The sequence below is a fragment of the Acipenser ruthenus genome, chromosome 6, assembly GCF_902713425.1.
Source record: "Acipenser ruthenus chromosome 6, fAciRut3.2 maternal haplotype, whole genome shotgun sequence".
Classification (NCBI taxonomy): Eukaryota; Metazoa; Chordata; class Actinopteri; order Acipenseriformes; family Acipenseridae; genus Acipenser; species Acipenser ruthenus.
In genome coordinates, this window is record NC_081194.1 from 47,925,366 (window position 1) to 48,069,544 (window position 144,179).

At 38.6% G+C, this 144,179-nt stretch overlaps 2 protein-coding genes and 1 pseudogene across 5 annotated transcripts in view; all 3 read right to left on the reverse strand.

Moving 5' to 3' along the window:
• Positions 1-2,128: 2,128 nt before the first annotated feature.
• tasp1 (taspase, threonine aspartase, 1) lies at positions 2,129-97,938 on the reverse strand. 4 transcript variants are annotated; one of them, XM_034921494.2, is made up of 15 exons: positions 97,725-97,938; positions 93,316-93,512; positions 89,492-89,559; positions 80,575-80,643; positions 78,138-78,258; positions 77,117-77,201; positions 73,723-73,802; positions 70,952-71,058; positions 68,111-68,161; positions 64,419-64,538; positions 63,048-63,126; positions 43,339-43,449; positions 33,700-33,801; positions 26,011-26,084; positions 2,129-3,038 (listed from the first exon to the last, which is right to left on the reverse strand). In XM_034921494.2, exons 2-15 carry the CDS (start codon positions 93,452-93,454, stop codon positions 2,946-2,948), a joined length of 1,299 nt encoding a protein of 432 aa, XP_034777385.1. In that variant the 5' UTR covers positions 93,455-93,512; positions 97,725-97,938; the 3' UTR covers positions 2,129-2,945. The 4 variants fall into 4 exon arrangements, with proteins under 4 accessions (XP_034777385.1, XP_058881438.1, XP_033872959.1 ...); XM_059025455.1 differs by lacking the exon at positions 97,725-97,938 and adding an exon at positions 94,547-94,623; XM_034017068.2 differs by lacking the exon at positions 68,111-68,161.
• Positions 97,939-105,990: 8,052 nt separating this feature from the next.
• On the reverse strand, positions 105,991-133,423 carry LOC117411225 (ESF1 homolog; annotated as a pseudogene).
• Positions 133,424-134,348: 925 nt separating this feature from the next.
• The window catches only part of LOC117411224 (protein sel-1 homolog 2-like), a 37,543-nt gene continuing 27,712 nt past the window's right edge, over positions 134,349-144,179 (reverse strand). Inside the window, exons 18-19 of the mRNA XM_034018510.3 lie at positions 142,062-142,190; positions 134,349-134,867 (exon numbers count right to left, since the gene is read on the reverse strand). Coding sequence (XP_033874401.3) covers positions 134,349-134,867; positions 142,062-142,190 — 648 coding nt within the window. The remainder of the gene's footprint in view (positions 134,868-142,061; positions 142,191-144,179) is intronic.

Below are 144,179 nucleotides of genomic sequence, written 5' to 3' on the forward strand. Positions count from 1 at the left end.
AATTGCAAGCTTGAATAAAAGCAATAAAGAAAATCACAGAAAAAAAAACAATATGCCATGTCTGTCAAGAGAGCAGCGCCTTCGTGCAATCGGCATGTTGAGGCTGGACTTGGGCAGCATACTGTGGCTCGTCGTCTTGGGTGCTCACAGCCAGCAATTCCAAACCTGGCGAGACGGTATAACCAGACACACTCTGTCAATGACAGGCCATGAACTTCGAGACCAAGAGTCACAACACCTGCCCAAGATCAACAGATAATTTTGCAGCATCTTTGTGATGTCAATTGTTAATCAGCTCAATAAAAAGTCACGGCACCTGCTCTAAAACAGAGTTTTTTCAATCACATCTAGTGTATTTTATCCAAAGCTCAAATATAAATGATACGTTTCTTTAGATGCTCAAATGCAAGAAATAAGTCTCTTTTGATGCTCAGTATACAGACAGTCCTCGCACTTATGACACAATTGGTTCCTGAAAGTCACGTTGTAAGTCGAAGCGTCGTAACTTGAAGCACATTTTCCCACAGGAACAATGTTATAAATTGGGGTTACATTCCTGACTCTGGCCAGATAATATATTTTTACAAAAATGACCCGTTATATTGTACTCATGCAAATATTTATTTAACTCTTTACACTCAGCCCGCTGATTTCGGGGCGCCGGCGTCCCGGTGATTACGAGCATGTTACTCGGGCACCTACCTGGCTTGTTTAAAAGTACAGATTCAGGGCTTTCCAATGACGAATTCAGCTGTGTGTATGCTATACTGTCCTTACAAAGGTACCACCAAATGTTCCTGTCAGGACACTGCACTCTGATTGGTTATCATATTATTGTTAATAAAACAATGAATAATCCTCTCCCAACATCGAAACCCTAAACCTCAGGTCAGTATCCTATACTGCAGCCATTACACATCTAAAGTAGTTCATGTTTGGCAGTGAATAAGCATTTTTGTCAGTTGTCCTGACAGGAACATACATTTCATGGTACCTTTGTAGGCACTGCATGCGGTACTCCTTGCCGGAAATACGATCGCCTGAAGTTAAGCTCCTCATCATGTGACAGAGTTCACAGCTTAGGTTTCGTTTTGAGTCCATTGCTCTTATCAGACATTGTTAAGGGCAAATAAATTCTAAAAAAAACAGTTTTCTTGCATAGAAAAACAAACGCTAAGTGACTGAGTCAGGGCGACCACGACAGGTGCTGCGGTTCAGACACCGAGCATGCGCACATGACGCATGGCTCGTGTCTCGTCGTGTCGTGAATGCCGTATTGATATCGTAAAGTCGAAGCAGGGTAATAATGCAAAAGTGTCGTAAGTGCTGTGCGTCGTAAGTCAAAGCGCGCCTGTATATAATGATATACACATATATGTATGTATGTATGTATGTATGTATGTATGTATGTATATGTATACACACACACACATTGCTGTGCAAAAGTCTTAGACAACTTTGACTTGCATAAAGAAGGAAAAACACTGAGTGAAATAGCTCGCATCACTTGATTTTCAAGGTGTGGTATCCAAAGCATAATCAACAAGTACAGAGAAACATCATCTGTAATTGACAAACCCAGGACTGGAAGACCCAAACAGCTGTCTAACAAGGATGAGCAATACTTGAAGATAATATTCTTAAGGAATAGAAAGACGACAAGCATCAAATCAACAGTACGAAGGTCAATCTTGAAATCAGGACTTAAAGGATGCGTTTCAGTAAAAATATCTCTGTTAAGAAAGGGGAACAAGGCTAAAAGGCTTAAATATGCACAAGAACACAAAAATTGGACTATGGAACAATGGTCAAAGGTGCTTTGGGCTGTTGATGAATGAACAATGACACCTGTGCCTTCTGCCAGATCTGTTGTCAATTCAACGCTTGCCTTCTTTTTATTCCTTAAGGATATTATATTCAAGTATTGTTCATCCTTGTTAGACAGCTTTGTGGGTCTTCCAGTCCTGGGTTTGTCAATTACAGATGATGTTTCTCTCTGCTTGTTGATTATGCTTCGGATACCACACCTTGAAAATCAAGTGATGCGAGCTATTTCACGCAATGTTTTTCCATCTTTATGCAAGTCATGTTTGTTATAATAGTAGAAAACACTAGTGGAGGCTTTGAGTAAATTGCTGATGCTCATAATGCATCAGAGTAGAAATATATTAGGGACACATTTATAAATCATTAGCATATCTGTCAGTGCAATGCAGTTCAATACATTTATTGACATGCTCATACATTATTAATGAATTAAGATGGCTAAACCTTGTTGAATAATTATTTGAAGGATGCCTATGTTTACAGGATGGTCAGAATGAGTTATGCATACAATGAAAATATGAAATTAAGTTTTAGATTAGGATTAATTAAACACAATATAAGGTGTACCTAATAACAATCATATCGAATAAAACATTTTACAATCTTTTTTAAATGACAGAACAGAATATTTCCTCCTGACAGTCATACAAAAGTCCAAATAACATACATTCTAAAAGAAAAATAACATCATGTACCCATTTATACTTTTTTGCCAGGTTTGGACATCGTCAGAATGTTATCTCTCTATCATAACGTTTTAGTAACAGATTCAAAAGTAAATAAAAATATTAAGCAAATAAAAAAGGAACAGCGAGAACCCACGCTATTACACTATCATAGATCATATGGCAAATACAGTGCTTACACACAAAAAAGAAGCTCCTGTGTGAAACACCAGGTTTACCTTCATGTAAACTAGAGGCGAGAGTTGCTTTATTTTCTACCCAAACAAAAAGCAGCATACAACAAGGGTTTTAGTGTACAGCAGCATATTAAGTCATAGTGCACTAAAGATCAGAATATTTACAACTCCAAGACACCTGTTAAAAACACTAAAGCTTATTAGCGTGCCGGCACATGGCGACCGCACATATTGCTCTTACACCAGTCTGCTGAGTTCAGTTTATGGGGCTCCCCAGCCTGCACACCCCTCCCTCAATGGCAAGCGACTGCCCCGCGACAGCTCCAGGAGGAAGTCTTGAAATGTGAGTCTGTGGAAATACAGAATGGGTAAATATTTAGCAGTGGGGACACAAAACACAGCTGTGGTGAAGAACAGGCTTCAAAAGTTCTCTCTCTGAGCTGATAAATGGCATATGCCCTAATATCTACTGCTTCTGAGAGGATCTATACCTAAGGGAAATTATGCAGTTGGGAGGTAAGGCCCTGAATAACTCGAACTGCTGCACGAGATAGAAAAACAGAGCAGACATCACGCTAGCATTAAGAGATGTAATCTATGTTTATGTTTTTTTTTGGTAATGATCTCTGAACTACACCCTGGGGCCAGATATCACTACAGTGGGGTAACATAAATGTAATATATGCTAATCAACACACATCGAATTACTAAGAGTACAATTATTCCATAAGGACCTTTTGTAAAATGCTTCTAAAAACATTTCAAGCCTAAATTGTATAGAAATCAAGAGGGTTTTAAGATATTTGTAAATACAATTATTAGGGGTGGGCACCAATATCGATATTTTGATATGATATCGATATTGATAATAATTTCCATATCGCGATATCGTGGGATTAAAAAAATCACGTACGCTCGCAGAGACATACTTTTTATTGCTAATACTGCTAAAAATACAAACGCAGTATAATCAAGTTAATTAAGATACAACAAATCCTATACATACCAATCACTGTTAGTCTTGCATAGTCGTAGGCAAACATCACACATTAAAGTATTATTTAACCATTTTATTCCATTGATTGGTGTTTTTCTTTTTCTAAGAAACCGATTAACAATTTTGAGATTATTTTGAGATCTGCGCATGCGTCAGTGGTTCACTGCTTTTTTTCCATGTGACTACTCACACTATTAGTAATGTATTTTTAAAATGTGAACTTTAGGTATTATAAATTAGATGTGCTTTTAAAACATCAAAACACATCACAAAATAATGCAACATTCAGCTTGACACCGTAGGCTACTTAATACATTTAAATGTGTAGTGCATTAGAGAAGATTAAATTACTTCCGGATTGGCTAGCCTGCGCAGTGAAGTACAGTATATAAATATTTCGGTTTTGAGGTAGCTGATGATGGCATGGAATAGTAAAACAATTTAACAAGACCTTGTTTTTCTCCATGGATATTAAGATACTAAGTTAAAGTAAGTTATTGCTTTTCTTATGTAAATATCTGTTAACGCCTATATGTATATGTTTCATATTGCAATTGTGTTATAATGGTTTTCTGTATTTTGGCAGACTTCAATATTATTGATATCGATATCAAAATACGTGCACGATATCGATATACAATTTTCATATCGATGCCCACCCCTAATAATTATTTTACAAACCTATAGGAAAAAAAAGGTATATTTATATAATGATGTAGCTATAACATATACATTCCCATATAATAATGTATCTTTCCTATATGACTAGAACATATTAAACAAGACTTGATCCACTGGTCCACTCTACCCCACTCACTTGTTGCTGGCATTAACTCTGTCAAGATGAACATTCCACAAGTCTCTTTACATTATCCAAATGTATTTTTATCTGACTAAAACTTTTTTCCTACACTGTAGATCATGCCATTTCTTCTATGAATCCATAGACTAAAGTCCACTTTACTATTGTGGGTGAAATTCGTAATTGTAATTTAATGTATTTTATAAAATTACATTTTAAGTCTTAAATAATGAGACTTGAGATGATGTGATGTTAATTAAGTTTGTCTTCCCCCTTCATTCCCCCATAACGTTCTAGAGCTACTTCAAAAGGACTAGATATTAGTAACAGAGGGTCGTAAAGTTTAAATTGGGGAATAGTTGGGATTACCTGCTGTGCTGATCTTTACAGCCTTGTCAAAGACAAACAAAGCTGATTCTTATATGTTAATTAAGAATGTCTGTCTGAAGACAATATACAACTTTCTTCCTATAAAGCAGGGTTTGGCATACCTGGTTCAAGTAACCAAATATGGCTCTCTAAGTCATTCACAAATACACACACAAAAACAAGCAAAAAAAAAACAATTAAAAACGTACTATTAGCGCGATCACACATCTACAAATGACTAACACGGGAAGTGGTATCTCACTTTATTTATTTATTTATTTATTTATTTTTACATCCACCTACCCACTTCTCTTACTGGTGCTTGTATTCCTGGATTCTGTTACATCGTGTTTTGATTAGTTGAGAGATCTGTCAACAAGCAATACGCACACGTTTTTTCAGAGGTCTTTAATTTAATTTAAAAAATGGCAAAAAGAAAGAAGTCGGATGAGGAATACCGTTCTTTTCAGCTGGAATGGACTGATATGTACATCTTTGTGGAGAAGGCAGGATTTCCACTTTGTCTCTTATGTAGAGAACGACTGGCTTCAAAAAAAAAAAATGTATAGATTTTACAACGACATTTCATGACGAAACATGCTGCATTTGCAGCAAAATACCCAGAAGATGAGGCACGGATAAAGGCCTGCGAGGAGATGCAAAGAAAAATGAAAGCGGGGCAAAGCAAACTACTGGCACTTAAATTCAGCAAGCTTCACAGGCTCTTTAGAGATTTTTTGCAAAGGTACGCCTTCCACTGATGGCGAATATGTGAAGAGCTGTATGCTTAATATAGCCAAAGAGCTATTTGAAGAATTCCCCAACAAAGACAAAATCTTGCAGCAAATACAAGATATGCCTTTATCTGCAAAAACAGTTCACAATCGAGCTGTGAAAATGGCGGATCAGGTTGACAAGCAGCAAATAGAAAATATCAGTTCTGCTACATATTTTTAGTTTGCTTTGGATGAGTCAACAGATGTCTGTGCTGTTGCACAACTATGTATTCTCGGGCAATAAATATGTGGCAACTTAGTACGAAAAGAAATGCTTGCAATTCTGCCAATGAAAAATCAAACATGAGGCGAAGACATACTTAAAACTGTGCTGGATTTTGTTAGCGAGAAGCAGATACAGTTAGGGAAGCTTGTTTCAGTGTGCACTGACGGTGCACCCAGCATGATGGGTCAACACAAGGGATTTGTTGCTCTTTTGTCAGAACAACAGAAACATCCTATTTTAAGCTTTCACTGTATTATGCACCAGGAAGCACTTTGTGCCCAGTCGTGTGGAGTAGAACTTTGTGATGTAATGGAATTGGTAGTGCATATTGTCAATTGGATACTTGCCCGTCCTCAATCACCGTCAAGTCCAGTCCCTTAAGAAGTGGATTGTGAGTATCCTTGACTTTTGATGCACAACAATGCACATTGGCTGTCCCGTGGCAAAGTTTTAGCTTGCTTTGCTGCCTGCTTAAAAGAAGTAAAGACATTCCTTGAAATGAAAAGTGTTACACATCCTGAACTTTCAGACTGCAACTGGCTTCTCAAGTTTTATTATCTGGTGGACATTACAGGTCATTTGAAATCAACTTAATGTTAAACTTCAAGGGCAAGGAAAGACCAATGTTCATACACTTTAAGATAAAAATTCAAGACTTCAAGACTTCTTCCAGACTTCCATTAGTAAGGAGGACATTTTTTGTGTCTGCTTTCACTGCGGAGACATCTTTTTCTGAGATTTTCTTCTTGGACTTTAAAGTCCTTGAGCATTTTTTCTGCAACAAACCCAACTTCACTAGAGTGTCTTCTTTATGGTTTGAAGAACTGTCAGTCAAATCCTCCAAGAACAACTTTGATGCAGATGTCACCCTTTTCATGGCATCAGCTGCGATGCATCAGTGCATTAAATCTGTCAGTTTTGAGCAAATCACCAGCAAGGAAAGGCAATATGGGCTTGTTCGTTTGATACTTTGTTAGAAAAGGCACACAATCTCTAGCAATGGACAGAAATATGTTGGCTTTGACGAGGAACATGGGATCACTGCAGCTTTCCTCAACAACACTGAAAGATTTGTTCTTGGGATGCGTACTGTATGAGTCTTAACACTGGAGACGCATGTCTGGACATGTGGCCACATTTCAATAGTTCTTACTATAATGTCAATGTTTTCTAACCAGCGATGCTGACAGTACTGCTTCGGAAAGATGTTGGAATTGCTGACTTTTGTGAAGTCTTCACGCCTAGCTGGGGAGTCATTAAACAGCCAGAATAGTGAACTCAGTTTGTTCCACGCCCCAGTCGGTTTTGCTGCTACCAGTTTTGAATGCATTCCGTGAAGTCCACAGCTCCCAACATTAAGCAGTTAATGGCCAGTTTCCTCCTCAAGGCTTGTTGTAAGCATATCGAACGTCTTCCAATTTACATTGGGGCCACCCATGGATAGTTGTAAAATGCCACAAATTCCTACAGTCACAGCTGCCTCAAACACAAGCAGGTCATCAGGAAGTGCATGTCCAAGGAAATGCGAGTCTAAAAATCTCAAATCTCTGTCTCAAAAGCGAATGTGCATATCCAACTGTTTCGACTGTAGATGATTATTCAGACTTTCATCAAACAACAGGACATAGTTATTTGCAGACTTCACTTTTGACAACATGAGAGATGTGAAGTATGGTGCGATTCTGACTGGTTAGGTATGTTGTCTTGCTTTCAACTCAGCTGAATTTGGATGCATCAGATCAGATGAAACATCAGATGAAAAAGGTTGCTTGAAAGAGTTATGATTGTTGACTATGTTGAGAGCACAATAGATTTTGGCAGAGAGAACACTGTTCCCACTCACAAAACTTGCCACAGTTGATGCCGTAGGCCTTGGTTTAGAAGATGTCCTGAAAATCAGCAATCAGAATTTTAGATAATGATTAGACACAGAAGCAGAGACTGTGTGCATAAAAAAAAAACAATTAGAATTTGATGGAACCAGCATTTGTTAGGGCTAGAGCTGTTTTTGGAAACCACGATATTTAATGAAAAACAAAATGAAATTTGAGATTTGAATTTTATAAATTAGGGGCTCCCGAGTGGCGCATTCAGTAAAGGCACTCCGTATGGATATGCCCTTTAGCCTGGAGATCGCCAGTTTGGGTCCAGGCTATTCCACTGCTGGCTGTGGACGGGAGATCTCAGGGGGCACTGCCCGGGGTGGTGAGGGTTTAAGTTGGCCAGGGTGTCCTCGGCTCACCGCACACCAGTGACCCCTGTAAACTGGCCGGGCGTCTGCGAGCCTGTCTGCAAGCGGCCCAGAGCTGCGTGGTCCTCCGACACTGTAGCTCTAAATGTAGCTGCATGGCCTGCAGAGTGAAAAGAAGTGGATGGCTGACGGCACACGTTTTGGAGGACACGTGTGCTCGTATTCATCCCTCCCGGGGGTTGCAGCGGTGAGCCAGGCTTAACATCGGGCATTTCAAATTGGGGAGAAAATGTGGTAAAAAAAACAATTGGCGATTCCAAATTTAAAATAAATAAATAAATAAATAAATAAATAAATAAATAAATAAATAAAAATAAAAATAAAATAAAATTACCAAACCACTGCAACCAAATCTTTCAAAAAGAAAAAACAGATCTATGACTGAAAAAATAAGAAACATTTGATGTTTAGCAAACATAAAATAACACACATTCTCTATTTCTTTAAACAAAGTTAATTCAGAACACTTTTCAACTATAGATAAGTGGTCCCCAACATTTCTGCTGCAGCACACCTTTATACTTTAAAAGAATTTGAGGCACACCATTTTCTCCAGCTGAAGTCACCCTCTAAAATCACTATATATTATTTTGCTTTAGTTCCATTAAAAACATCTCTTAATGTAGTTTTCTGAATGTCCTGTTTAATTATTTAAGCCAAGAAGTATCACTTAAAACTGAAAGAAATTCTTGAAAAAAAATGAATGTAACTTGTGCATTTTTGTTTAACTATTATGCACAATAGTGTTTTTAGTTATTGGATCTTCTGTTAAAAAAAAAAAAAAAAAAAAACATCAATGCATTGATTATCATTGATAAATGCCTATACGATAAATCGAATAAGAAATTAGGTTACCGATTGCAGCACTATTTTAAAACACTGCAAAACTAAATAAAGTTAATATTTAATGGCTTTATCCTTAAACCAGTTCATTTAATGTTTTAAGAACTCAACACAGAATTCCTTGCCATTTTTAAAAAGATTACAGATTTGAGTTGGCATAGAACAAGAGGCATATTTTATTTTTACTGAATGATAAAAGTACAGACTGTCAAAAAGAAACTGTGCAAATTACATGGTGAGGTGAAAAGGTATATGTCACTGCATGTTGTGCTTGTAAACTCCTGAGGGTTTATGTGCTTATTCACTCAATAAAAGATCCCCATGGGGAATACAAATTAAAAAGGGAACAAAAATGTTTTCATTTGTTTAAAGTACCCTGTGAAAAATGTTTACTGCAATTTGAATAAGCTTTCCCTATTGTTATATTACGTGTGCACTATAGAGAATATTTAATAAACCAATAAGCCCCCCTTATACATATTAAATAGCATGTGAAACACTTAGTTGAAACACTACACAACTGTGTCTACGTGGATGATATGTAATTATTATTATCAATGATTATGTTGTCAGAAGATAATTCTTAGTTGTTTTTCTATGAAACTCTTAATTATATAAACCTGCCTGTGATAACATTATGACTCGGATGATTCTGTCTGTCTGCTTTCAGCAGATGTTCAATAACAAATATAGGATAATAATCTAGACCCTGTAATTCAGTATTTGTTACAAATCCTCTTTCTGGTGGAGACTCTACAGTTCTGGTGACCTAGTTCTTGGCACATTCAATTCAAATTTTGGATTTTTGGAGCACAGCAGCACAAAACCCCAGGGATTACACGACTATTATCTCCCTGGAATGAAGGCAGTAAAAAAAAAAATGGCTTTAACCAACTACAAATTGAATGTAGAAGTAGTGCATTCTGTCAGTAAACCCAAAGATTAGATCAAAGTCCTCCAGAGAAGCTTCAAAGATTAATAATCCCCCCTTCAGCATTAAACAGAAAACCACAAAGCTTCATTACAAACAACACTGCATGGCTTTAATACTGGTTTTATGAACTAGGTCTTTGACAGCAGTCATCATTAGTTTTTTTCCTAAAAAACACTCAAGTAGCCAAGAACCAACTGGCCTAAACAGAGTTGTTAACATTCCCAAATACATTTTTGTTTGATCTGTTTAGATCTTTTCAAAATGAATGTGTGCCTAAATATAAAACAATGGAAAAAAAACATTCCCTGAAATAGAAATGTAACTATTACCTAATGGGTATTTATCCTAAAAGACCCTAAAATAACCTGAATAAAATATAACAAAACTGACACAATCGTGCCCACCCCGAGGGCATAACTGGACTACAGACACAGACATCATCATCATTTTTCCTTCAAGACTGTTGCAATCATGGGTGCATTGACCTTGAAGGTTAATGGTTACATTTCTATTTCAGGGAACCAGGGTTATGATAAAACCCTAATGTTCCCTATCAAGTATGAAATGTAACCATCACCTAATGGGTAGAAACACCAAAGCTGTCGCAAGGCAATATTGCACCAGCCGGAATGCCACAAGGTTAAGCAAGGCTACCTTGCACATTACCATTAGGAACCCCATTACAAGTAGCTAGGGCTAAAAAATTGAGGGAGAACTCACCTCTATGTTATGTTGTAAGGGTTGACCCTGAAGCTTAGCGGATGTGATTGCAAGCAAGAAAGCCGCTTTCAACGATAAGTACTTCAACTCAGCTGAATGCAAGGGCTCAAAAGGGGGCTTCATAAGTGCTTCAAGCACCACATTAAGCCTCCAACGAGGGACAATGTCTTTCATAGGCATTGTCATTCATTAAAAATTGCACTGCCAAAAAATGCCTTTACTGTAGAGGGGGATTTCCCCTCATCAAATAGGTCCTGTAATAATTGCAGTACAATTGCCATGGGACATGTTGTGGGGCTGGCTGACCAGGAGGTGTATCAGAGCTCCTGGGCCAGTAAGGGGCTACGAACAGCACCCTAACCCGGTCTTGCCTGATCTTTTCCAGGCACAGCGGGAGCATGGCAAGCAGTGGAAAGGTATACAGCAGCTGCCTCTGCCACTGGTGTGCCAAGGCATCTACTGCCAGCCGGTCCCCAGCTCCTGTTATGGAGAACTAGAGGGGACAGTGGGTTGATTCCTGGGAGGCAAAGATGTCTATCTGTGCCCTCCCAAACCATTGCCAAATGAGGCTCACCACCACTGGGTGAAGCCTCCACACTTGCGCTCCCCTGCCATTCCACACAGCGCCCCAGCTGAGGCTGTACACGTCTATGGTGAGGACCTCCCTTCTGGTGACGCTGCCCAGCATTAGGCCTAAGCAGCTGTGTCCACCAGGATAGCGCCTCCAGACAGGGTTCAATGTGAGCTGAAAAACCCTGCTGTTAAACCAGACCTGGAGAGGGCGCATACACAAAGACCCAAAGGAAGGGTCTTGGAAGCTGCTGCCATCAAGCCCAGACGCTTCTGGAACATCACTACTGTGAGCTTTCTGTTGAACTGAAAAAGCTTCAGACAAGAGGCTATTCTCTGTACTCCATCGTCTGACAAAGTGGACAGCATGGACCTGGAGTCCAGCCGCACTCCCAAATAGGAGGCAGACTGCGAGGGTGTGAGCTGGCTCTTTGCACAATTCACAGACAGGCCCAACCAATGAAGGTGGTCAGTGACGAGTTCCGTGTGGGCCTCTGCCTGCACTGGAGACTGAGCACAAATGAGCCAGTCGTCCAAGTAATTGTGCACCTGGTTTACGCAATTCATCATTTGAAAATACTGTATCCCAATTCAATAAATAGACGCCCCAATTAAACAACATAAATAGCATTGGGAAGAACCGTCTCACAGAGTTCTGTCCCAATTAAGACAGAATTGAAATTTATCCATTACACAATGGTTAACCTATTCTACCCGATTCAATTGAAAACTACCAAAGCTGCGTCTTACACCCGCAACGTCGCCTCCCCCACAGGAGACCAAACTGTGTGCAGGACGGCGCTCTGTGCCATAAATTTTCTTCAGCCTACTGGATAGAATGTACGCAGCGACCAAAAAATTGTAATGGATACATTTCTATTTCAGAGAACCAGGGTTATGATAGTAACCTAACGTTCCTTTTCAAGTACGAAATGTATTCCATTACACAATGGGTAAGTAAGGACATGACTTGCAGAACAGCCAAGACCAATGGCTCGCCACAATTACAAGGCACGGTAACGGCCACAGAACACATAATTACCTCATGCATGTGCTTCTGAGTCCAGCTGAGACACCGCTTTCAGCACTCTGGTTCCAAAGGCAGGGTTCTAAGGATCCAGGACATTAAGCCTGTAAAACCTTGTGAAGGTGTGAGGAGTGGCCCACACCGCTGCATCGCAAATGTCAGCGACCGATGCACCATGAAACAACACCCAAGAGATATCAAGACCCCCTAGTGGAATGATTTGTGACCGTCTCTGGAGGGGGCAAGTTGGCTTGCTCGTAAGCGATCTTGACTGTCTCCACGATCCAATTGAACAGCCTGTGTTTTAACAGGGCTTGACCTTGGTTCTTAGATAAAAAGCATATAAACAGTTGCTTGGATTGCCGCCAACTTTTTGTCCTGCCAACGTAATACGCTAATGTCCACGCTCTGCCGGATTCGTGCAGAGCATGACCTTTGTCCTAGGCTCCACAAAGAATAAACAAGCCACTGAAAATGCCTGCATCTCACTCATGTGTCTAGCAGAGGTGATGGCAAGTAAAAACACTGTCCTCAGAGACAGGTATTTGGGTTCTGCTGAATGCAGAGGTTCAAAGGGTGGTTTTGTGAGTGCACGCAGCACCACATTCAACCGCCACTGAGGAACTTTGTCCTTCAAAGGAGGCTGAAGCCTCCGTGCCCCTTTCAGAAACTGGCCAACCAGAAAGCGAGCCCCTGGGGACACTGAGTCAATTTTAACATGGAAAGCCAAGATAGCTGCCAAGTAAACCTCCAGAGTCAAGGGGGACGTCCTGCAAAAACTGCAGAATGACTGGCATGGGGCAAAATCGTGGGATCAACCTGATGTGCCAAACACCAACTTTGGAATACGCCTCACTTGTATCCAGCGTGGAGAACCATGTTCTCTTGGGCCAGTACGGGGCCACTAAAAGCACCCTGGCTCGTTCCTGCCTGATTTTCTCCAGGCAGATCGGAAGCAATCCTCCCAGTGGAAAGGCATAAAGGAAAGTCCTCGGCTACTTGTGTGCAACAGCGTCGACTCCCAGCGGACCCGTTCCCCAGAATTGAGAACCAGAGGGGACAATGAGCAGATTCCAGGGAGTCAGAGGTCGACCTCTGCTCTCCCGAACCTGTCCCAAATCAGCCTCCACTCTGAGCCGTGCGGGATTCCACTTGATAGGCGGTCTGCGGCGTGGTTTTCTGCCCCTGGCTGTGGTGCTCATGAGCCCACAAGAAGATTTTGTGGGCTACCCGATGGAGATGGGGTGAGCACAGGCCGACCTGGTGGTTGATGTGAGCCACCACGGTTGTGTTGTCCATCCTGATCAACACATGTCCCCCCTGCACCTCTTGGAAGAAACTCTGCAAGCCCATAAAAACTGTCTGCAGCTCCAGGATGTTTATGTGTAGCCCCACCCAAGGGAGAAAAAAAAATCAAAATAAAATAAGACAAGCTTATCTGACTGCTTCTGGTCAAAGATAGCGAATGTTCACACTCTCGAAATGCTGAGTCACTCTCTGTGTAGCTGAAAAGGCTGAATAGAAAATGGCACCAGCGCCGTCCTGCACGCAGTTTTGTCCCCAATGGGGGCGGAAACAGACGTGCTGACGCCATGGGCATAAGATGCAGCTTTGGTAGAAGTTTTTAGTTGAATTGGGTATAACAGATTAACCCACTGTGTAATGGAATACATTTTGTACTTGAAAGGGAACCAGATGACTTAAATGTGAGGCAGCAAAATAAATAAATAAATAATTGTGTGTGTATATATATATATATATATATATATATATATATATATATATATATGACAAGGCAAATTTAGTTTATTTTACTCCATTTTAAAAAGCATATGTTTAATGGAAACTTATGACTGCTTCTTGGAAGGTGAAAAGCTTACTTAACAACATTATACCTGCGGTGCACTGACTAGCCAAACCATAAAGTAACCTGGACATGCATGTGTTACATCTGTTTCAATAACAAACAGAAAGCCTACTGCTGGTTTTTAAAGGTTTCAGACCACTCTAATTATGCACAGAAAAGGAAAGATCTTTTGATGTCTGCAAAAGGAATTCATGTTCTATCTATGTGGGTCTTCAGAAAGAAAGAAACACGCAAATAAAATCCCCAAATGTTTTCAATATTTCAATAATGGTTTTGCTGAACTGCAAGCTACACTTGTAATTCCAGCGCAGCAGCACATCTTCAATTTGGACATGCTCAGAATACAACTAAATTCCTGTCTGTATGACAGAACAGATTATTTTTTGATCAATAGAAGTCAGCAGCCTAGGCATTTGTGGTTTCTCTCTGGAAAGCATTTGCGGCCACAAGCTCAAAGGAGGAAGAAAGAAGAGGGATTAACTCTCTTCAAGGAAGGTCAAAAGCATAATTTAAAAGTGAGCCAAGAGGAGCAGCTGTGTCTGTCAGCCCAGCAACATGGAAACAATGTACACCAGATGTCAAAGAATGGGGTGGTAGGCAAGCAAACCTTACACTCTACAGTATTGTTTACTGGTAATATTTTACATTTACTAAAAGTTATGATTTCCTTTTAAGCAGGTGCTAAACACTGTAAGCAATAAAGCTTTTGGCCTGATCTTTTCCCATATGTTATGCTTTGAAAAAGGGAGCTACTACAGATGTATTTCTTTTATATTAGTATGGTATGTAAACAGGTTAATTGTACTGTGTGTTTGTAGAAATGCATTGTTTTGTTGATACTGTATAATGTCTCAAAAATAGATGTAATAGAAATTATTACGTTATCTTTGATATATTCATTATTTTTAACTAGAAATCTGACTTTTGTGTGTGATTTGTTTGGTAATATGCAGAGTGCGTTTTGCACCTGGCAAAACCTTTATCAAGTAGCATTTAGAACATCAGTATCCCGCTCCTATAATACATTGTAAAAGAAATGTGAAGAATTGTTGTGTATGACATTTACAGGAGGTCGATTGGGAAGATCTTCAATCTCAGCAGAGAATATGAAATGTGTCTTAGTGATGTGCATCAAGACTACTGCCTGTATTTACTGTCCACAAAGTGTCCTCACACGAGATAGTACGGTTACCATTAAAATGTACTTTCACGTTGTTGAGTTATTAGTTACAGTGTAAAAGGATATCATGTGCCAGTTTAAAGGTTTGTTATTTTATTAATACAAATGTACAATTTACCATCTGATCTTATCTTACACAGGCACTCAGTTTTTGCTTTAGTTAGAACAAACTTGAACCCTTTCCTTAAATGTTTACTGAACAATGGTGTAATATATATATACAGACGTGCTCAAATTTGTTGGTACCCTTACAGCTCATTGAAATAATGCTTCATTCCTCCGGAAAAGTGATGAAATTAAAAGCTATTTTATCATGTATACTTGCATGCCTTTGGTATGTCATAGAATAAAGCAAAGAAGCTGTGAAAAGAGATGAATTATTGCTTATTCTACAAAGATATTCTAAAATGGCCTGGAAACATTTGTTGGTACCCCTTAGAAAAGGTAATAAATAATTGGATTATAGCGATATTTCAAACTAATTAGTTTCTTTAATTAGTATCACACATGTCTCCAATCTTGTAATCAGTCATTCAGCCTATTTAAATGGAGAAAAGTAGTCCCTGTGCTGTTTGGTATCATTGTGTGCACCACACTGAACATGGACCAGAGAAAGCAAAGGAGAGAGTTGTCTGAGGAGATCAGAAAGAAAATAATACGAGCATGGTAAAGGTAAAGGCTACAAGACCATCTCCAAGCAGCTTGATGTTCCTGTGACAACAGTTGCAAATATTATTAAGAAGTTTAAGGTCCATGGAACTGTAGCCAACCTCCCTGGGCGCAGCCGCAAGAGGAAAATCAACCCCAGAGTGAACAGAAGGATAGTGCGAATGGTAGAAAAAGAACCAAGGATAACTGCCAAAGAGATACAAGCTGAACTCCAAGGTGAAGGTACGTCAGTTTCTGATCGCACCATCCGTCGCTTTTTGAGCGAAAGTGGGTTCCATGGAAGAAGACCCAGGAGGACTCCAGTTTTGAAAGAAAAACATAAAAAAGCCAGACTGAAATTTGCTAAAATGCATATTGACAAGCCAAAATCCTTCTGGGAGAATGTCCTTTGGACAGATGAGATTGTTGGTACCCCTCCACAAAAAACAAAGAATGCACAATTTTCTCTGAAATAACTTGAAACTGACAAAAGTAATTGGGATCCGCCATTGTTTATTCCATTATTATTATTATTATTTATTTCTTAGCAGACGCCCTTATCCAGGGCGACTTACAATCGCAAGCAAATACAAATACATTCAAGTGTTACAATATAAGTCATACAATAAGAACAAGAAATACAATAATTCTCAAGTGTGACAAACCACAATTCAATAATACAGCAGATAATAGTGAAAGTTACATCAGGATATGATTAAGTAGTGATAGTTACATCAGGATATGATTAAGTACAAAATACTACAGATTAAACACTTGGGAGATTACAATATTCTGAGGTACAGGATTAAATGCAGTAAAATAGGGGGCAGATAAGAGCAAAATAAAGCATATTTAAATGAAGGGTGATAGTGTCCCAGGATACAACAGAGGAGTTCTACAGGTGCTGTTTGAAGAGGTGAGTCTTAAGGAGGCGCCGGAATGTGGTCAGGGACTGGGCAGTCCTGACATCTGTAGGAAGGTCGTTCCACCACTGCGGAGCAAGGGTGGAGAAGGAGCGGGCTCGGGAGGCAGGGGAGCGTAGCGGAGGTAGAGCCAGTCTTCTAGTGCAGGCGGAGCGGAGAGGTCGAGTGGGGGTGTAGGGAGAGATGAGGGTCTGGAGGTAGCTGGGTGCAGTCTGATCAAGGCATCTGTAGGCTAGTACAAGAGTCTTGAACTGGATGCGAGCGGTGATCGGGAGCCAGTGGAGCGAGCGGAGTAGTGGAGTAGCGTGGGCGAAGCGAGGTAGAGAGAACACCAGGCGGGCAGCAGAGTTCTGGATGAGCTGGAGCGGACGGGTGGCGGACGCAGGGAGGCCAGCCAGGAGGGAGTTGCAGTAGTCTAGGCGGGAGAGTACCAGGGCCTGGACCAGGAGCTGGGTAGCATAGTTGGTGAGGAAGGGTCGGATTCTTCGGATGTTGCTCAGGAAGAATCTGCAAGTGCGTGCCAGAGTGGAGATGTGCTGGGAATAAGAGAGGCAGGGGTCCAGGGTGACTCCAAGGTTTTTAGCTGAGGAAGAGGGAGAGAGTGTGGTAGATTCCAGAGGAACAGAGATAGAGAGATCAGAGGAGGGGGAGGAGGAGGGAAAGAAAAGGAGGTCAGATTTAGAGAGGTTGAGTTTGAGGTGATGCGAGTGCATCCAGGAGGAAATAGCAGACAGACAGGTAGAGATACGGGAGGAGATGGTGGAGTCAGAGGTGGGGAAGGAGAGGAAAATCTGAGCATCATCAGCATAGAAATGGTATGAGAAACCATAGGATGCGATGAGGGGGCCCAGGGAGCGGGTGTAGAGAGAGAACAGGAGAGGACCCAAGACTGACCCTTGGGGGACTCCAGTCAAGAGAGGGTGAGGTGTGGAGGTTGCTCCACGCCAGGTTACCTGGTAAGTGCGGTTGGAGAGGTAGGAGGAGAACCAGGCCAGAGCAGTGCCAGAGATCCCCAGGTCAGCAAGAGATGATAGTAGAATAGAGTGATCAACAGTGTCAAAGGCAGCAGAGAGGTCGAGGAGAATTAGGACAGAGGAGAGAGAGGCAGCTCGGGCACACTTAAGTGAGTTGGTGACAGAGAGAAGGGCGGTTTCAGTGGAGTGAGCAGAGCGGAAGCCAGATTGGAGAGGGTCAAGCAGAGAGTGGTTGGACAGGAAAGCAGAGAGCTGGCGGTGTACAGTCCGCTCGAGGGTTTTGGAGAGGAAGGGTAGGAGGGAGACAGGACGGTAGCTCTGGAGGGAGGTGGGGTCGAGGGTAGGTTTTTTGAGGAGGGGAGTGATAGAGGCTTTTTTGAAGGCAGAGGGGAAGATGCCAGAAAGTAGAGAGGTGTTGAGGAGGGAGGAGATGAAGGGGAGTAGAGCAGGAGCAGCAGCTTGAAAGAGGTGAGTGGGGAGGGGGCCCAAGGCACACGTGGTGGGTTTGTGACCCTGGAGCAGGGAGGAGAGGTCAGAGTCTGAGAGGGGCAAGAAGGTGGAGAGGGAGGGCGAGTTAGTAGGGGATGTAGTGGGTGTAGGGGTTGGAGCAGGAGGGGGTGCGGGGGAGGGAGAGGTGTTAAAGAGTTTGCGGATATCTGAGATTTTAGAAGAGAAGAAGGAGGCAAAGTCGTCAGGGGAGATAGAGGAGGGAGGAGGAGGGGGGGGAGGGTTTAGGAGGGAGGAGAAGGTAGAGAATAGTTTACGTGGGTTGTTAGTGGAGGCTTGGATTACAGATTGGAAATAAGCACATTTAGCAGAGGACAGAGTAGAGGAGAAGGAGGAGAGAAGAGTGCGGTAAAGGTCTAGGGCAGCAGGGAGTTTGGTTCTCTTCCATTTCTTTTCAGCAGATCGCAGTGTGATTCTTGCCGAGCGGAGCACAGAGGAGAGCCAGGGATGGGGAGGGGAGGGGCGAGCGGGTCGGGAGGTGAGGGGACAGAGGGAGTCGAGGGAGGAGGTGAGTGAGGAGAAGAGGGTGGAGGTAGCAGAGTCTACGGAGAGTTGTGAAAAGGAGTCGATAGGAGGGAGGTGAGAGAGAGCAGTGGAGGCAAGGACAGAGGGGGAGAGAGAGCGGAGGTTACGGCGAGAGGTGACAGTGGGGGTAGGAGGAGCAGGGAGAGGGGGGAGAGACAGAGAAAAAGAGATGAAATAGTGATCAGAGAGGTCCAGGGGGGTGACAGAGAGGTTGGAGGGGCAGCAGGCCCTGGAGAAGGTGAGGTCCAGTTGACGGCCAGCTTTGTGGGTAGGAGGGGACGGAGAGAGACAGAAGTCGAAGGAGTGAAGGAGAGGGAGGAATCCAGCAGAGTGGCTGGGGTTGGAGAGATGGATGTTGAAGTCACCCAACAGGACAGTCGGGGTAGACAGAGAGGGGAGGGAGGAGAGTAGATAGTCGAGTTCATCCAGAAAGTGAGTGAGAGGCCCAGGGGGGCGGTACAAAACAATGAGCAGGAGTTGACAGGGAGAGGTTAGTTGGACTGCATGAAATTCAAAGGTAGTGACAGAGAGGGAGGTGAGATCAGAGGGGGCAGAAAAGAGTAAGGAGGGAGAGAGGAGAAGACCCGTCCCACCTCCCCGTCCGGTGAGACGCGGGGTATGGGACAGGACGTAGAGAGAGGACAGGGCAGCAGGAGTAACAGTGTTATCAGGGGACAGCCAGGTTTCAGTGAGAGCAAGGAAATCGAGCGAGAGGTGGGAGGCAAAGGCAGAGATGAAATCAGCTTTGTTAGCAGAAGAGTGACAGTTCCAGAGTGCACCAGAGAGTGTGCGGGAGGGGGGGAGAGGCAGAGAAATTAGGTTAGAGGGGTTGGAGGAGCAACAGCGGAGGGAGGGCAGAGGACGAGGACGGGAGGACAGAACAGGGATGTGAGAGACAGTCATAGCAGGACAAGCAAGACAAAAGGCACAGTAGGAGCAGTGGGGTGGAGGATACAGACCTGACTAGTAGATGGCTTCTTCCAGAGCGCTGGTAGGTTCGGATCTAGTCGAACAGCGTCTCAGCGCAGGCCTCCCCTCGCTGGACTCCCACAGCTAGACTCCCGGCTCTTTTGTTGAGGCTCTTCTGTTGGCTGGCGCTTCGTGCTCCATATTTAATAGAAATCAGACTTTGCTTTTGATTTTTTATTCAACATAATATTGTAAATAAGAAAACAAATGAAAATGGCATGGACAAAAATGATGGGACCGCTAACCTAATATTTTGTTGCACAACCTTTAGAGGCAATCACTGCAATCAAACGTTTTCTGTAGCTCTCAATGAGACTTCTGCACCTGTTAACAGGTAGTTTGGCCCACTCTTCCTGAGCAAACTGCTCCAGCTGTCTCAGGTTTGATGGGTGCCTTCTCCAGACTGCAAGTTTCAGCTCTTTCCATAGATGTTCGATAGGATTCAGATCAGGACTCATAGAAGGCCACTTCAGAATAGTCCAATGTTTTGTTCTTATCCATTCTTGGGTGCTTTTAGCTGTGTGTTTTGGGTCATTATCCTGTTGGAGGACCCATGACCTGCGACTGAGACAGAGCTTTCTGACACTGGGCAGTACGTTTCGCTCCAGAATGCCTTGATAGTCTTGAGATTTCATTGTGCCCTGCACAAATTCGAGGCACCCTGTGCCAGGCGCAGCAAAGCAGCCCCAAAACATAACTGAGCCTCCTCCATGTTTCACTGTAGGTATGGTGTTCTTTTCTTTGAAAGCTTCATTTTTTCGTCTGTGAACATAGAGCTGATGTGACTTGCCAAAAAGCTCCAGTTTTGACTCATCTGTCCAAAGGACATTCTCCCAGAAGGATTGTGGCTTGTCAATATGTATTTTAGCAAATTCCATTCTGGCTTTTTTATGTTTTTCTTTCAAAAGTGGAGTCCTCCTGGGTCTTCTTCCATGGAGCCCACTTTCGCTCAAAAAGCGACGGATGGTGCGATCAGAAACTGACGTACCTTCACCTTGGAGTTCAGCTTGTATCTCTTTGGCAGTTATCCTTGGTTCTTTTTCTACCATTCGCACTATCCTTCTGTTCACTCTGGGGTCGATTTTCCTCTTGCGGCCGCGCCCAGGGAGGTTGGCTACAGTTTCATGGACCTTAAACTTCTTAATAATATTTGCAACTGTTGTCACAGGAACATCAAGCTGCTTGGAGATGGTCTTGTAGCCTTTACCTTTACCATGCTTGTCTATTATTTTCTTTCTGATCTCCTCAGACAACTCTCTCCTTTGCTTTCTCTGGTCCATGTTCAGTGTGGTGCACACAATGATACCAAACAGCACAGTGACTACTTTTCTCCATTTAAATAGGCTGAATAACTGATTACAAGACTGGAGACATGTGTGATACTAATTAAAGAAACTAATTAGTTTGAAATATCACTATAATCCAATTATTTATTATCTTTTCTAAGGGGTACCAACAAATGTGTCCAGGCCATTTTAGAATATCTTTGTAGAATAAGCAATAATTCATCTCTTTTCACAGCTTCTTTGCTTTATTCTATGACATACCAAAGGCATGCAAGTGTACATGATAAAATAGCTTTTAATTTCATCACTTTTCAGGAGGAATGAAGCATTATTTCAATGAGCTGTAAGGGTACCAACAAATTTGAGCATGTCTGTATATATATATATGGTACATTGAAATTTCGTTCTGTTTGATATTTTATTTTAAAACACTGAAACTCAGAATCAATTATTGTAAGGTGACACTGGTTTTATGTTGGGAAATATTTTTAAGAAAAATAAAAAACTGAAATATCTTGCTTGCATAAGTATTCAACCCCCACACATAATATTTGGTAGAGCCACCTTTCGCTGCAATAACAGCTTTAAGTCTTTTGCGGTAAGTATGTACCAGCTTTGCACACAGTGTCAGAGTGATTTTGGCCCATTCTTCTTGGCAGATTTGCTCCAGGTTGTTCAGGTTGGTTGGACGACGCTTGTGGACCGCAATTTTCAAATAGTGCAACAGATTCTCAATGGGATTGAGATCAGGACTTTGACTGGGCCACTGTAGGACATTCACCTGTTTGTTCTTGAGCCACTCCAATGTTGCTTTGGCCTTGTGCTTGGGATCATTGTCCTGCTGAAAGGTGAATTTCCTCCCAAGCTTCAGTTTTTTAGCAGACTGAAGCAGGTTCTCTTGCAGTATTTCCCTGTATTTTGCTCCATCCATTCTTCCTTCAATTTTAACAAGATGCCCAGTCCCTGCTGATGAGAAGCATCCCCACATCATGATGCTGCCACCACCATACTTCACTGTAGGGATGGTGTTATTTGTTTTTCTTAACATGTACATTTGGCATATGTTTCATAAAGCAGGAAACCACAGCTAATAGAGCTTCCCGATTTGTACATGACTGTAGATACTCGCGAGGCCCACAGTGCAAATCGTATTGGACAGTGGAGTACAAATACCTACAGTACAGAACAACGTGGATATAGTTTAAAGGTGTGAAGTTTATTTTATAGACCAAAAGTGAAATTAAATAACTGTTAAAAACATTACGATTTTATAAGATATTACAGGCAATGACCAACAGGATATTAAGTTTATTCAGTGTCTATAAAACACTAATTTAATCTGTGATGGAGATTTTGTTATAATGTTAACCCTGATTTCACACGCTAAAAATGAACACATAATAGGTAGATAATTATTACTTTATCAAAATTCTGATAATGAAAAAAAAAAACAGAAGCAAATAGCTAGCTATAACGTTACCATGATCCAAGTAAAGTCTTCCTTGTTTTATCAGTACGCATAACAGACTAAATACAATCCTGAGGTGCATTTATTTACCTGTTTTCTTTTTATAATAGAGTACTACTACCTTACGTGCTTTTCCTGTTTAACTAGTGAAATGTGTGCTTTATTCTGTTATTACTTCTTAGTTAATTTCTTCAAAATTGTACAGCATTTAAAAATGCAGTGAAAAGGCAGGGTGCGAGCATACATATTTATGAACAAACTAGTTAGTATAACACGTTGAATGAATCTTTTAAATGTAGTGGTACCATGCTGGAATAAGTTTTAATTTTCAAAACAGCTCGTTAGTGTTTGTAACCTTATAATTTATAAGGACATACAATGCAGGATTCAACGATATTGTGCCACATGTTTTTTTGTTTTTTTTAAATCGCTGTCTTTATAGGTGTGTATGATTTGTTAGTTACCGAAATCTCAAGTCAACAACTGAAGACAAAAAAGAATAATTTCATACCACTTAATTTGCACCAATGAAACATAACCTGGTTAACAGTACCGATGGCATGTCAAATGCTTAGATGACAGATATGGTTGTATTTTTGTAGAAGGACAAAACAAAATACATTTCGACAAGGAACTGCATTAGTTCCATTACTTAGTTGAGCACAAGGTGGTTTCAATAAATACTTTCTGATTTAAATATAGGCCTACTATGTGATAGTTTGGGTTAGTTTGGGTCACTGTATTTAAAATAGTAGGTAGGTGTTTATTTTCAGGCTTCCAAGCTGGTTTGGGAAGCCTATTGTTTTTTTTTTCATTGTCGTTTATCCTCAACTTTAAACTGCTCTTGTTTGCAGGCGGTGTAACCAATCAACATGAAACTTGGCAAGTATCATCCCGTGTAGATTACAGTTCAGATGCAGAAAAAAACTGTGCTCCTGCGTCATCCAAGATGGCAACCTGACGCATTTCTTTAAAAACATTGGTGAACCGATTCATCTGAAACATTGCATGTCATCAACAACCAAACCCGCTTCAAGTTGCTAAGCATAAGTTGCAGCGATACATTTTAATATCAAAATGGCTGCCACCAAATTCACTGAAACGTGCCCCAACCATCAAACTGCTTCTGTTTGAAAACCGTTCAACCAACTAACACTGAACTTGGAATTCAAACAGGCAAAATGGTGTTCTTTTGTAAAACAAGATGGCCACCAGACCTACACATTCTTCTTAAATTTAAAACCGCTTCAGTTGAAAAATGTATTAACTCCAAAGTTTTTTTAAAAACCTTTCAAAATCTTTCAGAATTTGACCTCTCTAAGGTCAAATGTAAAACTGTGATACACAGTTTACAGTGCACACAGGGTTATGGTTACTACACAACACATTTAGGAACCCATATATGCTCTCTTCAAAAATTACTTTGATCGTGACCTTTGACCTCTTCTTAAGGTTAAATGTAAAATTTGCTTATAACTCCTTACAGCGTGAAGATGGGGTCATTGTTACTATGGTGTTTAAAGTTATAAAGCATCGTGAGATAATAAACTAATGCAGAATTTTGAATTGAAACGACTCCACAAAACTGATCTGTTGCTGACACTTGTGCTGCAATGCTACAGCTTGCCAAATTTTCCAACTGATGCTGAGATTGGAAGCCGTAAAACTGCCTGGCAGTTCTAGTTTTAATTATTTTTATATATAATTATTAGTCGAATAAACCGCTACTGAATAAGACCATTTTGCTACCTACTTTCCAGGCAGGTAGCAAATCCTCACTGCTGCCTTAAAAAGTTAACTTCTACCCTGATATTTTTGGTTTTGACTTTGTTATGTGGAACGTAATAAACGAGAAGCAAAACAGTGAGTTTTTTTCACCTTCATTTTACAATAAAACGCACAGTAAATTTATAATACTTTTCATTGTTCTGTAACTGAAATTGTATTTCAATGATACTGTTACTTAAAAAAAAAAAAAAATGGACAGTATGCATTTAGCTTTAGATTCCTCATAACACAAATTACTGATGAGACGCATCAAAAGAGCAGTGTTTGGATTTTTTTTTTATATCTGAAGACAAAAATAGCAAGTGGTGTGTAGCAGAACAGACATGATGCGACATTAAATCCAATGATGAGTAGAATATTACTCTGATGCTTTAAAAAACAAATAGGTTGAATCCTAAATAACACTGATGGTTTAAGTTATTATTATTACTATTATTATTAGTAGTAGTAGTTTAGACTACACGTAGCCTTTACAGTTACCAGACTGTAACATTCGCCCTAAGTAATGCTTTGTAGTTGGTTTCAGGCTGATAAAACTTCAATGACTAGGGCTCTTTATTATTCATAAGAAAGTAGTATTAAGCAGGCAATTATTGTTCAAATGCAGCATCAATGCGTGGTTAGTTACAAAACTGCTTCTGCGATGTCTCTGCTCGCTCTCGCTCTCTCTCGCTCTCGCTCTCGCTCTCGCTCTCTCTCTCTCTCTCTCTCTCTCTCTTTGGCAGCTTGGCATCACCTCAGCTCCTCATCCATGTGGTGGCTCACTTGATCAAATCCTTGAATGTGAACAGTTTAGCTGAAAAGTACTTTAAAACCAAGACAACGATCTCCCTAAATGTAAAATGGGAATTACCTTTTGTAATTTTTGTTTATCTTGCTTAATCTGCATTGGTTGCGGGTGTATTCGGTGGCCTTTTGAAACAGGAATGGATTACTGTGCCGTCTTTTGTTAAGAAACAAATTCAAGTTTGACTGAATTTTGTAACCGGATATTTTTATGCCATCTTTTTGTTTTTGATTAAGTGAACAGTACGTTGTGCTGCATTTTTAAGCAGTGTATGCTTAAAATAAGAATTTAACGAATGTAATTGACAATAGGCTACATTTCTTTTCTATTGTACAGTATAGGTTGAAGTTATAATAGGCAATGTTTGACAGTAACTTGCTATAAAAGTTAATGTCACTTTACATATTTTTTTCTACAGAAGTGTTTTTACAAGTACAAATGCAGTGTTATTTTTGTACACAATACACACAATAGCACACAATAGAAATACTATGTCATTCTTTGTATTAATTTTCTGACGTAAATGCAACAAGTAAACAATACATGTTCATTTTTGTCATAAATACAACAAGCAAACAATATCTGTTCATTTTAACATTTAAAATTATAAAATAGTTTAAGTGCAGGCCCTATGTCTTGTTCTAGTAGTTTACAATAGCTTACCTGCACTGTCTATTATTATCGGTATTGGCTATCGGCCAAGAAAATCTTTATCGGTGCACCTTTTATTGAGCATGTTAAAATGTAAATATTGAACACAGAACATTTTTCTCCGTAAATATGATTAAAATCAAACAGTTATTTGTCATAAAATCCTTAGATCTTTTTCCAAGGATTAACTATTCGGAAATATTTCTAAAAACCCTGTCCCGCTAAAAACTTACCTTGGCTTTCCCATCTTGAGCCGACATGTACCCAACACACATGCTCTCTGTCGTATGGCTCCACAGGAATTCCACTATAACATGAAATGCAAACAAAAGCATACATTACAGAAGGAAAAGTCTGCAATAATCCTAATTTTAGGTCACAAGCCATGACAGATCTCTCCAAAGAGAAGTAATTTTGGAGACTGGACAAGTTATCACATGTATCAGTTGTGAATTATAAAAAGAAAAGTATATATATTAGGGCTGTCACTCGATAAAACATTTTGATTGGTTAATTTATGGACATTAGTTGAAAAAAATCGGTAGATTCATCTGTGCACATTTTTAAAAAGGGAATTTGGTCTTTTTAAAATCATTTTATTATTATTTTTATTTTAGTAACTGTAACACATTTTCTCAGAACAACCGTTCTTTCGGGCCACTGTCAGTCACATACCTGAAAACACAAGACAGCTGAGTTTGCATCGTCGGCTGTTTAATCTACTATTACAGCTTCGTACTTGGCTTCCTCTACTTCTGCTTTTATTCGTTCTGAATCTTATTGGAGGTACCAGAGAATACTGTGGCTATTGATAAGCGATTGCTTAACATGCTGTCGTAGTCAGAAATCAGAGTAAGTTATTCCACATAATGACCACTATTTGAGGAATTGGTGCCTTCAACATGCCCTTTGAATGCCAGTTCTTACTTGCCAAGGTAAACAACAAACTCAGTGAAGCGTTTAGAACCTCACGACTTTTTCTTACTTGCTCATTGTGATGTATTGTATCCCTACGCTTCTGCTCGTCCAGATGAACATCAATCCGGGTTTGCCCAAAAGTTTTTTTACAGTGGCTCGCAAGTGACTCTGGGAACGCTCATGTTTTTGTGGTGACTTTGATAGACATCCTAGATTGCTGTAGCCAGTGCCGTTATATCACCTTTTCTGTATGACAGCTACCGGTAAGCCACCGATACCTTTCATGACCCTTCCTGGGTCAGTTCATGTATTTGTGGTGTACATCTCCCTTTTTTAACAATCTCCAATTTTTCTGAAAAAGTTCTTATTGAAAATGGATTCGTAACCAAATAGACTACGATGTCTCCGTTGTCTGATGACTTTTTTAATTTGTAAAAAGCAATTCTAACTATTACTTCAAAGTTCTCAATATAATTCTCAAAAACGGTCTGTATATTAGCAATACACCGTGTAACAATTTTTTTTTTTTTTTTTGTTCCTGGGTAGTAAGTGTTATTTCCTAATTGCTTATGCCTCAAAAGTATAAAAAATGGCTATTATTCCCCACAAACTTTGCTTTTGTGACCAGGACAGTGATATTTTGAAATGTACCTATTTTCCAGAACATTCCAGATAGATTCAGTGCTGAGTAAACTTGGAGTAACTTCTAGAACTTTCTAGTAATATAAATAGTAGTATAAATACAGGGGCCTTAAGCCCACCAGTTCAGTTTAGTTCCAGCTGCCTAAGTGGATACATATCTGCATTTTTCTGAGATGGCATCAAGAGGCTGCAAGCATCCGGCAGACGCATTTTGCTATGTCTGCGGCCAATTTATCAAGACAAGAGCGAAAAAGTACTCCGTGGAAGCATCTGCTAAGATGTGCGAGGCCTACAAAGCATATTTCGGCATGCCTGTCGGGGATCAAGACAAACCCTGGGCACCTCATTTCACCTGCGAGCACTGCAAAAAAACTCTGGAAGGTAAGATGGACAATTGTTGCTCGGAATTTTATGTTATAAAATTTGTTAATTTTTAAAATTGTAAAAGTTTTTAATTTTAAAATGTTTTACAATTTTCAATGTTATTGAAAAAATATATCATATATGAAAAATGTTGCGAGAATCTCTTACACATTAGTCATGGGTGAAATAAATGTATTTTTGTAGGATGGTACAGAGGGGAAAAGAGAGCCATGAAGTTCGCTATCCCAAGAATTTGGCAGGAACCCACTGACCACTCAAGCAACTGCTACTTCTGCATGGTGGACCCTTCCAAACGTCGGACTGGCAAGAATGCACCTGCTATCACGTATCCGGACCTTCCTTCATCCATCGCCCCGGTGCCACATTGCCATGAGCTCCCCGTACCCACTCCTCCGGAGAGAGAGCAGCCGTCTTTACAAGAGAGCAGCAAGTCAGAGAGCGAGGAAGACGTTGTAGATCCAGATGACAATTTCAGAGGTGGAGCGGAGGAGAGAAACCCATACTACCCCAACCAAAAAGACCTCAACGACTTGATTAGAGATCTTGGTCTCACCAAGTCCAATGCCGAGCTTTTGACGTCTAGGCTCAAGCAGTGGAACTTGTTGGATGAAAGTGTGCAAGTCGCAGATCAGAGGAAGCGTCACCAACCTTTTTCCAGCTTCTTCATCCGTCAAGATGGGCTCAGCTTCTGCCACAATGTGACCCGTCTGTTTGAGGCAATCGGAATCGCCTGTAACCAGAATGAGTGGCGCCTCTTCATTGCTCATCCAGGAGCCTCAAAGCCGTGCTGCTCCATGATGGTAACAAGTACCCGTCTCTTCCCCTGGCTCACTCGGTGCACCTCAAAGAGGATTACAACAGCATCAAGACCTTGCTGGACGCCTTGAAGTATGATGAGTACGGCGGGGAGGTCATAGGAGACTTCAAAATGGTGGCATTCCTGATGGGTTTCCAAGGCGGTTTTACCAAGTTTCCCTGCTATCTTTGCCTTTGGGACAGCAGGGACACCAAGGACACCAAGGCGCACTACCACAGGCGGGACTGGCCACAGCGGACCGAGTTCTCTGTGGGGAGGAACAACGTCAAGTGGGAGCCACTGGTGGACCCCTGGAAGGTGCTGATGCCACCACTGCACATCAAATTGGGCCTTATGAAACAATTTGTCAGAGCTCTAGATAAGGAGTCGGCAGCCTTCAAGTACCTTCAAGACTTCTTCCCTAAGCTGTCTGAGGCAAAGGTCAAAGCCAGTGTCTTCGTCGGACCACAGATAAAGAAGATCCTGGAGTGCAATGAATTCCCCAAGGAGCTCACTAGTAAGGAGAAAGCGGCTTGGAACAGCTTTGTCGCAGTGGTTCGGGGCTTCCTGGGCAATCACAAGGCCGAAAACTATGTGGAGCTGGTTGAGACTCTGGTGAAGAACTACGGCACAATGGGCTGTAGGATGTCCCTCAAAGTCCATATCCTTGATGCTCATCTTGATAAATTCAAGGAGAACATGGGAGCGTACTCGGAGGAGCAAGGCGAGCGCTTCCACCAGGATAATAATATTATTATTATTATACTGGACTTTGAACGCCGCTACCAAGGACAGTATAACGAGAACATGATGGGAGACTACATTTGGGGGCTGATTCGTGAAAGTGATTTACAGTATAATCGTAAATCTCGAAAAACTACTCACTTCTAAATCTTTTGTAGTCATTTTTGTATTACTTTAGTATAAATACATGTTAATTTGGATTCATATGTTGTTTTTTTCTGGCTTTATATAAACGAAAAGACACAAATTCGCCCGTTTTCTCATTGGAAATAGGTAAATTTCAAAATATCACTGTCCTGGTCACAAAAGCAAAGTTTGTGGGGAATGATAGCCATTTTCTATACTTTTGAGGCATAAGCAATTAGGAAATAACACTTACTACCCAGGAACAAAAATTGTGTTACATAGTGAGCAAAATTCAGCTATTCTTACACTGCGCACCCTAGCATATTTATGTCCCTGCTCACTAATGATTGGACAGCTGCATAACAAGGGGCATATCTTTGACTTCCCATTGGTTAAACCTACTCAAGACCTTCAACTGTTTATGTTTATGTGTAAAGGGTATAAGTTGACACTTCAATTTGGACAAAGCGATGGAATAATACAGATACAGTATGTGTGATGGGCTAGGAGGTTGAGATAAGACGGGCAATGATTTTAAAGTTTCCAGCAAATTCCTAGCTGGAAACTTTACCCCACTACCCATTATGCGTTCTGTTTCTCAAACCTCTTTTTTCAAATTGTGTTGAAAATTGTGTGAGAAGAGACAGAAGGAAAAAATAGACAGATGTGCCATTTTATTATTACTGAGAAAATGCTTTGAAGATCATGTCCTTTTAAAGCTTTGAGTTTGATCTTGAAAAAAGCCTGCTTAATGCTCCTTTACAACATTTCAAACCAAATGTTGAGACAGCATATGAGGATGAGGTAACCACATTTTACATACTGACCAGTTATATTTTACCAATGAAACATTTACCACCACCAAGATCAGAAATACTACTGCTGTGACAAACATGTTTTTAATGGCTAAATATTCTTTAAAAATTAAAATGATAATTCAAATATTCTATCATTTTTATTTAGTTAAAAACAAAAAGTGACTGGCAGGGTGAAAACTCTGCACACTAATAATTGTATGCATTTTAGTTGATTTGGCTGAGATGGGGATAACAACTCCTTGGGCTGTAATTGACCGTCAGCCAACCTGATACAGTACCAATACAAAAAAAATGGAGAGGCAGTAAAAAAATCAGAGGTCTTGGGTCCCCTTAAGCCACCAGCAGCAGAAGCATATTATTGTTCTATTGCGACACATTTCATATCTTCTTAATGCATCATGCACCCTATATAGGGTATCCATCGACCGGGAAACAGCAGGAGCTGGTGCCCCAGGAAGACTGGATTTCAAAAAGAAAATCCGGGTGAACTGGGGGGGATATGGAAGAGGCGGTAGGCTCGTCGTTGAAAATCAACTGCCTTGTTTCCTCTGCTGTAGGCCACTTGCAAGATTGCAGTGGCCCTCTTGATTAGCGGTATAAGCACTGCCGACAGGGAGAGCTTAACCGCAGGGGACGTGCGATCAGACTCCACGTCCTCAGACAGGAACGCCAGCAATTGTTCGCCAACCTCTTCAGAGGCGGTGATGGACAGCATGTCCTCCTGTGGCCAATCAGCGCTCGCAGCCCCGTGGGGCCTCAAGAAGACAGGAAGGGCAGAACGTTTCCACAGTAATTAAGCGAGAACGGTTCCTTGGTGGGAAACAGCTGCCCAGAACTTTTCCATCCGCTCCAAGTCTGCCAATCACCTGGAACAACGACTCTTCTTCCTCTTTCACCGGGGGGTGGAGGAGAGACAGAGCTTGAGGAGGATGAGGAAGACTGTGAGGACGGTTTCCTGCCTGGGCTACTTTCCCGGGTGCGTCGCCCACTCTTCCTTGGCACAGAGCAGTGGGGTGAGGAAGAGAGGGTGATGGGGAAGAGCACTGAGCAGGAGTAAGGGATGCAGAGCACTCCTTCAAGCTGCGGGACAGCCATTTCTCAAGCGTGCACTTGGAAAAAGGGGCACAAAACTCGCACGAGCTGCAATTACCCAGTGCCTCTTTGGCATGCTTGTCCTCAATAGGCAGACTGGCCTTTCATGTCTCAGAGGAATAGAACCCAGGCATGTTAGGTACCGGACCGGTGACCTGAGCACTTGTCGGTAGCGGGTTGGAACTGGATCAGTACCTGGAAGGTACTGGGTTGGTTCGGTACCAGTTTGGTGTATTTAACACATCAGAAGCTGGAAAGCAGTTTGCGCTAAAGCGCACATGTATTAATCCCACAGGGGGACAAAACAACAATAAACAAACAAATACGGCACAAGGGACAAAATAAAGAGTCAAACAAAAAACTGAGGGGCAAAAAGGCTGAGCTAAACTTTTTATACAGGTGGTCATTCCCCAATTAGCACCAATTAGGGAATGACCAAACCTGTGATTATAGGATTTAACCCCATCCCTGCCACACAAGCAAAGTTAAAAGTTTAAATGATGCTCATCGTTAAAGCGAATTAAAAGACACACAAATGAAAATTGAGGATTTCACTTTTCACCATCAACTAAGGGGTTTTCTGGAACTAATGTGAGTCGGATGACATTCTGTGATGGAGTTGAAAAACTATGTAACTACAAATACAATCTTTTCACAGGAACAGTATATTAATTATACAAAACAACTTCAGACACAAGTAGTTCAGCAATAATTCTAAAGATGTATTGTTTTTGTACAATACTGACTCTCTTTTGCACAAAAGGCTCTTTATGGTTTTGCAGATACACAGAAACAACCGTTTAGTTTCATGTATGTTTTTTTCTTATTGTATCTATAAAAAGGGCCTAGGTGATGTGTTTATACTACAGGTGCCAAAATGTCCGTTTTCACAAATAACTGGGCTTTTGTTTATTGAAAATATAACATGGTTTCTATCTGTTATGGAATAAAGGAAAGGTTTCTTTGGTTGGAAAAAAAATGGTGCTGTAGATATTTAGTCACTTTTGAACACAGTTACACAGATGTGGTTAAACATCTACTGTGCTTTTTTTTTTTTTTTTTTTTTTTTTTTAACAAATAACTTAAAATGACTTTAAATTACTGCTTCACACAGTGAAATTACAGCCTTCATGTACCGGTAATGCATCAAAATAACTAACTTTGAACGCCTCTTTACACCCACCAAACCTAATGTTACCAAGCCTGGAAACAACTGGCTCTTGACCAATGGAATCGCTGAAGCTTGAAAAAGGCCAATTCCCTAATACCGCAGAAGCACAAGTGCCAATTCAACACTCCATGTGGGTCCCCATCCAAGATCACCAACTAGCCGTGAGCAACATTTCATCACACCTCCATTACTCACCCTGCACTCCAAGCGGCAGTGCTTTTACTAAGTTAGCCACCGGGGACTGCAAATTAACTTTTGAGTTTTAACCCTTTGTGGTCCTAAGTCGGACCAGGTCCAACAGTACAATTTTTCTTTTCCTGTCCGACATCATCAAAAAGACGTCAAGCACAGGTCCCTAGTCATTTTTTTCTCCAGAAAAAGCAGAGAAAAGCTTTCAATGACTGTGAGGCCGATAGAAGCCGAGGCAGATCTGAGCAATACGCATAGTCCCTTCACCACAGACATAAACAAACAAGGTAGCTGCTTCAGCAAACCAGCGCTCAAAGAATATCACAGACATTTGCCAAGCTTTTTGAGATGTTACAGTAATAAAATAATGACTTGGATTGCATTATTGAGGAGTTTGGTGATAAAATGAGTGATCAGGAGATGGTTTATCAGTATGCACGACTATGAAGAGATATGTGATAAATACAGCGAACAAGGAGTGGGGCAGGGCTGGAGATGCAGTATTGAGTGTCCTGTTGATATGCAGTGCCTTTTAAACCTGTTCTACTGTGAATAAAATTACTTTTAAACAGTGCTTGTAAAATAAACAGCTTGTGTGAAAATAAATTGAACTTGACACGCCTGAGAGGCGCTGAATAAATGGAACGCAAAGGGTTAAGCTTTTTTCTTTCTTTAAAAAGGTTCCATCATAAAATTCCAATGAAAACAACAGGCTCTTGAGTAATAGAAGTGACATTGGCCAATAATTTCCCTTGTAGTAACTCACCTAAAAAAATATATGTTAATGTTTGAACTTCTGCTTTTGTCTGCACCACAGGTTTTTAAAAGGATCATTATTTACAACATCCGTCTTTTATAAATTAGTGGTACACATTCCCCTGGAGTGCGCCTATAGTACACAATGTCAAACATTCCCAACATTTCTTATGTTCTTATTAAGTTTATAGTATCTTCTGTGGGATACTTTTTTAAAACGCTTTTTGAAAATAGTAGACAGTATTATTAAAAAGCAGTGCTTTCAAGCTGAGAAAGTATTTCTCACCTAAGAAGGCTTGAATATCCTGTGATTCCACAGTGCATCGGCAGCATCGAAGAACTATCACACCACCAAGAACACAGTCTTCACTGGCTAAGAAGGGTGAGCCTGAAAGAAAGACACAACAAGCTTACTTAACACTCAATCATTTATTATGAGGTAAAACCGCAGTATAAAAAATTAGTCAATGCTTTCAGCTTGCACTGGTGAAGGAGTCAAACACAAAACTTACAAGAGCCAGGCTGAGCTACGCATTTGTCAGATACAAATAAAAACTCAAGATCCACTTTGACCTTTAAAACAGATGGAAATGGGTTTTCCAAATATGCCTTCCATCATTACAAGGCCTGCATAACTAATACATATAAAACCTGCAAAGAGTGACCACTCACGGGAGTTATCAAAAGTGGTCACTTGTAAGAGATGGTCTCTCTTCAAAGGTCAGCTGTAAAATGGACACTTTTACGATGTACTAAAAGGCTACTATTTTCCTGTAAAATCTTAATCGCACGCTTCAAAAAGCATCCCACTACACTATCTTCATTTTTTTTTTTTTAATTAACTTTACATACACTATACAGTACAATACTGTATTTAAAATCTCTTGGTGGGTTTATTAACATTTATGTTAATCAAAAGAAGAGGAAATTCAGTACGCTTTGTCTAAGTGACATCAAGAATTGGATGCAGCTAAATTTTTTAAAGTTGAATCCTGACAAGACTGAGGTAATGCTGGTCGGCTCTTCACATCAATTAAATAAATGTGGACATTTTAAACTGCTTGTAGACGGACTCGAGACCCAGCCTAGCACTAGTCTAAAGAATCTTGGGATTATGTTTGACCAAAACTTGGCTTTTGATGAGCATATTCGTAATATTACTAAAGGTTATTTTTACCATCTACGTAATATTGCACGTATTCGCTCCTGTCTTACTCAGGCAGATGCCAAAAAGCTGATTCATGCCTTTGTTTTTTCCCTGTATAAACTATTGTAATGCTTTTTGGTGTCTCAAAAAATTATCTTAAAAAATTACAGTATGTCCAAAATTCAGCGGCTAGAATTTTAACTAAAACCACAATTCACTGATCATATTACCCCACTTAGCTCCCAGTGAAGTTCAGAGTAAAATTTAAATCCTATTGCTGACTTTTAAGGCTCTGCATGGGTTAGCGCCAAGCTATATCTGTGAGCTTCTGGTACCATATACCCCAATGCGCAGTGTTCGATCCTATGATTCCGGTCTACTTAAGGTACCAATAAATAAGCGGCGATCTTTTGGGGACAGAGCCTTTTCATGTCTAGCCCCAAGGCTGTCGAATGACCTCCCAAAGGTCATAATGGATAGTGACTCTGTAACCACTTTTAAATCTTGAAAACACAGTTTTATTCAATGGCTTTTATTTTATGAACAAATTGTTATGTTTTTTTTATTTGAGATACACATGAAAGGCGCTATATAAAATAAAGATTATTATTATTACTAACGCAAGTGCTTATTTTCTAGACTGTGAAGTTATACAAACATTATCAAAAAGACCAAAATGTTCTCAAAAAAAATTTTGTCTGGTTTCAGTCTACAGTACCTTAAGTCATAAAGTCAGCAAGGCTTTCTGCCTTCCGTCGTAACAGGTTTTGAATTTGTGTTGTAAAGCTGTGATATTGCTTTAACACATTGCTCCAGTGTAAGAAACACTTTGCGTTTGCTTTTTTTTTAGCTTTAAACTGTAACTTACAGTAGCAACACTTTTTGTTTCAACACATTCACATCTTCCTTTCAAGAGTATGAAGCCGTATAATGCATAAACGTCAACGAGCAAAAGAAAAAATATTTTGCTGGCAACTTCAAAAGAAACACAGACAGATAAGCGGAGATCGGTTTCTCCTACAGGTTTGTTTTTATGGATGGGAGTAAGAAAATGTGGTCGCTGGTCGCAGATGACAGGTGGTCGCTCTTCCCAGTTAAAATATAGGGGAAAAACATTCCGTAGTCTCTGCAAGTAGTCGCTCATGACAGGTGGTCTCCCTTCAGAGGTGGTCGCTAAGGCAGATTTTACTGTATGTCCATTTATTACTGGCAGTAGGAATTCCATTCCCACCCTGCCTCCACAATGATTACCATCTGTTCCCAAATCTGACAAACCTAAAAAATAATGGAAAGAGCAGTGCTCATCAGTGTTGTCCATCAATGGCTTCAAGTCTGCACCACAAGCTGGCAGTCAGATTAGACAAGTGTGTTACTGGGCAGCTCCAGTATAAAATACATGCAGTATATAAATTTCAATTATCTGTCACCACTTTTTATTATTTGGTATTTTTTAAGGCCACTATAACAGAAGTGTCATAACTACAATGTAATAAAGGATCTGGAAAGTATCTTTTCAGCATGTCCTTTTGAAATTTGAAACAGCTTGATTTTATATCATCATTAGTTTTCATAGCTGCCACTAGTTTTCACAATGAACTCTTCTTGCTAGCAGATTCCAGATGGAGTTATCCAAATGCTTTAGATTCTGAGAATGTAGGCACAATGTCTTATAAGGTGTCCATATTTTGGTCATTGTGGCCCACTTCCATCAGATCCTGCTTACTCCCCCCCCCAAACCTCCTAAACAAAACAAAACAAACAAAAAAAAAAATACAACTTAATATGGCTGACATTGCTTACTCAAAATAATTGCACTTTAAATTGAATTTGCTTATGAATTGCAAAACTATTTTACATCATTCTCCACCCACTAAAGCATGTTGGCGTCCTTTTTTCTTGTGTTTAAAATGTTTGCTCTATCTCTGAATCAACCTCTGATTCAGCTGTTTGTATTTGTAGCTTACAAAATAACAATGTTGAAAGAAAATAAATAAATACATCAATAAACAAATCAATAAATAAAAGGCTGTCAATCAATAGCAGTTCACTTCTGTGAACACGTTCATTTTCTTTGACACCCTCTGTCCTGACCCTCTCAGCATACCGCAATTCATTTCCTGCGGCACTATTTTGCGAGTGCTTACAACACAGTAAGTGCAGTCATTGTTTGAATAGAAAGTTAGTCACGGAACTGCATTATGGAGCAAAGCAATAAAAGTGAAGGACTTATGAATGGGAAGTTTTTTTTTAATTTATTTTATTTTTACTTTGACAGTTCATTGGATAGAAAGACTGTTACTTGTACCTGTTGCTTCCAGTATCACATAATGCATCTAGTGTGCTGTACAACCTGTGTGCTGTAAACATGCCTTCACTTCTCAAAATACACTTTCTAACAGTTCTTCTGCTACAGGCAGCAGCAACAACAAGAACAACAAATGAAACACGTCAGTTTCGACATAGTACTCTTTAAAAAAAAAAAAAAATTCAAGATTTCTGCAAGTCTGTGCATTCAGTCCATGTTCACGTTGGGAGTGACATTCCTGTATAAACGAGTTTGTAATAACGAGGATTCCTGTACACGTCTGTGCCTGCTCCATCATGTGATTATTTATTTATTTATTACTTATTTGTAAGTTGTAACACTTGTACTACTTACGAGGCCTACTTTCAGTGGGGCACCCTGTATAACCAATGCTGATGCAAAGTGGATAGCTACCGACTTTAATTTTTTTTCAATTTACCAAACGTATTATAAAAGATATTGTTTGCAATTAAGGAACATATAACCATTACTCTGGTTACATGACATAACAGCACGTCCAAGATCGCGCCAACATCATCGCGAAGGACATTACAGCCCCGACCATTACAGCCACTGCCCGTAATAGCGCTACGACATCACCGGGCCGAACTACAATTGCCAGAGGACTTTGCGAAGTTCACAATAGCTTCACTTACCAGGAACTCGGACACACGACGCAGTCTGAGCGGGGTTCACCACAGGGTCAACTCACCAGCCTCGTAAAAGGACGCAGCTGTCGTGCATTCGTATTGGAGAACTATTCATGGTAAACAACGATGAGTGCAGTTGGTGGCTGCGTTCGCGTTACTCCGAAAAAGTCTGCGTTGCAGTCGGGAGTCTGACGTCACGGTCTGCATAGACGTATCTCTACTGAACACACTGTTTTCTTTCTAGCATGACGCTTTTATCCAGAGTGAGTTCGCTTTTGTTGTTTAAAATTAAAATGTTGTAATGAGATAATTCCCCTTTATGTACTTGCTGGGCACATAGTTTTTGTATTATTATTATTATTATTATTATTATTATTATTATTATTATTATTATTATTATTATTATTATTATTATTATTATTATTAAGATTTTCTAGTACTACTGCTAATCAGGGTCTGTAAACTATTTCTAATAAAATGGTTTATTAAAAGACCCTTACAAATACATCAGAGATATTTACATCCGCTAAGATTTTTTAATTATCAAAGGCGCAAGCTTGATCCAATTCTTCCAGTGACAGCGTGAGACTTGCAGCTTTTCCCCATTCCCCTGTATCAGTTCTGAGCAGAAGCTTTTATTATTATTATTATTATTATTATTATTAATAATAAATTGTGCATTTATATGTTTATTTGAGTGAGTCTTCCACCCTCAGGGGCTCAGCGTATATTGCAATTGGCCAATATCCACAGTTGTTTGTCAAAAATATCCCAAAGTATGCTTCTACAAGCTGAACTGACAGTTTTTTGTATTAGAAAACAGAATAGGGCTTTTTTTAAGGAATGTACTATATGTATTCAACATTAATAATTTTAGGATGTTACACTTCCATAAACTAAAATGCAGCTGGGCCTAATAAATAAAACAAAAACTGTCAAAGTATGAGTATTATCATTAATAATTATATTTACCGGAGCATTTATACTGTACTAAAAAATGGAGAAAGATTGAGCTTCCCTGATTAGGAGGCTTGGTGGTCCAGTGGTTAAAGAAAGGGGCTTATTACCAGGAGGTTCACCCCTCAAGTCTCTGTAAGAATTGAATCTATTCAGTCTTGAAGAAAGAAGACAACCCAGTGATCTGATTCAAACATTCAAAATCCTAAAAGGTATAGACAATGTCGACCCAGGGGTCTTTTTTGACCTGAAAAAAGAAACAAGGACCAGGGGTAACAGATGGAGATTAGATAAAAGGGTCATTCAGAACAAAAAATAGGAGGCACTTTTTTACACAGAGAATCATGGGAATCTGGAACCAACTCCCCAGTAATGTTGTTGAAGCTGACACACTGGGATCATTCAAGAAGCTGCTTGATGAGATTCTGGGATCAATAAGCTACTAACAACCAAACAAGCAAGATGGGCTGAATGGCCTCCTCTCGTTTGTAAACTTTCTTATGTTCTATGTTCTTAAGTCGCTTTGGATACAAGTGTCTGCTAAATGACTAAATAATATTAATAATAAGTAGTCAATTATACAACACGTTGAAAACAGCAGAGTTCATGAGCAGCACAGAGAGCTCTCCGGGGCAGCAGTGTGGAGTAGTGGTTAGGGTTCTGGACTCTTGACTGGAGGGTTGTGGGTTCAATCCCAGGTCGGGGACACTGCTGCTGTACCCTTGAGCAAGGTACTTTACCTAGATTGCTCCAGTAAAAACCCAACTGTATAAATGGGTAATTGTATGTAAAATAATGTGATATCTTGTAACAACTGTAAGTCGCCCTGGATAAGGGCGTCTGCTAAGAAATAAATAATAATTATTAATAATAATAATAATAATAATAATAATAATAATAATAATAATAATAATAATAATAACAACAACAAGAAATCGCCAGGCGCCTGCTTCACATACCCTAATGGAGATCCTGTCCACTCAATCAAAAACACGCATGCGTAAGTACGGACGTGATATTTTCTGTGTTTTGTTTTTTAATTTTATCTGCAGTTCGCTTTGACCTGTAAACAAAAATGTAATATTTATGCACAGTGGTTTAGAGATATTGTATAATACTGTTAACAAAAATCATTTCATTTTTATTTGTGCATTTCTGAGTCGTCCTGCGTACCCCCTATGACTCTTAGAAGTACCCCCAGGGGTACGCGTACAGTCGGTTGAAAACTCCTGGCTTCCAGGATTACATTTTTAGGTGCTCTGCCAAACTGGCAAACAAATGTTTCTACATATTGTGGCGGTGGCGGACAAAACAAACACACCAAAGGCAGTTTTGGAGCCAAAATAGCGGAAACTACAACCACTGTTTATTTCTTCCTTGGAAAATGGACCCTCTGAGAAATGGGATGGGGGGCTGGTAGTAAAACCTGAAATTTAACTGCTTTGCAATTTTGCAATACGAGTCTTACTGACACTGCTAGGTCATATTAAAACCTGCATACTGAGGGGGGGGGGGGGGGGGGGGAGTTCCTGGTAAGTGACGCGTTTGTGAACCTCCCAGAGTCTTCTGGGAATTGAATTGTAGGTCGGCGTGGTGATGTCATTGTGCTGTTATGGGCAGTCGCTGTAATGGCCGGCGCGGTAATATTCCTCGCTAGTGATGTCGGCACGGTCTTGGACTTGCGGTGATGTCATCATACGCATTACTCTGAATGCTTTATTTTATTTAGAGTTATACAAAATAATGGAACACTCTTTTAAAAGGACACTGAAGAAAATATACAGTTTAATTTGAAATGCAGTAAGGTGAGTAACAAACTGGCTTCATTGTGACTGAGTAGTTGGTTCAAACAATTTAACAGCAAATGCTGGAGTGTTTCCGTATAATTCCATGTAAATAAATATAAAACCATAAAGAGGGGCCAACAAAATGAATCCAGAAATAAGAAAACAGGGTTTTTATGATGCACTGTTTTTTGGATGATGTTAATAATAATATTAATAACAACATCAGTAATAAAACACATTTGAATGAGATGGATGCAGTAATTTTATCAATTAAATATGCTATTAAAACCAAGATTTAAAAAATAATAATAACGATAATAATAATAACGATAATAACAATAAAAACAACAATAATATATATATATATATATATATATATATATATATATATATATATATATATATATATATATATATAATGTGTGTGTGTGTGTGTATATATATATATATATATATATATATATATAATGTGGCAGGGCTGGGCCCTGGCTGTAAATAGTGCATTGTTTGGTTTGTGTGTTGGTGGTGGTTGGCAGGGATTCCCTGCCAAAAACATGTGAGAATATGGCTGGAGCCTTTATTGAATAACTGATGATTAATTAGGCTCCAGGCACAAGGGATATAAGGGGAGAGGAATTATTTGTTTGGGGACGTGTGTTTGGAAGGAGGTATGAGAGACAGCAGGGAAGCACGAAACAAAAAGAAAAGAAAAAAAGTGAGTCTAAAAACAAAAAGTAAAACTAAAACTAGGATTAGAGAATCAGTAAAGGCAACTGCCCAGCCTGACCTCAATATTGTTTTGTTTTATGTGTTGCAAGACTTGTTTTGTTTAAAGCTTTTATTTGGCTCTGTGATCAGTGTTTTTGTTTGTACAGCCTTTTTATTTTCAGTTTTGTTTAAGAAATACGCCCACCAGCGCTTTCAAACCCGCAAGTGCCTGTCTGCCTCTGTCAGCTTCCTGGTCTGGGACGTCACTGCTCGGTTACCCTGTCACAATATCTATTGTGAGACAGCAGGGAGGGGGTTAAAACCTCCCTGCGCAGAAAACATGTGAAAATGCACACTGGCTTTAGTTTAATTGTTTAAGTTAAATTGGTTAATTGTTTTATTGTTTAATTATCCCCTGCACCTGGTGGTTGTTATTAAATTAGGACCAGGTGCAGGGTATTTAAGGAGTGAAGCCAGTGTGCTCAAGGCTGCTGAGTAGAAGGAAGCAGGATAGGTGCGCTGCTTCCGAGCAGTCGGGTGAAAAGGTATAGTGCAAACCTGTGTGGTTTAATTAAGTTTTGGGGCAGGTAAACGGCTTAGCCGTCCTGTGTTAGTTAGGTTCCTGCGTGTGTAGTTAGTGCTCGATAAGAGCTAGGTGTTTATTTGGTTTTGTGTGTTTTGATTTGTGTATTATTAAAAATATATATATTTTAAATCACTCAGCAGCTCTAAAATAAATAAATAAATAAATAAATAAAGACATACATACATACATAAACCCATGTGCCACTGGTTTGTCTGTCACCCACTACTTAAAGAGATACAAATGTCTGAGGCAGTCATTCCCTACTTGGCCTAGCGCCCGAGACACCATAGGGAGTTAGTTGTACATCCCTGCTGTAAACATGATACAAGCCTCTCAAAACGACAGCTACTGACAGCTTTATAACGGTCAGATATAAAAGAACTGCACTTGTCCCTGTTGGCTACCTCTCCTGTATTTTCCTGCCAAGCCTCTCTCAGACTTGTTCAAGATAACACAGAGTACACACACTGGGGTTGTGGGAACACCAAGGAGGAAACAAATATGAGTTGCCTGCTTTAAAACAATAAAGTAAACCAGCCACGGCTACCACTTGTTATATAGAGGAAAACTTGTATTCCACAGCCCTGAGCACATTTGATGGAAACGGAAGGTCACTTTAAGCTTTCAGAGCCTTGCTTGTATAGAACCACCTTATCCTGAATTAGGTTATCATAAATAAAGCTGGCTTTCAATGAAAGTACAACACTCATTGACTGTATAAAGTAACAATTCTGTGAAATTGTAGAAATTAGACTCCTAGCCTAGTCTGCACAGCCTGGCTACTGTACATTATGGCTGTGGATCCCAGAAGCAGGTAATATTAGTGATCCCTCAGCTGGGCCAGCGTCAGGGGGGGTGCATGGAAAGCAATTGCACCCAGCACATGTACATTTTCTTTATATGAATTAATTACACACAGACACACGCACTGTATGTTCTAATAGGATCGGAGATGAAAATTGCTACTTGTGGCTGCTGTTTGGCTGTTGCAGGTTTCTGGTAATAATCGGCAATGTTGAGCCCTGCGAACGTTTTATGAAACCCAATTTTTTATTTGCGAGGTGCTTACTACTGTGAATTGTCGCAAATCGCTTTTGTGAAACGGGCGCCAGGGCTGGGGAATACAGTGCTATTTAGTAAAACTTAAGTTAACTTGAAATGGCTCCCTTCCATAAAATACAATAACACAAACTGAATACATCTTTTTTTCCCCACATTTAACTGGCATCACAGAATTTGTACCAGTGCAGAGCAAGAAAACAACAGGGGTTTTATGAGAAACAACGTACATGGTAAGCGATAAAAAATATAGGATTTACCTCTGCAATATGCAATTTGTCAATTAAGCCTTCAAGAAACTTCAGGTTTGAAAGCTGTGTTTGGATCACAAGGCTGTAACTCAAATTTTTGCTTAGGTGTTTTGGTCATATAAGTGCAAAATATTTAGCTTAAATTGTGTAGAGAAGTACACTGGCTACCATTTCAAGGTAACTCGTTTAATATTATGATTTTTGATCATAGTAGCATAAGCCATATACAATATGTGCATCTAACTCAAATTACGTATTTCTTTTAAAACAAAAAATGCAATGCTCTTCATTAAAAACTAATAAAATATTGTTTGAGTCTTTGCAAAGATTGCTTGTATGTAATAATTCTTTATACAACACTCTCCTCAGTTCTAGCATTTATCTGCTTAGATAAACATTTCAATAATTTTGAGAAAATGAATAAATCCATTCATACAGCCATGTAAAAATCGAGGTGAAATTACACAATACTTACTGATAAACTTATTTTGCATAGTCTCCAGCAAGGCATGGTGAGCATCTTCAGACTGCAAGGCAATTGAACATTCTCTGGCTAACATGGTTCGAACAAGGTGCTCTCCACAACCTAGGGAACAGAAATGTGGATAGGTATAAGATTCAAATCAGAAATCAGTTTTCAAATGGAGGGTAAAATGTGTATCCTAGAAACAGGTATTATTAGTGGTCCCTGACAACCATGGCTGGGAAACACAGCACTATTCAGTTAAACTGAGTTCAGTTGCAATGCTTCCTTTCCATAAAATACAGTAAAACATTGTATACATACAATTTTCAATTTAGGGTAAAATGGCAAATGAGGATTCAATAAAAGAGACCTGCTTCAATTAAAAATGTTAGATTATTATCATAACCCTGGTTCCCTGAAATAGAAATGCAACCATTGCCGCATGGGTGTTTATCTCCTAAAGAACCAGAAGCCTGAATATTCTATAACAAAGCTGCTCAGCCGAGCCTGTGACGGAGTCATGCCCGTCCCCGAGGGTATAAAGGACTGTGTGCACAGATCTCAGCATCATTTTTCCTTCAACCGTGCTGCAATCATGGGACGTAGTGACTTTGAAGGTTAATGGTTACATTTCTATTTCAGGGAACCAGGGTTAAGATAATAACCTAACGTTCCCTTTCAAGTATGAAATGTAACTATTACCGCATAGGTAAGTGTACCAAAGCCGCCACAAGGGCAATATTGCAGAACGACTGGAATGCTACAAGGCTAAGCCGAGAGGCTGCCTTGTGCATTACCATACGGAGCTCCAGTAACAAGTAACTAGGGCTAAAAAATTGAGGGAGAGCTTTAGTCTGTAAAGCTTAGATCCATGACATTTAGTCTGTGGAACATAGTGAAGGTATGGGGAGTAGCCCACAACGCTGCATTGCAGATACACCCTGGAATAAAGCCCAGAAAGTTGCCATATTCCTGATGGAATGGGCAGTGAGCTTCTCTGGAGGGAGCAAGTTGGTTCGCTCATAGGCACTACTGACTGAATCTGCTATCCATTTGGGCAGCCTCTGTTTAGACAGGGCTTGACCATGGGACCCATAGCAGGCAAAAAAACTGATCGGACTGACTCCCAACTTTTTGTACTGTCAACGTAGTGCGCCAGGGCCAGGACTGGGCTGAGCGTATGGAGCTGTCACTCCCTGTCAGACTGGAAAGGAGGTGGGGAGTCAACTTTGACATGGCAAGCTAAAATAGCTTCCAGATAAGGCTTTAAAAGCAGAGGGGTATTTCCCCTCGTCAACCGGTCCTGCAAAAATTGCAGTATAACTGCCATGGGACAAGGTCATAGGGTCGAACCCACGAGGCAGACACCAATCCTGAAGGACGCCCCACTTGTACCCGTACTGGGAACGTGTGGACGCTGCTCTGGTATTTTGTAGGGTGTCAATAACCCTATTGGACAGACCCAGACGGCTCAAATGCAGCCGTTCAGGGGCCAGACCCAAAGCTACAGGCTCAATGGCTTGGGATGCCATACGGTCCCCCGTGCCTGACTGAGCAGGTCACAGCGCTTGCGCAGTCTCCACACCTGGTCACTCAGAAGCTGCATCAAGGTTGAAAACCTGAGTCTGACGTGCACCCCTGCCATTCCACAAAGCGCCCCCAGCCCAGGCTGGACGTGTCTGTGGTGACGACCTCCCTTCTGGTGACACTGCCCAACACTATGCCGAGGCGGAGATGGCCCGGCTGTTTCCAACAAGAGAGTGCCTTTAGACAGTGATGAAACCCTGCTGTTGAACTAGGCCTGCACCCAAACAAGACCGGTTTGGTACCGGACCGGGGGGCATGAGCACTGGTCAGTAGCGAGCTGTGTAGGACCACGTAAAAACCGTGTCGGTTTGGTGACTTTAGCAAGGGGTCGGTACAGAAAGGTACCAGGTCGGAACCGGTTCGGTGACTTTAGCACCGGGTCGGTACAGTACCGGAATGGTACAGGTACGGTACCAGGTCAGTGACTTGAACACTGGTAACTGTACATGAAATATACAGTAATTGTAATAATTACATAAAATATACAAACCGTCTTGTAATTTTAGCCAAAATGAGAAATATACAATTCCAGCCGGAGCTATTGCAGCCTGGGGGAGAGCACAAACTCAGCCGACTTATGTTGCTTGATCCCTGGGTTCACATGGGGCACAAGGCCACATTGGGACGTAACTGTAGTGCACAAATATGCTTAATTAGTAAAACTAAATACAGCAATTATTTTTAATATTTTTTAATATACATTGTGTAAAACACAATAAATGTGAAATATATAGCAGAAAAAGTAACAAGTACATATCTGAAACATCTCTACTGTCAGGTCAGTTCTTGAAAGGAGAAATGGCATTGAAGTCTGTGGCCCCAGTGTTTTTATGTCCTCGGGGGCGGGCCGAGCAGCTTTGATATATCTTGTTCAGGTTTCTGGTCTTTAGGAGGTAAATACCCATGCAGTAATGGTTACATTTCGTACGTGAAGGGGAAACAATTTAAACAATTACAAATATAAAAAATATATATATATAACCATCTTGTATTAGCAAAAGCAACAAAAACGAGAATAATAAGCTCCAGTCGGAGCTATGCAGCCGGGGGGGAGAGCACAATGTCAGCCAACTTTTAATGCTGGATCCCTAGGAAGGAGTGACTTGAGCCGCTGGCTTCACACGGAGCACAAGGCTGCAGCGGGACATAAACCAGCAACAGGCTGTAGTGCACAAAAATATGCAAAAATCGAAAAACCTAATTTCAGTGATTCGCTTAATATCACATAAAAAAATGTGTAAAAACACACAAAATGTGAATATATACAGATATACTTATCTGAACAAGGTTTCTCAGTCAGGTCGGTCTTGAAAGGAAAAATGGCGCCCAGAGCTGTGAGCGCAGTCCTTTTGATCCCTCTGGGGGCAGGGTCACAACTGCGTCACATGCTCAAAGAGCAGCTTTGGTATACAATATTCAGGATTCGGGTCTTTAGGACGTAATGGTTACATTACGTACTTGAAAGGGAACAACTATGTACCAACCAATGCTCCAGATAAGGTTTTGGGTCTGGGAGTAACTTACCCTCTAATTTTAACACAGAGTAATATGTATTTTCAGGGGGTAAAATGCAACATTACCTTGAAGTAAATAAATAAGTCTCTAGTCGTCCACCCAGGGACCCCAAAATGTAGTGAAATATATATATACACACCTTATGAGTTCCGCATCATGTAGAACCCAAATTCCCTTGACAATAAATCGACAGTCACACAACGTATCAGAAATATAAAACAAGATTTTATTTAAGAACTAATCTTATATAACAAAAAGGAAAGGCGACTGATTAGAGATATGCGTGAATACAGTGACCAACACATTATTAGCATACATGGTTAATATACTTATATTAATTACGGCTGATCACACAGTGTCTACTTTGCATGAGTATTTTCAATACTCTTTTCTCGTTGTAATTGATCATGTTTCATATCAAATGCATGTGAATTAATTCAACTTCCCATTCAGAACAGAATCCAACATTCCAATAACTAATTTATCAAATTAGTTTTACCATGTTAATTTAGTTTAGCCATGATCTACCAAACTAAGCACTATGTTATCGACCTCAATTGAATCTATATTCAAATTAACTCAGAAATGGGGCAATGATCAAATTCTCTGCATTTATTAGGTAACTCCTTTTAGTTACACATTTCAACAAACAAAATACATTTCTTGCATACTCTAAAACAATAAGTTATATTCTATTCCTAGAACAATTTAACCACTAACTTGATAGCATTAGCCACAGTTAATTTCTCAAGTCATAAAATGTTTAATATTTGATATGTTGAATACTTATCGATTTTCAACAAAAGAAGCCAATCCTCTATGGTGATGAACACTGCAGCTTCTCCCATCTCTCTCAGTTTGAAGTTCCAACGAAAGAAGACGGTACTTTGCTTCGGCTTGCAATAAACAATAGTTCTTTTCAAAGGGAGGTAGGTCCTGATATCCAACAGTCCTGCAACATTATCTTTGGCTTGTTGGAAGGTTTCCAACTGGAATGGGTTCCGTTAATCAGAAGTTCTCACAGTTTAAAGTTGTCTGAGTTGTTCCACCGCAAACACTTGCATATAGGGGTCTACCTAAATCGTGATTTCGCGGAAATCGTGAAATTGAGGTGTCACCGCGAAATTCACCTCTTAGGGGCCAATGCATACAAACAAGTACAGAGAGGAAAAAAAATAAACCTTGTTTAAATGAACTACTGCACAACGCAAGCAATGCAAACTACATATCTTCCTTCCGTAGATAGCCCTTTTTGATTCCTTCGCCGTCCCATGTGCATTGCACTTAAGCAAAAAACAAACAAACAAAAAACGTCCACAAATAACATTTACACAAAAAAATTATCCAAAGCGCTTAACGTTCTTGTTTACTATTCAAATGACAAAGTTTTAATTAGCCTATCAGTGCGTCTTTACTGCTTTTATGTGATCTGTAGTACTGTGCAGTAGGGGGTGGGACAAAGTTGGTGCATTGTTTTGATTTAGGCTGCTAAAATCTAGTTTTCAGCATTGGAGGTAAAATAGTAGAAATGGACGACAAAAAAGCAAAATATATTTCAGCTGATGATCGTTTCAAGATATTTCCCAAAGAAACTGTACATGCAGACTGAGGTAATTGTTTTGCATATCTTAATGTGTCTTTGGAGAAAATACGATTGATCGCTATTTAGCTTAAGAATCACACATTAAACAAAAGGCAACTACAGAGGCTGCTAAACACAATGTAAAATAAACAGCTTTCAGAAAACAAACTGGAAAGTCAGCCCAGACAAAAAGTATTCCTGTCTGCAAGGTAAATCAGTACTAAAGCGATCTAGCACAGCCACCTCGCTTCAACCTGCTGCTTACTTTTTGCAGTTGGAATTTTAGACCCGAATAGCCACGTTCTCTATGTTTTGACTCGCTACTAATAAAATAAATTATTCGGTGGGACAAATAATATGAACGAACGTGCTGCATACATTGTCTTTATTAAAGTATGCCAAATGCCCTTGTGTAACCGAGTTTTTGGGCTGTTTCTTATCGATTGCCACATCTGTATAACTTGGCAAAGCTTTGCCTTAACTTCCAACCAATTCAGTGGATGCAGAACGTGCAGTCTCAATGTATGGGCAAGTCAACTGCTGGGGGATGCTGCATGCTTGCCTTTAACAAATGACAGCACTCTGTTTTAGTAAGGAAGCAAGTACCACTATTTTTAGGCTTCATAGTGTTCTGAAATACTGTCTACTTAGGTTTATTTAATGTTTAAACAGGTCCGCGAAATGTCCATGAAATCCTCATTTTATTCCGCAACATACCCGTTAAAAATACGTAAATGTACCGCGATTTAAGTAGTATATATAATATACTACTTAATATATAAATATATTAAACATCGACACTGCCCTACTACTGTGGGGCTCCAGTATACAACAAGCTTGTGGTTTCTCAGTATTTAACACTAAACAAAGCAGATTCATTCATTCAAATCCATTCAAACCAAAACAGCATTTGCTCCAGTGCAAAGTGTGCACCACTTGAAATAAAACAAGGAATTAGCATACTAATGCAAAAGACTGTACAAGCAAACAAGCCATATTTTGCCCAAAAGCAATAAACAGCTAATGATGCTTAACGACAGTATCTTTCGACTCCCATTCCAGTCGACAGCTGCAAAATCTGCACATCATTATTTTGTCACCGTCAGCTGCATACATCCCTTCATGCTCAAATTCTTTGCATGGTTGTTTAATTGTTATGTGCGGTTTAGGCATTTTAGAAACAAACCTCTCTTCGCTTCAAATAATACATATGCGCAAGTGCTAGTCAGAGCTTCCGTTTCTCTTCAGACCGTGTCTACGGTGCAGCAGAAAGGAATATTCACTAGAAACTGTCCTCAGTGCATCAGATGATTCTAGGGCATTTGCCAAGCACTCCCAGCTTTCACTTCCCAAGCTCGGCACCTCTCTGACATCAACCCACCATGACCCTAACCCAACCCCAACCTTAACCCTAACCTTAAACAACCCCAGCCCTAAAACTTAATCCTAACCCAATGCCTAACCCTAAATCTAACCTTTAAGAACACAGGGCTCTATATATAATTACAAGATATGTATGTAGTCTGAATTTTTCCACTTTATCGTTTTCTTTTATTACGGGTGTGTTTATAAAATTAATATGACAGCTCGATTTTATGCAATACCAAGCATCACCTTCAAAGCCGCCATTGAACTGAAAAAGCTTTCTTATGTGAAACAAATACTAAATAAATAACTTAGACACTATGAAGGTAGAATTAGACTTATTTTTTTTAGTCTTCATTATTTAAAAAAAATAAAGAAATAAAAAAAAACACACATCTAGCATTCACGTAAATGCACATCTTTGTATTCCGTGCTCTTTCTCTGTTCAGGAAAGAAATAAATAAATAAATAAAACTAACTAACTAACTAACTAACTAACTAACTAACTAACTAAATAAATAAATAAATAAATAAATAAATAAATAAATAAATATAACTAACTAACTAACTAATGCCTGTTCCAGCCTTTTCGCTGCACTGCATTGAATATTCCTAACTTTGTTGGAATGACTAAAAACAAACAAACAAACAAACAAACAAACAAACAAACAAAAAAGAGCTATTAAAACCACAGTTTTAGTACTTTTCATTTTCAATAATATAAAATGTGTGTGGTGGAGTGTCCCGCCCCTATATATTTGTGCACTGTTTTTGTATTATTGTTGGCTGCGGATAAAAGCGCTGCGTCTTTTGTTATTGTTTTGGTATTTTTAAAAACTTTGTGAGGATGTGTGGCTGATCAGCTACTGATTATTTAACTAGCTGACAGTCACGCATCCTTACTAAACTCGTGCAGACTGTGGCTGAGGGGTAATAAGATAATTAAAAGCTAGTTAACCCCTTGGCCAGAGTATAAGAACCTGCAGCTGTCCGTGCTGCGGGGAGAGTATACAGAGGAGAGTACCGGGAGTGAAGAGAGCGAGGAGAGAGAAAACCCATTTAAAAACAACTGCTAAGTATCGTGCTGGTGCTAAAACCTATATTCCTATTTACATATTATACGTTTTTGGAGAGGTTAGCTGCATATACTAACAGAAGTTAATATGAAATAAAGAGAGGCTATATTTATTGCTTCACTTGTGAACTGTACCGTACGTAGTGTGAATGATCGATCTGAGCTCCACGTTATCATATGGGCTTATTCAGCTAGGTTTAATGTCTCACACTACTTCTGGAAATAATGTGTACAGTCTGTTCTGACGCTGTCATATTTAACCAAAATACTATAAATCCTATTGACAGCAACCCCGTTTAATTTACAAATCACAGCCCACCAGTGGTATGTAACATCCTGTACACTCTCCAATCATTTCTTTTTTTTTTCAAATTGCATCCCACCCACCTCGTCTTCGTAGTCCGATGCGTTTGTTATATGTACATGAAGCGAAGCTGGCGACTCAGTGCGTGCGATAAGTTGCGTTAGAAATGGATAGATTCATTTGCTACATGGGGTAACTGTTGCGGGGACCAGCACTGGTATTTACATTTACTGGATCCGAGGATGACCCAAGCCCCAGTGCATTATTTGTCAGGAGATTTTGTCAAACACAACTCTTAATCCTGCAAAACTGAGACGCCATTTATCTACAAAGCATTCACAATGTGAAAAATAACTACTTTTTTAAACAAAAGAAACAGGAACTTTGCCATCAGCAACTTTCAATACGTAAAACGACAACATTCCTTGATGAACTGGTAGTGAGGATTCAAGCCCAGGAATCTCATTAAGTTAGGTATGTTTTATAAATAATTTACTTTCTACATGTACTTATACATATATACATACAAATTAGTTTCAAAATGCTACGTGGCAAATGGTCCGTGGGAAAAATCCAAACACCAAGGTGGTCCCTACAATGAAAAAGCTTGGGAATCCTGGGTTAATGCAATGTAGCAGTGAAAGGGTTATGTTTTAGTGGACGAATTTGGTAATGGCAAGAAAGTAATAAAGTCAAAGAATACAGCTCACCAAACATTTAAAAAAGTAGCTCAAAGTGTACTTTTCGCAGCTGTAACTTCAAAGGTCACACAACCTCAATATGGCAGCCACATTAGGTCAGAGGTCAATGTCATGGTCACCAACACATTAATCATGCAGTGTTTATATAACCCTGAAAATAACAAAGTCACTACCTAAAATAGTTCTTTGACACGGTGGAGCTGGCAACTTTACTAAAAAAAACTGTAGCATTTTTCTTGTACAATACCCACAATCAAAACTGACCTAGGGAATCACAGAATAAGTATGTTTACTGAGTATGGAGCCAATATATTTAAGTGTTATGTCTTTATCACGCGGAAAACCAAAAAGTCACCTGACCCCCAATATAAATCTTAGGTCCCAGGTCAAAGTGAAGTCGTCAGCTTACATGGTTTATAAGATATTAGCAGTAGTAGGACAGTCACTGGTTTGCAAGCTCATACAAGCTCCCCTTACAGCAGGGGTCTCCAACCCTGGTCCTGGAGAGCCCCAATCCTGCAGGTTTTATAGGTCTTTACATCAGTAGCTAATGATCTGGAACACATGTTAATCTGGACCAGCGTTCCCTCTTAGGCTAAAATGCGCACATTTTTTGCAGTAACTGGCAACAACATTCGCACTCAGTTTACTAACTTTTCGCAAGTTATTATCATAAATGTCAACCTTAATTGAGCCTCCTGCCTCTCGAGGTAAACCTATTATTTTGAGAGCATTCTTACAAAGCATTAACATAAGCATATTTGTGTCTGTCAGAAATCATCTCAAGCGTTTTGAAACTGGTAAAAATGTAATCAGCACATTAGTGTATAGTAATTGAAGAAGACATACCATGTCCATTTCTTAATTGAATTATATTTTCTAACGACGAAGAAATTAGCTCAAAAATATTTTTCTAGCTATACAATCCTTAAAGGAAATTGATCACTTTACTGTGTAAAGAATGTAGTCACTATACTACACACTGTTGGTTTCATAAAGACATTGGGTGCATTCACAGAGATCATTCTGTGCAGATTCTGTGCAGAATCGGACCAATTTCAATTCAGTTCAATTCAATTCAAACCTTTATTTAACCAGGTAAAGACATTGAGAAGTTCTCATTTAAAATGCCGACCTGGCCAAGAGGCAACATAAATACAACAAACAACAATACATAGACAGTTAGAGACATTACAGCAATACGAAATAAAAAAAATGTAAAAAAAATTAACCAATGATCTTCGTGAACGCATCCATTGGCTAAATTGGTCAGATTCTGCACAGAATCTGCGCAGAATGATCTCTGTGAACACACCCATTCTGTCTGGAGACATGCCTCTTTTTAAATCTTGCAAATAACACTGCAGAATTGGGGGGAAAAAAAACAAATGAGAGGATTAATTATGTGTTTACATTAAAAGGGGCGCTATTTAAATTACAATCGGGTGACACACCGCAGAGATCCTGTGTAGAGCAACGAGTCAGTCAATACGCTTTTATCCTGGTTATTGTAATGCCAGTAAAATGCTAAAAACTTAATTTGTGGAGTACTGTACATAGGATTACTCTCACATGACATTGCTGAACTGTTACTAAACTTCATATTTTTTTATTGTTATTGTAAATGCCAGCAATAAGCTAAAGAGGTATTTTCAAAACACCTTTATTATTATTATTATTATTATTATTATTATTATTATTATTATTTATTTCTTAGCAGACGCCCTTATCCAGGGCGACTTACAATTGTTACAAGATATCACATAATTTTTACATACAAATACATTTTTTTTTTTTTTGCACATTATTTTTACATACAATTACCCATTTATACAGTTGGGTTTTTACTGGAGCAATCTAGGTAAAGTACCTTGCTCAAGGGTACAGCAGCAGTGTCCCCTACCAGGGATTGAACCCCCAACCCTCCGGCCAAGAGTCCAGAGCCCTCACCGCTACTCCACACTGTAGACTGAACTACTGTGTTAGTGGAAGACTGTAAATATGATTCTCACAACTCTCCGCATAAGATTAGCCGTATAAAAAACAAAACAAATCAAAAACTTTGCCCCATGCTGGAGCGCTAACTTTAAACAATCCACCAGACAGCTAAGTCATTTACTGATTCAAACGTAACAATGTCACAATCAACAGAGAAGAATACATTATATATGCCAAGGTTTCAAACCTTTCCAGTGCATAGAAACCAGGCCTATATACAGGTCCCAGCCTTCACACTGACAACCCATGATTTGTAAAACCAGTCTTCATATATCTGTCTGTTTGACTACAGACAGGTGTGCCTCATTAGGAAACCGTAAGTTTCCATTACCTGGCTTTTCTGATCAGAGACATTCTGGGAAATATAGTCTCTCTCTTCCTTGTTAAATGCCAAATACTACATTTTCCTCTTTTCGCTTATTTCAAAGCCCACCTCATCTTAAAGGGAATAAACTATGCAATATCTGGGGTCCCATGTACATTACTTTTATAACTTCCCCTATACTTTATCACACATGTTTAGATCACAGTGTAATTTAAAGGGTTAATTGGCATATTTTTTACATAAACAAATTCTATAGTGCATTTTTTTTTTCTTTTTTTAAAAGCTGATGAAATATTTCCATCAATCTTACTTATGCACATTGCTACATACAGTAGGTCTCATATGTGCTGTTGTAAAATAAGCAATAACGTATATTTTGTTTTTCAAAACTTATCTGGTACCATACTACGGTGAAGAAAGGTCTTGCTTTGTATGGTTTCTTTTCAGATGTTTTCTGTTATACTTGCATTTCTTTAACCTCAGAAATATCTTCAGGGTCAAAGCATGTCTGTCTAAACGGGAAGTGGCTGACTGGTTAATGTTATTGCAAACAAAGCTCTTTCTTTAACTTAGTATGGTACCACATTGTGACGGGGTGCCCTCCCCTTGTGTGTATTTTATTTATGTATGATTATTGTTTTCATTATTATTATTATTATTATTATTATCATCAACGGGCACAAGCCTGGAGTTAAATGGCCAAGAGCTTGTGAGAAAACTGTGTGGGACACAGTAAACATGGATCTCTGTTTTGCGTTGGAAAGGTTAAGTGGAACAGTTGAAAAGAAGCTGGATGAATTTGGGGACATTTGGGGAAGCGAGAGGTTTGGAGTTGAAAAAAGGAAGGAAAAAGTACAAACTATTCCTGGAAAGTCTAGAGGGCAGCAGGAGATTGAACGCTTAGTTAGAGAAAGGAGGCAGCTGAGGAAGCAATGGAAAAGAGCAGAACAAAGTCAGAAGGAGGGACTCATCTGTTACAAAGGGTTATAAAAGATAAGCTTGCAACATTGTGCAGAGCTGAGCGCCTACGGAAACACTACAAAAAGAAGAAGCATGCGAGAACTAACTTTTATAAAGACCCATTCAAATGTGTAAAGTTATTCACCAGTGAGAAAAATGGCACACTAAAATCATCTAAGTTTGAGCTGGAGAGATATTTGGAGTAAATACATACAGATTCAAAAAGGCAGGAGCCTATGTCAATTCCTTCAGACATCCCACCTATCAATCCACCAGAATACAAAATGGAGGACTGTGCACCTAAGTGGAAAGAAGTTGAGCAAGCTGTGAAAAAAGCAAGGGTGTCATCATCTCCAGGGCCTAATGGAGTTCCGTACAGAGTATACAAGAGTGCTTCTGGAGTTCTACGAATCCTGTGGAAATTGATGAAAGTGACATGGGAAAAACAGGTTGTACCAAGAGCATGGCGCTGAGCAGGTGGTGTCTTTATACCCAAAGAAAAATTCTGCAAGAATCAGTCAGTTTCGTCCTATTTCCCTATTAAATGTAGAAGGCAAGATTTTCTTCCGCATTATTGCTCAGACATTGTCAACCTACCTATTAAAGAACTGCTTCATTGACACTTCAGTACAAAAAGCAGGCATTCCAGGTTTCCCAGGATGCTTAGAACACATCAGCATAGTCTGGCAACAAATTCAATCAGCTAAAAAGGAGAGGAAGGAGCTTCATGTGACATTCCTGGATTTGGCGAATGCATATGGTTCAGTGCCACATGAACTTCTTTGGGCAGCATTTGATTTTTTCAGTGTACCGATGACAGTAACAAATTTAGTGAAAGCCTACTTTGGAGATATGCAATTTAATTTTTCAACTTCAGAATTCAGCACTACATGGCAATGCCTAGAGGTTGGAATAATGGCAGGATGCACCATTCTTCCACTGGCTTTTACCATGACAATGAAAGTAATTATTAGGGCATCAAAATGGATAGTGGGAGGAGAGCGCTTGGCTTCTGGAATGTGACTACCACCAATTCGAGCATACATGGATGACATGACAACCTTAACTACAACAGTAGCCTGCACTAATCGGTTATTGGGCAAATTAACCAAAAACATTGAATAGGCACGAATGAAATTCAAGCCCACTAAATCAAGGAGCATCTCATAATTAAAGGAAAAGTAGTAGATAAAAGGTTCTACATTAATGGTGAGGCAATACCAACAGTGTCTGAGAAGCCAGTGAAGAGTCTTGGGAGATGGTACGACGGGGATCTAAAGGACACAGTTCGTGTGGGAGAAGTTAGACAACAAGCAGTGGAAGGTTTAAAGAGCATAGACAGCAGCGCTTTACCAGGCAAACTGAAACTCTGGTGCTTTCAGTTTGGTCTACTGCCAAGGCTGTTGTGGCCACTGTGTACTAGGTTTCCTTGACAACAGTGGAGAAGCTGGAAGCTTTAATCAGTTCATACGTTAGGAAATGGTTGGGAGCTCCACGCTGCCTCAGCAGAGAGGGACTTTATGGTAAAGGAATATTGCAGCTACCAGTCTCTGCTCTAACCGAGGAGTTTAAGTGCACCAATGTCTGACTGGAAATGACATTAGTAGATTCACGCAACAAATGCATAAGGGAGGCAGCACCTGTGTTGAAAACTGGAAGAAAGTGGGCGGCAAAGAAAGCCGTGGAAGATGCAAAGGCTGCCCTTTCAATCTGTGATATTATGGGGCAAGTTCAGCATGGAAGAGGGGGTCTTGGTCTCAGTTCAGCTCCTCCTGCATGGCACAAGGCAGCCCCAGCTCAACGGAGGAAGCTGGTAAATCAAAGGAGGAGCGGATGAGGTGTGTAAAGACAGTTTCCCAGGTCAAGCAGGGAGAATGGATGAGTGTGGAACAATGCAAGATTGGCTGGCAAGACCTATGGACAACTGAACAGAGTAGGATCAGTTTCCTCATCAGATAAACATATGATGTTCTCCCATGACCACAGAACCTAAACCTCTGGGTGGGTGAGGATCCCTCATGTCCTTTGTGTTCATCACCTGCAACATTAAGGCACATTTTGACAGGATGTAAGGTGGCTCTTAACCAAGGACAGTTTACTTGGCGCCATGACCAGGTGCTGCGACGTCTGGCCTTAGCATTGGAAGACAAGCGTAACATGACCAATAAGTTGCCACCAATTCCATCAAAGCATTACACACAAAACACAACATTCCTCCATCCAGGAGAGCAACCACCAAGAAAAGGTGTTAAAACCAAGCCTCGCCCAGGACAACTGGAAGCTGCTAGAGACTGGAAAATGCTGGCAGATGCTGGTCAACTGATTATTTTTCTACCTGAGATTGCCACCACTAACCTTCAACCAGACATTCTCTTGTGGTCTGGATCAGCACGGCTTGTTCATCTGGTAGAGTTAACAGTGCTATGGGAGGATGCTGTGGATGAGGCGTATGAGAGGAAGAAACTTCGGTATGCTCAACTAGCTGCTGAAGCTGCTTTACCCAATGGAGGTGGGTTGTCAAGGATTTGTGGCACACTCTACAACCCGGTTTCTCAGAGATGACAGATTCAGTGGCCAAAAGTTGCGTCGCACAGTGAAGAACTTATCTGAAGCAACAGAAAAGTGCAGCAACTGGCTGTGGTTGAGAAGGAAAGATTCTGGCTGGGGAACTCAAGCACAATAGAAAGAAAGCAACATTGATGTACAGGTAAATAAGCTGGGCTGAGTTGAGTGGAGGACAGAGGGGGGTGATGCTGGGACGCCAGAATCACTGTCGAGCCCTCTTGAGGTGTCATGGGCTAGTTGACGAAACACAGAGGACGGAAGGTGCCCACTTGAAGACCCCAGAGACGTACCCTACTTAACTCAATCTAGATGGTTGTGATGCTGATGCGCTGGGGAGACCGCACTGTGGTTGATCCCCGGAGCCAGCATCACAGCCGTTGTGTGTGCTGATGCACTGGGGAGGCAATATAAGCTGATCCCTGGATCCAGCATTACACTTCAGCCATCAACACCAGGCAGAAGGATATCTGCATCATCAGATTGAAAGAAACGCAAATGGATGGAGATGCAGATGGATCACATTAGTTTACTGTAAAGCTACATCTTAGTTTGTGTTTATCTTGGCGAGAGCGGAGTTCAAATCAGCATGACGTTTTAACATCTACTATCATGTAATACAAATCATTATTATTATTATTATTATTATTGTATTTTTGTGCGGACGGACGAAAACCGTCCGACGTTATTGTTTATTATTATTATTGGCCGACGAAAAGCCGGCATTATTGTTATTTGGAAAGGATGGGGTTACTTCCCCATCCTTAAAATATCTTGTGAGAATGTGGCTGGAGCCTTAATAAGGTAATTGTTTGATCAATGGGTAATTAAGGCTCCAGCCACAGGATATAAAAAAGAGACCCACTCCGGGCTCATGTGGAGAAGGCTAAGGGAGAGTTAAGAGAAAGAGACGAATGCTACCAACCAGCGAACAAGGTACTCATTGCTTACAAGAAACCATAATTGTTGGTGTCTGTTTTGTTGGCCAACAAGCCCTTTTCTTTGTTATTGTGTTTTTTGTTTAAACTGTTTCTTTATTATTTAATAAAACACTGAGCATAGCCATAGAGCTTCAGTTTCAGCCCCGTACCTTTTTGTTGTTGCACTTCTTCCTGGTCCGTGACGTCACCACACCTGCGCACCTACAACCACTCTGCCACAGACATATACTTCTTTTAAGACATGTTTGCATAGCAAATGGAACTGCACGATAGGTAATATTTATGGAATTATTTCAGTAGCCTTTTTAAGAATTTTAACACGACTGACAACATTAATAACCCACTTACAGTGAATGAGAAGGGATTGTTAAGTTATTCACTTCATCCGTAGAAAAATAAAACCTCAAGTACCATTTGGCCACTCACAGTTCCACAAATGCAGTTAATAGTGTAATTACTTTCTATCAGAGAACACTGTAGTGCAAAGCCACTTCCAGGAGCTCTATCACAATATATTTTAGGCAACAAAGAATTCTTAAAGTGATAACGGGTGCTTCTCTTTTAAACTATATTTACATTATCCATCTGTGATAAGAACCGTTAAGTTCTTTTTTTTTATTTCAGGAAAAGTAAAATTTAAAATACAGCAATATAAACTGCTGTATCCTATTATCTGTGCTGTTGGTCACATTATCTTACTGCAGAACCGTTGGCATGAGTTCGAACTACAGAACAGGAAATTAGGTACCAGGTAACAGGGAGCAACTTTATATCTATAAAGCTGTGTTTTAAATGTATGCGTATCCCAATATTTCCAAGGTTAAAAAACGAGCAAAGAAGCTACATATTTTCAACAAGTGGGTAGTGATAATGTAGATAATGCTAAAAAGAAGAGGTAAGAAAATGGATTTTAAAACTTAAACAGTTACAGATCTAAATGTAATGTTCTTTAACTCCCTATCATCAATGCTGATGTTCATGTAAAAATTCTGATAAAGTACAAAAGACTCCTTAATTTTCTCTGTTGGTTTGCCGTGTAACGTAGATTTGGAGGTTGAATAGTATATATAAAGCAGTCATATAAATACTGACAGCTATAGCTTGAAATCTAAGTTTGACCTCGGTAGAATGTCAGCTCTGGTTACGACGCTGCTCCCCAGGGATGCTTTGCTTATTAATATTGTTACATTTAATAAAAATGCAGTTAATTGAAGCAAGATAAAACTCGTTTATACATTTTAGGATGGCAGTATTAAGATCTACCACTGTCAATAAAACAGACCCCATGATGCGAACAGATCTGTGTAAGCAAACGGTTGAAACAAAAAAAGAGAAAAAAAAAAAATCATCCATCTGTGAACGGGAGAGAATGAATCTGAGCTGCAAATCGACTTCCTGACCAGGAAGGACGCCAAGTAAGGGTGGTGGTATGCTTTCACAGATTTGGCCTGACTCAATGGTAGGATGGAACCTGAAGTCAGCTAGCTTGATGGAAAGACATAGCTGTAAGACTACTGATAAACTCTATTGTGATCAGCTGAGTTGTGCGTGGTGATTGGACAGAGCGTGGTGCCGTGCTGATCACAGGGAGGAGTTTGGCAGTACAAAGGGGACGCAGCTATGTGGGTAAGGCCCCTTACGCTGACAAGCCAGAGCTCTGTGTGTTTTAGCAGATGGAGACGGACTCGGGAGCTGAAGCCACAGAGCCAGCACTACCACCCGGAGCACCTGCACTGCCACACCACCTCATGCTGTACCAGCACACACTGAGCACCTGCACTTGCACACCTTGGACTGCGATTGTTGTTTTATTATTTTGGGAACCTTTTTGTTTGGGACTTGTGGCAATGTGCCCCGTCCCTGTGTGCATTTGTGTGTTGCGTGCGTGTGTTAATGTTGGTGTATAGTCATTGGTACACGGGATATAAACGGGTCTGTGTTTCACGTGTATTTAAAAAGTGTAGATTTGTATTTAGGCACGAGGAGAGCACAAATCACTTCACGTGCTGGTTAAATGTAATATGTGAGCACGGGGTTGCACAGAATTAATTCACGTGCTGGGATTCAAGTGAATAATTAATTAGTAATTGAATCCCAGCACAACAGTATATATAGATGCACATTTTCATTCAGTCGGGGTTAGGTGTTCAGAGAGTGGAGAACGGGTGAGAGAGAAGGCGTAAAATAAGATCGGAAATATAAGTGTTTTGTTTGTACTCACCGTGTTTGTTCGTCTGTCCTGCACCGTCTGTTTAGTGTTTAGTCGTTTTGTATGTCTGTTTATTTTGGCGCAAGTGCCGTGTCCAGTGTTTTTGTCTGTTAAACCCTTTTATTTTCTGTGCTGTTTTATTAAATGCTGAGCGAAACCATTCGCTCAGCTCCACCAAAACCCCAAGTCTCTGTCTGTTTACTCCCTGCTTCTGGTCTGACGCCACCCACTCCGGCCGTCTTTGTGACAGACTGCAAGCACACCGTTTGATCCCTGATAACAGTGTTGGTAGAGGTGACAGTTCTTTGAATTAAAAACAGAACCATTATTGTAAATACACTCTCTTTGTGGACATTCTATTATTACAGTTCCAGTCACATCCTGACACCATCCTGTTACAAGGATCAGTGCAGGATTTTAATCCAGACTCAATAGACAGTCTTGCAAAGAATGACACAGTGCAGGAACATGCTGTAATGTCATCTTTCTGAAAGTATTTTTACATGTACATGTAAGCTTGCCAAGTTTGGGAACCCAGAAATATAGAACATTAGTAAACAAAATAAACACACTATAAGAGCTCCTCAATCATGTGGGCAATAGAACTGACAACCTGAGCAGTTTTATTGCTACTCTGGGGACTTCAAGAATACTCGAAACAACACAACAATTTAATCAGAATTTCAGTAGTTTTTATTCACCACATAACCCATTGAAATGTTTGGGTTTTCTATGAACAGTACTCCCGATTGATAACTTTGCCACTGCCACCACAACACAGTCGGTATCTACTACAAGTTGCATACCTAATCGAAATGTACAACACAGCATCTCTATGTTAGCGAAGGTACTGTTTAAAACTAACTATAGAATAGCCGTGTTATACAGTGAACATGAAACCCATAGCATAAAAGTTGTTGGGATCATTTTGAGAGGGAGCAGATGAAGTAGGCATTACTAGATATGATACAGCTTATTATATCCCATAGGCATCCTCAGACACCAGTAAATGGAGGTCCCGCCTGATACAAAACAATAAAAAGTAATCAAGCTAAGGTGCTCAAATTTTTCTCGTACGGATTTCAGACTTTGAAGGAGCATCAATAACATGCCAGGTTTTATGAAGTAATTCACTTTTGTCAGAAGGGTTAATCTGGCTGGACATTGAACATGCAGCACACCATCTTTTGTTTACTGAAAGCTATCCCAACAGCATTCTGGCACACAGAGTGAGTAACTGTGGCAAAAGGACAGCCAACTTGCTTAACTTCAAAACTCTTATAATTGTAAAGCCATGTCAAAACTCCTCAATGGGCACGATATGACAAAAATAACAATCAGACTACCAGCCAATAAACTAAATTTACAAGAACCACACCAAAAGGATAACAAAACACAGCACTCATTAGAAACGCCCACATATTAATTTGCTTTCTGCTGTAACAAAGTTAGCACTGAGGGAATCGAAGATGGCAAATGTGGCCTCAGCTCAACATGTTAGAAAGAAAATGATTGTTTTTCTGCTCCTTTTGATGGGGATTCCTTTTAAGTCGGGAAATTAAAAACAGGTGCGGCAGAGAACACACTCACAGTCCCGATACACATGTTTCCAATTTTGAAACATGAAAGAAAATCCGATTTGGTTTCTGCGTGCCATATGCAAATACAGCAGAGGTCCTGACAAAAGTATTTAATTCGATTTTTTTTTTTTTTTAGGCTGATCCATCACTCAAGATGGTTTCAATGATAACAAGCTCCTGGAAAATTAACTGGTGTACTGAAAGGTTAAAAAGACAGACAAAGTCATAAAACCGAATGTTATAAATCATTATGAAAGCAAGCGCCTCTGGAAGAAAGAACAGGATTGGGGACATATTGTGATCTGCTTATCAGTGCCACAATTTCTCAATGTCGGGTCACAAACACGCATACTGCCATTGAGCAAACAAAGGTTTTGAGCCACGATTTAGTTCAAAATGACCTGTACCTGCCATGCTGCTGAATACAATTACTACAGTTGAGATTGAGCATGTGCTATCGTATTGACAAGATTCCTGACAAGAATTAACTGGTAACACTTACCTGGTGGGGGGGGGGGGGGGGATCAAGGGTTATTGATCACCCTTCTTGGCAATTAATAAAAAACAAATGATGTACTCAAGATTAAAGGCAACTTTCTTTCACCTGCACGGTGTTAAAAAAAAATGGTTGTTTTATAAAGGTGTCTGTTTGTAATAATCGCTCCACGACAAAGAATTTCACAGTAAAATTCCATGCATCATCTTTTTACAAGATTGTGGAAAGCATAGAAACAATTTTAGTACTCAAATGTGGCACAGGTGGAGGTGTCATGCATAATTAAATATATAATTAGTCACTTAATGAACCTACAATGTATTGGATCTGCATGTATAAATGGAGAACACTACAGTTTTATTATACTCTTCCATTAATCGTAAAAACACCAGCAACTTGCAACATCAATGTATTATTTTTATTTTTTTACTGGAAGTTTGTATCAGTACTTAAATGGTCAAAATATACAACGATGTAATATTCTTAACAACTACTAATTTAGAAGACGCAACAAATACCTGAAGTACTCACAGCTGTGGAATACGGATTCAGGTTCCCTGAATTTTCAGCCCAGCAACCGCATCCATAATGAGCCGCCTTAAAAGACAAACAAGGCATGAGAAATGGTCAAATTTTATAATTTAACAATCAAAATAATCTATTTTTCTTCACTAACAAATCTTTTTTTTTTTTTTTTTTTTTTTAATTGAGTAGTCGCCAATTGATTTCATCCCGTTTTTCTCCCAATTTGAAATATCCAATTGTATTTTTAGGCTCAGACTCGGGAGCGGCAAAGATGAACACATGCTGTCCTCCAAAAGGCGTGCAGTCAGCCAACCACTTCTTTTCACTCTGCAGGCCCGCCATGCAGCCAACCCAGCTCTGGACAGCTCACAGGCAAGCCCGCAGGCGCCTGGCCAGTCTACAGGGGTCGCTGGTGCGTGGTGAGCAGAGGACACCCTGGCCGACCTAGGCCCCCCCACCCCGGGCGGCGCTCGGCCAATTGTGTGGTGCCCCCTGGGAACTCCCGTCCATGGTTGGCAGTGGAATAGCCTGGACTCGAACCGGTGACCTCCAGGCTATAGGGTGCATCCTGCACTCCACGCGGAGCGCATTTTCCGGATGCACCACTCGGGGGCTCCAACAAATCATTTTTAATATGAATTTATTAATAAAACCATTGCAGGTTGCAAGGCAAGTAATCTCATGTTAAAAAACTACATTTGTCGGGCTCCCGAGTGGCGCATCCGGTAAAGGCACTCCGCGTGGAGTGCAGGATGCACCCTATGCCTGGATACCGCCGGTACTGCCGACCGTGGATGGGAGTTCCCAGGGGACAGTGCACAATTGGCCAAGCGCAGCCCGGGTGGGGAGGACTTAGGTCAGCTGGGGTGTCCTTGGCTCACTGCGCACCAGCGACCCCTGCAGACTGGCCGCGCACCTGCGGGCCGGCCTGTAAGTTGCCCAGAGCTGCGTGGTCCTCCGAAGCTGTCGCTCTGAGGTGGCTGCATATTTCAGAGGATGCGTGTGTCTGTCTTCATCTCTCCCAAGTCAGCGCGGGGGTGGCAGCGGTGAGCCGGGTTGAAATAAAAATCATTTGGCTTGCCAAATTGGGGAGAAAAAATGAGAAAAAATAAATTGCAGATTCCAAATAAAAAAAAAAGGAAAAAAATACATTTGGTGCAGGTTACCGACATCATTTTCCCCTCAGACCAAGAAAATAACAAGTAAATTGTTGATGAAAGACATCTACATACCCCAGCTAATGAAAAGGACCAGTGCACAGGCTACAGTTGTGGGTGCTACTGAAATTGACCATTTTGTATTTACTAGTTACTGCTAATTTAGCTGTCGTTCATAGAAAAGAAAGCAGCTACAGGAGGGTTTACCTGACCAATTCTTCCTGGATGCTTCATTGCTAAGCCCCCACTGGAAACAGCAGCTGCCACATTCCCTTCATGATCAATGACTATTGCCCCAACAGTATCCAAAGAACCTGAGTCATTTTCCTGCACAAATTGAGAAATCAGTATAATGTATTATCACTAAACAGAAAATCTACATGTTATTTATTTATAAATTAGGATTATGTATTTTGTCAACCAGATTTCACATTTTAATATATTTATGAATAATCCATATGCATTTTACAATTTTTCAGTAAACTAGACACTTCACAAACATCAGTACTTCTTGAATGGTGGTTTGAATACAATTGATCCCAATGAAGCATTCAAAAACGTATATAAAAATACAGTACTTCAACATGTGATGCAAGATACTATAGTTTTGAAAGACTAAAAAAGGCACTGCTGACAAATAATCTGAAAAGATGCAGACATCTTTAAGATATTTTTTGTACAGCCCAATTGAAATAACAAAATTGCTCTCATGTTCTGCCAATGCACATGCACCATACGATGAGCAAATAACAACATTAATCATATAAGCTTTCTGTATCTCTTTTTTCATAATTATACCAAAAGGAGCAGACATCAAACAAAAATTACCTGGCAGCACCATTTATCACCATTACTAGAGTGAACAGGATCTATGGGAAGTTTAATCTTTATTTACTCCACTTTTTAGACTTGGAAGGTGTAGTTTTTAAAATATACATTATTGCTGTAGCTCCAGTGCCTGTGTTAAATAAATCATCACAAAAACTCCAGTTAGACTGACACCTTCAGGTCCTAATCACGTCAGCAGTGTGATCTGTGACTACTTGCAACTTTATCACTTGCCTTCTCTACTGTTTGATGTTTCCCAACCTATGATGTAAAAATACACAAAGCTGGTGGTTGGTGGTTGGTGCTGGGGAGGTGGGTTGTGAACAAGCACTTAACACACAAGGCTGGTGACAGACCTAAGAAGGTGAAGACAGCTGAGAGGAAGGGAATGTGGAAATTAAGTGGCAAAAAATGACAAGTGACTGATTTACCATATAATCTAAAACAAACAAAGGCAGATAATAAAATTGGCTCAGCTCGTCCCAGTTGGGATTGTAAATCTGTCCGGGTAGTCTGTATACTTTCTCTACAGGTTAAATACTACTAACCAGAGATCGCTACACAATGAAATTAAGTTTAAATGTAAGAGTTATTTAAATAATGTTTTATTTTCAAACTAGTCCATCAAAACAAAAAGGTTAAGGCTTTGTGGATAGTCCTTTATTTCATATCCAGCTTACCTAGCTATTTTTATTTTGACAATGATAAACAGAAGTATATATATATATATATATATATATATATATATATATATATATATATATATATATATATATATATATATATATTAGCTCAAAGAGCCAGCTGCCCAACGTTTCGATATGTTGTACATATCTTTCTCAAGGGAGCCTCTATATATATATATATACACACACACACACACACACAGAGTCGCAGACAAAAAGTATTTGGGCTTTTTTTCAGAAATTCTAAAATTATATTATATTCCAAATTATATTTTGGATTCATCTGAACATAAAATTTGGTTGAAGAAATCATCAGGCTTCTTCAAGTATTCAATGGAAAACTCCAATCGCTTTCTTCTGTGTATTGTTTTTAACAAAGGTTTGCATCTTGGTTTTCGCCCGGACATTCATCTTGTTAAGGTATCACTGAATTGTTCGCTTGTGAATTTCTTGACCATCTTCTCTCAATTCTTGTGTCAAATCTTTTGCAGTAATCCAAGGATTTTGCCGGGCTGTTTGAACAATTCTTCCAGATTTTGCAGAAATCTTTCTTGGTCTTCCACACCTGGTGCTAGTTGCAGTAGTTCTTGTTCTCCTGTGTTTGTCAATACTAGCCCAAACAGTGCTTTTTGGTAAGTCTTTCTGCTATTTTTCTGGTAGTGTCTCCTTTTTCGTTTAGTTGTATCACTGCCATTTTGAGATCGTTGCTGTACTCTTTAGTTTTAACCATTGTTGTTGCTTTTTTGAATCATAAATTTCCAATTTACTTTTCAGCATTTGATGATTATATATTTATTTATTTTTTTAATTATCCGATGTTGGTTTTCAATCATGACAATGAGCAACGAATGGGTTTCATACAAAATATGTTGATTGCCCATATCCTGAATCTCTACTTTAATATCTGTCAATAGAACAATTAGAAATTATAGAAATAAATTTGTTGTTTTTCTCTTTTTTCTTTCTTTTCTTTAACTGCCCAAATATACAGTAGATGCCGGTTAATAAAGACAACTTTCAGTTATTAGCAACATTTTATTTTTAACTATTGAAGCTCAAAGTTAGTTCAGCGTGCAAAGTAAATCCAAGATGGATATCATGTTAAATAATGTTAAATAATGAGCAGATTTTTGATTCAGATATTTTTTAAGTTAGGTTAAAACTGATTAATAAAATCCATGTTTTTTCAGTTTAAATCTAAAGATACGTTTGACCACCCTGCTAGTAGTAGTAGGTTTCTTAGTCGGTCCGTCAGTACTCCTCTCTGTACTACTTTTACAGCATCGGTAGACATCACTGAGGTGCTTTTATTATTTTCCAGGAAGTTTTAACTTACCCATTCTTCGATTAGTATGTTATTAAAACGGTTGAAATTTACTTGAAATGACATTTTGTTTGAAATAAAACTGGTGGAGTGAAATTGTTTGAAATTCTAAGGGCTATACTAGGAATTCTAACCATCTAGCTCAGCCAATCAGAGTGCAAGGAATCTTTCCATTGAAGTATACATTGGTTTATTTATTGTATTTATTTAAAATATAAATTAATTAATTAAACACCCAGCCACCTTTACTTAAATGTATACCAACATATTCTGAATTTGTGGATACAAGTGAAAACAAAACATTTCCAAATACAAACACTTTTATACCTCCAGGGAACATCCAAAAACAGTTTTTACTGGACCAAACCTAATTTATATATATATATATATATATATATATATATATATATATATATATATATATATATACACACACACACACACACAAACATATACATAATTTATTAAATACAGTGCATTATATAATTCCTTCTTCATGTACAGTTTTTATGTCATCAATCTCTTGATAATATCAAACTAATGTGAAACAAAAGCTAATTCTGTTTTTGCTTTTCCAGTTCAATGAAAGAGTCAACTGAACTTTACCCACTTGAGTGATTTATTTTAAAGCTTTTTAGTTAATGTCCTCAAATTACCTCGTCATAATTTACTAAAAAGGTCCACACAACTAAATGTAAAATTTAAAGACCACACAAATATCTAGGCCAAAGGTAGGCTCTCCACTGTGTTACTCACGTAGACATTTTCAACCCCTTCAGTAGGGTTCACTCCATCTACACAGTTAAATAAACTGCAAATGTGAACAAAATGATCTAAATGTTTCTGAGAACAGCACTGTCTTTGATGTTTAAATTCACCTCTCGCCCAAAAGAAAGTAAATGTGATTAAGTATGATACGGTTGAGAATTTACATAATAATTTCAAGATGGTGAATGAAAGGGGGAGGAATAAAGAAAAGATTGATACCCACAATATACTTCAAAGAGTACATAACATAATTTTCCTTCTTTGTGTAGCCCACATAGAAGGCAGCAGCTTACTTTTTTTTTCTCCTGTTCTCCTGGAAAACCTGTGTGCGTCTCTGAAGCTCTCTTAATGGTGTTCCAGAAAGGGAGAATTAGAAAGAATCCTTTTTATAGTGGCCTGGGCACAGGGTTTCAGCTACCAGCAAAACATTTTTGTGCAATCCCTCTTCTAAATTTAAATGAAAACACTGACTGTCAAATATAAAAAAAGATCAATGCTATGGAATTTCATGCAGCACAAATTAATGGCATGCTATAAAAAAAAGTGCCATATCATGACAGACATGGCTGTTTTAATAGTTTTCATACAACCTATTTGAAATTGTAAGGGGTGGAACATACCGTTTCCTTTAAAGTGAGGTAAAAACCACAAAGCAAAATTATTACTCTGCATCTCTAGATTTACAAAAACATATACAAATGTTTTAAGGAGAAGTCTTTGTATTTTTAGTACTAATGAGCGTTTACATTTTTAATGATAGTTTGGCGTTCCACAAAAGCAGTTACTAGACAATAGGGCCCATTCAATTGATCTAAACGGTGGTTGATCAAAATACCATCTTTGACAAAACCAAAATCCCCAGCAGTGTTTGTGAGCTGTGTATTGTTTGTCTTTAAAAGTAATTCAAATAACATGTTTCGTCCTAAGTTGATATTGAAACTGTGGTGGTATTAAAATCTGGCACCGTTTAATGTTTTATTCTGTAGCCTGTTATGAAGTCTTGCTATCACAAGTTGGAAGATTTCAGAGGAAACCATCAGACTGAGAATATAACAAATGTTGCTTTATTTAAACTTCAACTGGGTAAGTATTTAACATTGTATTCCCACAGTGCAATCATATTTATATCCATTCATATGCACTGTGTGCATGTTTATCTGGATTTGATGGTAATCCGCTAAAGGAAACTTCTGTATACAATATGTTTTTTTTTTGTTTTTTTTTAACATTTTGGATTTCTTTTGGCAGCAAAATGAACTGGAAAAAGTATCCATCTCTGAGAAAATGTAATTCTGTTGATCAAAGCAGAAGAAGTTGATTATGATTTTGTGGGAACATTAAATCAACCAGTACATAAACACGACTGAAACTACATAGAAATTTGTATGTATCTTCCAAAGCTAGTTTACAAAATATATGTTGGATTAAACCTCAGTTTTCAAAAGTTGTTTTCTAAATCATGTAGAGCCTTGTGTAAGGATGCCACCAAGTGCAGGTATACCAAGTTGCTTGCTTTTTCTTTTTCTTCTGTGGTCATGTGTGTTTGCTTGTGGGGCGATGTGACATTTGGCTTCTATTTTCAAAGCAAATTACAAAAGCTGTGAACCACTAGTCTTATTATCTGTTGGTACAGCTGTTTATTTCTAATTTGTTGTTTGTTCTTTTATAATTATATATAATTTCCACCCACACAACTACTGGTCACCATTTGCGGTTTGGTTCAAATGTACGTCTTGCAGGAATAAATTACATGGAGGTATGCTTTTTAATTTCTTTCCGGAGAAGAACAGTACCTTGACTTAATTACTAAATTATATTATTGGGTGCATTTTCAAAACATAAACACATCTGAAACACATAACTATTATTAGACACGTCTCTATCCTTGCTACCCAAAGCATCAAAATATGAAACACAAAAAAGCAAGAAACTTAAGATGTTGAAAGAACATCACATTGTGCAATGTCAATTTTCTAAAGACATTCTAATAACAAATGGCTATTAAGCAGGTGATGGTATCAATATAAGTCTTTCTACGTTAGTTGCTCTTAATTCCAGGCCCCTGAATTTATAATACTATGTTATACATTCCATATACTACAACACATTTTCTTATGTCAATCCAGTGTGATTTTCAACTTCAAAAATGTAAATAAGAATATGTTCTAAGCCTGATCCAGACGACAAACAGCAAAAAAAGGAATATGGGCTTTTCAAGTGCCTAGAATGCATGCAACACGTATGGGACCAAATCAAAATACATCATAAAGCAATTTTATCCCATCTGCCCTAGTTCTTGTTGTGATAAGAACTTTAACACCCCTTGTAAAGCAACTTAAAACATTTTTGTTATGAACCTCATTTTATTGTAAATATATAATACATTTATTTTGTTTATTCCTATCCCAAGTTATTTAAAAGAATGCAGAAACCTTTCATGGTTGTGCAAACAGTTCTTTGATTTCACAGCCAATGTTTTATACATTATTTGACCAATTGCTGGGTTTTTATGGTGATTGTAACATGTTTCTATAGAAAAATATAGAATATGTGTATACTAGTATTGGTAATACATTTTAGCTACCACCTGGAGGCCATATACTGTAATTGCAGGCATAAGCTTAACAGGAAGGTAAAAACTACATTTTCCTAAAAAAGAATATTATTGTAACCTTTGAGCTCAGGCTGCTTTTTCAAAGTAATTTGGGGAAATTCACATTTGGGTAATAAAGGATTGTTGGGTATCCCTATGGGTTCCTTTACACTTCCACCTTTCTAAGAAACTGGGGAAGAGTGTTTAAGCGGAAGCAGAGAAGAGCCCTCAAGCTATGAATAGAGTATTTTCAGAGGCTCACTCCTACTATATACATTTTAATCCATTTCCTGATTAACTGCTTTAGCTAAATACTCATTCCAAATGAACTGGCAAAGCACACGATAACAGAACAATGTCTATAGATAAGTTAAATTGTTGTGGTCAGGAAATCCAAACTGGATAAAACAGTATGTTGCAATCTCATGTCTTTTAAATCTTCCCTATAGTTATTCTGCTTAAAAGGGAATTTTTTTTTTTTTTTTTTTTTTTTTTAATTTGCATGACATCCACTTATAGCAACAGTAGATAAATTACTAACGTTTTCACTTGATTGTCTTCTTCTCTTTGTCTGAATAAACTCTGTTTCCACCTTCTCTGCCAGCTCCATCTTCCGTTTGTTCCTCTTATATGCTGATAAACTAAACTCTATGTAGGACAAAAGAAAGGCATTTTGGTTTTGGGTGAACATTACATTTTATGATTCCTACAGAATTTAAAACATAGTGGGCCCTGAATTTTGACCCAGTGCAGATGTTTTATGTCTGTAATGCTTATTTCTATATCAAATATGATACAATGCTTAGCCACCCCTCTATATTATCATTTTTAATCCAGCCTCACCAGCCAGAATTTTTCATATGCAGTACAGTATGTGTTGCCAGAGAAAAAACAAAAGGGGTTTTGTACAAGAAATAGAATCTGCTTGCATAAATAAAAGTAGCTTTTCTCATTTCAAAATGTATTAAACTAGCAAGAAAGAACATATGTTGTTATCTTGCTTCATGCAAAAAGTAGGAGCAAACTTTCCACTCACCATGTGCCTTTCTTTGTCAAAAAAGCAAAAACAACCAATAGAACAGCACCCAATGACTATTATAAACCTATCTGAGAGAGAAAAACCAAAACCAAAAAAAAGAAAACTTACCATTGATTACTGTTCATCCAGGTCAAAGAAAAAAAAGAAACCAGATAAAAGCATAATGTGTTTTTGGAAAATATGTGCTTTTCACAATGCATCAGCAGGCATGTAAAATTACAGCAACAAAAGGGTTCTTTTTCTTGTACAATACCCACAACCGAACTTCATCTAAAGCAAAATAGAATACGGCTGTGTATGGAACACAAAGCCAATATCTCAAAAGGGTTTGGACTTTATCACCTCGGAAACCAAGAAGTCACATGACCGTAAAATGACACACCCTATTACAGTAGGTCACACAATATTTAAAACAAGTTTAATTCTAAATTTTCTGAACACCACTGTTTTAAAATTAATCCGAATTAAATACATTTTCCATATTCTTAACCTCCATCATACTACCATAAAAAATGTAAAGTTTTGTTTGTCTGCGGAGCAACGCCACTCGCCTCATCTATACGCAGAGACGCAAACTCAGAGTAGAAACTAAAGTAGACAAGAAGACTTTGTAACTTCATATTTCAGCAGCCTGCCTTTTGATTCTAGCCCTGTGTATACTGATCCACATTTACAAATATAATTGTACAGTATGTTCTGGTTAACTCCAGATTTTGTCAAACGCTATTAAAAACTGAAAGCACTGTGCCTCAGGCAGTAAACGATACAAAAAACAGACACGGTATCCCTTATTGCAGTCAATGAGAGAAAATGGTCTGTTTTGCAAGAACTGATATGGACTGTTTGGAGCTTCAAATGGCTACATTAAAAGAAATGCAACCCGACCGTACCAAAAATCACAAACATTTCCAAACTTCTTATGATGACCATTGTGTTACTGTTTAGTGAATGCCACATGCAGATGTCCATGATAAACAAAGTGCATATTTAGGGCTTTAAAACATTTGCTTCTAGTCACAGAATGTCAAAATCTGGGCAGGTATTCTCTCAGTTACGTGAGATTCGTTTCAGTTTCTTCAGACATTTGATGGTGAACATATCTGCCGTCATATTTAATCAATCTCTCATAATAATTGTAAGAAATAAAGTCAGCATCTTTCTTTGAATCTGGATTTTTTTTTTTAATGTGCATATTCCAACTTTTTAGAACATTGCCTTTATGTCTTTATTTTATAGACTAAGAGGTTATTTTGATCAGTTTTTACTCTGCCAAAATAAATCACAGCTGGACTTTTTTGGAGGATTTTACATCACTGGGGATTCAACCAGGATTGTATCAACCAGCTATCTGTGTTTAGCTCGAGATTAAGTCTAAATATAACTGGTTAAAGAAATCCGGGGGATTTCCTTTTACAGTAAAATGCTATTTAAAAAAATAAATAAATAAATAAATAAATAAAAAATGAATCGTGGTTTATCTACCAAGGTGTAGTTTTATATTTGATTAATACATGGGACAGTTAAAGATGTATCCTAGTAAACATTAATGTCGTGCACATTAGAAGAAACACAAATAGCAACCAGCAGTATCAGATCACGTTCCCCCCACCCCCCCCCCCCCCACCTTTTTAGAGGCACTCCGGTTACATGACACAGTGCTTTAGGTGCACTCGCATGAGTGAATAAACATAAATAAGCACACTGAATAAGAACATCAGCACCTCTATAACAATATAATACTCATACATATATTTTGTAAGAACTTTTATGGACCTTCAGGCCTAAGGTAAATGTCGAACGGGGATCAAAATCAGGATTTAAGATTCTACATTTGCATGGTAATTCATGAGCACTTAGAATAATACTTTGCCATAGTCTACACAATTGATACAAAATTGCTACAAAAATCACAATAGTTATTTAAAAAGTAAGGCCAACCATTGCTTTACTGTCATTCATATTGCATATGAAGGTGTACTTGCTAGTGTTTAAAAAAAAAAAAAAAATGTAACCTAGTTTTTACATCTTCCCTGATCACTGTGGAATTTAAATCTTCCCTCCCCCTTAAAGGATGGACACAGGCTGTTATATTTACTCTGAGCAGTACACACACCGAAATCAGATTCCACAGATTTTAACAACCGCTGAAGGAAAACAGCTTTTAAAATGATACACCTTGTGCTATAAAAAAAACAGTGTTCACTGTCTTAAACCATTGAGATATAACTTATTTAGGAAATCTAATTATTGCAATGCATTAATGCAATACTCACTTGTAGCCATTTTGTCAGAAGGACATGGTGGTATTCCATGGTCTAGCGCCCACTGATGTGCTCCTCTTCCAACTAAAAAGCTTAAAAAAGGAATAATCAAATGCTTTAATTACATATATTACCTACACACAGATATATATATATAAACACTGAAACTCAAAATCAATTATTGTACAGTGACATTGGTTTTATGTTGGGAAATATTTTTAAGAAAAATAAAAAACTGAAATATCTTGCTTGCATAAGTATTCAACCCCCACACATAATATTTGGTAGAGCCACCTTTCGCTGCAATAACAGCTTTAAGTCTTTTGCGGTAAGTATGTACCAGCTTTGCACACAGTGTCGGAGTGATTTTGGCCCATTCTTCTTGGCAGATTTGCTCCAGGTTGTTCAGGTTAGTTGGACGACGCTTGTGGACCGCAATTTTCAAATAGTGCCACAGATTCTCAATGGGATTGAGATCAGGACTTTGACTGGACCACTGTAGGACATTCACCTTTTTGTTCTTGAGCCACTCCAATGTTGCTTTGGCCTTGTGCTTGGGATCATTGTCCTGCTGAAAGGTGAATTCCCTCCCAAGCTTCAGTTTTTTAGCGGACTGTAGCAGGTTCTCTTGCAGTATTTCACTGTATTTTGCTCCATCCATTCTTCCTTCAATTTTAACAAGATGCCCAGTCCCTGCTGATGAGAAGCATCCCCACAGCATGATGCTGCCACCACCATACTTCACTGTAGGGATGGTGTGTCTTGAGGCATGGGCAGTGTTAGGTTTGCGCCACACATAGCGCTTTGAGTTTTGGCCAAAAAGCTCTATCTTGGTCTCATCTGACCACAAAACCTTATCCCACATCGCAGCTTGGTCACTCTCATGCTTTCTGGCAAACTCCAGACTTGCTTTCAGATGGTACCCGTCGTGAAAAATACCCGGTTACCTGGATCTTTTTCGGGTAATGATTTAAAAAAAAAAAATCATATATATTAATGTTTGTTCAGTTTTAAAACTAATGCAGTAGTACAGCACCGCTATTACGTTATGGACTGTCGCAATAGCTACTGTAAATTGAGCCAGCTGGGTTTTGACAGCAGTCGCAAAAGAGTTTGTTTGGTCGTAACAATAAAGTGCCGTTCCTGATCACTAAATTCTGTCTTGTGAATACATAACAATGGCATCCAAGCAAAGCATTGTGTGGAATTTCTTTACCAAGCAGGAAAAAACGGAATTTGCAAACTCTGCCAAAGAAATATTTCATTGAAAGGAGGAAGAATACTTATTTAATGTGCTCCACATTATTTTATTTTTATTTTATTTATTTGCTTATTTATTTTTAAATAAAGGCTACTTATTTTATCTTTTTTGTTAAGAAACTGTATCTGCGCAATAACTGTAGATAAAGCATTCCGTATTGGAAGCCACACGGTTATCATTAATAGATCACAGAGTTATCACTGACATAAACCAACAGGAGGTTGTTACTTTGTTTTGTTTCTGATTTAGTTCCTGAGAAGAATAGTCACTGCAGTTATTATTATTATTGAGGTGTAGTTGCCACTCGCTGTGTGTTATTGTTTTCTGATATCCTGTCAGTTAAGAAAAGGCTTAATGCAAAAGCTTGTTTTAACCTTGTCTTTATTACGCCGACCAGAGACCCGCGCTTACAACTGCATTGTCATATTTTCTACATTTTCTTTAAATTCACAATTTTTTTTAATTTTTATTTATTTATTTATTTAAAATTTAGTCGTCACCAATTTTTGACCCCGGTTTTTCTCCCCAATTTAGCATGCCCAATTATTATCTGTATCCTCGGCTCACCGCTCACAACCGCCCCGCCGACTCGGGAAATGGAGGCTGGAACACTCATCCTCCGAAACGTGCTCCTGCCAAGCCGTCATTTTTCGCACTGCAGATCCACAGCAATGCCACCAGACCTATAGTGCCGGAGGACAACACAGATCTGGTGGCTCCACTGCAGAACCACAGGCACCCTATCGGCCACAGGGGTCGCTGATGCGCGGTGAGCCGAGGATTCCCCTGCCGACCTAAGCCCTCCCTGCCCGGGCAGCGCTCAGCCAATTGTGCGCCGCCCCCTAAGAACTCCCGGTCACGGTCGGCTGTGACATAGCCTGGATTCGAACCTGCGATCTCCAGGCTATAGGGCACATCCTGCACTCCGCGCGGAGTGCCTTTACTGGATGTGCCACTCGGGAGCCCCTTAAATTCACAAATTAATAAAATCGATACCCGGGTAGTAAAGAGAACTGGGTAGGATCGGGTAATTTAAAACACAACGGGTACCCAGGTTTTCGGGTACCCATGCCGACCTCTAATTTCAATATTTTGGAACATTTGTTGTAGAATAACTCTAGAGAAAATAATTCATTTTTGAATTTGACAAAGCTATTTTTTTCTACTTTAATAAAAATTTATGTTTAATCGTAAAATGTCTTTAAATACCTATTTTTTAGACCGCAGAATAAGTCATTTTTTTTATCGTGAAAAAAATACAGCCTTAAAATCATTGTCGTCTTCAATAATATATCCTTGTTGCTGTTTGGATTCACTTTGTATCATTGTATAATTGTGTAATTTTCTGTTTTGTTCATCACATCCAGGTGACTCCAAGTGGTCTCTATCTTAATAGAGCTCTCAGAATCATGTCAGAAAATGATATAAAAGTGTATCTAAAGAACAAGATGAATAGTGGTCTCTATCTTAATAGAGCTCTCAGAATCATGTCAGAAAATGATATAAAAGTGTATCTAAAGAACAAGATGAATATATTTGTGAAGATAACTAATATTTTAGTTAGTTAATTAACCTTGCTAAACAAATGACCCTATTATGAGTCAAACAGCAATTCTTTGGATATATGGCATCTCCACTATATGCACCCCCCATGGGGGATAATAAGTGGTATGCAACTCAAACCTATCGAGATAAGGATGGAGTGTTACTCCACAATTAAAGTGGCAAGCAGATATATTTTCCAGGATTCTGTGAGACTTCTGTCTCCCACAGGCCTTTTTAAACAGCAGTAGCTCCGTGTCTAAGAAGGCCTATGTAAAAAAAAAAAAATGTACCACAGGGATTGAATTGGAAGTAGATGAAATGTTTCATATGCTTCTGGAAAAAAATACAGTTCACAAACAAGTGTCAAGGTGGATCTTGCTAACCTCTATGTAACCACAGAGGATTTCATGTTATGTTCCCTGGAGTCCCAACATAAATGCTGAATTAGTTAAAGGCTTTAAGAACAAAGTGCCAGCCCAAAGCACGCAATGGGTGATATGTAACAAACAGCATCTACATGCCTTGGTTATGAATAAGATCACATACATGAAACAAAAAGCACAAAGGCTGAAAATGAGGAGAGCAGAACAAAGTAATTACCAAGGAGGAATTCTGCCAGCTGACAGTTTCCCTTTCTGGGCTTCACTCAATAGTCTGTTTGCAACCAAGACTGGATTCTTTATTCCTGAAAAAGAAGATAATAACTGAAACTGTAAGACACGAATTCCTCAGGAAAGCAGTCTGGAAAAGTAAATTCAGCTATGCATTCATTAACTGATTTCTGTCCGTTTGGGGGTATCCTTGCTTCACAGCACGTCAGCTCCAGATAGGATGGGGCTGGCTACCCAAAAACAGCTCCCCTATTATAAGGGCTTACTAATTCCAGTTTACAACCATGGACAGGCATACTTCATATACTTAACAATTGCCCGTACCATACTGTAATTCCCACTTTTCAAGTGAAATGAAGAGAATCTGCTTTAAATAATTTTTTTTTTTTTTTTTTTTTAATTACTACGACTATTAAGTAATGCGGATTCCTGATTAATATCAGGACATTCAATAACTCATTTACATGTACACCTAATTAAATATATTATAATCTCTTGCACTTGTTAACAGAAAACAGCACTAATCTCCAACATTTACAATAAAAAAATAAATCAGTGGACTGGTTAGTAACCCATGTCAATTCCATCTGTATGTCCTAATGCTTATATATTGGAAATCAATTGGAGTTCAGACTCTATGTAGTAGAAATCAATGTTGCTGAGAGTTGTAACTTTACAGCGTTAAATGCTGACTGTTTAAAAGTTATGAATAAAAAATGTACTGTACACTTGCTTAGGGTCTTCAAGCTGAACTCAGTATTTGTTGTGTATTTTAAATTTAACAGCTATAAAATGTAAACATTTAGTAACTAATATGCTTCTACTTACTGTATATGCAATACAATAGGAAACTACTAAATAACCCTTCACATCCAAACCACCAATAGTAAAGTTTTAAGAACAATACCAGGGTGATCCTATTACAGTTTATATGGATTACACACAATCCTTCATTGTTGATGCAAGCAAAAGTACCCATTATTCAAACTTTTACAATAATTGACAATTACCACCAAGGGCGCCGACAGCTCCAAAATGTAAGGACTTCCCTTCCATAATGCTGGCATCGCATTCAATCTCCCCTGAAAGGTTTAAATTGGAGCCCATCCCTGCATTGGTAAAAGGAGAATCCTGCAAATTTTTAAAATCATATTTTAGACTCAATTTCAGATTGTCTGATCAGGCTATTGGAGAATACAGTACTTCAATCCCTTCCACTTAAAACTTTCTATGGCACTGTAGATATCCTCCGCTGTTTCACAATAGAAATTATATTTCTCAAATTAAACAGTATTTTAATTTTTAAACAATATAACAGTAACATCTTTGCAGCCTCCATCGGCTATGTTCGATTTCCCCTAATGGTCTTTGGGAAGACCATTAGACTGCACAAAACGTCATATAGACACAGTCAAGTCCTTTGCAAACCTGCCAGACTTGTCTCTGTTACACAGCTTGATTAATGGCTGATCGCTTTGAAGCTACAATTTTCTTTTTCAGCGCAACACAAACTTCTTATTCGTATTTTCTATTTTAAAAGACGACGAACCGTCTAATACATGTAAGCAATTAATACATGTCAAACGCAGATATAATGTAATTGAAGTAGAAGATGCTATTGGGGATGGACATATAATGTAAATAATCAAATACATAAAGTAGGGAATGATGTTGTAATATATATATATATATATATATATATATATATGTATATATATATATATATATGTATATATATATATATATATATTACACCGAGCAGCAAAAGAAACTTATCACTATTATAACACATTTATTTACGAAAAAAATAATGTATATAAAAGATTGACACTGACAAAATGTTTTTGCTTTCTTTTTAATCACTCAATCATTCACTCTTGACCATGACACGCTTGAGTGACTATGACTGAAGCATATGCACTTAATCACTTAATTAAAGAGACAGTTGATTGGACACTGGATATGGAGTGATTTCAGCTGTTGAATTGCAAGCTTGAATAAAAGCAATAAAGAAAAATCACAGAAAAAAAACAATATGCCACGTCTGTGAAGAGAGCAGTGCCTTCGTGCAATCGGCACATTGGAGGATGGACTAGGGCAGCATACTGTGGCTCGCCATCTTGGGTGCTCACAGCTAGCAATTTCAAACCTTGCAAGACGGTATAACCAGACACACTCTGTCAATGACAGGCCACGAACTGGGAAACCAAGAGTCACAATGCCTGCCCAAGAGCGACAGATCATTTTGCAGCATCTTCGTGATGTCAACTGTTAAATCAGCACAATAAAAAGTCACTGCACCTGCACCTGTCATTTTTCGATCACATCTAGTGAATTTTATCCAAATATAAGTGATAAGTTTCTTTTGATGCTCAAATATAAGTGATAAGTTTCTTTTGATGCTCATTATATATAAACTCATTATGTTTACATTGTTATGCAACCTGTTGACATTTACATTGCAGTTGTTCACTGTTTTACCATGTGATGAAGTTGCTTATGATTAGTATAACAACTATAGCTTTTTTTGTTTTTTTAATTCTCTTTAACATCCTAAAAGGTAGACTAAAGAAAACACTTACATTTTTCATTTCTTCACTTTGTATATTTTATGATCTTACAAAAAAAATGTAGTTTTGTTTGGGCGAAAATGGCAAGGGTCTGAAAATAAAGTTTTGTTTCTTTGTTTTTTATAGCACTTTAAAATACAATATGGTAAAAATGGTCATACTGTAAAATGCTTGGCTGTGGGGTGGCATGAGTGACAAAAACACCTGGCTGTATAGGGGGTTAAAACAACCCACTGCACATTGCTAAAACATGTATAATTAGCTATTTGAAGAGCACGTTGTTAGGGCTACAAAAATACAGCTTTATATTTACTTGTGTGTTCCAGCTTTTAAATTGTGTTTCTGTCCTTTTTTTGTTAATATACATACTATATTTCAGTGACTTCTACTCAAGCAACATTAACATTTTTGGACCCCAACCAAGTTGCTCAAAAAAACCCAATATCTTCATTCCAACCCAAAACTGAACCTTAAAAAACACATAAATAAAGCTTTTTAAAAAGCAGTTTCCAATGGTGGAATTGGGTGGACAATTTTTTCCAGTGGTAATGCATTCAGACAATCCAATGGAACATATTTAACAAACCAAAAAAATGTAATTTGGAGATGACATTTAAAGAACTATTATACAATCATTTACAAGCAGATTAAGTGTTCTAGAGACCAAAGCCTGCTCTTCAATTGAGTCTGCTCTTCAATTGTGGCCAAACAGCCTCCCCCAATCCCCCCACCGATGGACGAGAGAGAGAATGTTGTTTAACAGCAAAACCACCAGGAAAGCCTGATATCTGACTTGTTCTAATTGTTACTACAGAGACAGACAATTTCATAGAAATGGCAGACACTTAAGGAAATTATCAGATTTAATTTTAATTACCTCCAGCTCTACAAGTGCTGCTGTTACTGCATCGATAGCAAGTGCACCAGACTTCAGTTTTTCAATTGCCTGTAAAACAAACCATTAGTTTAATTTGTTTTAAAATTTTCAATGAAAACATAACAATTATCAAAACCACACTGCCTTACAGAGTTTACTTTTTTTTTTGACCATTTGCTGGCCACACTGGAAATGAGAATTTGAACTGTACTTAACTGATATTAGGAGGCATGGATTCAGGTAACAGGTAGGTGCTTGTCTATGGCAGCTGCTAAAATACTGTATTTGTTTATATGTGTTACAGGGCTACCTTGTATTGTTTTATTAAGTTCTTTGGCATCCTTCAGTGTTATGGACCTTACCGAGATAGTAAATACCCTTAAAATTAAAAGAGGTTGCTCCGTGACATGTATAAATTTATTATACGTTTTGACGATACAAAAGAAGGCTGTATGTAAATAAAGGGCCAGAAAAAACATTAGAATTTAGATTTTAAATGTTTTATTGTAGCTTACCAAACTTTTGGCTTCATGTATTTGAGCCTAGCTTTTGTTGACTGAAATTGCATGAATGAATAGGAGAACTACTGTAACTACATTTTTTACCTTGAAGTTTGCCAGGTTAAACATTCCATTTGGATTAATGTTATCAGAAAAAAAGTATTTGTACAACACTCACAACAGATTAATAAGTGCAGCTGATCTAAAGGGGACATTGCTCATTCATGGAGTTTACCTAACCATGAAACTTTACAAAAAGTCAGGATAAATGGCAGTGTTCCAGTTTACATAAGTCAGACAATAAGGACCCGTCAGGATTTATGGAGGAGTGACATGAAAACTAGGGCCAAAGGGTGGTCACACTTTTATAAGTCTAACACACCTCTAAATTTGGATGAAAGGCATATGTGAACCTGAGTATATGATTAAATAAAATAAAACATTGCATTGTTTTCCCATGCGTTCTAGAACTTAAAGTCGGGAATGTATTCAGTGTCCCCTAATTCAAAGCACAAACATTTAAGTAAAAACAAAAAAAATGACGTACTTATATATTTAATTAAAAAGTATTCCAAACCAAGAGACATATGTGTCTTTATTCCCAACCTGTAAGACAAATGCTTTATACTGTACTTTACATTATTAGCAATATTATTTTATAGCCTAAATACATATTTTTGATTAGGCTGACAACATTATTTCGGCAACAGAATATCGGTACTACATTTTAAATGCACAGCATCTTTTGGCATATCGTTATTGTATATTTATTAATGTGGCAGGGCACAAGCCCGGCTTGTGTAAATAGTGTGTGTGGGAATGTAACATTGGCAGGGATGGGGTTAATTCTGTCCCTGCCAACAATCACAGGTGTGACCATTCTTCAATTAGGTAACTGATGCTAATTGCAGAATGACCACCTGTATAAAAGGGAGGAGAAATCATGTGTGTGAGAGAGGGAGTTAGGCGAGTGTAAAGGTTGGTTCATACTCTTCTCACAGATTAATGTGATACGCCAGGTGCAGACAGCTATAAAAGCTGTGCAGAGTCAAATGTGAACATTTTTAAACATTATCAGACCCTATGCGATTTCAGGTGGCAGACGCATGTGAAAAGGCTGTACGACTTTCCAGAAAAGACGCACGTCGCAAGAGTGTGAGGACATAATTCCGACCTGTCACACAGGGTCGGAGACCCTCGACACCCGACCAAAAATTAGGTCGGAGCTTGAAGTATGAACCAACCTTAAATGTTTGAAACTGTTTTTTTGTTTGCGAATGCCCAGCCTACTGATTAGTGTTTAAACCTGTTATTTAGGCCCTCGTGCCAGTTTATATAAAAGTGTGCAACAGCGCTTCACTGGAGCTTTGTCTCCGAGTCTCTATTTCCTGCCGGTGACATCTTGGGCCACAGTGCTATCCTGTCACAGGTGGTGTCAGAATTGGGATAGCGCCCACTAGAGACTCAGAGCAGGACTGCCGTTTGTTTAAAACAGTTTCACACAATTACACTCGCCTAACTCCATCTCTCACACAAATGATTTTTCCTCCCTTTTATACAGGTGGCTATTCTCCAATTAGTACTCAATTACCTAACTGGAGAATGACCACACTTGATTGTTGGCAGGGACAGAATTAACCGCATCCTTGCCAACCTTACATTCCCCACACACTATTTACACAAGCAAGGCTTTTGCCCTGCCACAGTTAAAATAAAAAAGGTTTACCAAGGTAATAGTTATAAACAGTATAAAATATATTATTAGATTAACTATGATGTACAGATACACAGAAAATCTGACAATTCTTATATATGTAAATTCAATCAGTAACTATTTCTTTAAATTTCCACAAAGGTATATCACAGTTAATCGAATAAACAGTATCAAGCATATGATTATTGTTTTAAATAAATAACCATTAACTATTTACCTTAAGCAGTGACAGAATCCAAGCAATGCATGTCCTAGTCACTTCAATGCCTGGGGGAGCGATTCAGAGACCTTAGCTCTTATTAATATAATATATTTAGACCAGGGAGTGAAGGAGGAGTTTGACCAGCCATGGCAAAGAAATGCAACAAGCGGTGGAAGCTCTGGATGAAAGGCAAACAGCCTTCACAGAAATTCTGGTTAGAGAAGTTTAAAAAAACTTAAACAAGCTTTCTTGAATGAGCATGCGAGCGGTGCGGGGAAAGTTGTGTGTCTCAATTTTGATTTCACACATACAGTACTATCTGGATCAGGGGTCTCTAACCCTGGTCCTGAAGAGCTACAGGGTCTTCTGGTTTTCGTTTCAACTGAGCTCAGTTACTTAAATGAACCAATTATTGGCTTTATTAGTCAAGATTAACATGTGTTCCAGATCTTTAGCCATTGATGATGTAAAGACACCGATAAAACCTGCAAGATTGGGGCTCTCCAGGACCAGGGTTGGAGACCTCTGATCTAGATCATCTGATGTTCCACAGACCGGTAGCACAAGCCTCTAGTTCTGGGACTGATTCTACCATATCCCAGTTAACAGCAGTGGTTCTGTCAGGAGCGTTTTGTACATTGGCTAAATCATTTTTGTGAGTGAAGTTTTGGTGTTTTTATTGCTGGTGAAACAGGCATTACAACATTTAAAGAACTGCTCAAATGTCCCTGTTATTATTACTGTTGTTTTTAAATATTGCATACAGTACTGTGAGTTAAGGAACAGAATTCATTTTAGCATATGTGTAATACCAGGGTTCGACATTAACCATGGCCCGGCGGCCCGGGGTCGGTAGAGATCGCAGTTTGGCCGGTAGTTATGAAGCACCACAGGCCCGACTGGGCCGGTTACATTTAACTAGTATAATATATATAGTGCACGTGGCTTCCGTTTTCCGAATCCAGGAAAATGAGCCAGTGTGCCAAAAAGCTGAAAATTAATTTCCAAACCATTTCTAAAAAACATAACTACGAACTAATCCTAACTTTCCTGCCGCACGTCATATTTGTTGTACAGACAGAATCTGAGACTACGTACCGAAGTGCTGTGTCGCGACATGGCAAATATTTTACAAATTAAGCCAAAGGAAAGCAGTGAAACCAATAAATCATAAAGAAAGTAATTATGGAAAAAAAAATGAAACAAACATTTAGAGTGGAGGCTTCATCTGGCTTCATTATGACAGTGAAAAAAAGTAACAAAGTAACATTCTGCCTTGTTTGGCATCAGTTTCCCAGACTTGCAGATAAAACAGCAGCTTTATTTGTTGTGAATTCAACATTTCGTTTACATCATATCCAGTCTCACAGTAGATGTCCCGATGGATACCCAGATATGCGATCGAATTGTCTAACTTTTTGATTTGGGATCCGATGTGTTCAGGTCAAAAATGCCATTCCCAACCTTTCCAAAACTCGTTGGTTGGCGCTGACATGGGAGAGGCTACACAAGCAACAACGCTCTGAGAAGGATTGTTATTATTTAGTTTATTTTTTTTTTAAATATTATTTTAATAGTGTTTATTACAGGGATGGGAATTCCGAATAGTTTCCGATTTGAATACACAGGGTGCAACATTTTTGTGTATTTGATTACCCGAACTCTGGTCCCTTATGCTCCCAAGAATAAAAGGCAAATGCGTGTGTACACAGACAGCATTTATTATTATTATTATTATTTATTTCTTAGCAGACGCCCTTATCCAGGGCGACTTACAATTGTTACAAGGTATCACATTATTTTTTACATACAATTACATTTTTACATGCAATTACCCATTTATACAGTTCGGTTTTTACTGGAGCAGTCTAGGTAAAGTACATTGCTCAAGGGTACAGCAGCAGTGTCCCCCATCTGGGATTGAACCCACAACCCTCCGGTCAAGAGTCCAGAGCCCTAACCACTACTCCACACTGCTGCAGCATAACAGTGTAAGCCGGTAAAGTTCAGCCGGGTTCACAAAGTGTACAAACAATGTCCAAGACGAGATTTCTTCGTTCAATACCCTATTTCCTTAGGCACAAGTTTTTCCTTTTGTTTACTGAATTAAAATACAGAACTCAATGAGCAGCAACATCACTGCGCGTATCTCCAATTAAAGCAACAGTAGCATAATATTGCGTAAACCACCAAATAATCATTTTTGCTGTAGTGTATTCAGAATAAAATAACACCTATCATATAGCAACCTAAACATTCTACATCTGTTTAATTCTAACAAATAATATTTATAAAATAATCTTAAAAGTGTAAATATTGTAACCTGGCCAAAACAATAGAAAATACATTCCAACATTAAAACAGTTTAACATTACTAATTACAACTAGCCATCAAGTACTGACATCAAGATGAATCTAAGTCAAGTTACTTTGTTTAAATAATTCAAACTAAGGATACCTGGTTGTACTTTTACTGGTCAGTGCAAATGTTGACGTTACTCCATCCATTCACAGAAAGTCAACAGTAGATGTTTTACATTGAACTGCAGTCCAGAGTTAAAAAAAATAACTCCTTTCCAACTCCAAGTATCTTGCCTTTTCTTAATAGTCACTGCATTGTTCTGCTTAACATTTAGTATGTCTTTATATTCATCATAACGTTAAAATTACCTTTCTAATTTCGATGTTGCCCAAGTTTGGATTACTTCTTTTAGCACTTGCTATATACATTATTTTATTTCAGTTCACACATTCAAAGTTTGCTGGTGCCATGCTCCCAGAAGCTGTTTCACGACTGGCTAGCAACAGCTGCAGAAGCTGCTGTGTACAGTCATTACGGAGGAACTCAAGCAGGGATCTGTTAACATTAGCTAAAGCAATAAAATTGACAACATTTTCAAACAGAATAGGATTACTGTAGAATGTTGCTATTACAAGCATTGCATAATTAATTAGGGTCCTTACATTTAATATGCAAATAACAACGGGTTTAAACCTGACATAACACATGTTAAGCGTCAGCATTAAAAAAATAAATAAAAGACGCGTTTGCTTCTACTAGTAGCTAATGTATAAGGCTTTTTTTTTGTGTACTCGAATATGTAATATGCTATTATAATAGTTTGTTTTTGTTTGTTTTTTTCCCCTGTAATCATGAATATGACTACACTGATTCATCCCTAATTAGGATTATTATAATTCCATTTTAGTGTTGCTGTGACCGTATGGTAACAGCTTGGTTGCGGGTTTGCTTGTGAAAAAATGAGTATCGTTTGTACACATACATTTTCAAATCCTTAATACAGTATTTTCATTTTCTGACAAGCACACAAATGTATGCATGTTAAATGACTGAAGTAACATATATTGAAAGGCTTCGTTTAGCCACTTTTCTTTTGAGACGTGGGCTCTCTTTGGTTACCATACACAGTTAGAAACATACTGAAAATAAAAACCGTCATGAAAAAAATTGCATCCAGGCCAGTAAAAACACTAGCTCAGTGGCCCATGGGGCCAGTAGTTAAAAATCTAAACATAGAGCCCTGAATACCATGATGTACTGCAGCCTGTATGAATGCTCAGGTGTATTTTGATTTTGTTGAAAATGTTAAAATATGTATAGAGTTCGGGTCATCTTTGATTTATTTTTTTTCAGTTCAGTGTTGAGGCGTCTCCAGTGAGCGAAGCTGCTCCAGACCTGTCCTCATATAGGCTATTGATTTATTTTTCTTAAATTAAGGCATGAAAGACAGATAAAAGTAATATGATTTACTGATGTAAAAAACTAAATTCATGTTGGGATTAAATATATGCGGTTAGATTATTGCATGTAAACAAGGTGCGGCTGAAGTTGAGAACTAAGCATTTTTTTTTTTTTTTTTTTTTTTTTTTTAATGGATACCCCTCATCTGTCATAGCATGTTAGAAACTGAGAGAAGTATGACTTTTGAGAACATCTGTAGATGCCCACCTTAATTGTATATATTCATTAGATAAACACTGGACTTTCTGGCCTAAACTTGTAAACCCGTCTAAACCCGGGCCAAGGCAATATGTGATATGACTTTAGTTTCCCGACCTGGTCTGACCTTAGCTGCATGTTAATAGCCTAATTGAGGTGTAGTATTGTAATGTGTGACTTCCCATTGAACCTTCCTGTGAAAAACATATAAAATAAAAAAAATTCCTTCAACCCCCATCGTGTTTTTGATACGGTGCTAACTTTCAATATATCTACAGTTCTCATATAATTATCATGGCCTCACAAGGTAACAGACATCAAATGGAGAACACATATTAAATCACAGCAGTGTGGCGTAGTGGTTAGGGCTCTGGACTCTTGACCGGAGGGTTGTGGGTTCAATCCCTGGTTGGGGACACTGCTGCTGTACCCTTGAGCAAGGTACTTTACCTAGAAAACCAGTAAAAACCCAACTGTATAAATGGGTAATTATATGTAAAAATAATGTGATATATTGTAACAATTGTAAGTCGCCCTGGATAAGGGCGTCTGCTAAGACATAAATAATAATAATAATAAAAATAATAATCATGATGGCTTCAAGATAAGAGCCACAGTTTCTTAGCCTTGTATCAAAAGTGCTGTAAAACCAAGCCTTTTCACATGAGCAGCGTGCAACAAGTCTGATCTTCATTGAGTTAATGTTGGCAAGATTGCATTCAGCAGTGTCACATTGTCAGCACATAGCTCACATTCTTTGGCAACATTTTCTGCTCTGTGTTTTATGTCTTTCTTCTCATTCATTAATGTTTGATGTTGGCTGGGTTTAATAAGAGCACAGGCTTTCCTTAGAAGATGTTCAGACCACGTTTAATAACAGAGAAAATGCACAAGAAATTTGCAATCAAGCAGTGTGTTATGTTCTCTAAGATGATTACGGTTTCAGTCATCTTTCATGGGAAAAAAAAAAAACTTGCGCAACTGATTTTTTTTTTACTGCAATATGGTACAAATTATACTTTTGTTTTCCAGATCATTCATAATGAAAGAATATTTGTTTGATTTAAAAAAAATGAATATTTGAACATATAAAACCTATGTGCTCCTTGTACAATGTTTTAGGGTTTAAATATAAAATAAATATTACAGTAAAAAAAAAAAAAAGTAAAATAAACCCAGTACTCCATCACATTATCTATTAAAAAAGGATAGGGTACAGGGGACTCCCGAGTGGCGCATCCAGTAAAAGCACTTGCCTAGAGTGCAGGATGCGCCCTATAGTCTGGACGTTGCGAGTTCAAGTCCAGGCTATTCCTTTGCCGACCGAGGACGGGAGCTCCCAGGGGGCGGCGCTCAATTGGCCGAGCGTCGCCCGGGGGGAGGGAGGGTTAGGTCGGCCAGGGTGTCCTCAGCTCACCGCGCACCAGCGACCCCTGTAGTCTGGGCGGGCGCCTGCGGGCTTGCCTGTAAGCTGCCCGAGAGCTGCGTTGTCCTCCGACGCTGTAGCTCTTGGGTTGCTGCATGGTGAGTTCGCAGTGTGAAAAAAGGGGTGGTAGCGGTGAGCTGAGCTTAATAAAATAATTGGCCATTCAAAATTGGGAGAAAATAATAAAAATAATTGGCAACGACTAAATTTATTTAAAAAAAAAAAAAAAAAAGGGCATCATTTATACATAGGTTTCCTATTTATAGAAATTCTGTTTATGAACATATATGAACATGGTCAATTTTTGCAACAGAATGAATGCTCTCTTGGACAAGCTTGAGATGGAAGTTGTTCAGTAGCTCAAACCCAATACATTCAACAGCAGATTTCAAATAAAATGCAACTTTACATCAATAGCTATTTTGGTGAATGTTTTTAATCAACTGCAATGTTCTATTTTTTTTTTTTAATTTGGTAGTCGGCAATTGTTTTTTATCATTTTCTCCCAATTTAGAATAGCCAATTATTTGTAGGCTCAGCCCACCGCTACCGACCACACGCTGACTGAGGAGGGCGAAGACAAACTGACCGCTTCTCTTCACACTGCAGACCCACCATGCAGCCACCTCAGAGCTACAGCGTCAGAGGACACCACCACTCTGGGCACCTTACAGGCAAGCCCACAGACGCCCGGCCAGACTACAGGGGTTGCTGGTGCGCGGTGAGCCGAGGTCACCCTGGCCGACCCAAGCCCCCCACCCCCCATGCTGAACTTTGGCCTCACTTTTTTTCCTAGTGGGAAACATTATATGACCAAGTTCACATCTTAGCTTGGCAAAATGCAACTGGTTTCATTGTTTTACTCTCTCAAACTGAAAGATTTCTATATGTACATTTACACACTTAGTGGAACGCAAACTGTACATTCATTATATTGGACACAATCCGATTACAAGGATCCCCATTTTGAATCAAGACCCTGAAAAGAAGATACAGCAGTAAAAAAAACTACAGAAGTTTAAAGGAAGAGTCTTTATAAATGTCTTATCAAATTTTATAATTGATAACTTCTTATCTCAAATGTGTTAAAATAATACATTCATGTATTTATTACCTTTTGACAAGCTCTCTTACAGGCGTGTTTGTATTCCTTTGCTTTGGATTCAGAGTGGTAACCAGCCCCTAAAAATATGAAAAAGATTAGTTTTATTGTGATACAACTGAAGTACAGTTTAATAAACTAGTAATAGGCAGGAATATAATTTTACATTCTAATTTTAACATCTGTCGAAAAGCTGAAAAGTTCTGATCCTCTACAAAGACAGATTCCAATCTCAATAAAATATTTCTAACAGTAGGTGATGCCCTTTGGGAATGCAAACATCAAAACATAAGTTGCGCTTACTTTTATAAGCTCATCCTTGACAAGTCTGTATGCTGTAATCATAGCGTACGAAGGAGCAGAGCACAACAGAGTTCCAATTATTCCAATTGGCTTTAATTGTTTTGGTCACTGGTGTTTCAGTGAAGTCAACACTACAGTACTGCCACAAATGTCAATGTCAAAACGTCTTTATAACGGTTCCCGAGTGGCCCAGTAAAAGCACTCGCGTAGAGTGCAGGATGCGCCCTGTAGTCTGGACGTCGTCGGTTCGAGGCTATTCCTTTGCCGACCGAGGACAGGAGCTCCCAGGGGGCGGTGCACAATTGGCCGGGGGGAGGGTTAGGTCGACCAGAGTGTTCTCGGCTTACCGCACACTAGCGACCCCTGTAGTCTGGCCGGCACCTGCGGGCTTGCCTGTAAGCTGCCCAGAGCTGCATTGTCCTCCAACGCTTTAGCTCTGGGTGGCTGCATGGTGAGTCTGCAGTGTGAAAAAAAAGAGGTCGGCTGACGGCACACGCTTCAGAGGACAGCGTGTGCTTGTCTTCGCCGCTCCCCAGTCATCGTGGGGTGGTAGCGGTTAGAAAACAACAAAAAAGCTCATTGGCGACTACTAAATTTAAAAAAAAAACATCTTTATAGAAAGCAGTTATGTATGGTCTGTTTTCTTTCCCACAGTCAGGGTGACAGTGGAAAGCATCTGACAAGCAGTGGCTCCAGCAGAGTAAACCATGCCGCCAACCCTATATACAATATATATAAAATCTTACACAGAAACTAATTTCTGCCTTCGAATACATGCTTTAAAAAAATAAAAAAATTAAAAAAAAGGGAGTTGGATATTTGTCCCAGAACTACCTACAATAGTACCTTAATATACTATTCTGTAGGAACATAACACAGGTTCCTAGGATCCAGCATCTGTCTAGAGGCCAGCTGGTCTTGTCTCTATGACAACCAGAGAGATAAGGAGTGGTGCCCCTGTTCTTTTCAGTTAAACCTCTTTATAATTGCATTGCAACTTCAGGAGTTGTAACAAGAAAAAGGAAAAAGGAGGGAGAGTAACCATAGCAACACTGATAAAGTGTGAGGTGTAGCTTCAGAGTGGGTCAGACTATCATTCTGTGTATGAAATAAACCCTTTGAGTTGTGAGTTTTAAAATGCACTGCCGGTCCTACGGGAGTGAGGTTTTTTTTTCTGTCTTCTGCATGCGCTTGAGCATATTAAATACTTTATGATTCGCGAAATTAACTGTAATAAATGCTATCAAGTTAGTGGATAAACTGTTCTAGGAATAGAATATATCTTCCTGTTTTAGAGTGTGAAAGAAATGTATTTTGTTTGTTGAAATGTGCAACTCAAAGGAGTTGCATCATAAATGCAGAGAATTTCATCATTGCTAATTTGAATATATAATCAATTGAGGTTGATAACATATCAGTTTGGTACAGCACATCTAAACTAAATTAATACTGTAAAACTAATTTGCTAAATTAGGTACTGGAAAGTTGGATTCAATTCTGAATGGGAAGTTGAATTAATTCTCGTGCATATTGATATGAATTACAACGAGAAACGGGTATTGAAAATACTAATACAAAGTAGACATTTTGTGTGATCAGCCATAATTAATATCAATATATTAACTATGTATGCTAATTATGTTATGGTCGTTGTAATCTTTTGATTATGAAATCAATAAACTGTACACTATTCACGCATATCTCTAACCAATAGCCTTTCCTTTCTGTAATATTAGATTAGTTGTGCACCCCTTTTTATTCTTAAATAAACTATTGTTTTATATTTCTGACACGTTGTGTGAATGTCGGTTATTGTCAAGGGAATCCGAGTTCTACATGATCCAGAACTTAAATATGGTATGTCTCATTTCTTACATTTTGACGTCCCCGAGAGGGTGACTAGAGACTAATATATATTTAAATAAATTGTATACCTAATTCACTACAGAGGCCTTGCTCAACCAAGTTCAACTCCTTCATTCCCAGGTGCAATGGAGGCTAATTGAACCCATTGTGAGTAATGAGCGATATTGTAAGTTTGAAAAAAAACTTCAAGGTCAGGAAAGGGCTTTTCTTTGTTTCAGTGAGTTTGTCTTGCAGTCAGAAAAGGAAAAGGCAGGCACCAACAACTGAAACTGGCCGCTGCTAATAACATCCAGCAAATACCCATACAAATGAATAAGACAAGAAAATGGAGAGCAGGCATCAACATATTTAACCAACAGCTCTAATAACATCTAGAAAACACCCAATAATTAATAAATGTTGCAATCGGAGAAATGAACAGCAGCGTAAGAATCATGGGAACTGTCAGCTCCAAATAACATCAGGAGAACACTCTGGATGACTCAATTCAAATTGAAAGAAAACATTTTTTAGAGGACTTGAAAAGAGCTCCACTTGCTGGAATCGTCAATGAAGAAAACAATAACTAATGATTAAAGACTTAATGGACTGAATTGACCCACTGGGGTTCGGTCACTTTTACTGGAGGTCGTCATGCTGTAAGAACGCTGCAATCTGAATTAAGTATCTTCTCCCATTGAAATAAAGAATAGAGAATTACAGAAACTGTACTCGGGGAATGTAATAAATGTATATGTGCAGAAAGGTTGATGTTGTGACATGTAATAGAGGGTGTCATACTTTGGTTTATAAAAGGGCTACTTACCATGAAAGTAAATTACTAGCTAAAGAACTAGAATAATTACAAGACGATCTATGAACTTGAATAAGAGGTGCTGGATTTGATTTACTTAAAGAACAAATGAATGGGTTTTAAATAGTTTGTGCATTGATTCTAATTAAAGGATATAGATTTTTAACAACAGACTGATAAAAAAATAAGTATGATTTCGTAATATCCTGTTAATTAGAACTCACTGAACGAATATTCATTTATTTATGGATTTATGGACTAATTTACTCAAATCATTATCCTGCTTGCATATTCTTATTATTATATTTACTGATTTAAGAATATAATTAGTTCTTACACAAAATATAGACAATGTAGTCTAGCCTTCACACATAGTTAATATTTGCAATGAAGATCATTATTGCTTACTAAGGTTAATGTGCTGATTTATGCTATTTTGATATTAACCATCTTTTCTACTTTTGTACCGTATTTTTACATTTATATATAATAGTGTTGCATGTTTTATTGTGCAATTGTTTCCTCATGATCTTGAGCTCGTTTGGGAGAATTTGTAATGAAGAGTGCCAATTATCTTTAATTGGGGATCTAAACACCAAGTCACCCTTTAAAAAACCTTTTCTAGCAATAGAAACATTTTTGTAAGCGATAAATAGATTATACATTATTCATTGGTGTAATCAGTACAATGAAACAGTCTATTGGCTAAAGAAATCCCATAATGACACGTATCAACAGACCTTTAAATGTTAAAGACATAAATATATGATCAAATCTAGCATACACTCTAGGTAAGATGATGACAGGCTTGCCCTGATGCATCCTATTCACTTCTGCTGTATCATGTGGATATGAAATGCTCTATAAAACTTGCCTGCATGTACCAGCACGAATCCCACTGCTTTCCCATTTTTGGCTGTATCCGTTTCACATTCTTTGTCCTCAGCGCTAGCAGCGACACTCTGAAAAGGGGGAGGTTGTTGCACTTCTGGTGCATCGATTCTTTTCTCCATGACCAGAACCACATTCGAACATCATGACCTTTCTAATCCAAGGTATGTCATTTTTCGACTGAGGAGAGACATAATTAAAAAAAAATAGTAATTATTACATACAGGTACATAAATACATTAATTACAAACCCTCTCTCGGTTTACAGCCACTGTACATTTAACTCTAAGCATATTTGTACAGTATAACATTATATTATTAAGAACTAGTGTTTTTGGGCTCCCGAGTGGCGCATCCAGTAAAGGCGCTCCTCGCAGGATGTGCCCTATAGCCTGGAGATCGCAGGTTCGAATCCAGGCTATGTCACAGCTGACCGTGACCGAGAGTTCCTAGGGGGCGGCGCACAATTGGCTGAGCGCTGCCCGGGTAGGGAGGGCTTAGGTCGGCAGGGGAATCCACGGCTCACCGCGCATCAGCGACCCCTGTGGCCGATAGGGCGCCTGTGGCTCTGCAGCGGAGCCGCCAGATCTGTGTTGTCCTCCGGCACTATAGGTCTGGTAGCATTGCTGTGGATCTGCAGTGCGAAAAATGACAGCTTGGAAGGAGCACGTTTCGGAGGACGCGTGTTTCAGCCTCCGTTTCCTGAGTCGGCGGGGGGGTTGCGAGCGGTGAGCCGGGGATACAGATAATAATTGGGCATGCTAAATTGGGGTGAAAACCGGGGTAAAAATAATTGGCGATGACTAAATTTAAAAAAAGAAAAAAAAAAAAAGCGAAGTGTCAACTGTCTCCCAAACATCCCAGACGTTACTACTGCAGAATGTTGTTTTCTATGGCTAAAAGATAATTGTCAACATAGTGACAAGTAACATGCTTCTCTGAAAGTAAACGTCTTCTATTTAAAAAAAACACAAATATTCTTAAGAAATAAAAGGTTTATGATGCAGCTCAACAGTTAATTCAACAAGACAGATGAACTGTACATCAGATGGAACTCTCATTAAAGAAATGTATTTGTATTTTCATAATACTGGCTAGCTTTTATAGCTAATCTTTATGAAAATATAGATTAATCACAAAGTACATAATAAACTAAAACGTGTGTATGAGCACAGGCTTGGGTATATTGATATTAAAAAAAAAATCATAAACACCTCTATCACACTGTCAATAGGTTGTAGAGCCACCATGTGCAGCCAGAACAGTCCTGGCTTGCCATTACAAGTCTGACCATTCATGCCTGTAAATTATTAGTCGCAGACAAAAAGTATTAGCACCCTACACACAGGGCTGATTTCCATTACACGAGAGTAGATGTTAAAACTTCATGCGTGAACAGCACTTGCCCCCGATTCTGTGGCGCATAAATGGAGTGAAGATGTAAAAAAAAAAAATTAAAAATACTGCACTGAAATGGTATTCTGAAGACATGTCTTGCCCCGTTATAGAGACCATGCCCCATCATTAACATATTCGCCAAAACGATTCTGGTGTCCCAAATAGACAATTGAGCACTGCGTTAAGACCGGCTGAAACCAGGTTTATTAGTGGTGCAATCAGAACTTTGAAACTATAAAAAGCAAAGTAGTCCTAAGTAACAACTGCATGTGTTTAGACTGACACCGAACGAGGAAATCAAAGAAAGAAAAGAATGACTGGTATGAGTGAGGAGTATTTTTCTCTGGCTTTGCTAAATTCTTCGTTTGCCACAATGATAAACAATTTGCTTTATATTTATGTATTCATTTAAGATTGAGTAATTTAGTTTGGTACATGTAACTATTCACAAACCACCATTTCAACGTCTTTAAATTTACAGTTTGGAGGTACTGTAGAGCGACAACTACGGTACCAGTACCACAAAAAAATCCATAATTAAAAAAAAAAAAATCGATTTAAATCAAATAAATCTGATTTTTTTTAATTTATTAAGTCAAAAAAAATTGCCAGCCCTGCCTATACTCAATATAGGACAATTCAAGAAAACGTGTTAAATACAAGCATTTATAGAACATTCTCCACTAATTAATATGACAAAATGCACAATTTCTGGTAGTTTAACAAACAATCTTTATAAAAAATAAAATAAATAAAAGCATTAAGCAATTTCAAATATTTGTTCATGACAAAAGTATTGGCACCCCTGCTTTAGTAATTCATATTTCCTTTTGCTTTTATTACGGCTTTCACACATTTATGATAATTCTTAACCAGTATGCTACATTTTGTTGGTAAAATCTGGGCCCATTCTGTCTTGCGTATTTCCTTCATCTTAGACAGATTGGCTACACAATGCTTGGCTACAGCTGTTTTCGGATCAGCTGATTGAGAGCTGGTGATTGCAATGGCCATTCCAGAACTTTTATCTTTGTTTTCTTCAAGAGTTGACTTAACTAAATGCTTTTGGTGCCATAACCAGCAACTTCTGAGTTGCTGGTTCTGACAGTGGAGCACTTTCAACATCACTAAACAAATCAAATATTGTTCCAAGTTGTTGGCATGAATCTTTATGTGAATTTTGCCAGGAGTTTCTGAGTGCCAGGCAGTCAGGATCCCTTTCCATAACTGTAGGTTTGTTGACCGTGTGACCACTGCATGATTACAGGAAACAACTAGGCAGCAGTGTGGAGTAGTGGTTAGAGCGCTGGACTCTTGACCAGAGGGTTGTGGGTTCAATCCCAGGTGGGGGAAACTGCTGCTGTATCTAGATTGCTCCAGTAAAAACCCAACTGTATAAATGCGTAATTGTATGTAAAATAATGTGATATCTTGTAACAATTGTAAGTTGCCCTGGACAAGGGCGTTTGCTAAGAAATAAATAATAATAACTGTCATCCTCCAGTTGCAAAAGTTGCTCATGTGACCAAGCCTGAAACATCTGAAAGCTGTAATAAAAGCAAAAGGAGAACACAAGAAATACTAAAGCAGGGTTGTTGTTTTTTTATAAAGATTATTTGTTAAATTACAAGAAATTGTGTACTTTGCTTTTTCTTTTATTAAAAAGTGGTTAAAGTTTACTAAATGTTTGTCCTTAATCTGTTACTTTGAATTATGATCTAGTAAGCCGATGGTTCCAATACTTTTGTCTGCGACTGCATGTCCATTTATTCTATAAAGGAAGTTTTGGGTGGAAATCTTCAGCAAAGTCATCTTGAGAAGTCATCTCTTTTATTCCATGTGGAAGATCATTATTGGTGCAGTCTTGGATACAGACACACCTGCCAACTAAGTGCCTACTACCAGCACTCCCAGTGGCAAAAAATGTCTTAATAGGGAAATGGAGATTTACACATTACAGACCAAATGTAAGGACATGCATTTGTGTTAATCAGAATGTGAGGAACAGTCAATTAAAACAAAGTGTGTCCCACTTATAACAGAATTGTAGATGTTAAGAAAGCTTATGACTTCTAACTTCAAGTTGCTCAATTAATTTGAACATGGTCTGTCTTCATAATGGTGGGGGTATAAGACAAACAATTTCAAATTATTTTAACAAACGCTTTACCTGTCCACTGGTTATTATATTAATGGATCTATCATTTGTGACCTCACTTTAGCAAGGCAAACAGCTACATTACATTATTATAACTTACTATTGAATTTTTAAACCTTTTTTTTTTTTTTTTAGGTTAAAATGATCAGCGATCAGCATCACTTCAGTGGAAACCACGACTACAGCTATTTTCTAAATAAATGTCCATTTAAGTTAGGCAGGGATAACAGCAAACACACAGTGACATTTTAAAAGTTACCATTTTAAGTAGTTCAGCAACCTTGCAAATCGGAATCACCTCAGGTTGGTAAAGAACTATTAATATAACATATTTTATATTTTCATCAAATACCGTCTTGCCATTGTTCACTGTGGGGGAAAAAAATGAACAGCTCGAAAATAAACAAGTTCCACATCTTCATGAAACCGAAAATATTAGAAAAATACATAAATATGCAAGTAGATATTTCATTATGTCATCAAGTAGGCCTATGAAATGGTAAATTCTGGAACGACAATTAATTAATTAGGCAGAGCACAGACAAATTCATAAATTAAATACTAGTTTACAGATCTTATAAAACAAATTAAACTAAGCAAATCAGCAGAACTAGTCATGCAATCCACACCACAAACGCATATTTTTAGTAAACTTCGTATGTTTAAAACATGCATATTATCAAATAAAACACACATGCAACAGAAATCAATTCTGATATGCTCGCATAAAACAATATATGCTCGAATAAAACAAAACTACAGTAAAAAAAAGATGACCATTGGTTCATCTCATATTCAATTTAATAAACTGACAACTTGTCTTATGACTGACTTACTCAGGATGTAAACGTCAAATGAGCCATATATCAGAACCAATCATAGCCGACCAAAATATAAAGACTGGTAAGTCTGTGTTACTAAATGCAGGTCCTTGAGAGATTTACAGCGCGTCTGAATATTTTATATTTTCACTCTTAACTTGATAACCATAATGCGTTTAATACTTCCGGGTTCAGGGCAAAACCACGTGATGCTAGACGGGCGGCTGCAGATGAGCTAGCAGTACAAAGAAATACAGTGAACGAAAGGTTGCATTTATAAAAGCAGCAAATGTGAAGAGATTTGATCATTGGAGAAGCGCTAATTTGAAAAGCATTGCAATGTTCCTCTTATGAAAAAAAGGCCAGAGCAGATGTTTGTTCACATGTGAACTGCTGTAAAGACAAGGGGCTGTATTATTTCAATTCACAAGCATTATATTAGCTGTTTGATTCGTAACATGGGTATTTATGATGATTATTACTCAGGGTTTTCTAATCAATTTTACTGCTCTAAGTAGTCATTCAAAAGATACCACATTGAAACTTTTTTTTTTTAGTTTTGATGTTTCTAAAGACCATTTTGAAATGAAGGAAAATAAAGATAGGTTGCAGCTTTTTAGGTTTAAAAAGACTTAAAACCTCAAAGCTATCTAAGCAAACCCACAGCTGTTTTGTTGTGTGCTGCAACCTATGTGTCTGAAAACAACAGGGAAAGTATCAAAGAAGTGCAATATATTTAAATTATTTAGAACCAATTAATTTAATTATCAAAGGCAGGGATCATAAAATGCATGCAAGCAAAGGTTTCTGTTTTTTGTCTGATCTGTCTGAAATAAAAAATGTGCACTTGCAACCTGTAATCATTCATCTTTAAAATGTCAAACATTTTGACACACTCGCTTTTACTAATCATTACCAATAATGGTGCTTTCTGAAGAGATTAAAAGCCAGATCCAGAGGAAAACACAAGAGCTGTTTAAAATTAAGCTTCAATCTAACCATAGCTCTTTAGCTCACTGATGGAAAGACAAAATCCAGATGGTTTATATAGATTACCTTTGCATGTTCCCAGTGCTCTCTGGCTGTCTGTACATTGGAGAGAACTAAATGCATTAAACACTGGTGCCTTATATGATTACAGTGTGCACAAAATACAAATATTGTCTTGATTAAAGAGTGGGTAGCTTCAAAGTCCGTTTTCTTAGTTTATCTTAATGCTCCCTTTCCTTGTAATCATTCTGAGTGGTCCTTAGAGCAATTACTTAAATATTGTGTTTTATTATTTTTTGATAAGTGTGTGTATGTGTGCTTCCATTCTCGTTGCTTGCCATAGACATGGGTAACGTAGGCTCAATTAGCTAAAATGTCTTTATAGGGGGAGACAAATATGCCTAGGATAAGCCGCCACCACTGTGCTGTGCAGTAGTCCCGACTACAGTAGTTCTATAAAGAGCAACTAAAATTTAGTTTTCCCAATTTTGCCCTAATTTACCAGCAGAAGTTCTTTCATTGGGAAAGAGCAATGCAGGAACCGCAAGAAATGGGAGGACAAGCAAAACTGTAGTTCAATGTTTTTATTTATAAGATAAAACATGCTTTTAGGATTCACAACCAGAAACGTATATATTTACAGATAATAATTTAAAGAAAGAGCTAACACCAGCTACACAAATTAGACTGCTTCAAATAGGCTACATCAAGCTGGCAGCATCGTTCATAAATCAGCATCAAGGGAAACTAAGCAAAATAAAACAACACACGAGCTGCTCTTCATCTCAAACGTCCTCCCATGCTCTTTTTAATCATGCTTCATATAGTATCCTGCTAGATATAATTGGTTAATTACACTGCGATTGCATTACACAAATCCATACATGCTTTCAAAACATACCAATATAGAATATTCAAAGTGCAATGAAAAAACCAAAAAAACTAATTTTAAATAGAAAAAATAAAGTGCAAAGAAAGTTTAACCCTGTTACACAAGCATAATCTACGCACAGTAGTCTATTGCAAACAAAAGAAAATGTGTTCCAAAGTGGAGCTGGCTCTGGCCCATGTTACTGGTATAGCAGGTAACTACAGTAGAACTGACATCTTATTAATTAGAATAAGACCCATTCATAATGATTGCATCACAAAAAGGTCTGGGGACAGTAAAAATACAAATAAGAATAAGAAAATGAAGTTAGTTAGATCTGCTGTCTGTCTTCCCTTTCATGACTAGGAATTACTAAAATGTGAACAATACATAACTTGATAACTCAAGAGCTCAACACATGTATTTCCAAGTACACCAATTGATTTTGCAATGTTGGGCCCGAATAGAATTCCTTGCCAATACTGTATCTTAGTTTTGAATGATAAGAATACAATAATTAAATTGCTACATACATACGGGATGTTTGTAGTGTATTACAATCACAAACATTGGAATTTCTCTACAATCTAGGCAGTAAAAATACATGTTATTATTAGTAGTATTATTATTTATTTATTTATTTATTTCTTAGCAGACGCCCTTATCCAGGACAACTTGCAATTTCACAGTACAAAGTATCACATTACAAAATATCATATTGTAAAGTATCACATTTCAGAATATCACATTACTTTTGTTGGAGGGTCAGGCTTATGGCCAGTACTCTTTACTTGCTATACGTGCTTAGAAGGCTCAAGCTAGGAAAATCATGTGTGGCGTTGGATAAATGCAGCTTAACTGACAAAACCTGCAAATTTCCAGTTGTATTTATCCTACTCAGCAAACTCAAGTTCCAACTGCTCTTCACCATAGCTGGATGTTTTCAGAACAGAAACCTACCTGGTTAAAGACTGTTTACCCATATGTAGTTGGCCCTAAATAACCTGTCAATAAAACAAAATAGCATTGCTTTATGAATCTAATCTGTCATTTAAGACAAGCTGACCAACAATATTTTATGTTGTGTATGTGAAACTGGAATCTGAGAACTTTTAGGGAGTTCCTGTTCCAAAGGATGTATGGCCTTGAGGTTACAAAGGTTCTTGGTAGAATACAAAGCATAGCATGGTACAGAGTAGTAACTCTTCTTTGAAAGAAAAAAAAACAACTGGATAAAGATACAAAGGGGGAAGTTATCTTACCTTTTAATTCCTATACAGAATCTTTGAGCTAGACTTACATGAATAAATCCCATCAGAAGAGTTGGTGACGGCCTACACATTGTAAAAACCTTGTATTGGAAACATCTCTGCAAGCTTAAAATGTTTGGATTTCTTTGATGAGAAACTAAAGACCAATGAAGGTACAAAAACAATGATTTTGTGGATTTCACTTCAAGTTACTACTTGTTTGTTGGAAACCACCTGCCTATAAAGGAAGAAGAGGATCTGCCTTGCAGCTGTGGACTTTCCATAAGATACATGTTCCTTCTGTGATTATGCTCTGTTTTTTCATCTAATTCATCTCACCATCTTTTGTTATTTTTGCTCCTAATAACAAATCGATGACTGCGTAGTCCTGGATGACCTGGAAAGGTTTCCCTGACCGCTCTTATATCACATGGTCAACAGCAGATGCTTGTCAGAACCTCAATTTTCCAAAGCAATAGGAGGAAATGGGGTAATTGGTATCTGTGCATAAACTCACTTTACCAAAGGCCATGAACTAAGATTCTTTCCCCTCCTTACAAGTCCTTGCCATTTTTGGTATTGTGTTTTGTGGCCAATTTAACACACACAAACTTTGTCCAGTCATTCTTCAGTTTTACCATCAAAATATATTAGTTTCTAAGAATTAAATATATTTTAATACAATATAGTACAATGCATTTGCCATATGCCATATTAACAGACAACTTATTAAACTTTCTTAATACTGTTTAAAAAAGTTTTACTTTTCAAAACCAAATGGTTTTAAGTTACAGCGTGCCATTGACTGCTTATAACTGCGTAGTTGGTAGGTCCTTTTTTACCTTAATTGTTGCCTGGTATTGTCTTGGCATGGAGGGAGTATTGCCTTTGATATTATTCCCATTCTCTGATGTCATATCAGAGCTCTGACAGCTCCCAATTACAATAATAGCTGCCCATCACAATGACAGTGAAAATATTACATTATGCTTTCGAATAGTGTAAATATACCCAGCAAAGTAGTTGCTGATTAAATAAAGGCTATTATCTCTCGCTGAGGATGAAATCTTAGATAGGTCACACTTCACATTTTCCATACACCGTATTCCTTCGAATTTAAGACACAGCACAAATTTCCCACCATCAGCTTGAAGAAAAAATAACATATCAAATAAAGATGCATTTACAAAGATACAATCTCAATTACACATGTAAGAAAACGACATAAGGAGGCAGTTTGCGGACGTCTGTAGTCGCACAGAGCTTCTCATTTCCAGTCGTGATTACTGGCACCTCTTCTTCTCCCTTTTTGTGAACTGTGGTATTGCTTGGCATGTCAAAGTCAGTAGTCTGATCAGTATTTCCGATCTGTACTGGTACTGTTTGTTAGAACAGAGCCTAATAACAAAACACTGAAATTGTAAAAGCTCCTCTTCGAATTCCTCAGGAAGCTAAAGATGCTTCTTTGAAAATGGCTGTCTGTATTTTCTTGGGCAGTCAGTCCGGTTCCTGTTTGTGTACTCGGGGAGTCAGTCATGTTCTTGTTTGTGTACTCGGGGAGTCAGTCATGTTCTTGTTTGTGTACTCGGGCAGTCAGTCCGGTTCTTGTTTGTGTACTCGGGCAGTCAGTCATGTTCTTGTTTGTGTACTCGGGCAGTCAGTCCGGTTCTTGTTTGTGTACTCGGGCAGTCAGTCCGGATCTTGTTTGTGTACTCGGGCAGTCAGTCCGGTTCTTGTTTGTGTACTCGGGCAGTCATTCCAGTTCTTGTTTGTGTACTCGGGCAGTCAGTCCAGTTCTTGTTTGTCTACTTGGGCAGTCAGTCATGTTCTTGTTTGTGTACTCGGGCAGTCAGTCCGGTTCATGTTTGTGTACTCAGGCAGTCAGTCCGGTTCTTGTTTGTGTACTCGGGCAGTCAGTCCGGTTCTTGTTTGTGTACTTGGGCAGTCAGTCCGGTTCATGTTTGTGTACTCGGGCAGTCAGTCCGGTTCATGTTTGTGTACTCAGGCAGTCAGTGCGGTTCTTGTTTGTGTACTCAGGCAGTCAGTCCAGTTCTTGTTTGTGTACTCGGGCAGTCAGTCCGGTTCTTGCTTGTGTACTCAGGCAGTCAGTCCGGTTCCTGTTTATGTACTCAGGCAGTCACATCTTTTTCTTTGGTGAGTTTAATACACTCATTACCGTAGAAAAAATTGGTTTAAAAAGGGTCTTAAGTTTGAAGGAATACGGTATCTGAAGAACCTCTTATCTATTTGTCCTGAAACTTGGTATTAACATTATTTAGCATACATTACTTTTTTTATTATTTTATTTTTTTTAAATTAAGTCATTGCCAATTATTTTTATTATTTTTCTCCCAATCTGGAAAGGCCATTTATTTTTTTTTTAGGCTCAGCTCACCGCTACCACCCCTGCGCTGACTCGGGAGGGCGAAGACGAACACACGCTGTCCTCCGAAGCGTGTGCCGTCAGCCGACCGCTTTTTTTTCACACTGCGGACTCACCATGCAACCACCCAAGAGCTACAGCGTCAGAGGACAACGCAGCTCTCGGCCAGCTTACAGGCAAGCCCGCAGGCGCCCGGCCAGACTACAGGGGTCGCTGGTGCACGGTGAGCCGAGGACACCTTGGCCGACCTAACCCTCCCTCCCCCCGGGCGGCGCTCGGCCAATTGAGTATCGCCACCTGGAAGCTCCCGTCCACGATCGGCAAAGGAATAGCCTGGACTCGAACTTGCTATGTCCAGACTATAGGGCACCTCCTGCACTCAACACGGAGCGCCTTTACTGGATGCGCCACTTGGGAGCCCCTACTAGCATACATTACTAAGAATATAAGATTCTGGAGATATAGAGGGGTGTCCGTCTGTCCATTAATCATATTAAAAATGTTTTAGACATATACAGAACCGGTTACCCAATTGTCATGAAATTTGGTATTAACATCAGTAACAATAAGTTACTGAGACGATCAGATTCTGGGGATATATGGAGGTGTATGCCTGTCCATTCATGTCTCTTACATTTTTGCATATTTCTGAAGAACCGCTTATCAAATTGTTGTGTCTGTACTAAATTTGATGATAAAAAATGTATGTCAGTCCTCATATTTCCCCCGTCACAGTATCACAGTCACTTGCAAGCTCAAACGTTTTTTAAGATACTAGCAATTGGTAGCAGACTTGCACATTCACACAAGCTTTTGCATGTTAACAATTTTACTCTTCCAGTAACTTGAATTACTTGAATATCTTACACTTTGGTGAAGCTGGCAACAAGCGATTCAGGGGGCATTTATCATTGCCCATGGAATTCTCATAGTGTTTCTTTACATGTTCTGCTGCAGACAGCACAATGCAGCTGGCACTACCCCCCCCAAAGAGACTGGAGCATACCCACTTAAAGGTAAAACATTAATTCCCCCAAAACAATTATTTAAAACAGGAAAATGCAAATGTTCCTAAAACCCAAGAAACATTCTAGTGAAATTCAATTTGCACCACATGTGGGGTGAGGACCAATGTCTGATAGATATGTTTGCCAAGTTCATGTGATTGTTGTTCCAGTCAGAACCACAGTACTTTGACTGCTTTGAAAACCAGCTGTGCAATTGCTGGTAATTGACAAGCACTGTTTCACCAAATATATTTGTTTGTTTCAGTCCATTAGGTTAATCATTATTACATATGTTTCCTCCTCCAAGTTTAAGTTGCAGTGCCCCATAATCACTTTTAATTTAAATGTTTTTTTTTCTAGTACAGTATATATAATAGTTTTTTGAGTTCAGTATAGTCAGTAGTTTTAACTGCTCTAACAAACACTAACTTTCTCTTTGAAACTTGCTTGCCAATAACTTAAGAACTAGGGGCCCCATTTTCAAGAGATGCAATGGAACAATTTTCTATATCAGAGTTGCACTGAAATACTAGCCTTGTGTCAGTGCAAGGTTTTGTTTGAACTTGTGAGCATTTCAGGGTGTAACCTGTTTTTTTTTTTTTTTTTTACATGCAATTTTCAATCAGTAGAACGATCGCATCTCGTGGTGTTGGGTCTCTGTGACTTAGGTGTGTTTTGAGTTGTTCTAAATGAGTCACAGTTGTTGCAATGAGCCGTAATTTTTTTTAATTATTATTATTATTATTATTATTATTATTAAGAATAGCCGGGTTTGTGTGAAATGTGTTAATGTATTAAGTTTGTAATTAATGACAGCACATGTGATTTTGACACAATCTGTACTTAAACACACAATTAAGCACAGCTAGAGCCATTTAGAATTGTGAAACAAACATGGCATTATGTCTTCTACAGTTTCAAATACTTGAGGAAAGAAAGAGAAGGGAAAAGAGAAGGAGATCCCCTGCAACTAGAGTATATAGGACCAGGATGACTTTTCTTGACCAGTCAGATGAACATGGCTTACACAGATACCAGCTTGATAAACAGACTATAGCAGATCTGTGTTCAGAGTTAAAGGACGATCTACAGAGTGCTACTTCCATGAGCGATGTCATACCGATCAAGGTTACTGCTGCCTTAACCTTTTACGCAACCGGCTCATTCCAAAAACCAGCTAGGGATTTCTGGAATCTGCCAATCTTCAATGTCTAAATGCTATCGGCCAGGTAATGCCAATTCATTTTGTATTACTTCTTCCAAAATGATGTGCATCTCTTCCTCTCTGAAGTTTGCTTTCTTTTCTTTAGGGCAAGTCATTGTTAGTCTGTCAAACTACGCTGAGTTTTTTTTTTCCAGCATAACCCTTGGCGAGTGGGTGTGTTTGTACTTACTGAGGCCATTTAAATACTCATTTACTATGCAGAGTCGCAGGCTTACGACTTTTAATTTTCCTACTGAAAACTGCATTTTTAAAACTGGTTGTAAGTCAGTTGCAGCACAGGCTACGTGGCGTCTGTACTTAGAATAAAACTAGCCCTGTACAAAAATGACACCCTAGGTTTGTAATAGGGATGTAAATATCGTTTAATAAAAAATCTGTTTAAACTATTTGATTTCTATCGGTTAACCGTTTAACCGTAGTTAAACCGTCACAGTAAATACCCTTTAAATAAATACCCTTTCCACATATATTTAGTCTTTGTTATGCATTGACATTTGTTTCCCAAACATAAAAAGAGGCAGATTAGAGCACAAATCCTCTTTAATTGCATCACGATTGTATCACACTGACGATATGTGCACTGGTACACCTTTCTAAGTTTCTAGTATCTAGAAACTAGTATAGTTATTCTCAATCCACTACAGGGGACAGTGGTTTCACATAAAATAAAACACCATTTAAAAAAAAAAAAAAAAAAAAAAAAAAAAAAAACGCACGTTACCATCCCATGGTTTTAGCGTAGCAATCAATGATTCATGAACGCAGTAGGGATTCAAGGAAATGAGTGCAAATGGATTAGGGAATGGTTAACATGTAGAAAACAGAAAGTACTGATTAGAGGAGAAACCTCAAAATGGAGCAAGGTAACCAGTGGAGTACCACAGGGATCAGTATTAGGTCCTCTGCTCTTCCTAATCTACATTAATGACTTAGGTTCTGGTATAGTAAGCAAACTTGTTAAATTTGCAGACAACACAAAAATAGGAGGAGTGGCAAACACTGATGCAGCAGCAAAGGTCATCCAAAAGGCATTCAGAACTGGGCAGACACATGGCAAATGACATTTAATAGAGACAAGTGTAAGGTACTGCATGCAGGCAATAAAAATGTGCATTATAAATACCATATGGGAGATACTGAAATTGAAGAAGGAATCTATGAAAAAGACCTAGGAGTTTATGTTGACTTAGAAATGTCTTCATCTAGACAATGTGGGGAAGCTATAAAAAAGCCCAAAAAGATGCTTGGATATATAATGAAAAGTGTTGAATTTAAATCAAGGGAAGTAATGTTAAAACTTTATAATGCATTAGTAAGACCTTTACAATGCTTTAGTTATCACAGAGCAGAGGTTCTCAAACTTCGCTACACTGTGACCCCCTAGTTGTAGCAATAAAAATGACAGCAATATTTTACAGCCAACAGTAAATAAATAAATAAATAAATAAATAAATAAATAAATAAAATTACAAATGCTTTAGACTGCCAGTTTACACGATTGTACCATAAAGACAGCTTCTTGATCCAGCTTTTGATTTTGTCAGTGAGAGAAAAATATATCTGGTCTTTGGAGTGATGTGTTAAGAATATTGAAGCGATCAAAAATATCTGCCAGGTAAGCATGCAAATCAAGCCATTTAGCACAAGCTTATCAGGTTTCTTTTAGTTTTTTTTTTACTGCTGATCGGATCGTTGTTGTCGGCACTTCATTTGCTGCAGTGCCACTCGATTCCCCTTCATTACTCCAGTTTCCAACACTTTTCTTCAGTCAATTGTTTGATATTTATAAAGCAACTTTACAAAGTAAAGTAAAAAGTGGCAATAATAATAATAATACATTAACGTACCTGTTTCTTAAACCAAAATGTTTTTATTTTGCAGGTTTTCGATACATAACTTAGTTCTGACCGCTCCATCTTTACACTCCTCCCTTTTCTATTTTGACGCCAGCTGCGGAAATCAACAGCTTGAGACTAGTTTGATAGATGAGCTTTCGGTCGGCTAATCATGCCTAACCCGACGTCAAATAAAAAAAAAGTTACAGGCAGAGGACTACAGTTGGATATTTACTTTTAAAGTACAAAATGCCAGACACATCTGATCAATTTGTATTATACGCTTAACCTATTACATCCCTAGTTTGTAATGTTAGAAAAGCACACTATGTATGACCTCTTTTAAAATACATTCCGCGTAATTTATTCACCTATGAAAAACACTATATGTGATATTTCATATACATTTTCTAAACAAGATTGAGTCAGATAATACATATATAAAAAAAAAAAAAAAAACATAACAGTACTGATCCTTTACATGGATGAATGTCATCATATAGTTAAAGCACATGGTTTGTGCATAGGATGTATTATTTACATGTTGGCAAATATATATTGTTATTAAAATGTTATAAATAGTCAAGTCAGCGGCGTGCAGGGTGAGTCATACAACCAGAGATCACAAGTTCGAATCCTGGTTGTGCGAGGCAACCAGTCTTCGCTGGGGACTCCGGGGGGTGGGGGATAGATTTGATTAGCATGGAGAGCCCTGGGTCCTGGGTTGTCTTGACTGGCTCCTTCTCCCCTCCCAGCTCCCTCTCCTTTCTCTTGATAGCCTCCTCACGGCTTTGCTGCTGCTCCTCCCTCTGCCACATCTTCTCTTCCACAATACTCTGTGTGGCCTTGGTCTTCTTGAACCTGGGGTCCGAGGGGTCCGAGGGGTGGGAGGTGTATATGGCTTGGAAACGGCGGTCAGACACGTCCACCTGCACACAAGGACATGTGAGACAAACTGGTGTTATCTTTAAATATACCCCTTTTTACTTCTAAAGGATTTTGAAGCACAGGTTTCCAGTGGTTACTCTTTCAATACAAGACTGAATTTGGCTCACCCTAGTGCAAGTGTTACAATTTGAAATGCTAAATTTCTCTTCATCAGGCAATTCTTTTTGATTAAAACAATCTGCAGATCCTGGCAACCAAGGTGAATAAACATGTTTTAAGGCCATTCTATTCAATACTGATAGAATGTCAAACAAAAGTTCAATTTGAACATATGTATTTTAACCTTTTCCTCTATAAAGAAAATGCTTCTTTAGCTTTAAACACAGAACATGTTTTATTAGTCTGTTTTACCCCATTAACCACTTTCCATTTCACTTCACTGAGTCAGATAACATCTAATGCTAAACATCTGGCAGCACTTAAAATACAAAATTACTTGAGATACGACTTATTTAGAGCAAATGGACAGTTTCATATTGACATTAAATAAAGTATACTAAACAAGTAGAACTACATGGTATACTAAAGGTTTAATACATCAGAGTCAGGGTTTCTCCTAATAGCCATCATGTGTTTTACGTTGCACGCACCAATAGAATGCACTGAATCAATTGCATTGGAGAAAAACTTCAATGCAGGCAAATCAGAGATGTCTTATTACATTAGAATGCATGGTGCCTTTTTCATACGATAAAATGTTCCCTAATTTCCTAAATTATTATTATTATTATTATTATTATTTTGTTTATTTAGCAGACGCCTTTATCTAAGGCGACTTGCAGAGACTAGGGTGTGTGAACTATGCATCAGCTGCAGAGTCACTTACAATTACGTCTCAACCGAAAGACGGAGCACAAGGAGGTTAAGTGACTTGCTCAGGGTCACACAATGAGTCAGTGGCCGTGGTGGGATTTGAACTGGGGACCTCCTGGTTGCAAGCCCTTTTCTTTAACCACTGGACCACACAGCCTAAATTAAAGAAAAACGTTACATAATTATAACTTAATTATAAGGACATGTGAAATTAAACCAAACCAACTGTCTTAGCAGTTCCTTTCACCCTATGATTGCATCACTGAATGATTTTATCTCACATCACATCTGAATAGGTTTAATCTTTAAAGCCTACAACAAAGGATGCACCACCCACGTTGGTTAGAGACTAACTATCATTAGGGACTAACTATCATTAGGGACTAGGTACTTGCTGCTATTCTGTATGTGGAAAAGCCAGAATGCACTTAATTCATTTGGCTCAAATACCTAAACGGCCTGAACTGCTGACACTCATTACACATTAAACAGCAACTATGCACTTTACTGTACTAGTAGGGTTGAAATCCATGGATACTTGTTATGAACGTATTCAATGTGGTACAGTATTCTCATAACCTACTCTAAGTGTATGTTAAAAAATAAGGTTAAAATAAGCTTTCTGCAGACCCGTTTGGTAATTAATCTGTCAATCGGAACATGATTGACATTAGTCACTAGTTTTAAGCTTGTAGGTTTCGGTATTTATGGTTTATTATGGAATTTTAAAACAAATATAACATTTATGGAAGGGTTCTTCTTGACAGAGTGGTTTGTTTGTATGTAATAAACAGCTACAATACGTATCAGGAATTCGACAGTAGTACGTAATATCCGAGGAGTACGCAACAGCAGAGTAAGCGTTAAAAGATATGTTTTGATCACAAATCACTTGTTTGTATCCTGGTTCCATGGCTTAGGTACGTTATATACTGGGTGTATCCCAGGTGCTTTATTGGGGAGTTCCACTGTACATATAAAAACAAAATCCCACCATCCATACCTGGAACTCGTCCTCTTCCAAAAGCTCCTCTTGCTTCAACAGCTGCTTCTTTTTGCTCAGGTTTTGCTGCTCTACAATCTTGTCATAGTTCAAATGATTTTTATTGCCATCCTCATCATCCATCATCAGTAAAGCCATTTCTGCCTGGAATTAAAAGGCATAAATTAGGATTTTAAAAACATTAACCACACCACATACAATTATATAGCACAAGCATCTTAGTGAGGATCAGCAGAGCAACATAGCAAAAGCTATTTCCCCCTCACAGGTCACACCCATGTCATGCCTTTATGGCATTTTATTTCATCAAAATTGTTTCATGACAATAGCATGACAAATTCTCATTCTGCACAAAAGCTTGACAAAGGATTTTATTTTATACACCGTTTTCCTCTCCAATTTGCAATGCCCAAGTTGAGCGCTGCTTTATCCCTGCAACTCATGTACTGGCAGAGGAGGACAGAAGATGAAGGTGCTTCCTCTATTCCTGCTCAATCACCTCCTTTCATCCAGTGAACCCAAGCAGTAGATGTTGCCAAGCCACTGAACCCTGGAGCAAGTTTAGCCTGCCACACTCTTATGGATTAGGTACTAATCGGATAGTGCTTTTTACTTAACCTTTGATGAATATGAATACCATGTTGTTATTTATTTCTCTTACATCATCAGCAATCACTATGAATATGCATATATAATTGACCTGGTGTATACGAAATCATTAAATAACAATTAAAATGCACCTTTTGCTTTTCTATTTCAACTTCTTCCTCTGGAGTTCTCTTGTCCTCTGTGGATTTGTTATTTTTCTTTGATTTCTTTTCAAACATGACTCTATAAAAGTATATACAATTCCAAATCCAGTAAATGACAGTAGGTTACAAGGGAGACTTGTGGCCCTATAGTTAGAACAAACAAGAAGGTTTGTAAACATGGACTTTCTGAAAAAGAAGGCTCTTTAGAATGGTAAACTGTGGATGGACGTAATAAACCGATATCAACCCATATTTAAGGCTAAGGGACACTGCAGCTTTAAGTGAAGTCTAAGACTAAAATAAATATCTGAATGGTCTTGTAACAGGGGTATTGCTTGTGGGTGCGTGCATTCGCTGCTGAGTGACAGGCAGGAGATCAAGACAGAAGTTGAAGTTGACACGCCCCGCAGGTGCGCAGGATTTAACACAATACAAAAAACTATAAAATAAAAGGTGCCGTAAAAACGGTGTGCGCTACTCCCTACTGCCTGGAGGTCCCGCTTGCTCACCTCGCTATACTTTATGGGGATCTACCATTCCCGAACTAATCTTTATGTATCAACACAAACCCTGACTCCGGCCATCGGCGGTTTTGGCAGCTTCTTTTGGCTCCGATCCCAGTTCACCATCATGGCGATTGGAGTATTTCAGCAACATATTTCGGTCTCTATGCTCGGGTAGCGTGGACGATGTTCAGCCCATTGTCCTTGGCTTTGCAGCAGCCCCGAGGTAAACAAAAAGGACCTCTTTATACCTGACGCCGTGCTGGAACACACCTACCTGCTGATTATCCACAGCTGGCAATCACACACAGCAGGCAGGCTCTCCCAAAAGCGACAGGTACTGCATTATTCAATTACAACAATTACACACATTTACACAATACTATTTACAATGTATACACAACCCACTCTTCATGTGCAGGGCTCCTGCCCTGATACAGTTCCTATTCAATAATGTTTGGATTATGATTTTAAATATAAGGCTTCTGTTCATCCAGTTCATTTGTGACAGTGATTGACCTGGCTTACCAGTTTTTCCAAATTCTTCAGCAAAGTAAGGGTCATCTAGATCAACATCTGGAGGAAGTTCGTCATCACTGAGATCATCTTCAGCACTGACCTAGAAAACAAAACCACATTATCAAACTCAATTAGGCTAAGATTTTATAGTTTATAATACATTACAGTAGAGAGACCACACATCAGCTTTTCTGTTTCTGAGCTTCTTTTTATTAATCTTTTGCACCATTAACTCTGATTGTTAGATTTTTAACCCAGTTAGAAGTCAAGTTGATATTGCAAAAAGATTATGCTTTAGAAACACAGGTTTTCTGTTAATTCTTGAATGAAAAGCTGTAATAGCAACCCACTTGTAGGAAGGAGTACAACAACAAAGTAAAATAAGTATATACTATCTGTAGCACAACTGTGATGTGTTTTTATATATTAGGAAGCTTTTATTTTAAATAACAATATATAGAAGTCAATCAAGATTGTTACAAGCTGTATATCTAAATATAGCTAATTCCTACAAGTATAAGCTGTCACTAAGTGTAAACTCATCCACACACAAGTATAAACTGTGTTTCAGCAGCAATATTAAAAAGTGTATCTAGATCCCAGATTTGTTGCTAAAACAAATTATTTCCTAGCAAGAAATAAATACATTCCCAGAACACTTTGACTGTAACCAATCCAAGTGATCAAAGGTAAGGGTCAGGTTGGACCAACAAGAAGTTTATTTTTGTTTAATCATACACGCTTCGTACGTCTGTTTATTTTGGCTGACACAGCCAGATGAAAGTATGTGCAAGGTCGTTTGGAAGAGTGCAGCCATGAACATCACCCAAGGTCTGGATTTCGGTGGATGATTTTAGCATGGAATGCAGTTTCTGTGTAAACAGTCATATCCAGACTACTTTACCCTTGTCCGAATCAAAGATTAAAATACTGAAGCTTCTTGTAGGTTACCTTTTTCACATCTGCTTTCTTTTTGAGCTTTTTCTTTTTCTTTTTCTTCTAAAAACATTTCCCAATGGGTCAGATTATCCGTCCCTTCTAGTTTCTTCTTAACCAGTTGTTCAGCTGTTCTCTTTAAGACCTGGAATAAACACTCAGAACCCTGGCAGTGAGTGTGTCCATTGCATAGACTCAAGATTCCCTTACTCTGAAATACAAGGGACTGCTAGGTGCATAGTGCAAAAGAAACTGGGTGATGAAGCAAAGGTGATAAAAACATTTCATTTAAAGACATTCATGCTTGTCTATTTTAAAATACAAATCAAATGCTAATTATCCATACTTAAATATAACATTGCAACTCTTTGTCATATGCAATACATTAATACATTTTTAGAAATATAACGGTTTGAAGTGGGGTGGGGGTTCTGCTGAATTCAACATAACCTTTCTTTGCAGCAGCACGCAAGAAAACCCAGTCTCCAATTAAAAACGTTATCAAGATTAAGTTGTAAGGCACAGACCGAAGAATAAACACAGGCAATGCTGAAGCAATTTAAGAGAGCTCAACTAATTTTGAAGCATCTTCTTTGCAATGAAATGGCTCCTCAGTTATTCTGTTTTGTGCATATATTAATACAAACGTGTATCAAACATTAAGAAAATAATGTTTTGTCTCTATGCAACTGTAACTTTAAAAAGTCACATAACCTCAATATGGCAGCCATATTAGGTCAGAGATCCATTTTACGGTCAGCAACACATTTAGGATGAAGGGTTTTATAACCCTGCAAATATGAAGCAACTACTTCAAAATGGCTTCTGAGATTCAAGGCTTTGGCACTATGGCTGCAGGAAAATGACACCCCAATGCAACTTGAATATCTCAAGGCATTGTATCTTTATCATCCAGAAACCAAAGTCACATGACCCCAATATGGCAACAATCTTAGGTCACAGGTCAAAGTGAAGGTCGCTGTTAGATTTTGCCTTCCAAGTTTCTATAACACTGAAAATATGAAGTTGCCAGCTTAAATGATTTATGCCATATTAGTAGTGGTAGGTGTGGCTTGACAAACCCATATAAAGCTCCCTATGGGGCTGCTTAACCATTAAATTAAGTTGTCAAACGTTTTGGCAAATGCTGTAATCAGTGTCAGGATAAGAAAATGAACTTAGCATTTTCCACAATATTTAAATCAATCGTTTGGCTTTGGTGACTTTTTGAAAGGTTTTCTCTTATCTCATTGGTTACCCATTGCTCTTTTGATCCTTTCTCTATTTCCACCTGTAGTGTATGACAGGTTATAGCTCCCCTCCCCCCAACTCCCAGTCCCCATACTAACGAAGCGCCCATTATTCTTTCAGATAAACTTTTTAAATTAAGTTAATGTTGCCTGCCAATCCTCTAAATATTCTTTGCTATAAAATTGTCATAATGAACCAGTTTAGTGTCAAAATTCACATTCTGAATTCTTCATTATGTGCAAAAATAAACAGATGGAGGGTTGTTATAGGGAGCTGTGCCAAAACAAACACCATAGGAATTTTGACGCAAAACATACTAGAATGCATTATATTTTTAATTTAGTTACAAGGTTTTGATTAATTCTCTTCGTGTTGCCAGTGTACACTGCTATAACCATGTGCCACACGTCATCTATCAAACCCCCTGTTTTGTTTAGTTTTTTATATCATTAATCTTGGTCTTGAAATTGTTAAGCGCTGCTTGCGACGTGAAACATGGAATTTTACAGGAACCAGATGCCACAGTTTCCATAACATGAACTGTCTATTGCTAAAATGCTGTCTAAATTGAGCTTTAAGAAATCGCAAAAAAAAAAAAAAATGCTTGATAGGGGTCACAGTGTTATCTGTCGTAAGAAATGTTTTAAGTGAGAAGAGGCAGTTTCTGCTCACTGATGCTTGTCTCTTACTACCATACCGTTAGCATGCACAGGAAGTTTTGAAATTGTTTCTTGAATGACCCCAGCGTAGCTGTTAACACTGTTATCTTCTGTTAAAAAGAATCTTATTTTTCTCTGTATAAATGAAGAAAAGTGCTTCCTTGTGTTCAAATTATCAAAGAAATTAGACTGCTTTATTTTCAAACTTGACCACTGTGTAGAGATTGATAAGGGACAGATTTTTTTTTAATTATTATTATTATTTATTTCATAGCAGATGTCCTTATCCAGTGTAACTTACAATTGTTACAAAATATCAAAATACAAAGGAGCGGGATCTGGGCTGGGTACAGCTAATCTGCAGTGGCGGAGGAGTGGAGGGGGCGAGAGGGAGTGTAGGGAGAAATAATAGTCTGGAGATAGGAGGAAGAAAGGTCGAGACAGGACCAGTGTCCCCAGGGAACTGCGATCAGAAGACCGTCCATTACTCAGATCCACATCTCTACAATGTCCTTTTATCAGCTCACCACTTCATATCACTCTGAGCTGTCACCAATTAAAATATACCTTAAATCTTTTTATTTATTTATTTATTTTTTTAGTAGTCGCCAATTGATTTTACCCTGTTTTTCTCCCAATTTGAAATGTGCAATTGTACCTCACTGCTACCACCCCTGCGCTGACTTGGGAGCAGCGAAGACGAACACACGCTGTCCTCCGAAACTTCGACCGCTTCTTTTCACTCTGCAGGCCCGCCATGCAGCCAAACCTGAGCTACAGCGTCAGAGGACAACGCAGCTCTGGTCAGATTACAGGCAAGCCCGTAGGCACCCGGCCAGTCTACAGGGGTTGCTGGTGCGCGGTGAGCTGAGGACACCCTGGCCGACCTAAGCTCCTCCCCCGCCCCTCCCGGGCGGAGCTCGGCCAATTGAGCGCCGCCCCCTGGGAGCTCCTGGTCGGCTGTGGAATAGCCTGGACTCGAACCGGCGACCTCCAGGCTATAGGGCACATCCTGCACCCCAAGCGGAGCGCCTTTACCAGATGTGCAATCAAGATTTCACACAGATTACATACATATAAAAAATACTATTATTTACTCCCACCCCCGCTTTCTTCTCATTAGTACTGTCAGCTCCATGCATCATACTTTTATTGTCTGCATCATACCTGTATTGCCTTGTAGTACTGTACGATAGTATTGAAATTGTCATTTGTCTGTCAATTTTTTGTAAAGATGAACTTCCTGGTTACAAGCCTTATGCAATATTTGAATTGGATTGATCCTCACGGACACATCACTGTTTGCTATGTGTTATATTTGGATGGTTATTATTATAAGTAAATCAAGGACCAGATGGAATCATATTTGAGTAAATTATTAAACCATACCTAAAATGTCTACATAACTTGGAATAAATTATACAATTAGTATGGGATATGTTGAGAATTCATGTTTTTGAGGAGTAATGCAATAAACTGTATTAAATGTTGTCATTTTTATGTGTGTTTCTGTCTGCTGTCTTGCCAAGAATACCACGCGAATTAAACAAATCTTATTTAAGAAAACTATTTAAAAAGTAAATGTATATTACTATATTTAGTTGGTAACCCTTTTAAAAATAAGACAACAAAAATTACATGTGACTTTTTTGCTTTACTAACTTACCAATACTTCAAAAATTCCTAATAAAACAAATCCTATTGGTTTCGGTTTTGTGATAAACTTAATGTCTTTCAATGCAAGGAGTGTCTTGTAACAAGGGTAGAGTGTGAATGTTCTTTTAGGCAAAAGAAGAGATTTAAATTCAGACCAGTGATGTCCTCTAGTGGCCCACTGAGAAACTACATGTAAACATTGTTACCTTACTTCTATAGTGCCCAGTTCTATTAACTTTTTAAGATGGAGATCATTTTCCTGTAGAACCTAAACTGACCGACACGCCACTCATTCAGCAGTACCTGATTTATAACAAACTGTTACGCCACTATTCTTTGTTATGTTTTGTAAATGAATACAACAGAAGTCATACTTCTCTATCTTTTTTCGAAAAATGTGACAGCACCCCATGTCAGCCTGATAAATTCCATCTGAATAATGGAATAATTATTAATACTATGATGATGATGTACTGAACGGAACAAGTGCCCAGTACACATACGGGAAATGTAATGGCCTCCATAGTATCCTGTTGTAAGGCTATGCATATCCAACACGACTATACCTTTTTAAAAAATACAACATAAGTGATAAAGGTGGAATTACCTGACACCCATTTGATTTCCATCTCCATATGCTTGTCCTCACACTTCTTTTCATTCTTCTGGATGCTCTTCAGAAGTTCCCAGTACTTTGCCATCTGCTCTTCATCATCTTTCTGGGCTTTCTTCAGTCTGCTGGCCTTTCCTTGTTCTGTATCGTCCATCTTGGCATCCTCATCAGCTTCCTCCTCACTAGACAAAGCCAGATACGCTTGAAAATCCATGTCGAGAATCTCATCCTTCTTAAAGGTTCTGCTCAGTGCGGTGACATGTTCATGATCTGTCTCATCCCACGTCAGCTCCTCCTTTCATAGAAACACAATATTTGTACATTATAGTAAGTCTTCCCAACCTACTTGTAACTTCACATCCTCATAAACAAAACCCAACCCTTATTGTAACTAAGGAAATAGTTATATTCTATGGAAATAAGTCATACAATAAATTTCATAGTAGCATACGCAAGACTGACCTGCCGAGTGGAGTTATTTTTCCTAGAAATCTTTAGTCAGCAGTGTTGAATTAGTTAGAAAAGTTAAAGCGCTTGTAAAATCCATTATGCTAATATTAACCACATTTATTTAAACGGACCGTACATGAAGTAATAAAACATGTAAGGCATTTACCTGCAATCCTAAAGACTGACATTTTCTTCAAAGAGGTCCTAAATTGAATCCATAGTTAGTGGTCCTTATTTGAAAATATACAGGTACATTAGTTACTACTCCCTTCTCAGTCTCTTTAACAAATATTTTAGAGCAATCAGACAGCAGACGAAAGAGTGTGCAGACATGTACAAAGAGTTATGGTTCTACTCCTAGCGTTATATATAGAGATCACTTCTGTTTAAAGTTTGCAAGTATTCTGTCCTCTCTACCTTTGATGTTGCCATTGCTGTTGAGGTAAAATATTCCGGGGTATACAAAGTCAAGTCAACATCTGTAGCAACATCTTTTGGCTCCTCATCAAACATAACGTCATCTGGAATAAACTTGTAAAAAGACAGAGAGAATAACAATCATTGCACTTGAACAGTAAAGGAATGGTTAGCTCACCATCCTTAGCAGCAAACTTGAGACAGGAATCCCCCTTTAACTGACCCCACATGTTTAGAAACCTAATACCTGTATAATGTTTTTCTCCTAGACATTTCAAAGGTTCAGAAGTTAGACATCTATTAAGCACTTAACAGAGATCTCTTATCACACCACTGCATTATGCATCTGTGTACTACCCTCCTGTACTAGTGCTGCAAAATCATTCAAATTATTTGACTGCTGACATTTATAACATCGTCACTGCTTAAAGCTGCTGTCTTTAGTGTGCAATTTATCACTGCACCATTGCTTGCTTAATATATTTTTGAAAAAGAAATAGTTAATTATTATTTTTTTTTTTTAAACACTAGAACCGCCTCGGTAGGTATTTTGATGGTTTTCACTTTTAAAATTTAAATTACTCTGTGTGTGTTAAAGATCCGTGGTTGTCTGTTCTTGACTTTTCCTAAATACACGTATTAAATACCCTGACGGCATCTGAAAGTCAGAATCACAAAAATAAAAAAAAGTTGAAGCACTTTTATCTAGAACCGCCAAAAGTAGTCATTTTGACGGCTTGATACAATACATGCTTTTATTGTTAATATAACTTACAATATGCTATTTTTTATACGTATACAAGCCAGTTTGTTATCTCTACCTCCGCTGTTTACAGCAGTATGTATCTGAATAGAATATTGCTCTTGAAGTCTACATATGTGTTATCCAAATATCTATTGTAATCCTACCAATTCCTTGGAGAACTGCCGTCTGGCTGTCTACGTGAGCATATATAGTCTGCAGTCTTATAATATTACTATTACAAGAATTTTTTGAGAAATCTTGATATTTTTGTGTTTTGATTTGAGAGCAACTACAGATATATTTACCTTGGCAGCAGAAATTTGGAACGACTTCATTGAAAACAGCATTGCCTGTTTCAAGCTAAACATAAAACATTACATGGACAAGCAGCTGTTTCCGACAAAAGCACGGCCTCTCTGGACAAACAAACCTGTCAAAATTGGGATCAAGTTTTGGTTGGCAGCGGACCCTACCCCAGCTGTGCAAAGATGAAACTCGCCCAGCTGGTCAGAGACTGGATGAGAAAGTGTTAGGCTGATGTAACCGTGCTTAGGAAAAGGGATGAATGATACCAATAACATTTTTTTATTTCACTGTAATTAGCAAAACAGTTGAAGAAAAAAAAAAAACTGCCTGGTTGAACAGTAAACAAAGCGAGAAGTTAGTTTCCACCATCTGCGCAAAACTTAATACTCAGTGAAAGCAATCACCGGTGGCCAGTTGCTGTATTTTACAATGTACTGGACATGGCAGCCATCAATTCCTTCATTTTGTACAATGAATGCACCTGCGAAAATATCAGTAGGAGAGATATCTTATGATGCTAGCCACAGAGCTTTGGCAGAAACATTGCCAGGTAACTAAATTCAATAAAAATAAAACTATGTAGGCCTATATATAACCAGTTAACAGCTGGTTACACAATATTTTCTTTTGAAATGTTTATTTTATTATAGTTTTCATTCTTTGAAGTCATGCTATGCAGTAGGCTAATGTGAAAAAAAAGCCTTTCATGTTATTTTTGTAAATAATTACTTTGTTTTTACAATTTTGTATGTACATATAGTAGTTTATACCTGTTTACACAATATCTTCTTTTGAAATGTTTATTTTATTATAGTTTTTCATTTTTTACGTCATGCATTATATGCGCTAATTTCGAAAATAAAGCCTTTATGTTTTTTCATTTAAATACGGTGTTTCTGCTATGCAAATGTTAGATATGATGTTCATAAATAAAACTTTTGAGTTGTATCTGACAGTCTGTGTTTCATTTTCATAGTGAAGCTGTTTAAAATGTACCCGTCAAAATGACTACTGCTGGTCTAGGTAGTAGCATAAACCCGGCGGTTCTAGTGTTAAAACAGTAACTTTTTGTACTGTAAAATATATATTTTAAATATCAGCCAAAAGATCATGGGGTCTGTCTATTTAATTAGTCTAAACAGTCCTTTTTGTAGTTATACAGACTAATATGCACTGTTGGATCTGCCACCACTGACATCAATTAAAACAGCAGACCATTGATGACCAGCTACCAGGGGTGAAACAATTAACTGATGCATCGCTTCGACTACATGTCGATTAATCGATGCATCAAATTAGAACCCAGTTTGAAGTCTCCTGTTGCCGGTTAGCATTAAAACCTTGAGTGTGAGAGGATGCGCTTCTTTTAGTGCTAGTACGGTAGATTAGCGCGTTGCTAGGATACAACTTTAAGTCTCTCTTTAGGCCTTGGACAAGCCAAATCAGACGTAGGCCTATTGTATTCACATTGAATTTAAAAATCTATTAAATCTACTGATTACCTTCTTTTGTTTCAAAGCATGTTGTGTTTGGATTATATGGCAATATATAAAAAGAAGATGTATTTAGTACGACTGTTAAATTAGTCAGGATTTGTGAGATTAATTAAAAAAATTTGTTTTTTGGACATAAAATGTTAACAGTTATGAATAACTATTGTTCGGATAGAAATTACTTCTGTTGAAATATAGTATTTTTTATTATTATTACAATGTTAAAGGGACATCTGAAGCGGACGCACGCATATTCTTTTCAGTTGTTAAAAACAAGTCCTTTATTTCTTTTTTTCTAATCATAAGTGTTCGAATTTGAATATAAAATTGTTACTTTTTGTATTATGCACAACAGTGTTTTTATTTATTGGGTCTTCTTTTTAAAAAAAATGCTTGTTCTTTATTTTGAAAAATAAAACGTCAATGCATTTTTTCTCTATAGATCCTAAAATAAAAGAACAGTTGGAAGTTCAAATGTCAGGTTTCTAATTCCTGGTACAATACTGCCCCCTTGTGGAAACATCAGATTTACAGAAACACTTCACTGTTGTATGAAGCTCAATAGAAGTTAAACCCAAGCTTGAAGTTGTCTGTCTGACTGATAAAACAAGAACCACTCTAGCTTTAAAAAAATGCTATTTATGGCACATTTTATTTCCAGTGTCAGTCTGACACAGTGAGGCCCTTTGGCCAAATCACTGAAATTGATCTTTACAACAGAAATTGATAAGGAATATGCATATTCTCAATGAATGGGCGCTCAATGTTAAACCTCTAACTGCACTTCAATAACTTTGGCGGGGTTTGTCGGAATTACCCACAAATGTTCATGTTCCATTGACTTGCAATGTTGTGAAAGCATGGAGTGTTTCATGACACTACCTTATGTGGTTAATGAGAGCTGGATAACCGTTTTTAGGTCCCTTTTTTCCCCTATACTTAACATGTTTTTTTTTTTGCCTTTTTTGCTCTCATGTACAGGCTGCATGGTACTGAATTTCTGCACCAAACTGAGTAAGGTACACTTTGTCCGTGCCGAGGTAGGGCCTTCCGAAGGTTTGGTGAAAAAATATGAAACGGTTCCTGAGTTATAATAATAAAAAAAAAAATATATATATATATATATATATATATATATATATATATAACAGGCTAGCATCCAGGACTTTTTGAAATCCTCTCAGCAAGGAATCCCACCCCTGAAGGAGTGTGCTTATTACATGAGCCGTCTGCTGATTGGGTCAGCAAAACTGTGTGTAAGTGACATCAGGCTACATTGGGATCTGTAGTTCTGGGAAGCCTGTAAACAATGCAATCACTTATACACACACTCCTGTTTGAACTACAGCTCCCAGAATGCATACCAATCAGCTTGATAAGTGTTGTCATGTTAGACCAACAACATGACAATACTTTCACAAACGCAGCAGTGCATCCAATTTTACTAGTCAGTAAAAACTAAAAATAAAAAAACGTGTCAGTCAGTAATACAAGGTGAATGAGCACTTCAATATATCCTGTACACAGATGCTGCAGAGTGCCACTTAATGTGAGGGCACCAATAAATAACTCAGTGAAACGTTTAACCCCTTGCTATTGGGCGTACCAGGTATGTATGTACCTGGTATGTTCACAAAAACCACACTAGCTGCAGTTTAACATTTACATAGAATCACTTAAAGTTCTAACTTTAGTGAATGAACAATATGTTAAATCCTTGCTCTAAATTGTAAAAACAATTATTTACATTTATCTTTCATGTTTTTTTTTTTTTTTTTGTATTTTTACTGTTAATGAAGATTGCATTATACATGTTTCATTACTAGATGATAATTAAAGAGGTTTTTATGGATAAAACATAGTAAGAGGCATTTTGAGACCTCCATTAAAACCTGTTTAAACTGACAAAGGGCTGCTACATTATGTTAAGTCATTTATGTTGTCTAGTGTGAACCAACTTTAAGAGACACTTCATTTCTTACCTTACAATTATGCATCTGTGGAAGGGTGGTGGGTAATTCACACATGGGAGACAGAAGGTTTTATTTGGAACACTGCACTGGTGCTCAGTTTTATTTAAGTAATTTTATTTGTATTATTTGTCGCCAGATGGTGCTGGTGCTGCAACTCCCCTTATACCAACGATGGTAAACCGGGGTTGCACTTGTATCCGTCAGCACACACAGGTGCTCTGAAATAATAATGAAAACCAAAGGTGAAATAAAAAGAGAAAATAAAACACAGTAATAAAACTACAAAATAAAGGTGCTGCTTACGCAGTGCCCCCACTACCACTAAGCCGGTCAGTGCGGGTCTCCGTCCTACTCTCAGCTATTCTCTATACACTGGGGTGGCCAGAGTTCCCCGTATAACTACACACATCCCCTCGGGTACGTAATTATTTATTTTAATTCTTGGTTTATTTGTTTAAGATGGGCTGTCTTCCTCATCCGTGGTTGCCTGTTTTGTTCTCTCTTCAACCGCTGGCGTTCCTGTCTGGTCTTTGTTTACACTGGCGTCTTCCGCCAGCACAACGGGGTATCCCCTCTCCGGCCACCCGAATGCTTAGCCAAGCGCAGTACTTATGGGCCGAGCAATCCCCCAAGGCCTGCCTCTCAGCCACTCGGAGGGAGGGAAAGCCAACACACCCTTTTCCCCAACTCTCTGTGTCATCGCCATGACTGACAGGTGGATCTTACGAGGCTGCTGCCCTCTTCCTGCAGAACCACACATGCACCAGACAGTCAGCACAGACCTCCCCCGTTACAGCATCATATTTCAAAAACTATGTAGATACAAACGATCAACATTGTTTTACTATTTTGCTAGAATTACTGAGTTATCCACTCGGCATTAGCATGTCTAATAAAATGTGGTAAAATGCAGCAGTCATGTCTGGAACACGTCCACAGAAGTGATGTAGTTTATAATGAAAATAAAAAAAGGACACAAGAGACATCCATCATCATGGTCCACCGGTGCTGTAGATGGATATATATGTACACTTCAACACATACACACCCACTTCTGGTTCCATAACCGTATATTATATATCTTTGGCATTGGTCCAAATACGTAAAGCAAACCCCTTAGAGCCAGTTGTAGCTCCTCCTGGCTTGCTCCCGTGGCATTCTGGGAAATGTAGTGTCCCCACTACCTCTCCTCCCCCTAATCTGTCACAATAGTTAGTTATACAAAAAAGATGTATTCACGTAAACGTTTTGAAAACTGTAAATAACTTGTTGAAACAAACACAATAGAAGAAGCAGGCAATCCTAACTTAAAAATAAATACAAATCAAAACACTAGCCTTTTCAATGTTTAAGCACTGGAAACGATTTACAAACTACCTCAGTTACTTGTGTTTCTGCTTTACCACGGACGAACGGCAGAATGCTGGCTTGTTTGGGCTCAGTTTTTTTTTTTAAGTTGTCCAACAGGTCTCCGTACTCCCTGTTTTCTGAGAGAAGATGCTTAGTTGCTGCAGTGCTTTTTCTAGTTTTTGTTGACGTCTGACGAGTAGTATTTCGTTTATGTTTTAACTGCGAGTGTCCACCTGCACACATAGCCATTTGTTTAGTGGGAACCGGTAACATTCTTATGATGTAATATGAACGAGAGAGACCAGGGTACAACGGTTCCGCGTGGTGTCTCTTTTATTTAACCAGGAAATGTACCCATTGAGACCGTATCCAAAATTTACTAGTGGCAATAATTTAGAAATTACAAATACAACCAAACACAATAAAACATGCGGTTCAGGCTTGATCAGCATAAAAGATCAGAAAATACAAATATAGGATATCTATTTTTAAATGCAATTGTGGACAGAAATAAATTATTTTTTTTAAATAAAATTATAAATATGTAGCTACAGTAAGCACTTATAGGAAATGAATTGCTCATTGTGAAGAGAACATAAAAAAAACTGTCATCATATCCAAAAACTGCAAACTAATAAGAAAAATTGGTAGGCTTTACATAATACACAAACAAACAAAAAAGCCGCAACGCAGCCTACTGCTACTCTTTTTAAAAACAAATAAATAAATAAATAAATAAATAAATAAATAAATAAATAAGTCTTATATTATCCTATTTAGCTTGATCATGGGCTTGCAGCGATCCTGAATTTCTGTTGAAACTGGTGGGTTTAATTTGTTGTTGTGTTGCTGTTGTCTGTAGCAGAAGAGCTACTATAACATTTAGTTCTTGCAAAACAAATACAATGTGTAACCCATACTGATCTTGGTCATAAGTCGACTCGTCAGTGACCACTGAAGCAACCAGACTGTTTTACCAATTCCATAATCTCCTGCTTGTGATACTCGACAACTTTAGGTAAGTATTCATCTCAGCTGGACTGATGAAGGAATCACTCCACCATTTGCTACACTCAGTCTGAAGAATTTACATAACTTTTGGTTGTCCAATTTTTCAAGAGGGATATTTGCACAAACAAATGCCTCTGTCAGGTCTTACAAACAAACTTTTTTTTTTTTTACTTCAAATATTACAAATAGTTCCCTGTTGTAAATATATATATATATATATATATATATATATATATATATATATATATATATATATATAGACACGCCCACACACCCATGCACAAATACATGTTTGTCTTTACCTTACCTCTCTTTTGTATCTTTGTCAGGGTCTTCAGGAAGGGTCACCAGCTCCAAGGGTCCCTGAAGCTGTTCAGCCCGCATTCTTTCCTCTCCAAACTCCAAAGGAGAAATCTAAAGGAGATGCAATATACTGTATAATGAGAAAGCAACTTGGCGCAAAGCATTTTTCCATAAAATAATACATCCTCGGAACATGCCTAAATTAGAGCTGGATTAGTAACTCTTGAAGCCCTGAGCACACAGGATCTCTAGAGAACAGTCAATGTTCCAGAAATAAAAGCGCTTTTTTGTCCCCCCTTACCCATGTCTCATGCACTGAATAAAAATATATATATTAAAAGGCACAATCGATTAAACTATTTTGCAAAAGACGTTTGACCGAAAAGTCTTAAGTAAAAGTAATTCTTTTGGGCTGATTTGTAACACAGCGCTGTCCATGTAACATCTGAAATCCCATGTATTTTAAAGTAGGACTTCGACTCAGACACCCAATATATTTGAAGCAGTCAGCAACCTGTAAAACCATTTCTTCTGAATTTATATATGTAGGGACATTTAAAGGTATTGCTTTTTGTCCAAGAAGAAAGAAAAAAATATATAGGGAAATACTTAAGTTAAATTATACCCAGTGTGGAGGAACCCAATTTAATATATAGCCTATATTTTTATAAACAAATAGACACTTTTCTTTTTTTAAATGTCCAAAGTTTAAATTTATTTGCAAAACGGAGGCCTCTGGAAGAATCTGATCAACTACAAATGTAAGACCCCATTTTTTTGACAATTTACTACATTTGTTTCAGACTTAAGTCAAAATAATTCAAAAATCCATCGATCTCGTATAGCCTGACTTGTCAAGTTCAACTTTTGTGATTCTCATCACACAGTGCCCTGTGATCACAAATCCCAGACACATATTCAGCAATATACAAAAGCCACATCACTGTAAATTCGTTTTAGTCATGATGTGCAAGACAGCATTTATCTGAAATAGAGGGCTCATAGTAGATGCTCTGTTCACAGGCTTCTGGATCCAAGATAACACAAATTACTGATGTCTGACAAGATTTTAGAATCTCCATACTTTCCGAAAAGGCAATTCCTTACCTTAACAGAAAGCACAACCCCTCCTTTGGGTTTAAAGGAATTAAATAAAGCCAGCAAGTCTTTTGCCTTCAGTATGTCCATCCATGTTACAAACTGCTAATCTTCCTGTAACCTGTTAAGAGATAAAAAGAGGAAACAGCCTGTGAATAATTAAAAAAAGAAATACATCAATATACATATACAGTAGGATAGAAAACATAATTAGGGCTTGAAGTTTTCGGTTTTAACAGATAACTGAAAAATACCCCCAAGGACCTATTTAGGGCAGCAGTGTGGAGTAGTGGTTAGGGCTCTGGACTCTTGACCGGAGGGTTGTGGGTTCAATCCCCAGTGGGGGACACTGCTGTTGTACCCTTGAGCAAGGTACTTTACCTAGATTGCTCCAGTAAAACCCCAACTGTATAAATGGGTAATTGTATGTAAAAATAATGTGATATCTGTATAATGTGAAATAATGTATAATGTGATATGTTGTAACAATTGTAAGTCGCCCTGGATAAGGGCGTCTGCTAAGAAATAAATAATAATAATTTAGAAAATGTGTTTATGTTTTTTAAACCGATAAACCTGGGTTTTGGCAATATATTTTAAATAATGTCAACCATTCCTTCATGACCCGTTCTACATAAAGAAAACACCGTTCAGAAGGCATGCAGTGTGCAAAGACACAAAGACATACTACTGACCAATCATCAATTTTGTGGACTAACGTAATACGCTAGGAAAGTCAATGCGTCCTTTGCTTAGCAACGCGCTTAACAACCACAAACCTGGTTGTAAACAAACCTGCAACATGGCGTCGCAAGTTTTTTTTTTTTTTTTTTTTATAGCGTTAAGGTTTTATTCAGTGATAAACCGAACAAGTTATTGTAAATATAAAACTTCTGTACAGTTATGCTTATTAAAGTTTTTCTTGTGTACAACGGCTGCCTTATTATTATTATGATTAACATTGAGTATCTATATAAATATCAAACCTTAATCAGAGTACCATGGGTTAATATTAGGAAAAAATAATAATAACCTCTTGTATGTCGAGATTAATTACTACGCTATAGTCATATGCTGGTGGAAAAACAAACAAACAAACAAACAAAAAAAACATTATAATGGGCCGTAAAACTTAATCTGTTACTTCTCACAATTCTCAGATTCCAAATTTATCCAGAGTTCTACATTGCCGAAATCCTATCTTGATGAACTTCTATTAAATTATATCAAGCGATATAAAAATAAAAAAAAGCTGCCAAATTAGATTTTAGAGATCAGAACAAAGGTGGTGTATTTCATTTTTACTCTAACAACTCTTATTTAAAATATACTTTTTAAATATTTCCGCCTGGATAGTACTCGTTTAATTTGAAAGCAAAAAAGAGTAAATTGTTCATTATGCCATTAGTTTAGTTCAGCTGTACTTTTAAAATACTGAATACCAACATATGTAATAAATGTTGCAGTATACACGAATTCCACATGATATTGCCTGACGAAGATATAAAATAGCATACCGTTTCCTTTATTCGTATTTCTTGATCAGAATGGATCAAATTCCTAATTACGTACTAATTGACATTGTGGACTAATTTTGTATCACGGCTTGTCATATCAATGCAATATTTTTTATTTGTTTAGCATATTTTAACGTCGACCTACATTTGGAAGACACAAACTAGCAATTAAAATAAACAAGTCCTCGATTTTCAAATGAATTTATCTACAGGTACTTGTAAAGTTCTTTCTTGAACAAGAAATCAACTAATAGGTAACAATGTGGCACAACGCTGGAGGTATGACACCGGCCCGGTTTTTGGGATGGAACCGCATAACAGTCTCGCGTTTTGATTGGTCCATGTCTGTCACATGAATACGTCGTCACACGTATTTTAACATTGTGATCATAGAGAGAGAGAGAGTGATATGCTTTCCACAACCTTATCATTAAAATATAATGTGGTATTACGCTGTACTGATATAACAAACTATGGGTAATTACTTTATATGAATTATCATGTTATGCACGAATGTAAGAATTGGCTTTCTGTGGTGGTGTACTTTTTTCTTTCAAGTAGCATATATCTATAATCGTTTTTGCGATATATTTTAATATAAAATGTATACACTATTAAAGTTTTGTTAGAGGATACATTAGTTTGTCGCTAATGTAATCACAGTTGTACATATAGACTGCCCCTGTTTTCATTTACGTCCCAAATTCTGGGCCGCTTTGGTTTTTAGATAACGTCCCAAATTCTGGGCCGCTTTGGTTTTTAGGTAACGTCCCAAATTTTGGGCCGCCTTGGTTTTTAGATAACGTCCCAAATTCTGTGACCCTTTGGTTTTTAGATAACGTCCCAAATTCTGGGCCGATTTGGTTTGCAGATAACGTCCCAAATTCTGGGCTGCTTTGGTTTGAACTTCTGGGTTTAAGAGACCAGTGCCCTTCAACAACTTCAAATAAATCCTATTGTATTGTATTAGTCAACATTTCCCTTATCTATTCCTGATAGTTTATACTGTAGGTCAGGGGTTTTCAACCTTTTTTTGAAACTGTACCCTTTCTATCTGGAGGTTTCAGCTCGAGTACCCCTTTACAATTTTCGCTCAACTGAATGGTACCTCAGTTACAGTAAAATGGAGAATAATCTGATAACCCCCCCGTTTATTTAATAAATTTGGGTGACAAACTGATGGTTTAGGACAGAACAACAAACAGTAGGCTTAATTCTTAAAACTTTTAACTACAAGTATTTGGATGCACAGAATTAAAAAGACAAGTATTGGGTTAGGAGCACACCTATTTTTTTGTAACTTTGACGGCCTTTTTAAAATTCTGACAGCCTTTTGTAAAAGTGAAGGCCTTTTGATACCCAGCATACACTGCAATACCCAGCAGAGTTATACACTGATATTCTGATAGCACAGCAATTCAAATGAAGTTTGTAATTGGTTGTGTTCCTCAAATACACAATAAAATTGATATTTATAGGGTATACAGTTATACAGCGATACAGTGGTTTCGGACATATAAGAACAGGTACTGTGAGCATCTGGGTTCATACCCAGAGGTACTCTGTAGCCTCCTGGGACATTCACAGCTTGTTTGACACCCTCTTGTAGTTGCCCGTTTCTGCATATAAAGCAAAATGCTGTTTGTCAATCTCTCTTTTTTCTTATAAATCAGTCTTTGCAGGAATCATTCCAAAAACACTTGAATCAGTTAGGGACTACCAGTCTGACACTACAGGCCTTTAAATTGCAGTACCAATTTGCAAGTTGCTAAGTGGTTGTGTTCCTCAAATTTGCACTGCAAAGTGATATTTTAAAGAATAGGGTATATAGTGCTTTTTTTCGCCTCTGCTCGCTTTTGGTGCAAAACTATGCTCCTATACACTCAAGCTGATACTGTGATCACAAAACACTTGGAATGGACTTAAATTGGTGCTTCTGTTGCATAAATACACTACAAAATGTGCACATTTCAGGTCTTATATATAATGGAAATTTTTTGTACGTATTTTGTTATAGGAAATCGCGGTCGGGGGGGGGGGGGGGGGTCCTCCTGTCGTACCCCATGAGTCCACAAATCCTGGGCCAACAAACTCGCTAGTACTCTCTTTAGATGCACAACAGTCTTAGCTAAAGAAAATGGGTTCCTTCGAGTTCATACGACTCACGACCGCCATTGGCTAAGCGTTACCCCAATGGTGTTTTTATAATGGAATTTGCCATAGGGAAGGGGGTGGTCTCTTATCGTATCCGTATCTCCACGACCCCTGGGCCAATGAACTCAGAAGGGCACTCTTTGCGTACACAAGAGTCTTAGCTAAAGAAAGACATCAGCCACGGGGTTCGTACGCCACCCCACCACCAGATGGTGGGCGTTGCCCCAAAGGGGTTTTATAATGGGATTTCCCATTTTTCAGGGTGCTATATCTCGGGTTCCGGGGGTCCCCGAGACTTGAAAATCAGTACCGAGGTCCACCTCGGGGCCCCTGTCGATCCCTCCAAGCGAAGTGTCCCCAGCTAGAAAGGACACCAGTTTAGACTTTTTTTGCCTACCTGGAGCTCAAAAGCTATTGGAAATGCAACCTTGACATGCCATCATGCTGAAAATGTGTAAATTTGTTGAAAATGTACCATTTGAAAACGGGTGGCTCCCTGTGAAAGAGAGCCCCCATACATGACCCTAGGAAGTTCAACCCGGTTTCTAGGCCCCAGGGTCATGGAGATATGACCTCGAAAAGGATAGTTTTTGGACATTTTTGACAGGGCGTATCTCGGGTTCTGTGAGGGTTAGGAACTTGATTTTTTTTTTTTTGCGGCGGGGCCCCATGGGGCCCCACACAAGGAGTCACCATTTTCATGGTTCAGATGCCAGGACGGCTTTGCAAAGTGATTTTTTTCGTCATGACATGAGTTTTTGGGTGAACCACCACACCGTTTTAGGGGGTGGTTTGGGGTGCTCCCCTGAGTCTATATCACTTTGAATGGTGGTTCTACGTGCTCAGGTTCGAGAGATATGCCTGAAATGTGTTTTTCAACCCTGCTATAGACATGAATGAGGCTGAACACCCTGAACGTCCTGAAAATATTTTTTTGCAAAGAATTGGTACAAAACTGGGCATATTACATTCAGGCAGGTCTAGAACCCTTCGAACGGTGGTTATAGGTGCTCTGGTTCGAGAGATATGACTGAAAATGTGTTTTTTAACACTGTCATAGACATGAATGGGGCTGAATACCCGAAAATATATTTTGCAAAGAATTGCTATGGTGGGTGTATGCATGCAGGGGTTACATGGTGGTGTCTGCATGCAGGGATTGCATGGTGGTGTGTGCATGTAGCGGTTGCATGGTGGTGTGTGCGTGCAGGGGTTGCATGGTGGTGTGTGCATGTAGGGGTTGCATGGTGGTGTGTGCATGTAGGGGTTGCATGGTGGTGTGTGCGTGCAGGGGTTGCATGGTGGTGTGTGCGTGCAGGGTTTGCATGGTGGTGTGTGCGTGCAGGGGTTGCATACTGGTGTGTGCATGCAGGGGTTGCATATTGGTGTGTGCATGTAGGGGTTGCATGGTGGTGTGTGCATGTAGGGATTGCATGGTGGTGTGTGTGTGCAGGGGTCTTATGGTGGTGTGTGCGTGCAGGGGTTGCATGGTGGGTGTATGCGTGCAGGGATTGCATGGTGGTGTGTGCGTGCCGGGGTTGCAAGGTGGTACACGTGTGTGGAGGGGAATTGGAGTTCAGGTTTTGCGCAAAAGAGGGGCGGGAAAAGACTGGGAAGGGTAGGGTAAAAGAAAAATTACTACAGTCATTTATTTTCACTTTCGACTCCCAGTCTCCTTTCCCTCACTTTATGATTTTATTTTGTGATTATTTAATTATTGTCAAAATAAACGGCCTTCATCTACTCACAGTTGCAGTCTCATTTCTGTCCAAAAAGAACCTGAAACACTACAATATATTGATGGACGTTACATAAGAAAATGAGATGTCCTTTTTTCGGAATACCATGTTCCTTCCCAAAAATGTGTTTTAATATTAGCCTTTAATTAATTTTCATGTATCTATTTCAGTGCAGTGTAGTTTCTTCACGTAATAAGAAATACGTTTTTTTTTTAACATTTACATTTTATTTGTTTTTTCATAAAAAAAAAAAAAAAAAAAGATTTCTGGGGAGAGTAAAAAATACATTAACTTTTTGGGACGTTATCTAAAAACCAAAGGGTCACAGAATTTGGGACGTTATCTAAAAACCAAGGCGCCCCAAAATTTGGGACGTTACCTAAAAACCAAAGCGGCCCAGAATTTGGGACGTTATCTAAAAACCAAAGCGGCCCAGAATTTGGGACGTAAATGAAAACATTGGCAGTCTATATGTACAACTGTGATTACATTAGCGATAAACTAATGTATCCTCTAACAAAACTTTAATAGTGTATACATTTTATATTAAAATATATCGCAAAAACGATTACAGATATATGCTACTTGAAAGAAAAAAGTACACCACCACAGAAAGCCAATTCTTACATTCGTGCATAACATGATAATTCATATAAAGTAATTACCCATAGTTTGTTATATCAGTACAGCGTAATACCACATTATATTTTAATGGTAAGGTTGTGGAAAGCAGATCACTCTCTATCTCTCTGATTACAATGTTAAAAATGCCTGCAAGCTTTTCCACTCGTGTGACGACATATTCATGTGACAGACATGGACCAATCAAAATGCGAGACTGTTATGCGGTTCCATCCCAAAAACCGGGCCTGTGTCATAGCTCCAACGCTGTCCTAGTGTAACACATCTAAACCTGGTAATTAATAAATGTTAATAATAAAAAATAAATCTAATGTGTGTTAGTCACACTCAGCCACAGTCACACTCAACCTGATCCAGTTCCAGATTTTTGCTTCACATACAATTTTGAAACTGTCACTGTGAAGAGAAGAGGTCAAAGGCAATCGGTCAGTGACTGCTTGCCTGCTTCTGCAATGCAGAGTGCTTTTGAATGTTTTACTTGCATAACATTTATTTTATTACAAGTCTTATCTCTGCTTAGTGCCCTTTCCAGAATAAACATTTCACTTTGTCTGTTGGGAAACAATTACAAACACAAGTGCTCTCAGTTCCTCTTGTTTTTCATTCAAAACCAGAGCAACCAAGCTCCACAGCAGCAGCACTACATTTAAGAACTGGCTATGTCTCAATTGGAGAGATAGATACTGTGTGGTATCGCCTCCTTTATTCAGGGTTAGAACAAGCTTTGTGAGACTGGTGTCTACCAGGACTGAAAATGCAATGAAAGTGTTTGACAGGAACATTAAAAGAAAACAGAAGAAAACAGGGCAGCAGCATTCATTTACCTAAGATGCAATGCATCATCTTATTTATGCATCATTTGCATTTAGGTGTACTAATTAAAATATGTAAATATCATCTCACATATAGCAGCTTCAGAAATGAAGTTTTTACTTGGTCATACTCAAAGACAACAAGCTTTATAATTGTACAAATAAGCTCACCTGAAATGGTTCTGTGTTTTTTAATTTGTTTAAAATGCTTTGTAAATTTTTGTTGTATTGGCAACACCAAGGCACAGTACATATGAACTTCCCTATATTGCCTTACATGCCCTGCAGATCTGAAATGTACAGTAACGTTTAAAAGTTTCTGGCTTCTGTGGTGATGGAGCCACCATATCACCACCAGAATGTTGGCTACTTGAGCAGGAATGACCCAGATGGCACAATCCTCTGCTGCCATGGTCTTCCCCTGCCACTCATCAGTGGCTTTTAACTGTGCAGCATGATCACCACAGTTGTCTTCTGGGACATTTGCCATTCTGGCATGTGTGCTGTTGTAAACTGAATGCTGTTCAGATCATTTACACCTTTGATTTCCCAGTAGCAGCCTGAGATGCAAATGCAATGTTCCAGCAAGTGTTTCATGGATTCATTTATCTTACATTTTCTAGGTTGGCAGCAGAATTGTGCGCACCAGCGACCCTTGTAGTCTGGCCGGGCGCCTGCGGGCTTGTCTGTAAGCTGCCCGGAGCTGCATTGTCCTCCGACACTGTAGCTCCGAGTTGGCTGCATGGCTCCAAGTCTGCAGTGACGGAACACGCTTTGGACAGCATGTGTTCGTCTTCGTCGCTCCCGAGTCAGCGCAGGGGTGGTAGCGGTGAGCCGAGCTTAAAAAAAAAAGAATTAGATATTCTAAATTGGGAGAAAATTTAAAAAATAAATAAATAATTGGCGACTACCAAATTTAAAAAAAAAAAAAATAGTCTCTGTCATAGTCCTGGGCCAGGAATGGAGGCATCAATGGGCCCACGGGTGGCAATGTTGCCAGTGGCAATGCTGTCAGCGGAAAGCCTGGCTCCTCCAGCCGGGGCAATCCTGGCATCGGAAATTCTGCCCGTGGCAACATTGGCAGCAGCAATTCTGACAATGGCAATGCTGTCAGCAGGCAATGCTGGCTCCTCCAGCTGGGGTGACCCTGGCAGCAACAATGTTGCCAGTGGCAATGCTGTCAGTGGAAATGCTGACAGCGGAGAGAAGTCCTCCTCCAGTGGCAATGCTGTCAGCGTAAATGCTGACAGTGGGACGAGGTCCTCCTCCTGTGGTACCGCTAGCAGCGAAAAGGTTGACAGTGTTGTGGCATACCACAACAAATTTCCCGGGGGTCAGCAGCAAACGACTCCCAGGCGATGGCGAACAGGCATCCCCAGGCAATGGTGGTGGCGCTGGCTGCGGTAAGGCTGCCCTCACTCTGGCAGTGACAGCGGTGCTGCATACTCAAGCAGTGCATCTATTGCGGGTGGAGGTGGTCTCACCTCTTCCCCCTTCCCTGTTGCGGCTCCCTTCTCTTGGGCTCTGGACCCAGAATTTCCGGAAGTGCAAATGCTTCTGCTGGATACAACAAAGCCCCCGGGTGATGGCGAGCAGGCCTCCCCGGGCGATGGCGAGCAGGCCTCCCCGGGCGATGGTGAGCAGGCCTCCCCGGGCATTGCAGGCTCGGCAGTCCTAGGCGATGCAGGCTTAAGTAGCTGCAGCTCTGCTCCCTCTGGTGGTGGAGGTAGCTCCAGCTCCTCTAGCGGTAGAGACGGGAGCAGTGGGTAGTCTCCCCCTTGCGGTGCTGGATGCTCGGGCTGCTCCCTCATGGGTGCTGAGTGCTCTGGCTCTCCCCTAATGGGTGCTGGAGCTTGCGCCGGCTTCTTCCCCTTCTTACGGGGACGACCACTCCTCCCCTTCTTCCTCTTCGGGGCCGGCAGTAGTTCCTCCTCCTGCCATGGGGGTGGTTAGTCAGGCGATATGTGCCCAACCTTGCCAATGGTAAAGCAGTGCTCTTCACCTTTAAGGTAGGTGTCCTGGTCTGTCTGTGGCAATGGTACGGCCTTCAGACGGATCCATCGTATCAAGGGGTCATCGTAGGGGCACATATCTGTGACGTGCCCATACTCCAGACAGACGAGGCACCATGGAGCCCCTCCTCCCTCTGATGTTCATGCCACCTCCATACTTCTCCACCTCCTCTATTCTTAAAAAAAAATAATAAAAAATAAATAAATAAATAATCCTCTTCAAACTGTGTACCCACAGTACCGTTCCTGGCCTGAGTCTGTGGAAGCGCTGTGTCCTATGTGAACAGGATGGCTTGTGGTGACTTCAGACCCAGAAGAGACAGGACACAGTTTGGTGAGTGAATGTGCTGTTGCATGGTTTAATAATAAATAAACAAAACAAAAGGTTTGAACAAAACACAGAAACACTGGTACAAAACAAAAGGCACAATGGCCAAAACAAACAGACTAACAAACAGACACGGAACAAAACAAGTATCGTGCTGGTGTAGACCCAGCAGGCGTAGCATTTGTTATTATGTTATAGTTTCATTTTCTTTACCTCCCGACTCTCCACCTCTAAACACACCAACCCCGTACCACCCGTGATCACCCTATTTATACATCTGTGGCTGTCTTAATTAATCATTTAATTACTTATTCAATTCACGGCTCCAGCCACATTCCCACGTGTTTTTGCAGGGAAGATTTTAACTTCCTCCCTGTCACCCATTATTCCACACACACACATCCCGATGCTCACGTACCAACATACCATTTTTTTTTTTTTTAATTTAGTTGTCGCCAATGGTTTTTTATCCCGGTTTTCTCCCCAATTTGGAATGCCCAATTATTATTTTTATCCCGGTTCACTGCAGCAACCCCCCGGCGACTCGGGAAACGGAGGCTGAAACACGCGTCCTCTGAAATGTGTTCCTGCCAATCTGTCATTTTTTGCACTGTGGATCTACAGTGCCGGAGGACAACACAGATCTCAATGGCTCTACTGCAGACCCGCAGGCACCCTATCAGCCACAGGGGTCGCTGGTGCGTGGTGAACCGTGGATTGCCCTGCCGACCTAATCCCTGCATACCCGGGTGGCGCTCAGCCAATCCCCCGGTCACAGTCGGCAATGACATTGCCTGGATTCAAACCTGCGATCTCCAGGCTATAGGGTGCATCCTGCACTGCACACGGAACGCCTTTACTGTATGCGCCACTCAGGAGTCCCTCCAAGGGCAGCAGTGTGGAGTAGTGGTTAGGGCTCTGGACTCCTGACCGGAGGGTCATGGGTTCAGTCCCAGGTGGGGGATACTGCTGCTGTACCCTTGAGCACTGTACTTTACCTAGATTGCTCCAGTAAAAACCCAGCTGTATAAATGGGTAATTGTATGTAAAAATAATGTGATATCTTGAAAGTTGCCCTGGATAAATACAAATATACATTTTAAATCACCTGTGCTAAATAACCCACACTAATATAAACTTTTAATCTATTGCTGTGGATATTGCTTTTCGAATAGGAATTGCAGTCCAGTTTTCTCCAATCATAGATTTTTAAGGAAGGAGGTGGTCCAGTGGTTAAAGACCAGGGCTTGTAACCAGAAGGTCACCAGTTCAAATCCCACCTCTGTCACTGACTGACTCGCTGCGTGACCCTGAGCAAGTCACTTAACTTCCTTGTGCTCCATCCTGCGGTTGAGATGTTAAATCAGTGTCCTATTGTTAGTGATTCTGCATATAATGCGCAGTTCACAGCCTACCTCTGTAAAGCGCTTTGTGATGGCAGTCCACTATGAAAGACGCTATATTCCTTAATGATGTAGTTTAGGGTTATGCTCAAAATAATATTTGAATGAAAAGTACACGTTATTATAGTTGACAGACGTCAGGATGATGTCTATATCCACACCATCATGTGGTCAGTTATGTAAATCTGCTGATGTTACTGTTACAGAAACTAACACCGGAGACTGAAATTCCCATCCACAGAGTCCTAGCAGATGAAGAATTCCTCCCTTTCAAACTGTAAAAAGTTCTAAAACCAGCCATTGTCGTGCCAAATGAAGTAAGACCATTTTTGGTTTGGTTATTATTATTATTTTTTAAATACTTTTTTTATTAATTCACACTCAATTTTTTCTTCCCAGTTTGAAATGCTCAGTTTGAATGTTGCATTAAAGATCAACGGGTGACCTCTGTTCCTGTTGTCATGCCAATCGCCTCTTTTTGTTCACTGAACCTAAACAACAGATGCAGTCTCTTTTATATATAGCTTGCTTGCTTATCACATATCTGGAATATAGTTTTGAATGCGTTACATTTATTTATATAATTACTAACCTAATACTAACAGTATTCTTATATCTGTTTTTCTCATTCAGCGTGCACGGTCTCCCAAGGACATTAAGGCAGGTAAGAAACCATTTAAATGTCATAATGTCAACCTGGGCTGCATTTACACACACAAACACATACATCAGATTATTTCTGTCATAGAACAGTGTTGTTCTACTTACCTGGTCTGTTTGATAATAGATACGGTAACTGTTGCCAATGAAAAAAGCAGGAAAACAACTACAAGAATGTAGAAAAAAGGCTCCCGAGTGGCACATCCAGTAAAGGCGCTCCGCGTGGAGTGCAGGATGCGCCCTATAGTCTGAACGTCGTCGGTTCGAGGCCAGGCTATTCCTTTGCTGACTGAGGATGGGAGCTCTCAGTGGGCGGCGCACAATTGGCCAAGCACCGCCCGGTCGGTCAGGGTGTTCTCGGCTCACCGCGCACCAGCGACCCCTGTAGTCTGGCCGGGCACCTGCGGGCTTACCTGTAAGCTGCCCAGAGCTGCGTTGTCCTCCGATGCTGTAGCTCTGGGCGGCTGCATGGTGAGTCTGCAGTGTGAAAAAAAGCACACGCTTCAGAGGAGTATTTATTGGTGCAGTGGCAGGAGGGGAGATGCTGTATGAGCTGCAGCTTGCAGAACAAGTACACTTAAATGTTAGAATACACATTGCATTACATGTTCTATACACTCATTAGAAAAATATTTTTAGGAAAGGTGAAAACAGGAGAACCTAATTTTGGTGGCTTTCATGTCCTATGCATTTAATTTCACAGGTTTACTTAAAAGCATTAGGAACCAGGATTGTACCCGGCTGTGACTTACAAAAGCTAATGCATATTGAATTTAGTTTTACTCCGCTTGAGTGTTAGAGACAGAGGATTGCTCTGGTTTTGCCTGGAGGTCAAATGTTTCCCAGAATCCTTGGTGACAATAACCTCTGTGACTTAAGTATGGGATAACAGAGCACAAAAGCATGATTTTAGTGTACTGCATCTAACTCTGTGTGTCTGCAGATAAAAACAGTCCTTAAGCCATTTATTCCTGAATAATTTTACTCCTGTAGTTGGTTGGATGTCTTTTAATGCACAGCAGTGGTATTCAAAAACACAAACCTCATCTTTTCTTAACAGCGGGGAATCATAGTAACTTTTTGTTACATGCTAAAGCTCACCAACTCAAAGGTAAAGTAATATTCCTTTTTTTATCAGATGTTAAATATTTATGAACACGATTCTTAGAAATGTTACTTAGTACTGGTCACAGTGTGCCAAAATATTGTGCTCAGTGGAGTGTGTTGTGATTCAGTTAGCTTTTTAAAAAAAGGTGAGCTTGCTTTCAAAATGTTAAAGATAAGTCAATTGAAGATCAGTATGGAGGTACAGTATATTTACTTGGAGGAGTTGGAACACAAATAAACAACAAATCATTTATGTCTGACGCAAAAGTTTAGCCTGTAGTTACTACTTTACTTATAGCCATTTTAGAGATAAAGAAAACTATTGTATCTATACAGCATCTTCAGGACCAAAATGTGTAGAAATCTAGGATATTGCATAATAATTCCAGTTGTACAAAGTTTTTATCTAGAGCTGGTAAATCATGTGTCAAGAACTATCTTGATATGTGTTAGATATTGAAAAAAAGGGAGAACATAAACAAACTGGTTGGTGAACAAAGTAATCAAATAATGTAAAGTGTTTGTGATTAAAACTAAAGATGAGTTAATGAATACACTTGTAAATGATAATGGTGTGTTAATTAAGGGGAATTAAAATTAAGTTTGGTTTAAAATAAATAGTATTGTGCAGGAACAATACATTGGGGCATTAAGACCCTGCGGAGGGTCTCAACCTTGATTTAATAGAATCCAATCAAGGTTGACTCCAGTTTCAATTAAGTATTTTGGTAATTGTTTAAGGATGTAATTAGTTATGTTTTAAAAGACATGTGTCTGTGTGGGTCGGGGAGGGTGATGGTAGGAGCTTGGTTGGAGAGCGAGCGAGTAGTAGAAGAAGTATTATTATTACTGTGAAATGAAAACATTGGAAAAGGTATTTGGACAATTAGCTTGGATTACGATTTGGTTTTGGAGACGAGGGAACAGGCTTAGCCTACCTCGTAATTTAGATAGTAACACATCTGTTTAGGTAGGACCCGAGACCGGGTTAGGTTTTGTTTTACTGTTTACTTTGTTTTATGGCATCCTGGTGTTCAAGTGGTTATTTGAAGGAGGAAAAACTGTGACAAGGAGCCACTCTGTCACCATATATATATATATATATATATATATATATATATATATATATATATATATATATATATATATAATTTGCACAAACTGCATTATTTATTTACATGCAATAAGGTTAAGTACCTAACCAGTGCAATAGTTAATTTGAATATGTTAATATAATTATCTTTTCTAGTAATGTATCGAAATGAAGATGGTTCAGTGCCAGCTACATTTCAGATTCTTTACATGATGGAAACCTGACAACTCACAGGCAATCTGAACTACATTAAAATCTAATGCATCTCATTTTTGTCATACATGCAAAATGCAAAGTTCATCGCAGCCACTGCCTTGGTGACAATTTATCATTTTCATTGGATTCCTTTAATGATTCCTTCAAAAGGCTATCTGGTGATTTTATTTAATAGAATCCATTGGGCAACAAAGGTCTTGCAAAATGCATAATTTATTTGAATAGTTGCAATACTGGGAATGTTAATGTATGAAGCAAGTGCTCAGTTTTTTCACTTGGTAATAACTTTATCTTTCTACTTACCTCTGTGTATATTATCAATGTGATTCTTATATTTTCTCCATCAGGCTAAACCAGCAAAAAAAGGCTCTGCTGATGTATTGTTTGGTGACCTTGGAAAAATGTATGAACTTTCAACAACAAATAAACCAAAAAACTTAATAAATAATGGTTTTATATATATATATATATATATATATATATATATATATATATATAAAGGCCCAATTAACTAATAACTGGGGAAAATAGTTTTAGGAAAATACTGATTTATACAAAAAAAAAGCCAATTTTGATAATTGTTTATTTTTTTTTATAAATATTGCTCCTTATGTATAAAACTAGCAATAATATACTTAGAATAATATCCGAACTGATTCTCCCAGCAATTTAATAGTTTCTTGCTAGTGATAGACCATTACAATTTAGCATACTTTTTATTTCAAGTTTCTGACAAATGTCACATACAAGGAGATCCAGTTGTTGGATGGTATTTAAAAACCCTTTCAGATTACTGCGATATTTGATTCTTTCTTCATTCAATAATGACCAATTACATTTTATTTCAAAATTTTTTGTAAAAACACTTTTGTTTAGTTTGATGTTTACAATAAATGAAACAGCACATTTTAAAATCAGATTTCTTAAAACAGTTAACTAGGTTAATCACTCTTAATGAACCCTGTATGCAATCACCAGTACCAACAGAATGGTGAGTATCAGCATCAAACATAGATCCCATTGAGGTCCCAGCATCAGAATTTGTATCTTCAACCACTGCACAATCTACAAGAAAATGCACAATATAAAAAAGAAACAGTTTTACTATTCTCTGGAACAAAACAGTAGTGCAATTATTCATTAATAGTATGCATTATTACAAGTATTCCTGTTTTTTTTTTTTCAGAAATCACTGCAATTTACCTATAAAGTGATTTTTCCCAATAGTAGTAGTACCGGCGATTTCAAGATTATTGTTTCATGTAAGGTACAACAATACCAAACTATCTTCACCAATTAAGATTTTTACAAGTTTCATGTGGCTTTCAGGTTTAACCTAATGGTGTAATTGGGAAACGCAAGTTTGATCTTTTGCAATGTCTAATGGTATTTATTTATTTATTTATTTATTTATTTACCACAATGGTGTATGTGTTCTTGTAAGTCTCCACAAACATCTCACGACAACCCCAGACCACTGGCAAACTAATTTAATTCCACAGAATATAAAGACACAAAGAAATGATAATATTTCTGTGAATCCCAGTTTGCAAGCCATGCTTTCGTTTACTATTGCACTTCCTTGGTCATTTCACCTGGAGAGTGAAATTGGCCCCACCCCCTGCCATTAACCAACCAGCTGCTTCCTCTATTGACTGACTTGCTTTTAGTCAGCTTTACAAAAAAAATGTATTGCAGCCAACTCCAGGGAAATAACAAAAGCTTTTTATTAGAATTTTGTATGGTTTTCATTTTGTGTAGTGGAAATTTCAAACATAACGTTATTATTATTATTATTATTTATTTATTTCTTAGCAGACGCCCTTATCCAGGGCGACTTACAATCGTAAGCAAATACATTTCAAGTGTTACAGTACAAGTAATAATACAATAAGAGCAAGATAAATACAATGACTATGGTTCAAGCAATAGTCATTGTATTTATCTGTTTGAACTGCAATTTTAAAAGTTTGATCAGTTTTTTTTAAATGCCTGCATAGGCATTCTTAAAATGTTGTTTGGTTAGGAGTGGGAAATATGTTTAGATTCAATGTGTATTTTATGCAATATTTTGTTGAAAAAACATTCTTTGTGAATAGGGCCCACTGGCACATAATAACAGAGGGCTCCAAATAATATCAGTGAGTTTTCATTTTTGGTGGTGAATTCATAAATTTGGCTCCTGTGCATAATCTATAAAAATTCTAATATATATTTACATTTTGTTTTCTTGTTTAATTATAACACAAGAGTCCTAGATGTAGGTGATCCATAATAAAATGCAAACAATATAAAAATGGTGTACTTACCCTGGAATTCTGATAATCCCTGAAGAGTTTAACAATACTTAGTTTACAAGTGGCCAGTAAAACAGGAAAATGTGCATCTGAACTTGTTGCTACAGCCATATCATACATCCTTAAAGCAAGATGTATATCCTAATGAAAAAGATTAAAACTTGGTTTCAATACGCCTCTGTGGCAGGGCTGAGGAATATTGTGTGTATGATTTGTTGAAAATAAGCCAGATTTTTTTTTTTTTAGTAATCAGCAATTATTTTTTATTATTTTCTCCCAATTTAGAATATCCAATTATTATTTAAGCTCGGCTCACCACTACTACCACTGCGCTGACTCGGGAGCGGTGAAGATGAACACACGCAGTCCTCTGAAGCATGTGCCGTCAGCTTCCTTTCAAACTGCAGACTAACCATGCAGCCACCTCGGAGCTACATCATCAGAGGACAACGCAGCTCTGGGCAGCTTACAGACAAGCCCGCAGGCGCCTGGCCAGACTACAGGGGTCACTGGTGCGCAGTGAGCCGAGGACACCCTCGCCGACCTAGGAAGACCAGCAAAAAGGCCACTGTAATAATCTAAGCGAGAAGTGACAAAGGCATGAACAAGGATCTCAGCATCCTTGGGAGACAGGAAAGGACAAATTCTAGAGATGTTCTTTAGGTGGAAGAACCCTCCCTTCACCACTTTAGAAATGTGTGTGTCAAATTTTATCCTAGCCTAACTGAACAGCTAAACTTCGGACCACCAAGGAAGCATTAAGGGAACAATCACTAAAAGAACAAGAAAACCCAGGAAGAGAGTAAAGCTGGGGTTTAGACCCTACCACCAGCAATTCAGTTTTGTGAGCATACAATTACAAGAAATTACTTGACATCCATGCTTCTACATCAGCCAAACATTCAGATAGAACCGCTCCACTAGAATTCATTTTAAAATAAATTGTAACCCATGCTGCCATATAACATCTCCCAACAGCAGCATACAAATATTAAAAAGGGGAGGGCTAAGAACTGAACCCTGCGGGACTCAATGGACTACTGGAGTGGTAGAAAAATTAGAACTAGCATAGGACATGTACTGGTGTCGAACTGACAGGTATGAGCGGAAACACGCAAGAGCAGTCCGTCTCACACTCGCCAGATATTCACTGCGTTCCAAAAGAATCTGATGGTCAATAGTGTCAAATGCAGCCGTAATGTCTAGAAGAACTAGAACTGATAGAGTACCATCATCAGTATTGAGAAGAAGAGCATTGACAAACCTAACCAGCGCAGTTTCAGTACTATGAAATGTTCGAAAGACAGATTAGAATTTTAGAATTTCCATGGTATTGCTTTGTGAGAGATGCAAGAGTAGCTGATTGACAACAACTCGCTCAAGTATCTTAGCTAAAAAAAGGAGATTGGAAATAGGATGAAAATTACTGAGTATTGTAGGATGAAGTGTTTTTTTTTTTTTTTTAAGAATGTATGTAACAACGGCTTGTTTAAGTGAATAGGAACAGAGCCCGTGAGACGTGATAAACTGACTATATTAGTGATAGCAGGAGACAGAATTCCAGCGCAATGTTTAACAACACTGGAGGGCCAAGGGTCAATAGGACAGGTAGAGTCTCGAACCCGCATGCATCTAAGGAAGAGACAGACGAGAAATCAGAAAGATTAACAGAGACAGGAGAGTATGACAATGCGTAAGTAGCAGGGATAGTAGTTGTCGGTGTAAAAGAGCCTCTTATAGTTTCTATCTTGTAACTAAAATATGAAGCAAACTCCTCACTGTGATCAGGGATGGGTTCAAAGGCAGTGGGGGCGTGAGATGTAATCTTATCAAAAGTACTTAAGAGGACACGTAGATTACCCTGCCCCTTGTAATGATGAAGGAGTAATAATACATTTAGCTAATTTTAGCTCTGAACTATACTCTTAAAGATGCGATTTCCAGATTTCCCTGTGTACCGTAAGACCTGTGTCCCTCCACCTACGCTCAAGCCGGTGTCCAGTTGATTTTAAATCCCTAGGTTTTGTGGTATACCAAGGGGAAGTGCAATCTTGTCGAATTAATTGAGTTCTAAATTGAGCAACTGTATGAGTTCTAAATGGAGCATCATTGACATTTGTGGGATCAGTC

Excerpts from the sequence above, each read along its gene's own strand:
- tasp1 (XM_034921494.2), bottom strand. The coding sequence starts at position 93,454 with ATGGAGAAAAGAATCGATGCACCAGAAGTGCAACAACCTCCCCCTTTT. Across the intron at positions 73,803-77,116 it reads GCTGGCAGAATTCCTCCTTG|CTTTTTAGTTGGAAGAGGAG; the intron begins GTAATTACTTTG and ends TCCTTTTTTAAG. Across the intron at positions 71,059-73,722 it reads TTCTGACAAAATGGCTACAA|AGTTTAGTTTATCAGCATAT; the intron begins GTGAGTATTGCA and ends TGTCCTACATAG.